At 40.8% G+C, this 144,179-nt stretch overlaps 2 protein-coding genes across 5 annotated transcripts; both read left to right on the forward strand.

Annotated features, from left to right (window-relative positions):
- The first annotated feature begins 9,251 nt into the window (after window positions 1-9,251).
- On the forward strand, window positions 9,252-26,957 carry ELAC1 (elaC ribonuclease Z 1). 3 transcript variants are annotated; one of them, XM_060119094.1, is made up of 5 exons: window positions 9,252-9,365; window positions 10,828-11,076; window positions 15,365-15,529; window positions 20,875-21,342; window positions 23,046-26,957. In XM_060119094.1, the coding sequence occupies exons 3-5, from the start codon at window positions 15,373-15,375 to the stop codon at window positions 23,510-23,512; spliced, it is 1,092 nt and encodes a 363-aa protein (XP_059975077.1). In that variant the 5' UTR covers window positions 9,252-9,365; window positions 10,828-11,076; window positions 15,365-15,372; the 3' UTR covers window positions 23,513-26,957. The 3 variants fall into 3 exon arrangements, with proteins under 3 accessions (XP_059975077.1, XP_059975078.1, XP_059975076.1); XM_060119095.1 differs by lacking the exon at window positions 10,828-11,076 and having other exon boundaries at window positions 15,348-15,529; XM_060119093.1 differs by lacking the exon at window positions 10,828-11,076.
- Window positions 26,958-59,799: 32,842 nt separating this feature from the next.
- Window positions 59,800-118,963, forward strand: SMAD4 (SMAD family member 4). 2 transcript variants are annotated; one of them, XR_009534469.1, is made up of 13 exons: window positions 59,800-60,208; window positions 76,054-76,430; window positions 77,300-77,474; window positions 77,918-77,947; window positions 82,631-82,843; window positions 85,859-85,978; window positions 86,073-86,189; window positions 87,617-87,670; window positions 100,733-100,916; window positions 101,950-102,118; window positions 110,742-110,880; window positions 111,409-111,521; window positions 112,366-112,452. XR_009534469.1 is itself a non-coding variant. In XM_060118068.1 (12 exons), exons 2-12 carry the CDS (start codon window positions 76,182-76,184, stop codon window positions 112,575-112,577), a joined length of 1,662 nt encoding a protein of 553 aa, XP_059974051.1. In that variant the 5' UTR covers window positions 59,800-60,208; window positions 76,054-76,181; the 3' UTR covers window positions 112,578-118,963. The 2 variants fall into 2 exon arrangements, 1 of the variants encoding a protein (XP_059974051.1); XM_060118068.1 differs by lacking the exon at window positions 111,409-111,521 and having other exon boundaries at window positions 112,366-118,963.
- The last annotated feature ends 25,216 nt before the right edge of the window (window positions 118,964-144,179 follow it).

Consider the following 144,179-nt stretch of genomic DNA (forward strand, 5'->3'; position numbering starts at 1 on the left):
CTCTCATCTGAAGTCAAGATGTTTTAATATAAGTGGACAAAAAGCTCAATGCTTTCTTCCAAACTTTATAAATTAATCTGGGCCTAATTAGGACAGGACTCTTACTGCATAATTCCCTTAATCCTTGCCAGCAGTTTCTCAAATAAACCAGTGATTAGATTTTAAAACAATAATTATTTTTGTTACTTGGATATGGAAAATAGTGCCTCTCAAAGAGAAAAAGTCAGGGTCTGGAAATGTGTACAGAGTTCAGTGACGTAAAACACACAAATTAAGTCAAATGACGGATGCTTTGTATATTTCTGTAACAGCTTTTTGCCAGTAAACGGACTCTTTGATATGGCTATTTAATCAATCCTGTTTTTCCCAAATAAAAACTTATTTTCCACTTTGCTCTTTGGGAAATAACCCCTACATTCAGCACACTTTGAAAAGTTTTAAGACGAAGGGGAAATTTATGGGTATATACTCCCCAATTTTCAGTATGTCCTTTTATGTTCTAGGAAAACCCCTTTATTTTCCTAATTTTAAGTGTACGTTCTAGCAAATCATTGATTCCTACATAGTCACTGAATTATCACCAACACGTTAGGTATGTTCAGTTAGCAAATGATGATCAACTAAATTTTATGGATAGCACCTACTCTGCCAGGCATTGTCCTAAGCATCTTACATGCATCAGCGTATTTAATCCTCATAACCACCTTCTGTCACTGTGCCTCTTTTACAGAGAGGGATACAGATGCTCAGATGGGTTAAAAGATTTGCCCAAGTTCTCTGCTGGTGAAAGGCAGAGCTGTGTGTCACCTCAGCCCTTCTCAGGGAAGAAGGGCCTCTGTGACCGGCGATTTTATCTGGATCTTAAATACCTTATCTTCAAGAATTGTTATTTCAGATGAAAATTGTTCACCTGTTATGATATTAGTCTTAGGTTCTTTTTAACGTGTTTTTTTGTGTGTGTGTGTGGTACGCGGGCCTCTCACTGTTGTGGCCTCTCCCGCTGCAGAGCACAGGCTCCGGACGCACAGGCTCAGCGGCCATGGCTCACGGGCCCAGCCGCTCCGCGGCACGTGGGATCCTCCCGGATCCAGGGCACGAACCCGTGTCCCCTGCATCAGCAGGCGGACTCTCAACCACTGCGCCACCAGGGAAGCCCCTTTTTAACGTGTTTTACCAGTTCATGTGATTTTTACTTTTTCCCATTTATAATTCAAATACAACATAAACCTATTTAATTTGTTCGTCTTAAGCATTTTAAGTACTAGATGTAAACAAAAGATTTGGTTTTGAATTTGATAAATTACGCCAAAAATTCCAGCTCACTAACATCTTTTGATTTGCTAATCTTCACAGAACCACCAACTGCTATCACTCTGTGCAAATCAGTTTCAATAGTGCTTATAGGGCTTCCCTGGTGGCGCAGTGGTTGAGAGTCCGCCTGCCGATGCAGGGGACACGGGTTCGTGCCCTGGATCCGGGAGGATCCCACATGCCGCGGAGCGGCTGGGCCCGTGAGCCATGGCCGCTGAGCCTGCGCGTCCGGAGCCTGTGCTCTGCAACAAGAGAGGCCACAACAGTGAGAGGCCCGCGTACCGCAAAAAAAAGAAAAAAAAATAGTGCTTATACACTTGGTATCTTGACATCTGCCAATGTTGATATGAATTGGAATTGTAAGATATATTTTTAATTATGTCTATTGTATTACATCCATATCTATAACTTCTTCCACTAAAAGGTCATAACAGAAAGTAGTAATATAAAAATGTATGTGTGGAATAAGGAATTTCTGAGATCTATTTTAGCTAAATATTTGACAAAGTAAAATTTCTGCCTAATGTTTTGTAATACTTTGCCTAATGACCTTTAACTGAAATTAAAACCATATTTTGCAATTTATATTGTGTTTCCTTTGATAACATCCCAAGCATTCATTATTGACTTGAAGGAAGCCACACGTAGCAAAAGTCATTGCTTACCCTTTCTCACCTTTGTATTTAAGATAAAGAGATGGAATAAGCCGTCTTCTGGTAATAGCTTATGGGAATACTGGTTTAAGGGGAACGCCTTGTGTAGAGTGTACTTTACCAGATTGACTTACTCCAGATGGTTCCAGAGGTCAGTCTAAAAACTTCCTAATGGTGTGAACTGTTTTCTTCTCATTTGTTATAAATTTCTTCTCATAAATTCTACTGAGATGTGTGTATTTTCTTTTTTTAAATTGAAGTATAGTTGATTTACAATGTTGTATTAGGTGTACAGCACAATGATTCAGTTTTTATATATACACATATTCTTTTTCAGATTCTTTTCCCTTATAGGATATTTCAAGATATTGAATATAGTTCCCTATGCTATACAGTAGGTCCTTGTTGGTTATCTCTTTTAAATATAGTAGTGTGTATCTGTTCATCCAAAACTTCGAGATGTGTGTATTTTCCTAATAAAATTTTCATATGCATCAGAAATGTATGACCTTGTTTTTAAAGGCTGCTGTATATAGGGCACTCCTAAAACTTGGTATTATTTTAAACCTTAAAACACATGCACACTCCAGAATACTTGATCCCTTGGGACTGTGCTCTTAGACTGAAATTCACTGTGAAGCTAATCGTGCTCCCCATTTTTTCATTTCCTTCTGTTTGGTTCCCTACTCCCTTTCTCTCCTTATTTTGTTTAATCGGAGGAGTAAAGGAATGAGTTCTCATCTCTTCCCCCTACCACATACAGGTTGTAAGACCCTAACGTTAGAATACTAAAGCAGGAAAACTGTATGTTGATTTTGTGATAAAGGGGGAAATGGTATAATAGCTCATACTTACTGAGTACTTCCTTCAAGCCAGGCACTGTTCTAAGTACCTGATACCCATTTACTCATTTAAACTTCACAACAACCCTATGAGGTGTTAGGTACTGATATTTTCCCCATTTTACAGATGTAAGGTCTGAGGCGCAGAGCTCTTAGGGTCACATAGCTACTTCAAATGGCAAAGCCACTATTCAGAGCTCTTGCATCCTGTTTTGACAAAACTCTGATCCTGTTTAAACTAGATTCTCCATGTCCTCTGAGCATAGGCTGAGCAGCAGAGCACGGCTGTAGAACATCCCAGTCGTGCTCGGTCAAAATCACTAATTTCAAGACACCCTCAATGCTCCTGGCACTTGCCCGTCCAGTGACTCTGATACCTTCCCTGCTGTCAGATTCCCTGACCTCCTCCCACATCCTTGCTCTCAAGACAGCTTTGCTTCCTATTTCACAGACAAATAAGACGATCAGAAGAGAATGTCCGCGGGCCTCTCTGGTGGCGCAGTGGTTGAGAGTCCGCCTGCCGATGCAGGGGACATGGGTTCGTGCCCCGGTCCGGGAAGATCCCCCATGCCGCGGAGCGGCTGGGCCCGTGAGCCATGGCCGCTGAGCCTGCGCGTCCGGAGCCTGTGCTCCACAACGGGAGAGGCCGCAACGGTGAGAGGCCCGCGTACCGCAAAAAAAAAAAAAAAAAAAAAAAGAAGAGAATGTCCTCAAGCTCCCCTTCTCCCCATCTCCCCAGGAACCTTGAGAAAGTGAAAAGCAGCAGCTCCTAACTTCCAGGAGCTGGCCTGATACTAGGAACTCACAGCTAGGCCTCGGCCGGGGCTCTCCTGTTGCATGGAAACCATCTCACATCAGACAAGAACATCGACATCAGACAAGGCCACTCTGACCACAATGGATCAAGACCAAAACAAGGCTACTCCACCATCACGTCTACACACGGACAAACCTGAGCATCGTCCAAACCACAGAAATAACCTCCCTCGTGCCCTCCCCCCCGCCCCCGCATCCTGGCTAATATGCTTCACTACAATACTTTACCAATTACACAGTTTTAGCCTCACTCTAGTCTGCATTCTTCCCTATAGAAAAGGTTTATTGAGATCATCAGTCATAGGTGTGTCCCTGCTTCCCGACAGCACCCAATCCAGAGTGAACCCCGGCTTCAGTGCGCCCTCTGCAAAACTACCCAATGAAACCCCGAATCCTGTAACAGGTGCTTCCTAACACACTCACACCGACACCCCAGAGTTCCCCACGTGTGTGCTCTCCCCGGCTGCAGTGAGTGAGAAACCCAACTTGGTCACAGTTACAGCTGTGCTCCTGGTGCTTTTTGGCTGGAGGGCAGTGCCAACCTGCATCTGCACCCACGTGCTTAGGAATGGGCCACACTCCTGTCAGCCAGGACCATTCCCCCACTTGGGCATGAGGTACCATCTCCTCTCACCTGCTTAAGGGCCTTGCTCATCAATTCTCCCCTCTCTGCATCATCCATTTTCCCTCTATTGGATCACTGTCTTGCTGACTGGGGCCGGAGGACTCTTGACTCTTCTTCCCCTCCAGCTATTGCCCCAAGTCACTATTCTTTAAATCAAAACCCTTCAGTACTTCCTCTATACTTCCTGACTTCCACTCTTCTCCTTCCACTTGCTCTTGAACCTCTCCAATCAGGCCTTCATAGCCAGCGTCCACAGAAACCTACACACTGCCAAATTCAAAGGTCACACTTTAATTTTACTAGATCCTTAAGCATCATTTGTCACAGTTGATCACTCCCTCCTTTTCATTATTATTTTTTAATATAGATATAATTTCAAACTTATAGAAATGTTGCAAGAACAGTGCAAAGAACTCCCAAGCGCCTTTACCGAGATTCACCAATTGTTTATATTTTGCTCTGTTAGTTTCGTCATTCCCTCTTTCTCTCTCACTATATAAATATTTATTTGCTGAATGATTTAAGAATAAACTGCAGACATGATGCCCCTTTACTCCTAAGTACTTCTGTGTGCATTTCCTAAGACCAAAGGTATTCTCTCACATAATCACAGAATAGGATTCTTTATGTATAGTATCATGTCATCTGCAAACAGTGACAGTTTTACTTCTTTTCCAATTTGTATTCCTTTTATTTCTTTTTCTTCTCTGATTGCCGTGGCTAGGACTTCCAAAACTATGTTGAATAATAGTGGTGACAGTGGACATCCTTGTCTTGTTCCTGATCTTAGAGGAAATGCTTTCAGTTTTTCACCATTGAGAATGATGTTTGCTGTGGGTTTATCTCTGTGCTTCCTGGACTTGGGTGGCTATTTCCTTTCCCATGTTAGGGAAGTTTTTGACTATAATCTCTTCAAAGATTTTCTTGGGTCCTTCCTCTCTTTCTTCTCCTTCTGGGACCCCTGTAATGCGAATGTTGTTGCATTTAATATTGTCCCAGAGGTCTCTTAGGCTGTCTTCATTTCTTTTCATTCTTTTTTCTTTATTCTGCTCTGTTCTTCTGCTTCAGTTATTCTGCATAGATTCCTTCTACTGTATTTTTCATTTCGGTTATTGTATTGTTCATCTCTGTTTGTTTGTTCTTTAATTCTTCTAGGTCTTTGTTACACCTTATCGATCTTTGCCTCCATTCTTTTTCTGAGGTCCTGGATCATCTTCACTATCATTATTCTGAATTCTTTTTCTGGAAGGTTGCCTATCTCCACTTCATTTAGTTGTTTTACTGGGGTTTTATCTTGTTCCTTCATCTGGTACCTAGCCCTCTGCCTTTTCATCTTGTCTATCTTTCCGTGAATGTGGTTTTTGTTCCACAGGCTGCAGGATTGTAGATCTTGCTTCTGCTGTCTGCCCTCTGGTGGATGAGGCTATCTAAGAGGCTTGTGCAAGTTTCCTGATGGGAGGGACGGTGGTGGGTAGAGCTGGCTGTTGCTCTGGTGGACAGAGCTCAGTAAAACTTTAATCCGCTTGTCTGCTGATGGGTGGGGCTGGGTTCCCTCCCTGTTGGTTGTTCGGCCTGAGGCAACCCAACACTGGAGTCTACCCAGGCTCTTTGGTGGGGCTAATGACAGACTCTGGGAGGGCTCACTCCAAGGATTACTTCCCAGAACTTCTGCTGCCAGTGTCCTTGTCCCCACGGTGAGCCACAGCCACCCCCCGCCTCTGCAGGAGACCCTCCAACACTAGCAGGTAGGTCTGGTTCAGTCTCCTGTGGGGTCACTGCTCCTTCCCCCTGGGTCCGATGCGCACACTACTTTGTGTGTGCCCTCCAAGAGTGGAGTCTCTGTTTCCCCCAGTCCTGTCAAAGTCCTGCAGTCAAATCCCATGAGCCTTCAAAATCTGATTCTCTAGGAATTCCTCCTCCCATTGCCGGACCCCCAGGTTGGGAAGCCTGACGTGGGGCTCAGAACCTTCACTCCAGTGGCTGGACTTCTGTGGTATAAGTGTTCTCCAGTCTGTGAGTCACCCACCCAGCAGTTATGGGATTTGATTTTACTTTGATTGCGCCCCTCCTACCGTCTCACTGTGGCTTCTCCTTTGTCTTTGGATGTAGGGTATCTTTTTTGGTGAGTTCCAGTGTCTTTCTGTCGATGATTGTTCAGCAGTTAGTTGTGATTTTGGTGCTCTCTCAAGAGGGAGTAAGAGCACGTCCTTCTACTCCGCCATCTTTTTTTTTTTTTTTTTTTCGGGGCATGGGCCTCTCACTGTTGTGCCCTCTCCTGCTGTGGAGCACAGGCTCTGGACATGCAGGTTCAGCAGCCGTGGCTCACAGGCCCAGCCACTCCGCGGCATGTGGGATCCTCCCGGACCGGGGCACGAACCCGCGTCCCCTGCATCGGCAGGCGGACCCTCAACCACTGTGCCACCAGGGAAGCCCCTACTCCGCCATCTTGAACCAATCTCCCTGTAGCTAAGTTTTTTAAGAGAGCTTTCAATTTCTTTTATTTTATATTTTGATTTTATGACTAGAACAAATGAGCTGTAAAAAGTTATGAGATGATCAGGAAAATTTGAACAGTGACTGTATATTTGATGATGTTAAGGAATTATTGTCTTTGTATGATAATGATATAATGGTTGCATTTTTTAAAGTCCTTATCTTTATATTTATATACTGAACTGTCCACCATCATTATACAGAGATGAGATTTTTAAAAAAAGAAAAGATCCTTGGGCTTCCCTGGTGGCGCAGTGGTTGGGAGTCCGCCTGCCGATGCGGGTTTGTGCTCCAGTCCGGGAGGATCCCACATGCCGCGGAGCGGCTGGGCCCGTGAGCCATGGCCGCTGGGCCTGCGCGTCCGGAGCCTGTGCTCCGCAAAGGGAGAGGCCACAACAGTGAGAAGCCCGCGTACCGCAAAAAAAAAAAAAAAAAAAAAAAAGAAAGAAAGAAAGAAAAGATCCTTAAATGCTTTTAGAGTGTTTATGGAAAAAATGATACTGTGCCTGGAAATGAAAATAATCCAGGGCTTTTTGTTGCCTTTGGAGGGGCAGGGGTTCTAGGTGAAACAAACTGGACCAGGTGTTACTAACTGTTGAAACTGAGTGACGATTACACATAATGGTTCATCAAACATTTTCTCAACTTTTGAGTATGTTAAACATTCCCCATAATGTAAAGTTTTAAAAATGAACAAAAAGCACTGTCCAGTATTCTCTAAAGCTATAAGAACCTCTGAGGAGTTGTAAGAAACCTTGATTGGGGTATGGGTGGTGGGTGGCAGGAACCAGCCAGGAGCCTTTGGAGTGGGCAGATCTATGGAGGGTACCGCTGTGGGGAAGCCCCAGCTGAGTTGTGATCGAGACCTAGCTGCAGAATGTGTCTTCCTGAGCACTTCTTAGCTAGGCAAGTGTCAGAATAAATAACGTTCAAGGTCCAGTTTTTAATACTTTGCTAAACCAGTCCCCACACAAACAAATCCACCTTATTTTTCCATTTCCAGAACACTAATCCAAGTCTCGACCATCCTACAAGAACCAGTTCAAGTCTAACTGTTTCTTTTTTTGGGGGGTGGGGGCACCCAGCGCAGCTTGTGGGACCCCTCGGCAGTGAAAGCACAGGGTCCTAAGCACTGGACTGCCAGGGTTTTCCCTAACCCTTTCTTAACTGAGTGATCTCCTTATTTCTATCATCTTATCACTCCTTTTAGCTTCTCTTTCTTTCGCTCATATTGTTAGTGGCTTCCTGATACCTCTTTTCCCAACCTCAGTGTATGCTCCTAAAACCAGGGGCCATGACATACTTAAAAAACTCTCTCAGCATCAAAAATAATACTATCCACAAAGTCAGAGCTCAATTAACACTTGAATAAATAAAAGCTTTGAAGAGGCCCAAAAGTAAATGATCTAATGGTTTATTGGGCAAAGCAGTCGGGGTCGGGGGGAGGATGGGATCTTGATCCCTCTATCCAGGTAGTTTTAAAAACCTCAAATCCACAGCACTTCTATTCCTGTTATGAAGCTGTTGGATACTTTGACCACTTTGAGCATGTAAGCAAATACCAGTGCATCTAGCACTGCATAGGAGCATGAAATTTTTAAATTATTATTATTTATTTTGCCTGCATTGGGTCTTCGTTGCGGTGTGCAGGCTTCTCCTTGCGGTGGCTTCTCTTGTTGCAGAGCACAGGCTCTAGGTGCATGGGCTTCAGTAGTTGTGGCACGTGGGCTCAGTAGTTGTGGCTCGTAGGCTCTAGAGTGCAAGTTCAGTAGTTGTGGCACATGGGCTTAGTTGCTCTTCAGCATGTGGGATCCTCCCGGACCAGGTCTCAAACCCGTGTCCCCTGCATTGGCAGGGGGAAATCTTAACCACTGCGCCACCAGGGAAGTCCCAAGCCTGAAATTTTGAAAATTGGGATTTAAATCAATGAGTGTTTTCCCCGTGGTTTGTAGTCACTACATGCAGTTTAGGCCCCGGCTCTTCACTCGCGCGTCCAGCAGGCAATGCTGTGCGTTCACTAAGTGAACACACCTGCGACGCTCGTGCGCGCACAGCACAGGCCGCTTCAGATTTTCAGCAAACATTCCGCTGTATCCCTGGAACAGCAAAGTGAAATGGAACGGAGACTCGGGATCTATAGTAACGCTGCTATGAACCCTGATTCTAAGGCAGCGCAAGCTTACACTTTCAGATTTAGTGATTATGATAGAACGATTCATCCCCATGAAAGAACAGACTTTACACAAAGACATGCCAGAGCAAAGCATCTGGGAGAACACTCTTGTTTGGAAACATTACACGGAAAACAAAAAGCTTAACAGTAGACGGTTTTCACCTTGGGGGCTCTAGTCCTCACGGGTTACCGCCACCATCGAACCAAGCGCGCTGGTGCGGGCGAGTGAAGGAGAGGGAGTCCCACGGCAGGACAGAGCGGATGGCCGGGCGCGCGCGGTTGAGCTCCGGCGAGAACCACCGAGCGCGGACCTCCGGCGCCTCCTAGAGCGGCCTCACGCGGGCACGGCCGGCGGCGCAGTTCCGCCCGCGCGCGTCGTGTCCCCGTGGACGGCTGGGCCTCGCTGCGGGCCTGCGCCTCCCTCGGCTCTTGCCGCGGGTCTCGGGGAGTGGGTGAGTGGGGCAGGGCGCGCCGGAGGGGGGCGGGCCAGGGTCTGCGCCGCTGAGGCCCCCCACGCGCCCGCCGAGCGGGCTGAGGGCGCGCTTCCTGCGGACTCGCGGGCCGGGACCGGAGCAGAGGACCCAGGCCCGGGAGCGCCGGGGAGCGAGGACGCGCCTTGTCCACCCCCACCCCCAGACGGGGGCCTCAGTTGCCCGGCGCTCCTGCCGACGCCCACCCCTCCTTTTGCTACACTGATGCTGACTAGGAGGAGAGGCTTGGCTGGCCAACGGTTGGAGACCTGGCCTCTGGCCCTGGCTCGGCCTTGGCCACTCACTCTATCTCGCGGGTCACGCTTTTTTCATCTCTAAAATGGAGGCTGGCAGTATCTGCGCTACCTGCACCACTGGCTGATTGCAGGGTTGGCACTGCCTGCCTAGAAACTCGTTCTGAACCCGGCAGCCTTTAGAATCTTCTGGGAAGCCTTCCAAGTGCTGAGGCCCCAGAATCACCAGGTGTTTGTGATATGGAGCCGGGACTGAGAACCACTGGCCCAGAGTGTCAAGTGACAGTACTGCGATCGATCGTGTGCTGTGTTCTCGCCCGGAATGTGCACTTCCTCCAAAGTGGTTCACAGTCATGAGAAAACAAGCGGCTGGGTTTTTTGTTTTTTGTTTTTTGGGGTTTTTTTGTCCAAAAAGACAGGAATCAAAATCTGGTTTGGTCACTTATTTCCTAGTGCTTAGAATGGTGCATGTCACAAAACATGCACCACTGATTAAATAAATTAACTTCTGATTACTTCCGACCTAGTGGAAGAGTTGATTATTTGGCTTGTTTTTCATCTTTTTATTATGGAAACTTTCAAATATATACAAAAATAGAATCATGTACTGAATGTACCAACTCACAGTCAGTTTCATCTGGTACCTTCACCCCCACTGGATTATTTTAAAGGCTAAATGTACCGTTTCATCCATTAAATACTTGTTTATGTCTATAGAACACAGTAACGCCTTAAATATAAAACCATTATCAATCTCATAAGAATTTCATGTTACCATCTATCCAGTGAAAGTTTACATAGCCCCTATTGTCTCTTTTTTTTCTCCCATTATCTGGTTGTCCAAATCAGGAGTCAAACAAGCTTCACATGCTACACTTGGTTGACGGCTCATATCTCTTGATCTCCTTCCTCTTTATTATTGTTTTTCCTTGTATTTCACTTGTTGAAGAAGCCAAGTCATTTGTCCTGTAATGTTTCTTACATACTGAATTTTGCTTTTTCCATCCCTGTGGTGTCCTTTAATAAACTGGTATTTAGATAACAGCCTTTTCCAGATGCAGGTTATACTTTTTGGCAAGAAAACCTCCTAAATTACTGTGTACTTCATGTTACATCGCATCAGGAGTTGGATTAGGTCTTGTCTCTCTTTGTGGTGTCAAGATTGATCACTGGTACAAATTGTATTGCAGGGTGACTAACTAATTGATCAGGGAATTACAGAAGGATGCCAGCTAATAACCACAGAAGGAATGAGAGAATATCAGCTTGGCAACCCCTAATGAAATAATTGATCCTGGAAATGATCATTAGTGGCTGTTAACGTCAGAAAAAGAGAGACAGCCAGACAGCATGTGCTCCTTGATGGAAGTACCCAATAATACCACTTGTCAAGTATTCTTAGACGATGGGTGAGGGATAAAGATGAAACAGGACTGACCGTGAGTTGATAATTGTTGAAGCTCGGTGATGGGTATGTGACAGTGCATTATATTAATCTGTGTGTGAAATTTTTCATAACAAAAGTTTTTTTAAAAAAAGGTTGACCAGTTGACTAGTGAGCTCACGTCAGCCTGATCCATCCATTATAGTTCTCCATTAGCCTTTCACTAAGTGGTTGTCAAAACTGACTGCATGTTGGAATCACAGGGGAAGAATTTTTTTTTTTTAATTCTAAAACACACGTCTCTTGCAGAATTTCCTGTTTAATTGTTCTGGGATGGAGCCCAATCATTGATATGTTTTAAAAGCTCTCTAGGTGATTCTAATACTCTCATACTCTCCAGGGTTCCGTACCACTGGCTTAGATCTATTATTTGTTACACATGCAAAGTGATTATATTCTATTATACTTTCTGCATTTATTACCTTAAATTTTCAACTTTCTACATTCTGTGTATTCTTCCGCCTCTTGCAAACTGCAATCCAATAAGAAAGCCTCTGCAAATATTATCAGAGGAAGTCCTGATCTGGGAAGTGAAAATGTGGAGTGACACATGGAAAGGACACTAGCAATAACCTGAAGGCTTGTGTGGGGGGTGGAGAGACGTACCACCCACCTGCTGTGTGAGGTGACAGTATCCGCAAATGGAAAGGGAGATCAGGTGATATGTAGTTAGAAGAGCATGTTCGGCATTATGACACATTTCTTAAAAATCATCAATATTGGGCTTCCCTGGTGGCGCAGTGGTTGAGAGTCCGCCTGCCGATGCAGGGGACACGGGTTCGTGCCCCGGTCCAGGAGGATCCCACATGCCGCGGAGCGGCTGGGCCCGTGAGCCATGGCCGCTGAGCCTGCGCCTCCGGAGCCTGTGCTCCGCAACGGGAGAGGCCACAACAGTGAGAGGCCCGCGTACCGCAAAAACAAAAACAAAAACAAACCATCAATATTAAGTAAATTAAATATAAAATAAATTAAAATCAAATAAATAAATGAAATGCTGCTTATTGCAACCAAAAACAATTCAAAGATTTAAAAGAGAAGTTAATAATCTCCACTATCACCACCATCATTTTAATCACCCCTGAGATAACCAATATTAACAATATGGTGTACATTCTTCCTCACCAGACTGTCTTGTATAATGTAGGGGTTTGGGCATTGTTATAAAAATGAGATTATGCCATAACCATCTGTAACTTTTCTCATTGTCATCCCTTCAGGACAAGAGTTACAGACCTGGCTGAACTGTAGAATAAATAGTTCATGATGTGAATATACAATAAAATGTTCAGTTGTTTCCCTATTGATATATATATATATATGTATATATATATATATATATATATATATATATATGTATATATATATTCAGATGGTTTCCAAATTTTAGCCTCCTTAAAAGTAGCACAATAAACATCATTGTACACAGATCCTTTATTTCTGTAAGATCGATTCCCAAAAATGGGATTGCTGGGTTAAAGTATGTTGTTATTAGCAGCATCATTATTATTGGTAATATATATTGCCAGATTACCCTCCCAGAACATAATAGCAATTCATACTAACACCACTAGTAAAATGCAGGTACCCATTTTCCCTTGTCTTGGTTAGCACTGGATAGCATTAATATTTGCCAGCTGATGTGTGGAAAATAATGTCTCTTTTTCTTTAACTTGCATTTCTTCTAACTACTGGGTGACTGAGCACTTTTCATGCTTATTGGCCATTTGGATTTCTACTGTGAATTTCCTGTGTATATTCATTGCTTATTTTTCTATTTTATCAGTTTTTTTGTTTTTATTAATGCATTTACTTGGACCATTTCTTAGGGGCATTAACCCTTTATCATACCGTACAGTTTTCTCCAGGTGTTTTTTTTTGGTCCTTTGACTTTAAGAATCTTGATATATGAAAGTTTTTATGTAGTAAAAATGTCGTTTTAAAAAATTTCTGGGTTTCATGTCTTGCCATTAAGGGCTTTCTCATCCCCAAAGTTATATACATATTCTCCTAATTTTTTGAACATATTTTTTTGGACTTTTCACATTTACATTTCTAAACCATATGGAATGTATTTTTATATACAATGCAAAATAAGAATCTTGCTTTACTTTTTGCTGCAGAAGTAGCCAATTATGTCAGTGTTGTTCATTAAAAAAGCCACCCTTTTTATACTTTTGTTGTATATTGATTTCTGTACGTACCTGGGTTTATTTCTGGACTGTCCCTTCTCTGTCACCTCTATTTTTGTGCCAATATTGTTCTGTTTTCTTTATGCCTGATTAGTGTAGTAGGTGTTAATATCTAGAAAAGTTAAGTCACTACTCAATGCTTTGTGTACTTTTCTTGCCCATTCTCAGACATGTATTTTTTTCTTCCATGTGATCTTTGGGTTGCTTTTATTCCAAGATAAATCCCACTGGAAATCTGATAGAATTTACATTAAATATATATACATTAATTATGAAAAGATAGACATTTCTGTGATAGTAAATCTTCCTATCAGGGAAGCTAATGTGTATCTCTTTTTGGGTCTATTCCTTTCCTATTAACTTTCTAGTTATTTTATAAGGCTTATTTTTCTCTTGTGACTGAGGGGTATTTTCCTCATTTTTATTTTTATCTGGTTATTGCTAGGACTGAGAAAAGTTTTTGATAGATTTTTTTCCCTATAGATGATATATTTATCTAGCTCGCTGTCAAATTTTCTTGTTTTAGTAGTTTTTCTTAAACGTATATGTTTGTTTTCTTCCCTGCCATCAATGTGGATGCTCTATAACTGGTTATATTGATATATAAGTTTGAGTTTGTGCTTATTTTATTTGATGCATATCTCCTATCACAGAAGTATATCAGAGATAGATGTGCCCAAAAGTAGTAAAAGGAAAAAAAGATCTCAGGAGTTGGCAGAAATCTACACACTCAACAGGTTATGGCTGATCACTTATAAGATCAGAAGCCCAGGTGCTAACCCCTCATGGACTCTTTTATTAGGGGAGTGAGACATTCACTCAGCATTACTGTGTGGTATTAGCATTACTGTAGAGTGTTGTAGAGCATTGCTGTGGTTTATGATGGTTCAGAGAAAGGGCTGCTCACCACGGGCACCAGAGTTATCACTCAGTGAGCATAATTAAATTCCAGCTCTTGCCCAGAATCTCACTAGAGTTGTTTATTTATTAGAAAGACTTTTTTAAAAAATTAATAAGCAGAAAGTACAGAGTTCTTACATACCCACTCCTCCCCCCAATTTCCACTAATATTAACATCTTACATTAGTGTGGTAGTGATGAGCCAATATTGATACATTATTTTTTTTAATATTTATTTATTTGGTTGCACTGGGTCTAAGTTGCGGCAGGCAGGCTCCTTAGTTGCAGCGCCTTAGTGGGCTCCTTAGTTGTGGCATGTGAACTCTTAGTTGTGGCATGCATGTGGGATCTGGTTCCCTGATACATTATTATTAACTAAAGTTTACATTAGGGTTCATTCACTCTTTGTGTTGTATATTCTATGGGTTTTGACCAATGTACAATGACGTGTGTCTGTCTTTACTGTATCATACAGAATAGTTTTGCTAAAAAATCCCATGTGCTAAATCCCATGTCCTAAAAATCCCGTGTGCTCCACCTATTCATCCCCCTTCCCCCAAACCACTGTCCTTTTTTTTTTTAACAACAGAAATTTACTCTTGCACAATTCTAGAGGCTAGACATCTGAAATTAAGGTGTCACCTGGACCTTTGTTATGGATAATAAAGCTACAACATAAGGAATGCTTAAGACAGAAGGTGACATGATAGAGTTGCCCTGGAGCTAGTGTCCTGGTGTCTGAATCCTAGCTCTGCCACTTACTAGCCGTGGGACCCTAGGCAAGTCACTACCTCTCTGTGCCTCAGCCTCCCCATCTCTAAAATGGGGATGATGATATAGTACCCACCTTGTAGAGTCAAACCACTGGGTTTTTACCGTTCCCATAGTTTTGCCTTTTCCAGAATGTCATATAGTTGGAATTCAATTATAGTTATTCATTGACTGGGTTTGGCTTTTTTAACATTTATTTTTGTCTGTGTGAGCAGTCATACGAGGTTTGGTAATTTGTGGTTTTAACGGATTAAGAGTTACTAAAATCTTTCTTCGGATGTCTGTGGAAAACTATCAGAGAACAGGAATCCAAACTATGCTTAATAACCAAAACATAGGTAATAGTTAAAACTCACAAGAACCTGTTTTTGGTGATTTTGAGCAGCGCTGTGTAATAATCCCTCAGGGATGTTCTCGTTCCAGGGTGGAAGATGTCTATGGATGTGACATTTCTGGGGACAGGCGCAGCCTACCCATCCCCAGCCCGGGGTGCCTCTGCTCTGGTCCTTCGGTGTGAAGGCGAGTGCTGGCTCTTTGACTGTGGGGAGGGAACCCAGACGCAGCTTATGAAAAGCCAACTTAAAGCAGGTTAGTGTGCATTCAGCTCTCTCGTTAAGGCTGTCTCTTGTCCTGCTGCATTTTCTTGGCTCTCCTTGGGCCTTTTGCTTAGAAACAGCCCTGACAGTTGCACTCCATTTCAGTGCTGGAGCCCTGGCAATACTTGGAAGGCGCTGGGGTGTCTGGCCACACCCACTAAACTATCTTTCTTCCTTCCCTCCTTCCTTCCTTCCTTCCTTCCTTCCCTCCTCCCTCCCTCCCTTCCTTCCTTCCTTCCTTATTTATGTATTTACTTTTGATTCTTCCTGTAAATGTTGAGAGCAAGGATTTCTGTAGGCTTAGGGCATGGAGGATGGAGTGGGTTACGTCAGACATATTGAATAGACGCTGCCCAAGCACAGGAACATACTTATTTCCAGCAGGAGATAGGTAGAAGTATCATGAGAGAATACAAAGGGTGGTAGATGTTCTGGGGAGTGAAATGTTCTTTTCCACTTGGGGTCATCCTCAGAGAAGGTGACCTGTGAGTTGTTAGAGGAGGAGGAAGGGTGCCCTGGGCTGGGAGAAGAGGGGCGTCCCAGCCATAGGAACAGAGTGGGCTTAGCACCAGGCAGACTGAAGAGGACAGTGTTCACCAGAGCCTTGGCCCAGAGTCAGGCAGACCGGGGTTCCGGTCCCAGCTGGGTCTCGGCTTATTACCTTAGCAGATCAGCCAGCTTAAGCTGTACTTTCCCCACCTTTAAAATGGAGTTAAAAACTCGACTTAGAAGGGCTGCTGTGAGAATTGTATATAATAATCCCTTCTCTGTGTGGTTGTCTCCTTCTCATCAGTTCAATCTTAGCTCAAATGCTGTCTTCTCAAAGGCTGAACCTCTGGGGTTAAGTAATTTCTCCTCACCCCAGGCATTCTGCTATTTTGTGCTATTTTTATTGACTTCTTAGCATCATCAATATCTAAAATTATGTTATTTAAATAGTTGTTTCTGTGGTCACTGTTTATTTCCCTGTACAATAAACTCAGTGATCACTTACATACCTAGTAGATGCCTAGTAATATCTGTTCAGTTAATGCATGAATAAGATGTTCAGCACTCAGTACAGTGCCTCTCACTTGTTAGGTCCTGATAAATGGTAGTTATTGAAATTCCTACCACTCATCACAGTACCTAGCGTTTGATGACTCAAGGAAGTATAGTTCTATCATCCAAGGATTCTTGGTCTAGTGGTGAAAACTGACATGCAGACAGTCATGGTGTAATTTGATAAGTAAGAATAATGGAGGTGTTTTCTAACTACTTTTGAAGCACTAAGGAGGGGGACACTAACTGTACCTGTGTGTTCAGGGAAAGCAACCTAGAAATGGTAACAGTTGAGCTAGGATGTAAGAGATGAATAGAAGTTTCTCTGGGGAGAGAAGTAGGGATGGACCTTCAAGGAACAGACAACAAAGTGAGCAAGAGTGTCTAGGAGAGAAATGACATGTTTGGGGAATATTAAGCTATCCAGAACTTTGAGTACTTGGCTGGATAGATGAGAGATAAGAATGCTTAAGGAAGTAAGTAAGGGCAGACTATGAGGACTCCTGTGGTATTCTAAGGTATCTGGACCTTATTCTATTGGCAACAAGGTATCATTAAAAAATTTTAAGCCGAAAAAAAGAAAAATGTAAGCCGAGCAATGACATGGTCTGATTTGTGTTTTAGGACAGTTTTCCAATGGCAAATATATTGGGAGAGAGAGAGATTGGCATCAGGAGACCAGTTCCAAGGCAGTGACATTCACCTGAGAGAGAGAGAAGATGAAGATGTTGAAGCAGGAAGTAGGGATAAGGATGAAGATGAGAGACTCAAAGAGATACTTATAGAGCCAACAGGAGGTGGTGACTGAGTAAATGTCTTGTCTGTGAAGAAGTGAAGAATTATTACAAGTTACAGGTGATGATGTCCCAGACCAAGATTGGGAGTTAGGAAAAGAGCTGTTGGAAGAAGGAACTAATGCACTTGGGACACGTGGCCTTGAGGTGTACACAGTTCAACCCTAATTATATACTGTCTTATGTTGAAACCCTGAGGTCAGAGCAGGTATTATGCTTTACTTCCCTTGGATCACACAGGGGTTCCTTTCATGAGAACATGCCTCCACATGCCAGAGTGGAGGCTGTAATATTTAACAGTTTAGAGAGTAGGGGTTAAGGTGGAAGGGTGATTAAAATAGAAACAAGTAACTGTTGTGTTAAGAGGTTTGGGTGTAGGGTAAGTCTTCACTGTTTATTTAGTACCTGTATCAGTTATCTAATGCTGCATAGCAGATTATAAATTTAGTGGGTTATTTGCATTTATTATCTCATAGTTTCTGTGGGTCAGGGAGTTCGGGCCTGGTTTAGCTGGATTCTCTGCTTCAGGGTCTCACTAGGCTGCAATCCAGGTCTTGGCCAGGTCTGCAGTCTCATCAGAGTCTCCACTAGGGGAAGAATCTGTTTTCAGTGCTCACTCAGGTTGTCGGCAGAATCCTTGTAGTTGTAGGACTGAGGCTGCCTGTAGCAACTAGAGGCCTCCTATAGTTCCTCGTCATGGGGGTTTCTGCTTCAGGGTAGCTTGCTCGATTACTGCCAGCAAGGGAGAGAGACTCCAGAGCAAGTCTGCCAGCAAGATGGAGTCTTGTAAATGACATAATCGTATTGCATCCTTGTGCCATATTTTACTGGTTAGGAGTAAGTGCCCAGTGCCACCCGCACTCAAGGAGAAGGAATTATAGAAGGATATGAACAGCAGGAGGCAGGGGCCATGGTGGTACCCATGCACCACCTTAACTCTATCCGCCACAGTACCTTTCTCTAGTGTTTTATATTTTACAGCTTTTTTATCTATTTTTTAAACAGTTCACAAAGCTCGAGCTTTTTAAAATAAAAGTTTGGCAAAAAATAATAATAAAATAAAATCTAAGGGAACCTTTAGTTTACAACATTTTTGTTGACTTAAGAAGAAATTTTCTGGCTTCAGAGAGGAGGGTGATACGGTAATCCCAGAACATTAGCTGAGACACTCTAGCGCTTCAGAAGCCCCTGTCTCAACCTGGAATGCAGCACCCTCAAAACATCTTGGTTTCTCTCAATAACCCAATATGAACCTATCGCTACTGGAGTCATTGAAGCCCTTTTAGCTTATACTACCTCCTGGGGTAATAATGTTTTATGGGTTTCATAAGGAAGTATTTTCTGTTTCTCTAGATACACTTCTTGCAAGTTTCCTTGGTCCTAATATGCAAGCATCTGATGAAAAAGTGTAGGTTTGCCATATCTATTTTTTTCATCATTTTAAAGAGTGAGCTTAGGCCTTTTTTTCCTCAAAAATGATTACAAAAAGCATTATAAAAGTATAATTTTAAAAATGATTATAATAATCATACATGCTCATTGTAAAAGTTCAAACAAAGCAGAAAAATATAAATAAGAAAAGCCTAAATCCCCCTCTCTTTGGTGAATTTTCTATACATGTAGATATGGTAATGGTGTACGTGTATGTGTGTGTGTGTGTTTGTGTATAATTTTGCATAAACGGAATCAAACTATACTTGGTGTGACCTGCTTTTTTTCAACTGAATATTACGTATGAATGATGTATTGCAGACATTTTCCTACGGCAGTAAATATCACTGCATTATCCCTTAGAGGATGCTTAGTATTCTACTCCTATATGGATGACATTTTCCCTGGTAACTTTCGTGATCTTAAGTGAAAGGGAACTCATGCATTTTTCTTTTTTCATTTGATAGCTTCCTCTTACCTTTGATAATTGTGGTTGCCATTCCTTCTCCCTCTGAAATCAACTTTCTTGAAAAATGAAATGTTTGTCTTCCCTGAAACTGTGATATCTGTGGGAAGTACCTTTTCTTACTTAATTTATCTCACTTGCTTTGAGTTCACAGATTGTTTTGGTGTTCAGTCTTGGCTGTGTTTTGCAGTAGATAGGGAGAGGCCCAGAAAGTCTGATTTGGCAGTTTTGAGGTCAGCATGAGACTCAACAACTGTTGTAGTTCTTTTGTCTCTTGAGTCCTCAGGTCACACTTGGGGGTGTGTTGGCAGCCCAGACAGCAGGAAGGGGGAAAGGAAAGGGTTCCAGAAGTCAAAAAACTGCAAAAGCGAGGACTAAAAAGAGAAAACAAAAAGGAGCATGTTGAGGAAACTTCTAGCGTGCCTCCTGGCAATTTTCAAGGTTCAAGATCAGCCTCTGCCCAGTCTATTCTCTGCCACAGGGCCCTGGCTTGGTGTAGTAACACTGGGAACACTCGCTTGGAGAACACTGTTACCTAGATTGCACAGGACAAATCCCATCACCATAAACTATTCCTGTTCTTTTATGGCATCGATAAACTGTTCCTGTTCTTTTATGGTATCAAATGTTTGAAATGGGTGGGCCATGAGCTAGGACTGGAAGCCACTGTTATACTAAAAATGTGTTAATTGTGATTGTTGCTTTTAAAAGGCCTTGTGGTGCATCTGAGAAAAATGTTGATGTGGCATCCTGCCACATACCAGGAGTAAATTCAGTTTACCAATGGCTAAATCAAGTTACAACCTAAGTCACTATGCAGTGGAAAAGCCGTTGTATTAGTTCAGATTGAGAGAAAGGGAGGGGCCCACATGCCTTTCCATAGCACCATGGGGGATCTACCCTCTGAACTGCACTCTGCATCTATTGCCCACTTCCTCCCCCTCGGTTCTTCACCCCACTCCCTTTCCACCTCCCTCCTTCTCCCTCCTTCCTTTCCTCTCCCTCCCTCACCCCCCTTCCTTTTTCTCCTTCTTCAGCCTCACCCAGACAAGCAGGCTCTGGCTTGGTTAGTTAATCTCTGTCCAGTGTGGAGTCCTTAAAAGGCAATTTTGAATTCAGGCACTGGTCCAGTCCGCTGGAGCCAGGGGAACATTTTTATGCTGGAAGTACTGTTCATATTTGCTGTTCTCAGAGGGAGCAGTAGGGGGCAGTGTAACTGCCAGATGTTTTTAACACTTGTGGCCTATCTGGTAACTTATGTGAATCATTTTGGTACGCTTTTCCTTTTTTTTTTTTTTTTTTTTTTTTTTTTTCAGTAAGAGGATGTGTAGGAAAATACTCTTAAAACTGTAACAATGTGTAATTTGAGGATGTTTTATGAAAAAAAGTTGTATCTTATTAAAACCATCTAGTAAAATAATACCTATCTTTCTTGCTTCTAGAATCATGTAGAAGAATATAAAGAAATAAGTTTATGGTGATAAGTAGAACTTCTAAATTCATTTTATTGCTTTCTATGTAAGTTGTTATGCATGTTTCAAGTAGCTTTGTATGGGTTTTATTTCTGAAAAATTCCCAAATTTATTTCTCTGCCTCAATCAAAAGGGAGAATTACTAAGATCTTCATCACGCATCTTCATGGAGACCATTTCTTTGGCCTTCCTGGCCTCCTCTGCACAATCAGCCTGCAGAGTGGCTCCATGGTCACCAAACAGCCGATTGAAATCTATGGCCCTGCGGGGCTTCGGGACTTTATCTGGCAAACCATGGAACTTTCTCACACGGAGTTGGTCTTCCCTTATGTGGTCCATGAGCTGGTGCCTACAGCGGATCAGTGTCCTACAGAAGAACTGAAAGAATTTGTACACGTGAATAAAGCAGACCACCCTCCCAAAGACGGACAGGGAAGAACTATCCTGTTAGACTCAGAAGAAAACTCATACCTCCTGGTTGATGATGAACAGTTTGTTGTGAAAGCATTTCGCCTCTTTCATCGAATACCCTCCTTTGGATTTTCAGTTGTGGAGAAGAAACGCCCAGGTAAACTCAATGCACAGAAACTGAAAGATCTTGGTAAGTGTTTTTTTTCCTTTCTCGTCAGTCGAGTTGTTGTTAACCAGAGCAGTTAGAAGTGTCATAGAAACCTTCTTTTCTTGTCTCCCAGGCCAAAAACTGACATTTTCTCTACTTACTTCCTTTGCCCAAAGTTTGTTTATTAAGGGAAATTCTTGGGGCCAAAATATGCTATACAGAGCAAAAACCAAGTATCTATTTGAATTCTCTCTTCAGCTCCCTAGATGCACATTCTTGATCTGTCTTATCTTCAGCTTTTACTATCTTGGTTGGTGGAGTGGACCTGTTGTCTCAGGTCTAGGCTTTTATTTTTTCATGTCATCTTTTTTTTTTTTTTTTTTTTTTTGCAGTACGCGGGCCTCTCACTGTTGTGGCCTCTCCCACTGTGAGCACAGGCTCCAGACGCGCAGGCTCAGTGGCCATGGCTCACGGGCCCAGCCGCTCCGCGGCATGTGGGATCTTCCCGGACCGGGGCACGAACCCGTGTCCTCTGCATTGGCAGGCGGACTCTCAACCACTGTGCCACCAGGGAAGCCCTCATGTCATCTTTTTGATATATGTTTTCAATGACATCTTTGGCCAGAGACTTTTTGCCATAGTTCTTAACCTTGCAACTCCAACCAACTGCTTTCTGGGTTTTCCTTCTTTATTGACTTTGCCTAGTCAATCAACCTTGATTAAGTTAATTTGGTGTTTAGAACACTGCCTTAACCAGTTTTATATACCTGGGTTCATCACGCTTGGAAGCAAGCATCCAGAGATTGGCTTGGGGCCCATCAGTGGCTTCATACGTCCTCCGTGCTAGGCCATCATGTGTGAGAGTTCTTCAGCACCTCTCCCAAAGCAGTGTCCAGGTACATCATTCCTCCAGCATACCACCTTCCTTGGCATGGCTACAACAGAGCCTGTGAAAACATGGTGATGGTGCTGTTTTTTTGTGTGTCTTTTCTTTACTTATGCAATGTCTTTCTGTCCCAACTAAAACAAAATGCTAAGTAATGAGGAAAAGTGCCTTAGGCCAAAGGTATTTTTATTATCTAAAAACCTGTGAAAATACTGTTGAATTGGGAAACTTAAAACATGATCTGTGTTGGAATTAGTGAACACATTCTGTTTGTTTGTATGTGTTGCCCAGAGTGATGATCAGGTGTTAATTAATATGAGATTTAAGCCCAGTTTGGTAAACATGGAACTGCCCCTATCTACAAAGAAGATTGATTATTTATAACTGCCTGAAATTCTGCTTGATCTTGTGATCCAGACAATCCCCTCTAACAGTTTTTTTTTATTATGTTAGTTTGTTGGTACCTTGTCATTTAAATGGGCTCTTTAATTTTACCCAAAGATGAGCTTATTAAATACGGCACTCTCAAATAATGTTATTCCCATGCACAGCAGAGAATCAAGGCTGTTATCTTGACTGTGATAAGGTTTTAGTGGGACTTAAGAGCTTAAAACTCATCTGACACGTGTGCTTGGAAATGTTTTAAGTACTCGGGCATTGCTAATATCAATAGCCAACAGTGAACTTTTAAAAATGTATAAATATTCCAGTTTTCCACAAGTAATAAAATATTTATAACAATCATGAAAAGAATTGGATGCCTTTTCCATTTGCTATTTGCTGTGCTGTTGAAACAGACTCCCTTAACAAGTCATAAATGCCATTCCCATGACATGATATTATCTGCCTCTGTCGTTAGGTGTTCCGCCAGGTCCTGCCTATGGGAAGCTGAAAAATGGAATTTCTGTTGTTTTGGAAAACGGAGTTACAATTTCTCCCCAAGATGTCTTAAAAAAGCCTATTGTTGGAAGAAAAATCTGCATTTTGGGTGACTGTTCTGGGGTTGTGGATGATGGAGGAGTGAAGCTGTGCTTTGAAGCAGACCTGTTGATCCATGAAGCAACCCTGGATGACACCCAGATGGACAAAGCAAAAGAACATGGCCACAGCACGCCACACATGGCAGCGGCATTTGCAAAGCTGTGCCAAGCAAAGAGGCTCGTTCTGACTCACTTCAGTCAGAGGTACAAACCAGTTGCCTTGGCCAGAGAAGGAGAAACAGATGGGATCGTAGAGCTTAAAAAGCAAGCCGAATCAGTGTTAGATCTCCAAGAAGTGACTCTAGCAGAAGATTTTATGGTGATTGGCATTCCAATCAAGAAATGAAGCCAGTGTTCCTGAATGCGTTCTGGTGTGTTTGTGAATATGTTACTGAACCAACAGTCAAATTCGTTGTTGTTGTCGTCGTCGTTTTGGTCTAAAATTATCTGGGTCCTAACAGTCCTAACAAGGATGGAGCTGCGTTGCTGAACTAACTCAGCACTGAGAAGGGAGCAAGCTTTGTGATAATAGATCACTTTAAAAAGAATAAAACCAGAACCCTTCTTCAAGTCCACGTTTGACAAAACGATCGACTATTCAGGTGCACAGGTTTCGTGGCTGCCGCCTCGGAGGGTGGCCGATACGCCACGCAATCCTGGGCGTAGCTTCTGCCCGGCTTTATTGCTGTGGTCGGCAAAGCAGTAGCAGGGCTTGGCCCTCCTGGCTAAAAATGGTATTTTGGCAGTTTGTGTTGAATCTGTTCGTGTTATTAACAGAATAGAGAGAAATGTAATGAGACATTGGATATGAAGGGTTGAAGCTGGCACGTTAAGTCTTGAATTCTTTGCTTGAATACTGAGTGCAGAGTCAGGCTAGGTGTTTATCCTCCAATTAATATTTTATTGAACTTTCCAGTTTGCTTTAAACCTGTGGTTCTCAGTTGGAGGTGATACTCTCCCTTAGATGGAGTTTTGAAATTGTGGGGATGTCTCTTGTCAAAACTAGGGGGGGTTACTACTGGTATTTAGTCAGTAGGGGCCAGGATGCTAGATCCTACAAAGTTTGGTCAGTCCTAAACAGTGAAGAATTATCTCATCCCAAGATGCATATTGCAGGCCTGTTGAGATACACAGCAAGTTAAAACTTAAACTCCCACTGTGAATATACTTTATAAAAATCAGTGGCATACTGAGTTGAACTACGAGGTAAGTCAAATCCTACAACAAATCCTAAAAAGCTAGCTAAGTGAATATGTTGGAATTGGAACATCTTATCAAATATTATTTGTCATAAATGAGCTATGAGCTGGAGCTTATGAATCTGGAGGTTAAAAAATGATACCTGTCCAACTTGCGTTTACGCTTTCCAATAAATAATTCTTTGAGCACAATTTTAGTAAATGTTCTTTCTAGAATAGCTTTTCTTCCTGAGTTGCCTTCCACCTCCCTTCTGTCTTTCATGCGGTATCTCTGACTCATTTTCCCACAGTATTTCTCAAAATGTGTTAATGGAAAGGTAGTCTCAAGTACTGATTCAGTCAAAAGGATTCCCTAATCAAATCAGTTTGGGAAACCCTGTATGCTATGTGTCCCTCTGGCAGAGTTCTAGTTCCCATCGGTACATTAAAGACAGCACTGCTTCAGGGATCACCAGCCAGTCTTTGGTGCCAGAAGGACCTGATTTCAGAGTCCCATTCTTTACCTCATGATGGTGTGCTCTGGAGCAGATTACTTACTCTCTGAGCTTTAGCTTGCTTATCTCTAAAAATGGGAAAAATAAGAATAAGACAGTGAAAAATTATCACTGAAAAATAAGAGGGAAAAAATTAAATAAGACAGTGTATAGAAGGAGCATAGCACATTGTTTCAAGGCATAAAGTCCTGAAGTACAGAGGCCTGTCAACTCTATTGAACCCCTTTCTGAGTCATATTTCTCCGTATACTATCTATTAACATCTCAAGAACCTAAGAGTTTATTGTACACTCACTCAGAAATCCTGTCATGGTGAATACTGTTAAATTTCTTTCGGTCCTGGGGCTTTTCTAGTAAAAATTGACTCCTGGATGGGTCTGGAATCCCTAGAGTAGTAATAATCAAATGGGTCTAGTTACTCAGTATCTCAGTCATTCTGAAGCAGTCTCCAGAATGGTCTGATTCAGCCCTACTCTAGGCTCCCGGCCTGCCAAAGTACCAAAGTTGACCAGACTTAAAGTGTATCTTGATTTCTGAACTCAATTCAAACAAGCATTTATTAGATACCAACAGTGTGCCAAAACCTGTACAAGAGGGAATGGCTAGTAGTAGTACCTCTAATGCCTGGAGCTCTTGTGGGTAAAGATTATATCTTAGTCACCTCTGCATTCTTGGAAATACCCACCCGTAGTATGCACTCAGAAATATTTATTGAATGAAATGAGGCCTTGATGTCATGAATGCACAGAATTTATGACCTAAAGTTTAGAACCTGTGCCTAGCCCATTTTATTACTGTATTTGTCCAAAAATTTTAGCTGCCTGATTGGTGGTACCCCATTCACTGTGTTGGGAGTACATAAATGAATATAAGACAAAATTTCAGGCTCACTGTCTAAGTGCTAAAGACTGATAGGTAAACCAAAGTAAGTACGCAGTTCCTGATTTTATAGCATACCACTCAATTTTGCTGTTCCTGAGCATTCCTTGAGAGCTGACTTGAGCTCTAGCCCTTAGAATCAGGCTCTATTGATAAGTGTGGGCTAAGCCCTCAGAGAACATGGGAATGTGGACGAATTGATATGTTGCATTAAGTGTAGGGTATCAGTTCATGGTGAGAGTTCTTTCTTGGACTCTCTTCCGGCCTAGAATTTGTTCTTAATGGTAGAACACATTCTAAGAATTTGTGGAGCTAGAATTAAGAGTGAATCTTAAATTGGATTTCCTAGAGCTTGTAATTTGTTCATGGTTAATGTGACTCCAGATGGGATTAGAATATGTGGTGTTCCCCAAATTTATTTGATCACTGAATCCTCTTTTGCCAAGGAGCATCTTGAAACACTGAGAAATGCTGTTTCTTAATACTCTGAAAAGTATTATATTTATAATTTTTACCTGGACAATTTATTGAAGTAATAAGTTCCATATCTACACCGAGTATAGTATTTTCTTTGTCTTAAACTGACTTTCCAATTGTCAGGAATTCATAGGTTCTTGCTTATTTTAAATAAATATGCACTTTCTGTTTCTCTAAAGGTACTTAGACTTGCCCAAATACACCCCAAATCATCTCTGTTTTCAAATACCCATGCCTCATTAATATACTTTTAATAAACTTTTAAACATAAAAGCAGCATATGCTCAGTAGTTAACTTTTTTTAAAGATTCAAGAAAAGATGATGATTACTCATAATTCCACCATCCAGAGAGCTACCGCTTTGGTCCAGTGATCCTCAAACTGATATGTAAGTCAGTATAACTCAAGGGAGTACATAGGTGGACAAGGGTGCATAGGTAGCCAGAGATCCTTGGGCTGATTCCAAAGACTCTAATTCAGTAGGTCTGGGGTGGAACCCAAGAATCTGCATTTTTAAAAAACCACCCCCAGGTGATTCTGAAGTATATGAGTGGTAGAACACATGAGAAAAAAGCTGTCTTTATTTATGCACTTTGAAAAATTGAAGTGTGTATAAATATTTTATGTATATTTAAACATGCTTATAGATCTATGTATATTACACACATGCATATTTGTACATGTAGGTTGACCTCAACTGTTTTTTCTCACTTAACATGAACATTTCCTCACAGTATTAACTGTTCTTTGAAAGCATGAATTTAATGATTTTATATTATTCCATTCTATAGAGGTAATATAATTTATCTGTTTTCCTACTTTTGGGGCATTGAGATTGTTTTCCATTATTATAAATAATACTATCATGAATATTCTTGGGCATAAATCTTTGTATCTCTGAGTATTTCCTTAGGATTGATTTCTCTGAAGGTCAAAACATCTGCCTTACTGTTTTGGACTCTGGGTAAGAATCTCCCACTTGTTTTCTAGCTCAAACTGCAGCAGCATGAAGAGAGGCCTGTTTCACTACTCCATTGACAGATGATATTGAATATCATCAATTAATGACTTTTCTAACACTTCTCTTCCAAGACATTTGTCTTATAAAGATTATTTTTGCCTTCTAGTGAAAATAACTTTATTATGTCTTTCAACCACCACATATAATTCAACTGTGATTTCCTTGAATATTCTTATGCCACCTTAAAATCTGACCGTTCTTTCTTGAAGGGGTAAAAATCCTTCCTGCTTCACATATGTTCATGACAGATGTAAGAGTGAAGGTAACTTTTGTCTTCACAAAGATGTAAATTTATGGTGAAATGTATTGATTCTGTCCTTACTGACTGATGGATTTTTTTAGGTACTGAATGAGTCAAGAGTATTTTTTTTTTTATATGGGGAGAATAAAAAGGAAACACTGGTGATGTTCACTCTTTGGCAGGATAAGAATAGAGTTTAAGGGGGTTGCGGTGGGACATGTGGTAAGATTGAGAAATTCTTTTCTTCCATAGTACGAAGTAAAAACTAAAGAGTACTCTGACCCTATTATGTTTTTTAAAAAGGGGCAGGTGGCAGTAAGTACCGGGTGAATAAGAGTGGAGGATCCTTAGCGGAAGGTGCAAGGGATGTGGGGAGGGACAGGCAGAGGACCGTTTTATATAAGCCTAAGAGCCCTAGTACTATTTGGTATTTGGAACTACTTATGTGTGTAAGTGTGTGTCATTTAGTTTAAAAATTACATTAAAACACATAAACATAGATAAGACCCTGCTCCAAATAATTATTTCCGTTGGTGTCTCCAGATGGGTGCCCCAGGCAGCTAACAGTTCCTTTCAAGACTTTTTAACATTCCAATCCACTCTCCATACCACAGAGAGATTTTTTTCAAAATGCAGATCTGAGCCTAGCGCGCAGATTTTAACGTTCTTGCCTTGCCCTCCCCTCCAAGCTAAGCTTACTGCGCGGCGCCACTCTTTTGTGCAGCCCTAGCCACGTGGGCCTTTAGTCCTTTGTCAGAGGCTCCTGTTGTTGCACAGTCTTGGCATGGACAGCTCCCTGGGCCTGGACCCTGCTCCCTCAGCCTGGAGCGCTCTTCCTCTTCTCCCCAAGTTAACCCTTGCTGGGCCTTCTGCTCACGGCTCTGCAGTCCATGCTCCTGGAAGCCTTCCCAGACTTCCCCGCTAGGTCGCGTGTGACTCTCAACAGTACCGGCACCCCACATTCCTGTTGCCTGTCACTTCATATTTTCATTTTTTTCCTGTGAATATTCAGTTGATGTTTCTCTTTTGCACTAGCACTGTGAGCTTCACAAGAGCAGAACTGTGTCTGATTTTGTTTCCCTTTGTGCCCCAGCGCCTAGCTCAGCCCCTGGAACAAATTAGGCATTCAATAAGTAGTGGTGACTGGTTCAATTTTCCTTGCCATCCTGTTACTCTATAAGATGCAATACCTTGTTCTCCTACGGATTTTTCCTGATTAATATTAAAAGCAAAAAAAGCAAAAATCCCTACCCTTAATCTCTGAACTAAAAATAGAGAGGAAGGGCTTCCCTGGTGGCGCAGTGGTTGAGAGTCCGTCTGCCGATGCAGGGGACACAAGTTCGTGCCCCGGTCTGGGAAGATCCCACATGCCGCAGAGCGGCTGGGCCCGTGAGCCATGGCCACTGAGCCTGTGCATCCAAGAGCCTGTGCTCTGCAACGGGAGAGGCCACAGCAGTGAGAGGCCCGTGTACCGCAAAAATAATAAATAAATAGGGCCTCCCTGGTGGCGCAGTGGTTGAGAGTCCGCCTGCCGATGCAGGGGATACGGGTTCGTGCCCCGGTCTGGGAGGATCCCATATGCCACGGAGCGGCTGGGCCCGTGAGCCATGGCCGCTGGGCCTGCGCGTCCGGAGCCTGTGCTCCGCAATGGGAGAGGCCACAACAGTGAGAGGCCCGCATACCGAAAAAAAAAAAAAAATAATAATAATAATAATAAATAAATAAATAAATAAATAAAAATAGGAAGAGAATGGTTGCCTATGACCTTAAAATGAGGCAAATCTTTATAAATACTAATTCTAAAGCTTTAGCTTGGTGTCCTAAGATATGCAGACAGATAACCTAGAGTCAGGGAAAGGGCTGGAAAAAGGAGTTTCTCTGCCTGAGAAAGTGGGATGTTGGCCTTCGCTCTGCATAGGAATCTCAGATCAAAGGTATAAAGAATGAGGGGAGAAGGCCAGCCCCATGCGGGAGTCTGGAGCCCCATGCAGGGTAGGGAAAGGGTGGAAGAACCTTAAGAACACAGGTCTGATGTTCACTTTTATGGTGGCTGCGTTGCTTGAAAGTAAGTCCCTCCATTTCCTGCAGACTTTCTTTGAAGTCTGCTGGACACGTAGGATTTGGGGATCTCTCCTCAACACTTCACACCACCAAACTAGAACACGTTCTGAATTCCATGACTGGGTTGACCTGGGTGGGAAAAGGACAGCAGGAGTGAAAGAATGAGACAATCCCAAACTAACACGGTTCAGAAGCAGCAGAGTCAGAGGTGTGACCGCCAGAACCTTCTCCCAGGAATTTTCAGAAGATGGTAAGGAGGGCACTGACCTTTACATAACCCATGGAATGGGGAGGTAGTAGAGGGTTGAGCCAATTTCACGTATACCTTAAAGGACAGGGTAACTCTAGCTGACACCTGGACACAGATATTTAGGTGCCCTTGACAGACATTTTTTTTTTTTTTTTTTTTTTTGCGGTACACGGGCCTCTCACTGTCATGGCCTTTCCCGTTGCGGAGCACAGGCTCCAGATGCGCAGGCTCAGCGGCCATGGCTCACGGGCCCAGCCGCTCTGTGGCAATGTGGGATCTTCCCAGACCGGGGCACGAACCCGTGTCCCCTGCATTGGCAGGCGGACTCTCAACCACTGCGCCACCAGGGAAGCCCGACAGACATATTTTTAAGGATTAAAAAGCTGTCACATCGAGGATAAGGAAGTCGAAGGGGGTGCCTAAGTTTATCCAAAGTAAAGAATATTTCTGCTCCTAAATAAAGCTAGCTGAGAAACACTGTTGCTCTGATGTCAGCATGCTAATCATACTCAGCAGACACAGCAGGTACAAAGATTAAATTCGCCCACAAAAAAGTAAAAGGGGAAAGGTGAAGGATCAAGTTGCCCAGCTATATAAATCCCCCTGTAACTGCCAGAAACTATTCAGGCATACTCAGGTAGAGCTAAGCAACACTGAGTTCAGTGTCACGAAATGTAACCAAGGCTATTTTGTCTAGGTTGTTCTCCTCATTGTTGTGGCTTCCAGATCACAGGCTTGTCTGAATGACACCATATCTCCATCAAACATCCTGGACTGGAGTTGACCTTGTAGACATATCCATGTCTGGGGCATCTGGGGCAGCAATCCAAGTGTTGCTCTTAACTGGCTTACAAAGGGTCTTGCGTGGAACACATCTTCACACAGCTAGTAGCTACTGGAATGTGATCGATTTTCTCCCCCATACACCTACACTGAAAGGTAGTATAGCCTACTGCAAGTGGTCTTCAAACTAGGGTATCTGTACCCCTGGAGATATGCAAAAACTTTTCTAAGGGTATACAGGCATGCTTTCATGTGAAATATTTCCTAAAATCAATCTTTCTGAGAACTAGCATAGGCAAAGTGTCTTACTGGGTCAATTGTACAATGCTCCAGGATACCAAAGGAGATAATTGAATTATTGATATTGGGGTGAAAACATGAATGACTGGGTAACAAATTCTTTTCAAGTTGAGTAGTTTCCAGTGTGTTGCTTTGAATAAAACTGAAGGAGATCTAACCAAGTTCAGATCAAGGAGTAGCTAATCTGTCCAATGATAGATTTTAATTGCTTTATTGAGATATAATTCACATACCATACAATTCAATGGGTTTTCATATATTCATGGGGTCGTGCAACTATCACCACTATCAATTTTAGAACCTTTCAGTTATCCCCAAAAGAAACTCTGTACCCTTTGGTAGTCACTCTCACTTTCTTCCCAAACCCCATGGCCCTAGGCTACTTTCTACCACTAATCTACTTTTACCTACTAATCTACTTTCTGTCTCAATAGATTTGTCTATTCTGGACATTGCATACAAGTTGAATCGTATAATATGTGGTCCTTTGTGACTGGCTTTTTTCACTTAGCTTAATGTTCTCAAGATGTAATCCATGTTGTAGCTTATATCACTACTTCATCCTTTTTATGGCCAAATAATATTTTGTTGTGTAGACATACCACATTTTATTTATCCATTCATCAGTTGATCCAATGATAGATTATTAAAAGTATTTTTTACAATATACTTATATCAGGAATGCAAAATGAGATATGGCTACAGATCTTTTAATAAGTTAAAAGAAGATGATATAAATAACTTTAATTTTAAAGTAAATTACTAAAACAGCTTCCTTAAAAAACACAATTTGCTAGAACTGACACAAGAAAAAATATAGGACTATTCACTTTTCCATTTATTAAGGAAACTGAATTTGTGATTAAACCCTTCTTATAAAAAAAACAAAACTCCAGGCCCAGATGGTTTCGCTAGTGAATCATTCTAAACACTTAAGGAAGAAATATACCTTTCTTCCACAGACACTTGCAGGAAACAGAAAGAGAGGGAACGTTTCCTAACTCATTTTCTAAGGTCAGCGTAACCTTGATGCCACAACTTAAGGACATCAAAAGACAGGAAAATTACAGGCTAATTTCTCTCACAAAAACTCTTAAGAAAATAATTAGCTAATTGAATCCAGTGACATGTAAAAAGAATAAGACATTTGACAAAGGGAGTTTATTTAAGAATGGCAGTTTTGTTTAACATTTGAAAATCAATATTATTCACCACATTAACAAAAACTACTGGGCATATACCCAGAGAAAACCATAATTCAAAAAGACACATGCACCCCAATGTTCACTGCAGCACTGTTTACAATAGCCAGAACGTGGAAGCAACCTAAATGTCCATCGACAGGAATGGATAAAGAAGATGTGGTGCATATATACAATGGAATATTACTCAGACATAAAAAGGAACGAAACTGGGTCATTTGTAGAGGTGTAGATGGACCTAGAGACTCTCATACAGAGTGAAGTAAGTCAGAAAGAGAAAAACAAATATTGTATATTAACGCATATATGTGGAATCTAGAAAAATGGTACAGATGAACCTATTTGCAGGGCAGGAATAGAGACGCAGACGAAGAGGACAGACATGTGGACACGTGGGGTGGGAGGAAGGGGAGGTGGGATGAATTGGGAGATTAGGTTTGACATAAATACGCTACCATGTGTAAAATAGATAGCTACTGGGAACCTGCTGTGTAGCACAAGGAGCTCAGCTCAGTGCTCTCTGGTGACCCAGATGGGTAAGATGGGGTGGGGGAGAGGGAGGTCCAAGAGGGAGGGGATATAGATATACATATAGCTGATTCACTTCATTGTACAGAGAAACTAACACAACATTGTAAAGCAACTATACTCCCAATTTTAAAAAAATGGGGGAAAGTGGTAAAATAATCTACATAGGTACAAAATTTTCTTTGGTAAAATTTAATACTCATGTATAATAAGAACTCTTAGCATTATTAAGAACAGGAGGGATTGTCTTAATCTGATAAATATTATCTGCAAAAAATACAGTAAATATTACATACATTTAGTAATAAAATACTGAAAGCTTTTTCCATGGGATGGAAAACAGACTAGGAGGCTCCCTTAATACCACCTCTATACAATATTGTTTTGAAGGTCTTACCCAATGTATTAGGGCAAGAAAAAGGAATGAAGGGTCTAACAACTGGAAAGGAAGAAATAAAACTCTCATTGTTAGCATATGATATGATTATGTACATAGAAACTCCAAAAGGATGAGCAGATAACTTGTTAGAATTAGCAAGTGAATTTGCAAGGTTGCTGGATACTCAGTCAGTATAAAGAAAATCAGTTTTATTTCTATATTCCAACAATAAACAGATTGAAAATTTTTTTAATGACACCATTTATAGGAACATCAGAACCATCAAGAAGCTGGGAATAAATCTAATGAAAGATATGCAAAACCCCTCCATTGAAAACTACAAAACATTGATATTTATTAAAGAAGACTAAAAAATGTAGAATGGTATATCATGTTAATAAATTTGGAAGATTCAGTACTGGAAAGATGTCATTTATCCCTAAATTTATCTGTAGCAATCCCAATCAAAAGCTCTGCAGCATTTTATGTGGATATACATATGATGAAATTGATAAGCTATTTCTGAAGTTTATATGCACATGCAAAGGATCAAAAATAGCCAGGAAAATCTTGAAAGAAGAAAAAAATTGGAAGACAACACTAGCAGATATTTTACTTAGTGTAAAATTGCAGGGATTAAGACAATGTGATATTATTTTAAGAAGGACAAATCGACCAGTGGAGTAGGATAATGTCCAGAAAAAAACTTCGGTGGTGGTGCAGTGGTTGAGAGTCCGCCTGCCGATGCAGGGGACACGGGTTCTTGCCCCGGTCCGGGAGGATTCCCACATGCCGCGGAGCGGCTGGGCCCGTGAGCCATGGCCACTGAGCCTGCGCGTCCGGAGCCTGTGCTCCGCAACGGGAGAGGCCACAACAGTGAGAGCCCCGCGTACCACAAAAACAAAAAACAAAAAACAAAAAACTCTCATATATGGTCACTTTATTTATACAAATATGGAATTCCTATGCAATAGGGAAAGGATTGCCTTCTCAATATATGGAGGGTCAGTCAGATATCTATAATGAAAAATAGTTACCTTGATGCCTGCATTAAACGATGGTACACAAAAATCAGTTCCAAATGGATTTTATATGTAAATGTGAAGATAACATAGAATAGCTCCTTGACCTAGGAAAAGCAAGATTTCTTGAAGAGAGTACAACCACTAACAAATAAAGGAAACGATTGTTAAATTGGATATTAAAATTAGGAACTTCTATTCACTAAAGATATTATCAAAAGAGTGAAAAGGCAAGCCACAGAGTTGTAGAACATACTTGATGATACCTATAGCTGATAAAGAATTTGGATCTAGGATTTAATAGTAGTTATGTGTTACTGCATAACAAATTACCCCAAAACATTGTTATTTATTATCTCACAGTTTGGTAGGTCAGGAATCAGTACAGTTTAGCAAGGTGCTTCTGATTCTAGATCTGTCATTAGGTTGTAGTCAAGCTGCCAGTTAGAGCTGTGGGTTCATCTAAAGACAACTGAGGGGGTCCACAGCTCCTACATAAGGAAGCTTATGTAGTTGTTGGCAGACCTTGGTCCCTTGCCTCATGGGCCTCCCCATGCGGCTGCCTCATAACATGGCAACTGGTTTCCTACGGGGCAAGCAACCCAAGGGAAAGTGAGCACTCAAGCCAGAAGCCACAGTCTTTTTACAACTTAACCTTGAAAGTGACATCCTATTACTTCTTCCATATTCTATTCATTAGAAGTAAATCAGTAAGTCCAGCTCACACTCAAGGGAAAGGCATTACAGAAGGGCATAAATACCAGGAGGCAGGGGTCATTGTGGGAGACCATCTGAGAGGCTGCTTACCACAATAATACATTAAAAAAACCTCTTAGGGCTTCCCTGGTGGCGCAGTGGTTGAGAGTCCGCCTGCCGATGCAGGGGACACGGGTTCGTGCCCCGGTCCGGGAGGATCCCACATGCCGTGGAGCGGCTGGGCCCGTGAACCATGGCCGTTGAGCCTGCGCGTCCGGAGCCTGTGCTCCGCAACGGGAGAGGCCACAACAGTGAGAGGCCCGCGTACCGCAAAAAAAAAAAAAAAAAAAACTCTTAAAAATCTTGACTTAGACGGGGGTTATATGGGTATATTCCTGGTGTGAAAATAATCGAGCTATTCAGCTGTGATTTGGGCATTTTTCTGTACGTAGGTTATACATCAATGAAAAGTTGACTTAAGAACATTTTTGAGTTATATGTCAACTATATCCAATAAAGCTGGTAAAAAAAAACATTTTTGATGAAAAATTCAGGCAGAATTCTGAAGATTCTTATCTTCTGGCTATTCAGTCAAGCACTGTAAATGGATTTTGCAAATATAATTAAAGTCCCAAGTCAGTTGACTGCAAGATATGGAAATTATCTTAGTTGACCTGACCCCATCAGGGGTACTGTTTGAGAGCAGTACTGTTCTAGCCTGTTTCTCAGGCTAGAAGGAGAAGGATTAAGTTAGAGAGGTTTGAAGCATAAGGATTTGATAGTTTATTGCAGGCTGGAGGGGGGCACATTCAAGGACCTGAGAGTGGCCTCTAGGAGCTGAGAGTGGTGCCCAGCCAACAGCCAGTGAGAAAACAGGACTTCAGTCCTACAGCTGCAAGGAGCTTAATTCTCCCAACAGTAAGAATGAAACATGCTTCCCCAGAGCCTCCAGATAAGAGCCAGCCCCTGTTAACACCTTAATTTTGGGATTGTGAGACCCTAAGCAGAAAACTCAGTCAACAACTACAAACCCCCTCCCTCACAACGGACTTCTCATCTACAAAATTGTGAGATAATAAATATATGGTATTTTAAGCTGCTAATTTTGTTGGTATTTTGTTATGCAACAATAGAAAACAAATATAGTCACTATGTAATTTTCAAACACGGTTTTATTGAGATATAATTTACATACCTCACAATTTATTCATTTCAAGTGTACAATTCAATGACTTTCAGTATATTCACAGAGTTGTACAACCATCACCATCATTAATTTTAGAACATTTTCATCACCCAGAAAAGAAACCTCTAACTCTTTAACTATCACCCCTCAGCTTCCCATCCCCCTAGCCCTAGGCAAGCACCAATTTACTTTCTGTCTCTGTGCATTTGCCTATTCTGGACATTTCATATAAATGGAATCATACAATACGTGATCTTCTGTGCCTGGTTTCTTTCACTTAGCATAATGTTTCAAGGTTCATCCAAGTTTATGTCCATGTATCAGAACGTCATTCCTTTTTATGGATGAATAATAAATAGTCTGTTGTGTGGATATACCATATTTTGTTTAGCTATTCATCAGTTGATGGATCAGGCTTGACTCTTTTTTTCTGTAATTGTGGTTAAAAAAAAAACACAAAAAACCTGCATAATATAAATTTACCCTAACAATTTTCAAGTGTATATTACACTATTGTTAACTATATACATATTGTTGTACAGTGGATCTCAAGTACTTTTTCATCTTGCATGACTGAAACTTTATACCCATTGAACAACAACCCCCTGCTTCCCCATCCCCCCAGCCTCTGGCAATCACCAATTGCTATGTAATTTTTGGTACACAATTTGGACATGGTTCGAAAACTTAAGTAACATTATTATTACAAAGTTATTTTCATCCCCATTTACTCACTTATAAAACAAGATTCTCAGGGCTCACATCTATAAAAATGAAAACTAGAGATAGTATGGGTACTGAACCCGGTCATGCTTTAGTGTTAAGTAATATTTATCAATGGTCTTGGGCTGCACTCCACAGGCCTACAAGGCCTGTGCTTGCCCAGCTTCAAGACCAATAAAAGAGCCCGGAATCAGCAACAGAGACATCAATGGTTTAATGGATGGAGCTTACACGTCTGAAGCAAGGTCCTGGAGCGACACCCCATCGTGTGTGGCGGCCAGCAGTCAGGACATGGTGGCAGTCTTCGTCTCTGGGGGAAGGGGAGATTACCAGTTATAGGGGAATTAATGTCAGGTGGACTCATTAGTTACCAGGGAAACCAGTACAGGGGCACACCCCTCACTGTCCCTTTGATAAGAACAATCACCAGCTGGGGCCTGGACCAAATACATAGGAAGGTCAGTCATGTGCATAGGGTTTTGGTAAAGCAGGCACTGATCTAGCAGGGGATGTACAACAGCCATCTTAAGTGGCCTGACCATAAAAATGGACACAGAACTGATTGTTAAAAAAGGAAAAAAAAAGACTCATTGATCTCACTTAAGAAATGTATTTCCGGGGCTTCCCTGGTGGTGCAGTGGTTAGGAATCCGCCTGCTAATGCAGGGGACACAGGTTTGAGCCCTGGTTCAGGAAGGTCCCACATGCTGCAGAGCAGCTAGGCCCGTGCGCCACAACTACTGAGCCTGTGCTCTAGAGCCTGTACACCCAGAGCCAAGACGAGAGAGGCCATTGCAATGAGAGGCCTGCGCACGGCAATGAAGAGTAGCCCCTGCTCACCACAGCTAAAAAGAAAGCCCACACGCAGCAACGAAGACCCAACGCAGCCAAAAATAAATTAAAAAAAAAAAAGAAATGTATTTCCAATAAAATTTAACTTTTCATATTAGTAACTTGTAATTAGGTTATTTTGATCAATTATAACTACTTATAATTTTAATGATAAGTCAATCCATAAGAAATTTTTTGGTCACAAGAAATATAAAAAAATTGTTTTCAATATATTCAGATTTCTGTTACAGAAAAATATGATAGAGTGATCAATAAAAATATGCAAAAAAGCATAAGAGGGCTTCCCTGGTGGCACAGTGGTTGAGAGTCCGCCTGCCGATGCAGGGGACACGGGTTCGTGCCCCAGTCCGGGAAGATCCCACATGCCGCAGAGCGGCTGGGCCCGTGAGCCATGGCCGCTGAGCCCGCGCGTCCGGAGCCTGTGCTCCACAACGGGAGAGGCCACAACAGTGAGAGGCCCACGTACCGCAGAAAAAAAAAAGCATAAGAATACTATTAATAAAGGTAAGTAGAATGGAAAACAATCAAACGGAGAACAGGAATGATGAAATATTTTACCGGGAGGACCACTGGTGTAGTAGATGGGAGCACAGACTCTGAAGTAAAACTGCAGTGTGGTCTTGAACAAATTATTTCATCTCTCTTTTGCCTTAGTTTCTTCATCTGTGAATCTGGAATGGTAATAGGACTGCCATGAATAAATTGTTATGAAGATTAAATGATTTAACATAGATAAACAATTAAAACCGAAAGTACTATATACAAATTAGACATTACCATTGTCAAACCTCAAATCTGAGCCCGGGGTGTTCCCTCATCATTCACTTCAGCTTTAACTCCCATGGAGTTTGGAAACTGCCCTCAGAGTACTCCACCAGCCCAGAGGGTGGGTAGGGAGTACCTACAACCCTCCAGTTTAGGAAGGTTGGGTCCAGGACACATTGCTTTGAATCTGTTTAGGCCACTAGCCACATGTGCTACTGAGCACCTGAAATGTGACTAGTCCAAACCAAGATGTACTATAAGTGGAAAATATTCCCTGGATTTCAGACAATATGAAAAAAAGAATATAAAATATTTCAATCATTTTTTACATTGATTATGTGTTGAAATGATATTTTGGACATATTAGGTTAAATAAAATGTATTATTAAAATTAATTTCACCTGTCACTTGACTTTTTTAATGTGCCTACTAAACAATTTAAAATGACATATGTGGTTCTCCTTGTATTTCAACTGTACAGTTCTTCTTTACACAGTCCACCTCAAGGTCAGCAGTCAGAGTGATCCTTTAGAAAGATAATTAAGGTCACATCACTACTCTGTTCAAAATTCCCCAATAATATTGCATCTCACTCAAGAGTAAAGGTCAAAATCCCAACCAAGTTCTACCAGGTCCTAAGTGATCAGCCCTATCCACTGCCACCTCCAATCTCCCTGGTCTAGGGTGGGACCCAGATTTTGCCAAACCTGAGGCTTACACCATAGGTGAATAGGAGGGAAAGGAAAGAGGGATGTGGGTCCTTGCTAAGGAAAAGAATGCAAACTACAAATATAAAATTAGGTACAGAATTGATGTTAATTTAGAATTAGAAAATAAATCTCAACAATTTAATTCAGATCCCTTTCTTCTGATATCTCTTTAGGCAATTTATCAGATGTGCTTACACAGAAATTCTTCCAGATTGTAACCTGGCTCCACCACCCCATCTAGAACTCTCCACAACTCCCCAAATTCCTCTCAGGAACAGAGGTCCGGGCAAGTGTCACTGGCTTCGTGGTAAATCTCACTCTGCTCCAAGCTCATCTCCTATCATCCTCTGCTCTTTCTGTCACCTTGCTGTTCCTCACACCAAGCGTGTGCCCACCTTAGGGCTTTTCTACTTACTGTTTCCTGAGCTTGAAACATTCCATCCCCAGCTACATTCATAGCTTGCCCGCTCATTTCCTTCAGGTCTCTGCTCAAATGTCATCTCATCAGAGCAGCCTGACCTAGATAGACACTCAAAAAAATCTGTTGAATGAACGAATGTATATAAACTGAATGACAGGGAGGCCCTATCATTTTTCAATATGAAATCATTTCTTCAAGTAAATAATTCACTCTGCACCCCCAGCCCATATCCTCATAGTAAATATGAAGTGAAGTCATAGGACATTCTATTCCTTTCTATCTGTGTCTTTCTAGAAGAGCAGTTTAGCATGGTGGCTAAGAGTGCGATGTTTGAAATCCTAGCTCTGTCAGTAGCATGTGACCTTGGGCAAAGTCACTTAGTTTCTATGAGATTCAGTGTCTTCCTCTGTAAACTGGATAATATAACAGTATCTATCTCACAGGGGTGTTGGGAGGATTAAATGGGTTAATATGAGTAAAATACTAAGAACAGTGCCTGGCATATTGTAAGTTCTCAAAAAATGTTGGTAAACAATAGCATATGTAAATTATATAGACTATAAACTCCTCAAAAGCAGGAGCCCTGCATTCTTTGTAGCTCAGCTAACATGTGGAGCCCACTCAAGACTTTTCTACTGGTTTGGCTCAGCGGTATTAATTTATTAGCACGTGCAGGCATTGTCTTGCTCGCTGGTTTCTCCATCTGCTCTAAATTTAGTACTAAATAAAGACAGTTGTGGGGTGGAGGAGATTTTAGAGATCTCTGGACCAAATCCATTGGGCTTTTGTTTTGTTCAAAAGCTGTAATCTAGACAGAATTTAGAAATATCTGCTGAAGACTGTTTTTAGGCATGTGTTGGAGAAATTTGTAGCATCTATTTACATTGTTATGTGTATCCATACTTTGAATCTTCAACCATTTGCATACGGTAATATCCTGATATTCCAAATTTGATGTTACTCTGTACATGAGCCCGCATAATTCCTAACTCATTATAATGTATGGATATTAAATACATTGATTTATGAGAAGCAATCCACTTTTTCAATCTTAGAAGGAGAATAGTCACAATTCTTTCTACAATCCCAGGTTTAAATAAAGATGTCTAGGAGTAGGGTTCCATTATTAAACTTTACATTTGTTTTAGTGCATAATAATACCTTATGTCTGTATACCTTGTTTAATGTTTACAATCACCCAGTGAGGTAGGCAGGTAGGGGAGTATCATGAATCTCATTTTATAGATGAAGAAATTAGAACCAAGAGGTGTTAACTGACTTGCCTAAGTTTACTAAGTGGTAATAAATGGCAGAGCCAAAACTATATTCAGTTTTCTGACTATTAGCCAGTGTCCCTTTCCACTCTCCGGGCAGAGGGAGAAGTTAGGAATTCTTCCACCAAGTTTTACAGCCAGACTGTACGAAGGACCTGACAGTACTCGCCAACGGTGGTCTGTGTGTAAAGCCTCCTTTGGTCAGTCCCAGTTTGTAATGCTATAGGCCCATCCCCTTGGCAATGAAGATTTATACCAGGAAAATGTTGCAGATAACCGTGTTTAACTGCATCTGCTAGAACTGAGAAACTTTGAGATTGAAAGATCAAAAACAATCATTGACCAAATAACTTGAATAGTGGCGGGGAATCTTCCAGTCAAGTACTCAACCTCTTTGCTCCTTACTTCAAGCTAAAGATGCCTATGAAACCCCACATAATGTGGCAGCAGAAGATATTTCTGTAGACAGAACTTTGAATAAAAGCAATCATAGTTTTGAAGAGTCTGTTTTCACTGGAAGAGAGCCACCACCCCAGAATTTCTTGTCACTAAAGAGCTAGGAGGGAACAGGATCAGAAGTAGAAAGAGAAGTAGCCTGAACATATAGCTGATGGGGACGGACTCTACTTGGTTTATGATGTAAAGGAGTTAACGTGAGTGGTAGAGACAGATGACTAAAATCTCCATGCAATTAGCATATATATTCTGATCAGATGAGTGTAAACTGGCATAGACAAGCAGGAAACATTTGATGTTGGACATAGAAAGGGGTGAAGAGAAAGCCAGACAACGTAAGGGATCTATTCCACATAACACCCCAGTATGATAGTTAGGAGCCTTTATATTTCAAGGACTGAATACTCATTTAATGAGCTTGAACAATAACAGAATTTATCAATTTCTTATAAGTCCAAAGAACAGGGATGGTACCAGCATCAGATGCAACTGGTTCCAGAGCTCAGAGGAATCAGGGTTTTCCCTCCCTCTCCTTCTAACTTTTAACCCTGCTCTCCTCTGTTTGTTATCCCCTTTGCTACTGCAGATGGGCTTCCTCCGTGTAGTCAGAGATGGTTGCCAGCAAAGGCAGGCCAATGATCCATCCTAGCATAGCAATCCCAGCACAAAGAAAAAGCATGACTTCCATGTATAAATTCACAGAGAAGGATTGTGATTGGCCAATGTGAGCCATATGTCCACCCGTGGACCAGTCTCAAGCACTCAGGTGAGTTCCAGGATTCATCAATCCTTGGTCATGTCTCCACACACGAATCAAAGCAAGCAGGTGGGGTCTGTTACCAGAAAACTGGTGATGAGGAATTTGGCTGGGCTATCACAATCCACTATAGTAGTAGTTCCAAAATTTGTCTGAAGGTAAAAATCACCTGGACCTTTGTTAGAAAACAGATTCCTGGGCTTCCCACTCAGACCAATGGAATCGGAATTTACAGGGGAGAAGAATGGTAATTTGTACATTTAACAAATAACCCAGGTGTATTAGTTTACTACTGCTGCTGTAACTAATTACCAAAATCCTTAGTGACTTAAAACAACATAAATTTATTATGTTATGGAGATGAGAAGTCCAGAATCAGTTTCAATGGACGAATGTCAGAGTGTGGAAAGGACTGGTTTCTTCGGTAGACTCTGAGGGGAAAATTAATTTCTTGCCTTTTTCAGCTCCTAGTGGCTTTCTAACAGCAAAGCTTTTTTTTTTTTTTTTAATCTTTGGCTGCATTGGGTCTTCATTGCTGCACGTGGGTGGGCTTTCTCTAGCTGCGGCGAGCCGGGGCTACTCTTTCATTGTGGTGCACGGGCTTCTCATTGCGGTGGCTTCTCTTGTTGCGAAGCACAGACTCTAGGCACGTGGGCTTCAGTAGTTGTGGCATGGGGCTCAGCAGCTGTGGCTCACGTGGGCTCAGTAGTTGTGGCTCACAGGCTCCAGATCACAGGCTCAGTAGTTGTGGTGCACGGGCTTAGATGCTCCGCGTCATGTGGGATCTTCCTGGACCAGGGCTCAAACCCGTGTCCCCTGCAGTGGCAGGCGGATTCTTAACCACTGTGCCACCAGGGAAGCCCCACATACTTTCAATTCAAGTTCAGAACTATGTAACCTCATCCATCTTACATGTATATCTCCTTTCTGCCATGTCAAAATCTCAGTTCTCAATGACACCAATATACTCATTTCCTTTATCCTTCTTTTCAACAAATTATTTTTTGATTTTGCTATTCATATTTATTGCTTTTCTTTCTTCTCCCCCACCATCACCAAATATCATTGATTTTTGCCCTTATCTTTATGGGCTTTTGCACTGAACGCTTAGCTCATTTGGTTTCAATGTTTTTTTTTTTGTTTTTTTTCCCGGTACGCGGGCCTCTCACTGTTGTGGCCTCTCCCGTTACGAAGCACAGGCTCTGGACGCGCAGGCCCAGTGGCCATGGCTCACGGGCCCAGACGCTCTGCGGCACATGGGATCTTCCCAGACCGGGGCACGAACCTGTGTCCCCTGCATCAGCAGGCGGACTCTCAACCACTCTCAACCACTTCGCCACCAGAGAAGCCCTCAATGTTTCTTGTTTGTTAAATAAGTGCATGTGGCACTATAAATCCCTTTTAAGGACTACCTTACATACACTTTGACACATGGTGTTTCATTTTTTTGGTGTAATTTTCCTTATTTTAATTTCTTTATTCTAGTATTTAATAGTATTTTTTGCATTTTCAGATTTTTAGGAATTTTAAGCTATCCTTTTGTTATTGATTTCTAAATTTATTGCATTCTTCATTAGAGAACATGGGCTGTATGATGTTAACTCTTTGGAATTTGTTGAGGTGCATGACTAGTACATGACTGATCTTTGAGACTATTCCATATATTCTTGGAAAGAATATATATCCTTTATTTGTTGAGTATAAAGCTCTCTATTAGACTGAGCTTACTAATTGAGTCATTAAAATATGTTTTATAGGGGCTTCCCTGGTGGTGCAGTAGTTAAAAATCCACCTGCCAATGCAGGGGACATGGTTTCGAGCCCTGGTCCGGGAAGATCACACACGCCGTGGAGCAACTAAGCCTGTGCGCCACAACTACTGAGCTTGTGTTCTAAAACCCGCAAGCCACAACTACTGAGCCCGTGCGCCTAGAGCCAGTGCTCCGCAACAAGAGAAGCCACCGCAATGAGAAGCCAACGCACCACAACGAAGACCCAACGCAGACAAAAATAAATAAATAAAATAAATAAATTTATTAAAAAAATATTTTTTTTATCTTCACTTAAAAAAAAAAACTATTTGATCTACCAGTTTCTAAGGTAATACACACAGTCCCTGACCTATGATGGTTCAGCTTAAGATTTTTCAAATATACGATGATGGGAAAGCTATACAGTTTCAGTAGAAACTGTACTTTTTTTTTTTTTTTTTTTTTTTGCGGTATGCGGGCCTCTCACTGCCGTGGCCTCTCCCGTTGCGGAGCACAGACTCCGGACGCACAGGCCCAGATACTCCGCGGCATGTGGGATCCTCCCGGACCGGGGCACAAACCCGTGTCCCCTGCATTGGCAGGTGGACTCTCAACCAGTGCGCCACCAGGGAAGCCCCTGTACTTTGAATTTTGAACTTTGATCTTTTCCTGGGCTATCGACATGCAGTACAATACTCTCTCCTGATGCTGGGCAGTGGCAGTGAGTCATAGTTCCCAGTCAGCCACAAGATCACCAGGGTGAACAACTGATACATTTACAACCATTCTGTACCCATACAACCACTTTGTTTTTCACTTTCAGTATGGTATTCAATAAATTACATGAAATATTCAACACTTTATTATATAAAATAGGCTTTGTGTTAGATAATTTTACCCAACTGTTGGCTAATGTTAAGTGTTCTGAGCTTGCTTAAGGTAGTCTAGGCTAAGCTACGATAAATAGGTTAGGTGTATTAAACGTGTTTTCAACTTTTTATCAGGATATAACCCCATAGTAAGTTAAGGAAGATCTCTATATTAAATGTCCAATTACGGTTGTTGATTCTTCTATCAGTTGTTGCTTCATATTTTTTGAAGTGATATTGTTAGGTGCATATAGTTTATAATCTTTATAGCTTCTCAGTCTATACTGCATATGAAGTCCTCTTTGTCCCTTATGATGTTTTCTACTTTAAGCTCTATATTGAGTGATAGTAAATGGAGTTCTTTTGGTTCATATTTACCCTGTATCTCTTTTTCCATCTCTTAATATTCAAATAATGATTCACTGGGCACTTCCCTAAGCAGTTTTGTATAATAGCATGGCAAGCATCAAGATGCCCCTGAGTCCAAGTTCAGCTCCTAAGGTTGCAATCCTGCACTGCACCCTGTGCATTTTCTTATTATTTTTCTCTCCCACGACTGTCTTGTTCATTATTATATCCCTATCTTGTAGCACTGTAGCTGACACCTAGTAGGCACTCAGTAAATATTTGTTCAATATGAATGCCCTCAAGAGCATACAGCCTTGTTAGGAAAATGAGATCCCTTCAAGAATAATTTATGGAACACTTACTACATGCTAAATCTTTCCCACACGTATTACCTCTTTGATCTTATCTCCAGCCTTGCTCCTCTCTCTTATCCTGTCCTATCTGCACTGATCCTACTGTTGTTACATTAACACACTAGGCTCATTTCTGCTTCACGATCTTTATAACTGCTTTCCCCAGATTTCTGCATAGCTCACTCCTTTACACCTCAGGTATGCTCAGATGTCACCTCTTCAGACAACCTTCCCTAATCACCCTATTTAAAATACTACTCCACCCTCTCTCCAAATCTAGTCATTCTCTATGATCTTTTTGAAAAAAAAATCAGTATTTAATATTATATTATTTGTTTGGCTACATGTTTATTGTCTGTAGAATGTAAGTGCTTTAAAGACAAAGAATTTGTCTCATACACCACTACATCCCCATCTAGAGAAGTGCCTGGCAAACAGTAGACACAATAAATTTTTGTTGGAGAGAATTTTCAGTTAATTCTCAGGGAAAAAGTGTTAAAGAAGTATGATGATACCTGTTTTTACAGATGAAGTAACTAAAGCTGAGAAGATTCAGTAACTTGCCTAGGAACACAGTGATGGAGAAGGATTTGAACACAGGCCCCCTTGACTCCAAAGCTCATCCATAATGCCCACCGCTATTTTATTGTCTCCTAATGAAGGAGAATGCACACACACAAGATGGTAGGAAATCAAGTGTCAGTTGGGGGCTTGTGGTTTTTTGGATGAGATCAGATGAGACGAAGTCACTGGTAGACAGAGGGTTGGGCCCTACGGATGACTGAGAGTTGGAAAAGTGGGGAAGGGAGGGAGGCAAACCCTAGGCCTGGCCTGTGATTGCCCACTGTGGCTTTTTCCTTTGCTGAAGAATCAGTTCTGATTTGCTCCCTGGGGGAGCAGTTAGGACGGAGGGCAGGCTGTAGAGGAGGAGGGCATGAGCCTGCCTTCCAGGGCCTTTTGGTCAAACCCTCTGACAAAGAACCCTATCCCAGGGGACTTTTGTGCACTGTGGTTAGGATAGGATTTAGGACCTGCATTCTAACTAACCGGCGTAGCCTCAGGCAAGTTCAGACCAGAAAGCTCCCCTGCAAAGCCATTTATCTATGTGCTGGGGAGGGCAGATCCGGTATCCAGGCTGGAGGAGGCTTCTGAGATAGGACATCTTTTTTAGAGAGGATAGGTGTTATTGTTGAACCAGGTAGGAGCTGACCTGATAACCAGCATCCCTGAAAAGGAGAGAGAGGAAACAGCTCTGACCACCAGTGGCCTCCAGGGCCTTCTCATTTCCTTGGCGATTAAAGATGCGTACATGGATATGCAGGTACCCAGCAATGGAGGAGTCTTGCTCGGCCTCAGAAAGGGCTGTGGCCCCCTCGCAACTTAGGAGCAGACCCTGGATCTGCAGTGCTTCTCCACCGGGTTCACCTTGCAGGCCAGGCTCCGGCAAGCTCTGGGTAGCCACAGGCAGGGAGGGAGCGGAGGGCAGGAAGTGTGGGGACAGTTAAAAGGTAGCAGCTGAGCTGCATGAGCTGCTTGTATATTTTGGAGAAAACCATAATTCAAAGAGTCATGTACCACAATGTTCATTGTAGCTCTACTTACAATAGCCAGGACATGGAAGCAACCTAAGTGTCCATCGACAGGTGAATGGATAAAGAAAATGTGGCACATATAGACAATGGAATATTACTCGGCCATAAAAGGAAACAAAATTGAGTTACTTGTAATGAGGTAGATGGACCTAGAGACTGTCATACAGAGTGAACTAGGTCAGAAAGAGAAAAACAAACACTGTACACTAACACATATATATGGAATCTAAAAAAAAAAAAAGGTTCTGAAGAACCTAGGGGCGGGACAGGAATAAAGATGCAGACGTAGAGAATGGACTTGAGGACACGGGGAGGGGGAAGGGTAAGCTGGGACGAAGTGAGAGAGTGGCATGGACATATATACACTACGAAACGTAAAATAGATAGCTAGTGGGAAGCAGCTGCATAGCACAGGGAGATCAGCTCGGTGCTTTGTGACTACCTAGAGGGGCGGGATAGGGAGGGTGGGAGGAAGATACAAGAGCACGGGGATACGGAGATATATGTATATGTAAAGCTGATTCACCTTGTGATACAGCAGAAACTAACACACCATTGTAAAGCAATTATACTCCAATAAAGAGATTAAAAAAAAAAAAAAGCAGCAGCTGGGTGCAGCTTATCAGAAGTGCCAGGGAAGTGAAAGTCAGCCAGGCAAAGGAAAGGGGAAGAAGCAAAAGCAGAGAGGCAGCGGCTGCCACTGGGAAAAAGGGAAAGAAAACGCTCAGAGCAGTGGCAAGTGTTCTGGGAGCCTCAGAGAGGTGAGGGCTCTGCCGGCCTCCTTTTCTTGGAAGAGGGGGACTGAAAGGCTGAGTCTTGGAACCAGGTATCCTTACCCTCACACGGCTCCTTCCTGAGGGTTAGATGTGGGGTATGTGCTGCTGAGATGCTCACAGCATCCTTCTCCTTCAAGTACCTCCCCTCTAAAAGGTGGCACTTGATTATCCTCAAATCTCTAAGAAAACAGTAACTGTAATTTTGGTTCAAGGTAAAGCTAATGATTTTCCTCAAGGTTGTCTCCCAGGAAAAATGCTTCGAAAATAAAAGATGTTGGTGATGTTAAGGTATAATAGTTTCCCCCTTAGAGCTGAAAGCTACAATCCCTTTGTACAAATATTCATTATAAAATTCTTACATCCCTAAAATGATACCATAGCACAAATGCCAACTCTTTTTTTTTTTGCTTGTTTTTGCTTTTGATGATATCATCATTTATAGCACTCCCTGCCTGCAATGTTCCCTCTTGTGTCTGTGACTTGAGGACATGGGGAGGGGGAAGGGTAAGCTGGGACGAAGTGAGAGAGTGGCATGGACATGTATACACTACCAAATGTAAAATAGATAGCTAGTGGGAAGCAGCTGCATAGCACAGGGAGATCAGCTCGGTGCTTTGTGAGACTGTTAGATGCCAAGTTCACTTGTTGGACTAAAAACTGTCTAGATTTAAGGCTGGTTTGGAGTCTCCTAGGGAAGGGGAAAGACTGGATAAATTATGCCCCTTTCAGTTAATGCTCATCACTATTCAATTCCTTACTGTAAAGTATGGCATCCAGTAGGCTCACTCTGCATGTACACTGAATGAAAGGATGTTTGAAAAAAGAAAACTGACCTTATGACTGAAAACCATTTGAAGTGCACAGAATCACAACTGTGGACTGTCTCCTAAATGTTCCTTACCATTATTCCCCTCCCCAATAAAATTTGCATTTTAGACCCTATAGTTCTGGGCCCTAGAGTCTAGGGCCTTGCCTCTGGAACTCTGATCCAGGGAGCAGCAGTTATCAGCCTCATCTGGGAACTTGTTCGAAAGGTAGACACTCCAGCCCCACCTGGGATCCACTGAATCAGAATCTGCACTTTAACAAAATCCCCAAGTGATTTGTGTGCATGTTAAAAGTTGGAGAAACACTGCTCTAAGGCACCTGGGCCACCTCCTTCCTGAGGCACCTGGTCAGGAGGCCCTCCGAGGCCCTGGCTTCAGCTTATAACTATAAGGGTCACCGGGCAGCTCCATACGGTACAGTGTGTGGCGGGCTGGAGGCTACAGAGGGTTCAAATTTCAGCTCTGCTGCTGAAGGAACTTTATCACATGGCAAGTGACTTAAAAAATTCAACTTACATGGGCTTCCCTGGTGGCGCAGTGGTTGAGAGTTCGCCTGCCGATGCAGGGGACACGGGTTCGTGCCCCGGTCCGGGAAGATCCCACATGCCGTGGAGCGGCTGGGCCCGTGAGCCATGGCCTCTGAGCCTGCGCGTCCAGAGCCTGTGCTCCGCAACGGGAGAGGCCACAACAGTGAGAGGCCTGCGTACCGCCAAAAAAAAAAAAAAAAAAAAAAAAAATTCAACTTACAGAAAACTTGCAAGAATAATACAAAGAACTTCTGTATACCTTTATCCTTATTCACCAATTATAATATTAACATTTTGCCACATATGCTTTAATATTTTCTCTCTCTACCTATATAAATATTATTAATATTTCTGAACTCTTGGAGGGTTAGTTGCATACATTGGTATGCCTTTCCTCTTAATACTTCAGTGTGTACTTCCAAAGAACATGGACATTCTCTTACATCATCACAAATCCAGGGCCAGATCCAGGGGGAGGCACGCAAGGCCTGGGAGTGAGTGATCCCAAGGGGGGCTTCCTTAAATTTTGCACCCTAGGAGCCTTGCTTGCCACACCTAGTCCTGGCCCTACACACTACAGTCATCAAAATCAGGAAATCTAACATTGATTCTGTTGCCCATATTACAATTTTGTCAATTGTCCCAATAATGTCCTCGATAGCAATTTTTTCCCCACACCCAATTCAGAATCATGTGTAGAGTTTAGTTGTCATGTCTATTGAGTCTCCTTCAATCTACAACCGTTCTTTAGTCTGTCATGACATTGACATTTTTGAAAAATAAAGATCAGTTCTCTGGCTTCCTTGGTGGCGCAGTGGTTGAGAGTCCGCCTGCCGATGCAGGGGACACGGGTTCATGCCCCGGTCTGGGAAGATCCCACATGCCGCGGAGTGGCTGGACCCGTGAGCCATGGCCGCTGAACCTGCGCGTCCGGAGCCTGTGCTCTGCAACAGAAGAGGCCACAGCACTGAGAGGCCCGTGTACTACAAAAAAAAAAAAAAAGATCTGTTCTCTTATAGAATGTCCCTCAACATGGGGACAAGTTTTTAAAATCTCCTGATGGTTCAGTTTAACCACCTGTAGATTGAGACTTGAGACAGGACAGGTGTGGTGGATTAAAAAGTAGCTATTACTGATTAGGAGCTTGTTGGTACCATGCTAAGTGCTTTACATGCATTATCTCATTAAGTCCTCCCTACAGCTCTGTGACAGAGGCTGTCTATTTTTTTTTTTTTTTTTTTTTGCAGTACGCGGGCCTCTCACTGTTGTGGCCTCTCCCATTGCGGAGCACAGGCTCCGGACGCGCAGGCTCAGCGGCCGTGGCTCACGGGCCCAGCCGCTCCGCGGCATGTGGGATCTTCCCAGACCAGGGCATGAACCCGTGTCCCCTGCATCGGCAGGCGGACTCTCAACCACTGCGCCACCAGGGAAGCCCCCAGAGGCTGTCTTTTTACCCCCGTTTCACAGAGGAAGAAACTGAGGCTTGGCATAATTTGTCCAATGTAAGGAGTGAAATGGGGACCTGAACCAAGTCAGTCTGCCTCCAAGGACTATTTGCTTAGTAACCATGCTAGTGATGCTTACCTAAATTTATGTAACATAAAATTCACCATTTTGGGAATTCCCTGACTGTCCAGTGGTTAGGATTCAGTGCTTCTGCTGCTGGGGCCCCAAGTTCAATCCCTGGCGGGGGAACTAAGATCCCACAAGCTGCTCAGCGTGGCCAAAAAAAAAAAAGAAAATTCACCATTTTATTTTCCCCTACATTTATTGAGATATAATTGATATATAACATCATTTAAGTTTCAAGTGTACAAAGTGATGATTTGATACATGTATATATCACAAAATGATTACCATTATAAGGTTAATAAATCTATCACCTCACATAATTACATTGTTTTTTCTTTTGTGGTGAGAACATGTAAGATCTACTGTCTTAGCAACTTTTAAGTATATAATACAGTATTGTTAACAATAGTCAGCATATACTATTAGGTCCCCAGAACTTATTCATCTTATAATTAGAAACTGGTACTTTTGGCCAACATCTCCCTACTTCCCCTGCCCCCCAGCCCCTGTCAACCACCACTTTACTCTCTGTTTCTATGAGTTTTAATATTTTAAAGTGTACAATTCAGTGTCTTTTAGTACAGTCACAATTTTGTACAACCATCAGCACCATCTAATGCCAGAACATTTCCATCACCCCCAAAAGAAACCATATATCTCCCAATTCCCCTCTCTCCTATTCCCAGACAACCACTAATCTACTTTCCGTTTCTATGGATTTGCATATATATACAATATAATACTACTGCACAGTAAAAAGGAACTAACTACTGATACACACAATAACATTTTGGATCTCAAAAACAACTGAGTGAAAGAATCCAGATACAAAAATCTGCATACTCTAAGATTTCATTTATATGAAATTCTAGAAAAACCCAAACCTTAGCAACAGGAGGCATGTCAGTGGTTACCTGGGGTCTGGAGTATGGAGGTGAGGACTGACTGCAGAGGAACAGAAGGGAACATTTTGGAGTGATGAAAGTGTTCTAAAACTGGATTGTGGTGGAGGTTATACGATGTATACATTTACCCAAATTCATCTCTACTTAAAAAAGTTTATAAATGTAAAATTATACCTCAATAAAACTGTAAAAAAAAAAAAAAAATCCCAAACATACCTGTCTTCCATTGTTCAACTCATCAGCATGTCTTCCTTCATAGGCTGGCCCCGAATCTATCTTCCCAGCCTCACCTCCCACCTCTCCCCTCCGTGCATTCACTCAACAAATACTCTAACATTCCATGCAAGGCCCAGTGTTAGGCACTCTGGAGGGAGTGAGAGAAGAGAACCTCTGTCCTCAGGGGACTCACAGCCTAGTCTGGGAGCAGAAAGAAAGGGTGCTCAGCCTTGAAAAACATCAGGGGTCCTAGAGGATCACTGAGTCTTATAGGAGAGGAAGAAGAAGATACGTTCCAGTCGCTTTGAATTTCAAGTTGCAAACAAGTTTCAATTTTTTTTTTTTTTTTTTGCGGTACGCGGGCCTCTCACTGCTGTGGCCTCTCCCGCTGCGGAGCACAGGCTCCGGATGCACAGGCTCAGCGGCCATGGCTCACGGGCCCAGCCGCTCCGCGGCATGTGGGATCCTCCCGGACCAGGGCACGAACCCGTGTCCCCTGCATCGGCAGGCGGACTCTCAACCACTGTGCCACCAGGGAAGCCCCCAAGTTTCAATTTAATTTTTTGAATAGGGAATACATTCGCATGGTTCAAACATAAAAGGAAGTGTACAGTGAAAACTTTCCTCCCACCCATCCCCCATCTGCCCAGTTCCCACTCCATTCCACAAAACCACAGCTGTCATAAATACACATTACTTTTCCTCCTTCTTAACAGAAAAGATAGCATAATATACACATGGTCCTGGGCCTTGCTTTGTCATTTGGCAGTAAACCTTGGAGATCTTTCCATACAGGTACAGCAAAAAATTTTCCTCTGACAGTTATATAGTGTTCCTTTGTATGGATGTGCCATAATTCATTTATCCATCCTCCTTTTGGTAAGCATTTGAGTTATTCCCAACAGCCTGTTACGGCAAACAATGCCACAGTAAGTAACCTCTTATAAGTAGTATATTATGTTTTGTTTTGTATATGGCCAAATATATCTGTGGCTACATACTGAAATTTTTTAAAATCATTTACAAACACATCAACCACTTCCACATCTCTAGGCTGTTTTCTCTGCCTTGAAAGTCCCCGCTCAATCCCTTTCTACTGGCAAACTCCTGCTTTACCTCAACATCTAGCTCAAATGTCACTGTCTTGTGAAGACTTCTGAACTCCCTCAGGCAAGATGGGGTTGCTCTTTCTCTTTTCCCTCACATATTCCATCCCCACATCACCAGAATTATCTACTAACACTTCGCTCTTCCCCCACTTGACTGGGAGGTACTCAAGGGCATGTGCTATAGTAGATGTATCTCAGAATCCCTTAGAACTCAGTACCTGGTAGATATTGAATAAAACGTTCATCGCATGAATGGTTAGGACTGACAAAGAGGGCTCGTGTTGCTCCCGTCCCTCACTTTCAGCTGCCTCCCAGCCTCTGTTCATACTTAGAGGACTGCCACCAGACAAAGGTGGGCCGTGATTTCCCTTCCCCTCCCACCTAATTCTCTCCTTCCTGCCTTCACCCCTTTCCCCCCTCGGGAATCTGTCCACAGCTGCCCTTGTGGCCCTTGCTGGATCTAGCTATTACGGCGGTTTAGGAAGGAAGGAAGGAAGGAAGGAAGGAAGGAAGGGGAGAAAGAAAAGAAAGCAAAAGAAAAGAAAGAGAGAGAAAAGAAAAGAAGAGAAAAGAAAGAAAGAGCAAGCAAGCAAGAAAGGAACTGGAGCCTTGGCTCCACCCATCTTCTCTCTTCCTCATCAAGTCTGGCTTTGGCCGCCTCTAAAGCTAAAACAACAAATCACCTGATAGTCAAATGCACATCAGTCACCCTCAAGCATAACCTCCTACGCTTTAAGCCAGAGGAGATGACAGAGTTTACTATAGTGCTTTTAGGAATGTGGGAAACAGTGTTCAGGTAAACCAGTGTTAAGTGATCGTCAAAGGCAACATGGATAATTGTAAAAAAAAAAAACCCAAAACACTGGGTTAACCCCAAAATATTCATGTACTAACTCTTGCCTGGAGCTGTTAATTGCTATGTCATTTCCACAAGAATACTGTATATTATTCTATTCCTTCCTAGGTGGGCAGTACAGGAGGTGAGAGCTCTCTGTCTCCATCTCTGGGATGAAAAGGTTAAAACTCTGTATTCTCCTCACCCTGGGGAAGCTCCAGTTCACAGGAGGTGGAGCCATCAAAGAAAACAAAAGGGAAAGAAAGCTTTCAAGCCTTTGCCTGCCCAGGACAGAGATGGATCTGGGAATTGAGACGTTTCACCCAGGGAGGTCTCAGGAAAGGTGGTAGCTTAGATCCTTTGGGGGCTGTGGTCTTCAAATTTTCTTGCTTACCTCCTAAAAGAAATTTGACAAACTATGTTTCTTCCTGTATTTTTAAAGGTCATATGTAAAATGTTTCATCTTAAGTTTAAATAATGGCAAAGTTTTTTATTTTTGGCATATTATAGGTACTGGCATTTAAAAATAAGATTGTTACATCATTCTTTAAGTGTATCCAAGGGAATCTAAATATCACGATGCATCTATCATCCATTTAAAAAATACATAAAAAGCATTTCTTTAAAAGAAGTTTAACATCATTCTTTATCTCTTTATCTTATATTTCCATTCCACTTGCCCTGGAACATTTTAATGTAATATTTTAGGCTGGAAAGTCTTTTATTGATCAGCCTATTTTATTTCCCTATAAAAATTAAAAAAAAAAAACTTTGAGCCTCTAAGTTTAAAACATTTATCTCAATTGTATTACCAATATAATTGTGTCATTCATTTGGTTCAATTTTGAATATCTAATTTATCTAAATTACATACTATGAATTTTGATCAACCATTAAAGTGTAGAATATTTTTGCCAGAATAAAATAGGGTTCAGAGTCAACTCTATTTCTCATTTCCACTTGTATGGATAGAAGCATGAAACACCTTGTTCATTCATTCAACAAATATTTATTGAGCTCCTCCTATATGTCAATAGGAACTCTAGGCACTTGGGATAACTTAGTAAACACTACAGATAAATCCCTCCTCTTGTGGCACTTTCATTCTAGGGGGAGATGATAGACAATAAGCACTAAGCATAACACATAAGTAAATAAGACAGTATGTTAGAAGCTAAGAGCTATGGGAAAAGACAGAGCAGGGTAAGGGTGATCTGGGTGTAGAATGAGGGTTCAGAACAGGTTGTGATTTCAAAAAGGTCAGGGTGGGCCTCACTGAGAAGATGACATTTGACTAAAGTAAGTGAGGGAATTAGCAATGCAGATATTTGGGGAAACCTGTTCCAGGCAGAGGAAACAGCTAATGCAAAGGTCCTACCTTGGGAACCTGGCTGGTGTCTTCTAGGGTTAGCTAGGAGGTCAGTAAGTCTACAGCAGAGTCATCCAGGAGAAGAGTAACAGGAGATGCGATTAGAGAGGTAATGATCAGAAGTGTGGTGATGGTGTAGATCTCATAGAACCCTGTAGACTATTTTAAGGATACAGACTTTTACTCTGAGTGAAATGAGGAGCCATTGCAGGGATTTAAGCAGAGGAATGATATGATCTGACTTGTATTTTAGAAGGATCACTCTGGCCGTTATGTTGAGAATAGCCTGTAATGGGCAAGCAGGAAAGCAGGGAGAGCTTTTAGAAGACTACCCCAAGCATGAGATGATGGTGGAACAGACCAGGGGCAGCAGTGGAGGTGGTGAGGAATATTCTGACTCTGGACTAGACACGGGATGTATAAGAAAGCGGGAAGTCCAGCATGACTCCAGGGGTTTTTTAAAAAAATTTTTTTAATTCATTTTTATTTTTTATCTTTGGCCGTGTTGGGTCTCTGGCGCTGCGCACGGGCCCTCTCCAGTTGCGGTGAGCCGGGGCCTCCCTTCACTGTGGTGTGCGGGCCGGCCCGCGGCCCGCCCCCCTGCACCGCAGAGCATGGGCTCCAGGCACACAGGCCTCAGCAGTTGTGGCACGTGGGCTCAGCAGCTGTGGCGCATGGGCCCAGCCGCCCCGCGGCATGCGGGATCCTCCCAGGCCAGGGCTCGAACCCGCGTCCCCCGCACTGGCAGGCGGACTCCCAACCACCGCGCCACCAGGGAAGCCCCCTCCAGGGTTTTTGATCTGAGCAACTTGAAGGGTGGACTTGTCATCAACTGAGACAGGGAGGTTGTTGGGCTGAACAGATTTGAGGGAGGAGATGTGCAGTAGGCTGCTGGGTATCATAATCTGGAATTTAAATGAGAGGTCTGAGCTGAAGATATAAATTTGGGAGTTGTCATCATATATGATGATCTCATGTATCTTAGATGGTACTGAAAGTCAGGAGGCTTGATTAGATCACCAATGAAATGTGAGTAGAGATAGAAAAGAGAAGAAATCCAAGGAATGAGCCCTGAGTCATTACAAGGTCTGGGAGAGAGATGGAATCAACAAAGAAGAAAGAAGTAAGGGAATGAGGGATCTGATGAAGTGATGAGGAGGAAAACCAAGAGGGTGTAGTTAAAAAAAAAAAAAAAGGTGAATCAAGTGGTTAGCTGTATCAGTTGTTACAAAGAGGTCAACTTAAGATGATAATTGAGGGCTTCCCTGGTGGCGCAGTGGTTGAGAGTCCGCCTGCCAATGCAGGGGACACGGGTTTGTGCCCCGGTCCGGGAAGATCCCACGTCCCACATGCCGCGGAGCGGCTGGGCCCGTGAGCCATGGCCGCTGCGCCTGCGTGTCCGGAGCCTGTGCTCCGCAACGGGAGAGGCCACGACAGTGAGAGGCCCACGTACCGCAAAAAAAAAAAAAAAAAAGATGATAATTGAGAATAGGTCATTGGACTTAGGCAATGTGAAGTTCATTGTTGACCTCGACAAGAACAGTTTTGACAAAGTGATAAGGATGAAAGCATGAATGGAGTGGGTTTAAGAGAGGGTGGGAGACCCTCTCAGCTGAAGACCTAAAATATGCCACATATGTAATCTCATGTGGGTTGTTACGATTCTATTACCTATGTATGTAGTCTTAACATATACATCATATTTGGCATGTTTTTCAACTTTATATTAAATGTATCATATGCTATGTATTCTGTTGCTCTAGAGTGGGAGAAGAACTAGAGACAGCACAGAAAACTCTTTTAGGAGTTTTGTTGCAAAGGAAGCAGAGAAATGGGGCAGTTACTGCCAGTGGAAGTGGGTCAAAGAGAAGATTTCGTAGGACTGGAGAAATAACAGCTGCTTATAAAAGTTTATGGGAATCACCCAATAGAGAGGGAAACATTGATAAGAGAGAGGAGGGAGGATAATTGGTGGAGTGATGGTGACACCCTTGATTGAGCAAGATGATACTGGGGTCTCTTGCCTTAGCAGAGGGACTGGCTTTAGCTAGCAGCATGGAAAATTCACCTACGTAATGGAAGGGAAGGTGGAGAAGAGGTTACAGATGCTGGTATGTGGGTATGGGTAGATGAGATGGCGAGATTCTGTGTAAGTTTTCACGTCATTGCTTCAACTTTCTCACTGGAATAGGAAACAAGGTTATGAATCAAAAACGAGGATGAGAGGGAAGGAGGTACACGTTGGAGGACAGAGAGGTAGGACATCCAGAAGAATGGAGAAGGGAAGTAGAATTCCTGGGCAGCACTAAGGACCCACGTGAAGTTCCAGGTGATGAAATTAAAGTGAAACTAGTCAGCGTGATGGTGTTTTTCTTTAGTTACATTCAGAGGTACGGGGGCTGGTGTGAAGTAGATGGAGAGCTGGCTTGAATCAGGATTGTGGTTTTGCCCAGTAAGCGCGGCAAAGGGGGAAGAGGAAAGGGGGTTGAGGGTGTGTGCCAGGGAGTGATTGTAATGACTGGCCAGGAGTGTAAGCTGGGTAAGGATGGGAGAGAGGATAAGTGGATTGCAGAGTTGTTGGAGTTCGAGTACTACAGGGAAGTATGGAAATAGGAGGGGCTGTTCAGAGTGTGAGGTGTTTGAAACTGTGAAGAAGTTATTGAGTTTGATGAGGCTCTCGTGGTTATGCCAAAGGAATAAGTGGCTGAGTTAGGGTAGGACAAGATCCTTGGAGGAGACGTCAAGGAAATGAGAGGGCAGGGAATGGGGATGATCATCGGGTATAGATTATAAGCGTTTAGGATTAAGACTGAAATGGTACTGGAGTGACTGACAAGAGCAAATGATGAAAAAATGAAGAGGAATGAGAGCAATGATGAGGGATACTGAATGACAAGATTTAAAGCTGCAGGTGAATGGGGAGGAGAGAGGGGGATGGTCTGGAAGCATTGTGGAGGAGCAAGCAGGAGGCCTACCTCACCTCCAGGCCCAGTCTATGAGGCTCATGGTTAAAAATACAGGACCTACGACTTGAGAGGGGGAGGGGAAGGAGTGCCCCAGGGGAAAGTCAGGTTTCCCTTAAACAAGGAGGCAACGGAACCTGAAGAAATTCTGAGGAGGTTGAGCTTATAGGAATTGTCCTTTGAATAAATAAATAGAGACTCTAATGTGGCCCCATATGATCCCACCTCCAGGTGTTCATGTCCTGTGTGGTCTCCTTCCCCTGAGTGGGGGTGGGACTTGTGATTTGCTTCTGGCCAACAAAGTATGGCAAAGGTGACAAGATGCAAGTGTATAGATAATTGCTAGAGATAGGAATGGAAGAAGTTCAGATATAGCAACGTTACTCAATTCTTTTAACTCCTTCTGAGGTATACTGCCAAGAATCACATGTTGATCTATTATCAAATCACATAGTTAGGTTTTCCTTCAATTTTGTTGATAGCAAATAACTGAAAACCACCTGACTTGCAAGATAACTTATAACCATTCGCTTTGAGTCATTCACTTTCTCAGCACAGTCACCAGTTTCTGACTTGTTCCTCTGAATTGTCCTGGAGGTTTTTTACATCTTGGATCAATGTGCCTTAGTAATGGGTGAGAGTTTTTACTTTGGTTGGACGCCGGGAGTAGAACAGTTTTGAAAGGGGATGCTGTGTCTTCAGGTGCTTTCTCAAGCTGAGCAATTTTTTTTTTTTTTTTAAATCTTTGCCCGCATGCAGCAGGCGGGATCTCAGTTCCCCCACCAGGGATCGAACCCGTGCCCCTTGCATTGGGAGCATGGAGTGTTAACAACTGGACCGCCAGGGAAGTCCCAAGCTGAGCAATTTTAGACTATAGTACGCATTGCAGTGAGGCACCTGGAAATGAATTCCCTTAAAACTAGTCTTGGAAAGTCTTCATAAACCCCAGGGAACACCAGTTTGAAGACGACAGTTTTAGAGACTGTCGTGCAAAAGAGGAAAGAGCCCAAGCTGTGAAAGAGAGGACAGCATGGGATTAGGGAACTGGGTGTAAAACATAGGTGGGGGAATAGACAGTTTCTGGGCGACAAGATTTAAGACATAACTTTAGAGCCTTCCGACAGTAATTAGTCTTGGTGGGACCCCAACAGAAATATTTCCTGGTTGGTGAAAAAATATGTATGTAATTAGTTTGTGTTTTCTGAAACTTTAAAAATATCAAGTAAATGCATTCATCCTGTAAAATTTTCAAATAAAAGAAGTATAAAGTCAAGAGCAGGGTTTACACCTTTCCCTACCCAGCAGGTAACCTAGTTAACAGGTGTCTTGTAGGACCTTGAAAGTCCCTTCCAACTCCGAGGTCTGACTAAATCTCTTCCAACAGGAACCACTGACTTTCCATAACACCTGTCCAGGCTTTCAAATCTATGGTTCCATGATTGGCCTGCGCACCTTTTCAACCTAAGAAGGCATCTCAAGAGTTTAAACACCTTTGGATCTAGTGACCCAGGGCTGCAGTCATCCTAGTCTCTTTCCAAAGTACTAAACCGCTACAACTACCTTCTCCCCAGAGCAAGGTATTAAAGTCTAATTTTTGTGCCCACGCTGGTCCTCATAAACGAGGCCCGCTTGATCGCTATTTATAAACTTACTGGACACCCACCACACGCCGAGTTCTCCCGCGCTGCTTGGGTACTTTTTGGCAAAGGGACGCCCATTTGTCTGATGACCACTCCCTCCAAGCAGCCTTTCCCCCGACCTTTGCGGGAAGCGCCCTCGGCCAGGGCGATCCCAGGTTGGGACTCGGGGCTCCCCGCCGAATGTGCTGCCCCGCAGGCGCCTGCGCAGAACGACCCTCGTCACTCCGGCTGGAGGCGGGGGCAGCCAAGAGAAAGGAAAGCTGCGGGGGAAAAGGGCCAAACCCTGAAATTACCCGGATGTGGTCTCTGCGCGCGCATGCTCAGTGTCCTCTCGACAAGTTGGCAGCAACAACACGGCCCTGGTCGTCGTCGCCGCTGCGGTAACGGAGCGGCTCGGGTGGCGGAGCCCGCGTTCGCGGCTGCCCTCTCTCCTCCGGAGGCCCTTCCCGCCCTCCCCTCGGCTCCACGGCCGCCCACGGGTGAGGGGAGCCGGGCGCCCCGCGAGAGGGGCCCCCTGCCGCGGGGCGGCCCGGGAGCTCGAGGCGGCCCGGCCCGCGCGGGCAGCGGCGCGGCGCCGAGTAAGGGCGGCCTGGCCCGGACGCCTCAGCGCGGGTGCCGAGGAGCGCTCCGGGCCGCCGGGGGAGGGACGGGCCTGGCGCCCCCGCGGACGAGCCGCCGCGTGAGAGCGGACGCCCCTCGCCGTCGCCTGAGCCCAGGTAACGCGCCATGTCCCCTCCCCTTCTCCCGACCGGGCCCGCGCACCCCGCCCGCGGCTTCCCCGCCCCGGGGCGGGCTCCCCGCGGTGGCGACGGCGTGGAGCGCGCGGGAGGCCGGCGGGCCGGCCCGGAGAACCAGCGCGGCCGCCTGACGGGCCGGCGGCCCCGGCGCGGGTCGTACCGAGCCATGGTGCCTCGCGTCCGTCGGTCTCCGGGGTCGGTCCTCCGGCCCCGAACTCCCTTCGCAGTTTGTTGCGGAATCAAGTTGAACTCGGGCTGGGACTCCTACAGCGGCCGCCGCTGCTCTTTGTTGTTCTGAGTAGTTTCAGTGTCCCTCCTGGCCGAGCGAGTCGGGTCGGAGTGTACTGCCTTAGGTCTAAATGAAAGTTGTAAATGGTTTGTCTTAATTTCTTTTCTCAAGCAAATTTTTGTTTTCTCTTTGTCCCTTATTTTCTCCTCCTGGTTGAGTCATTCCAGTTGTTTCTGGCTTTGGTTTGTTTACTTATTTTTTGAGTATTGTGGGTGATGGCGGTATGCAGGAAACATTCTTAGCAGCTAACTGACACCCGCCCCCCGCACTCCTAATGAAAAATAAAAGACATAGTTTATCTTATTGCTAGGACTACAAGTACTGAGCGTGAAATTGGTGTGGGGTGTGTAGGGCGGTGGCTCCATCACATGCCCCAAACTGCTGTTACGATTTCTTAAGCTAGATTTTAAAAGATTTTCGAAGAAATTGGTGTGTTTTGTTAACTTGAACGGGTTTTTTTTTGGGGGGGGGAATAGAGAGGTTTAAAAAAAAACCTATTGAAAATTGATAGTTATTCCCCCGCCCCGAAAACCCTAGTAAAATTTAAAAAATATATTTGCCTATTTTCCAATAGTTTATTTTGAATTTAGTTTCTTAACGCCTTTAGTTTTGGGACTGTAGTTTAAGGTGAAACTGCCAGTTATTTAGGAATAATAAATATAAGATAATGGAGAATCATTTTAATTAGTCTCAGTTGACTTTGTAAAAGCATGTTGTCTTGGCTGATTTTTAACAACATTTGAGTTTTGCAAGAATTAGCATCCTTTTAGTCCCAGTAGCAGTTTGACTATTCGGGTGTTAAAGTAATTAGATTCAGAACGTTGCACTTGAATAGTTTTTATTGTAGTTTTCATAAATTGTCTTTGCTAAGTTGTACTTACAGACTATATTTCAGCTGAAATATAGCCTGGGGGGTTCTAATGTGCAATTTTTCTTTTTCTGCTAAAGATTTATTTTCTCTTTTGCAAAGTTCTGATATGGTTAGTACGTGACATTTCAAATTGTAAATGATTGATATAATTAACATCTTAAAATATGATTTTTTAGTTACAGTGTTTCTCCCATAATGTTATGATTTTGAGTTTGTTACAGTACAAGTGTAATACAGGTAGGCCAAGCGTTTAAAATTTGGAGTATCTTTAGGTCTAAGGGTGGTGATGAATTATGTAGGTATAAGTTGTTGGAATTAAAACTAAGAGTTCTAGAGAAAATTTATATAACATTTTGTGAGTCTATTAATAGAAGTGACTTTTTCTTTGCTTTCCAGGTTTTTGGGTGAGGTTGCTTTAAGGAGGTATTGCATCTTAATTTTTTTATTTTTGAAGTGGGAGCGCCTAAGTAGAAACTTCTATGTTTAGCCGAGTTTCTTCCTTGTATATCTTGAGCGTAGAAAAAACTGCAAACCCGTTTCAGATTTAATGAAAACTTGTGCTGAGAAAGTCACTTTGAAATTTTTCGGAGTAAGTATTGTAGGCATCATTGACCTTTTCCGACGTCTTTGCTGCTCGAAGCACTTCTACTTATGCTAGGAAGCAGCAAATCTTATTTCTAAAAACCTATACTTCACTTTCTTAAGCTACATTTTAGTTGAGCTGTTTCACCATTTGTGTGTGAATTAATTTTTCTGCATTCCCCTTCAGATTTCCCCCCCCCCAAATTAAAGAGCAAGTATTAAACTAATTTATGCTGTCCAGTCACACTCCAGCTCTCTGGCTTTGAAGCTGTTTTTTCTGATCGAGCCGGTGTTATAGTAACATCATTAGACACTATTCTAATTGAGCTGTGAATTGCTGAGGCCTCTACTAGGGCAGTTAACCCTACAGGATCTGCCTCACTCATTACATTTAAAATGCATATTTAGTCTCATCTAAAATTTTGTCTATTTTGGTGAGAACATACATTATTTTTCTTATGTTTAAGCTTTACTTATTTCAGTTCTGTTGTGTCGCCTTCTAGCTTATGCGTAACTTTTTTTTCATTTTTTTATTCAGTGATTTTAGAGTGAATGGTTCTTTAAACATGTTAGCCGTTTCCCTGCTCGTTGTATATGTTTGGATTTCCTTTTTTTCCCCTAGAAGATAGTGTAGTTAGGCAGAAATTTTTGTTTTGTTTCAGTGATGATTAAAGGTGAGGTGACAGTCATGTATAAAACTAATTGACTGAAATGAGTTTGATTGATTTCATTATTTTCTACACTAAAGTTAAAGGAGTTAGATCAGCATAACACAGGATTTAATACCACTTTGTTAAATTATCAAATTTTGGGTTTTTTGTTCCACAATTGATGAAGATTCAATTGTTTTAAAAAGAGAAATTCAAACAGTTGACAAATATGTCTAGATATTATTCATTTGAGCAACTTTTAGTATGGTACTATTAGCATCATAATATGCCAAAACATACGCTTAATAATGAGTCAGATTTAGAATTTTTTTTCTCATCCTAATATGTGTAATTTTGGTGATAGGAAATGTGGCTAAATTCCAGTTTCTCAGGAACAAGATATTTTAGGTTGTGTCACCTTGACACTATTACGTGGTGTACTTGGCATCCAGGAAAATTTGTTTTAACCATGACAGTGGATAAAAACTAGGGTAGTACTTATTTATGTAAAACTAAGATGATAGGTCATCAGAATCTTATAATTTAAGTCTTGATTATTTACTACTGCAGATTATAGGTCAGATAGCTACTAGAGATTGTAAAGAGTGCCTATTTTTTTAAAATTTATTTTTGCTGTGTTGGGTCTTCGTTTCTGTGCAAGGGCTTTCTCTAATTGTGGCAAGCGGGAGCCACTCTTCATCGCGATGCGTGGGCCTCTCACTATCGCGGCCTCTCTTGTTGCCGAGCACAGGCTCCAGACGCGCAGGCTTAGTAGCGGCATGTGGGATCCTCCCAGACCAGAGCTCGAACCCGTGTCCCCTGAATTAGCAGGCAGATTCTCAACCACTGCGCCACCAGGGAAGCCCCAAGAGTGCCTATTTTTACATCTTAATTTAAAGTTGGTGATAATTGTAAATACCTTTAAGCTTAAAGACTGTACTTCATTATTTACATTTTAAATGACAATTGTTTGCCGTTTGGAAAACTTGTAACTGTATTGGATTCCTCTTTTTATTGCTTTTTCACTCCCAAGGTTTAGGGCAGTGGTTCTCAACCTCGGCTACATTTTGAAATCTCTTGGGGAGCTTTACAAAATACCGATGGCTGGAACCCACCTCCAGAAATTGTGACTCAAATGGCTTGCGGTGCAGCCAGATCAGAGTTCCGAAATTGTTGAGCTATTAGGGTCCTCTAACTTCTTTTTTTTTTTTTTTAACTGTTTCATTTGTGTTAGCTTTACATTCTTTAATACAGTGATATACACATGCGTGATATAATTATCTCAGTTCTAGCTTAACGGGTTCCTTGAAGGTATTGCCACATTTGTTTTGCTTCCAAATCTGTCCCTCTGTCTCTCTCCTCTTTGAATCTCTTTCTTCATTTTTCAATTAATTTGAATTGTCTGGTGGCAAGTTATAGGAAGCTATATTTCCCCTGATGAGAAGTTGGTTTATCACTGCTATCCTAAATAGGAAGTTGATATTTTGACATATTCTAAAATGCTTACTTGGGTTCTTTTTAGAGACTAATGACTTTGTTTAGGTGCCAAACTTTGCATCTAAACTCCCAGTGGGAATTTGATCTTCCTAGAGGTTAATCTGCTTGGAAACCATCACATTTTCTAGGCATCAATTAACTGGTCACTTTGCTGGTTCCTGAGAAGCAAGTTGCATTGATTTAGGTTTTACTATCAGAGGTTAACTTACACACTGTGAGACAGTTGCTCAACAAGCCCAACTAGTTAGCAGTTCTTTAGAGATCATCTAGGGGGGCATGTTCAGTTCTCCATTTATCAATACATTACTTGAAGTAGTTCATAAGTGCTGGTCTACAAGTAGTTGCATCTGCGTCTCTGGAAGAGCTATTTAAAAAAAATAGAACAAAATATTCTTTGTCCCTTCTCAAAACACACAGATTCAGGATGAGAATGGAGTGCAGGAGGCATGGGAATCTGTATTGTTAAAAAAAAGACCTCTTGATTTTAAAACCTTTGGATATTTTAGTGTGCTTATCTTTATTGCTTCATTTGTTTTGATACAGTACAAGCTTTACTTTGCAGTCATTGGTGCACTGGAGTAATTTACTTAAAATTCATTGGGGTTCATCAAACCCCAATCTGCATGTTTAGAATGCAAATCTTATTTATGATGTCAAAAAAAAAAGACTTCTACTGAATATTTTATCTTTGGTATGTAGTAAGGTATGATTTTTGTATCTTAATGTAGATGAATGTGTGTAATTCAGGTCTTTTTCAAGTCAAAATGTGTTTCTAAACGTTAAGACTGGATTAAGGTTATTTATCAGCGGTGTTCACTAGTGAATTCTGGAGCATTTGATATCAGTATGTGGCCAGTCATTGAATCATCTGGTGAAAGGATTACTGTACATAAGCACACTAGGTGCATCTGTGTCATAGAGGTCTCCTACCAAAACTAGTTGAATGAAGAATTTTATGTGTATAGATGTTGAAATTAAGCAGCTGGCTAATAGTAAGAAAAATGGCATAACTTCTGTGTAATTAATCTTCTAAATTAGTTTCATATATTCTTGACATTGCAATTTGTTTCACTGTCTTTTTGGTAATTCGTAAAATGAAGCATGTGGAATAGCATAGACTACGTCAGTTCTTTGTAAAACTGACAACAACTCAGACTCCCAGGGTGCTTTTTAAAGGTAGGGCCCCACTCAATATATATTTAGTAGGCCTGAGCCTACTGCAGGGGGAAGTCTGATACAGCCCCTTTTGAAAGAATAAGCTAGATGACTTGATAGTCTCCTTCATTTAGAAGGTTTTGTGAAATGTATTTTTCAGTTATCAGTTATTAAAATTCATCCTACTTCACAATCTTTTAAAACGGTATTTTCCAAAGTGTGGTCCACAGACTCTTGGGGGTCCTCATGACCCTTATCTTCTAGGGGTTCATGAAATCAAAATTATTCTCATAATAAAATTGAGACATTATGTGCCCTTTTACTGTGTTGACATTTGCACTGATGGTAGGGAAACAGTGGTGGGTAAACTGCTGGCACCTTAGCTTGAGTCAAGGCAGTGGCACCAAGCACACGTTAAGCATTTGAAAAAATGCCAGTTTCAGGGGCTTCCCTGGTGGCGCAGTGGTTGAGGGTCCGCCTGCCAACGCGGGGGACGCGGGTTTGTGCCCCGGTCTGGGGGGATCCCGCATGCCGCGGAGCGGCTGGGCCCGTGGGCCATGGCCACTGAGCCTGCGCGTCGGAGCCTGCGCTCCGCGGCGGGAGAGGCCGCGACGGTGAGAGGCCCGCGTACCGCAAAAAAAAAAAAAAAAAAGCCAGTTTCACTTAAGAATATCCTTGGTGAAGCAGTAAAAAGTTTTAATTTTTAAAATATCTACCCTGGAGTGCATGTCTTTTCAGTATTCGGTGTGATTAAATGGAAGTGTGCATGAAGTTCTTCTGCACATCAGCGTACAAGGTTCATCTCTAGGAAAAGCACTTGTGTGATTGAGCTGCACGCTAAACTATCTGCTTTTTTATTTTTACTTAAAAGAATGACTGATAGGTAAACTGTAGTTACTTAGACTTGGATATTTGGCAGGCATTTCCTTGAAAATAAGTGAAGTGAGCCTGTCACTCAAGGAAAATAACTATTTGTTGCCAATGATAAAAATACGATCTTTCAAGTGAAAATTAGATTTTTGGAAAACTTGTATCTGCCACCATGGGCTTGCCAGGTTCCCAGTACTTAAAGATTTTTCTGATGAGACTGGTGATGAGATTTAGCGATGTGATTTTTAAAAATACATTGTGTAAGGAAATGTATCAACATTGGGAAGGTCCGTATAAATCATTGAACCAGTGTTTTTCCAGATGACCAATACATGATGTTACAAATCATGCATGGGTAGGAGATCCATTCAAAGCACAATATGGACCAATGAATTTTTATATAGCAGAGCCAAGAAGTTCACTGATACAGTTTCAGATTCCACATCGCAACTAACCTTTAGGAATTGCCATTTGTTGCATTTTGGTGTTGAATGAAAGAAGAATATCCATCATTATCTAAAAGGGTCATTAAAATAGTCTTCTCTTTTCCAGTTATCTGTGTGAGGCATATTTTCTTCATAAGCGTTAACCAAAACAACATATCACAATAGATTGAATGCAGAAGCAGATATGAGAATTTAGCTGGCTTCTCTTAAGCTGGACATTAAAGAAATTTGCAAAAATGGAAAACAGTGTCACTCTGAATACTGACTTTAAAAATTTTTTTTATTTATTTTATTTTTGGCTGTGTTGGGTCTTTGCTGCTGCGCGCGGGCTTTCTCTAGTTGCAGTGAGCGGGAGCTACTCTTCGTTGTGGTACGCGGGCTTCTCATTGCGGTGGCCTCTCCTGTTGCAGAGCGCGGGCTTCAGTAGTTGTGGCACGTGGGCTCAGTAGTTGTGGCTCACAGGCTCTAGAGCGCAGGCTTAGTTGCTTTGCGGCATGTGGGATCTTCCCGGACCAGGGCTCGAACCCATGTCCCCCGCATTGGCAGGTGGATTCTTAACCACTGTGCCACCAGGGAAGCCCCTGAATACGGACCTTTTTGTTTGTTTTTGAAAATAGTTATTTTTCATAAAATTTATTAATATGTAAATGGGTTTATTATTTTAAATTAATTTAATAGAGTAAATAAACATTTGTTTTAATTTGTGATATGATAAATATTAATAGATGTAACACATATAAACAAAGGCTATTTGGAATTCTCAATAATTAAGAATGTAGGTAAGTGGACTGGAGACCAGAGAGTTTGGCAACTGCTATTTTAAAGTAACTCGTTATCTGTATTATTGACAAGATTACGGGTTGGTTCCATTGTTTATATATGTGGTTTGTATTATATTGCTGCTGTTTCTGAGAATATTAACTCAATTTTTAAAAAACTGAAGTATATGGTTGATTTACAATGTATTAGTTTCAGGTGTGCAGCACAGTGATTCAGATATGTATATATGGATGTAGATATATAAGATAATATATATATTCTTTTTCAGATTTTTTTCCCCTTATAGGTTATTACAAAATGTTGAGTGTAGTTCCTTGTGCTGTAGGTCCTTGATTAGCTCAATTTTTGTTCAGTTATGTACTGGGAAATATGTAGCAGTCAAGTTAAGTAAAAAGGGAATTCATTGGCTTCATCTGGAATCAGAGCTGGCCTCAGAGTGCTGGATCCAGCGTCACAAGAAGCCAGTATCATCAGGATTCTACCTCTTGGCTTTGCTTTCCTTTCTGTTAAAGTCTCAGGTATGTTCCAGACTAAATTCTCTCAGCTTCAAGTTCAACCCAGCAAAGAGCTTTTTTTTCCCCCCGCTCTGTAGTTCCAACAAAAGTCCTGGAGCTGTGTTATTAGCATGACTTGGGTCCTCTCCCATCTTTGAAACAGCTAATGTACCTAAGAGGTAGCTCTGGTTAGTCAGGATTGGGATTGTCCCACCTGTCCAGATGGGGAGATTCTCCTTGGGAAATCAGAGTACTGTTATAGAAGGGGAATTATATGCTGGCAGACAAAAAACAGATGTCAACTAGAGGACTTTGTTCATTCTTCTTTTAACAACCTTTAATTTATTCATTCAGAAAAATGTTAATTTTTAAATAAGATTATTTAAGGTGAAATTGGTGTACCAGTATGACATTTAAATCTAATCCCAATAGGTAAACAAGAAGCACATCTCTAAATTTGTCCCTGTAGTTCATCTTAAAAGTTACCACCGGGCTTCCCTGGTGGCGCAGTGGTTGGGAGTCCGCCTGCCGATGTGGGGGACGCGGGTTCGTGCCCCGGTCCGGGAAGATCCCACATGCCGTGGAGCGGCTGGGTCCGTGAGCCATGGTCGCTGAGCCTGCGCGTCTGGAGCCTGTGCTCTGCGGGAGAGGCCACAGCAGTGAGAGGCCTGCGTACCTCAAAAAAAAAAAAAAAAAAAAAAAAGTTACCACCAAAAAAAAGTTCTTTTTTTTCTTTGTGTTATTCCCATCTCAGATCTTTATAATCATTAATACCTGCACATGTAATTCTTTATGCTCCTGGAGCTTCTCCTCCAGTTGGACTTATTTTGGCAAAGCTCAGTCTAGGCTGTAACTTGTACTGCAGGAAGTTGAACTAATCCTGTGCACTGACCCCTGCCCCCTGCCCCAGCTTGTAAGCCTATGCTTAAATTTCTTTCTAATGATACTCTTCACCAGGCCAGGCTTTTTTTTTCCCTTGTTAAGCACTTTCTCAAATATTCCCATATTTGATCCTTGACCAAAGTATCTATAACTTCTAGAAAATATACCTGTTTGTTTCACATAGTGTAGTCAATAATCCAAAAGTAAACAGACATCCAAGAAATAAAAAAATGTCAACATTCATTAAAGTTTATGAATTTCCGTGAGAGCCTCTCAGGTCAGTACTCAGCCTTTTTAATTTTAGAGAGTATTTTAATTATTTTGGCTTTTGTAATCCATGGAGTTGCTTTTAGACCTATGGTCAACTTCAGGTGACAGCTTATGTTTAACAGCAAGGCTAGAGACAAAACACAAAATAGGTAGATAGAAGAACAAACCTCTGTCCCTTTTGCTGACTTCCTGCCTCCCGTTACCCCATCGCTGTGGGATGGCTTGTTCTATTATAGCGATTTTATCTAATACCTGTGTGTTGGAGACTTTCAAGTAGCCTTAACTTCTCTAATGAGCTCTTCAAACTCAGCATATTTAAAGCTGAATTTGTTACTTAATCTCTTTTAAATCTTTTCTTCTTTCTTTATCGTTCAGTTAACCTATCTAGGAAATAGGCCATCTTTTGACTGTCTCCTTTTCACTCCTTATACTTAGTTGACTAAAAAATCTAGTCGGTTCTACCTAGAAACGTCTTACTGGTTCCCCTTTTGTTTCCATTGCCCGTGCCCCTAATCTAGGCCCTGTCACTCTTCTGATCACTGTCTCTTGACTGGTTTTCTGTTCCTCTTTGCAAAGCTCTTCTCCGTGCTCTCACTATAGTTTTCTTTCTAATGCAGATCTAATGCTGTTATTCCTCCCCCTCTCTACCAGAAACCTGCTCTAGACAAAACATCTGCATTCTTGTCCCTCTGCTTTTTCCTATGATTTTCCTTCAGCCTGGCAAATTCTTATTCACATGTGGTAGTTGTAAGTACTCTCCCGTCCATATTCTGATGGCTCTCTTTTGGCACATGGTTAATATTTACTTCTCTGTCTCCCTCCCCCACCTTGAAATTAGGCATGGTCCTGGGTTCTCAGCTTGGGCACTAGTGACATTTGGGGCCAGATCATCCTTTGTTGGAGGGGCTGTCCTGTGTGTTGTAGGATGTTTAGCAGCAGCCCTGGCCTCCACCCACTAGATGCCAGTGTACTGCTCTGCCTTCCACCTCCCCCTTCCAGTTGTGGCAGTCAGCATTGTCTCTAGACATTGCCAAATGTCCCTGGAGGGACAGAGTTGCCCTGGTTGAAAACCACTGGCATGGCCATATGACTTGGTCCATCCAGTGTGAGCAGAAGTGATAGTCAACGTTTAAAAGCCAGTGCATGAGTTACCTATCTTTTCCCCTGTCATTTAAGGACATATGTAGAAATGGAGACTTTGTTAGCCTAATCCATGAGAGATGTCAATGAGCAGTGATGGACACTGCTGTTATGGGCATGTATCTGTGATTGACGTATAGTTTATGCAGAAAACAAACCTTTGTTTTAAGCTACTGATATTTGGGAGTTGGTTGTCACTGTGACATAGACTAGCTTAGCCTGACTGATACATCATGCTGAGACTTAGCTTACCTGTGGATTTTCCATGCATTCCTATTTCCAGATCACTTTAATTCCTACCTCTTTTAGGCATCTGTTACTTAGTGTAATGATATGTTGGATCATCTGGATCAGTGGTTCTCAGTGGAGTAAGTACTGCCTCTTTAAGAGATGTTGCGGAAGTTACTGGGAGGGGCTTTGGTGCACGGGGTGGGGGTGGGGCTAGGGATGCCATCCTGCAAGTGAGAGACTGTGAAGAATTTTTTGCATCCCACAACACTTTTAAATGCCCAGAATATTCATGTAGGAGGAAAATGTATAATTAGCCTAGAACCTAACTCCATGTTAATATATATTCAGTTTTTGGGAATTAAGTTTCTCTTAATTCATTTCTTTTTTTATTTGTTTTTTAATTAATTTTTATTGGAGTATAGGTGATTTACAATGTTGTATTTCTGCTGTACAGCAAAGTGAATCAGTTATACATATACATATATCCACTCTTTTTTAGATTCTTTTCCCATATAGGTCATTACAGAGTACTGAATAGAGTTCCCTGTGCTATACAGTAGGTTCTTATTAGTTATCTATTTTATATATGTATAGTAGTGTGTACATGTCAATCCCATTAATTCAGTTTAATTGAAGTTGTTTTGTTTGGAACTTTATTGACAGTTAACTATTTTGGAAAATCCACCTCACCAACTGCAATGCCATTGTGCCAAAACAACACACCTGTCTTGGAAGGTCTGAATTTGTAGTTGTCATGTTTATGGTGATTTGCTATATCAGTTCAGGCATCTAACCTCTTTATTATACTTTCTGATTTTGTTGATATGCCTGAGCATTTTTATTGAAATACACACTTCATTATATATGAATCTTTTCCCCCTTTATATTATAATTAGGGCATTGTTAAAATTTTTAAAAAGCATAAGTAGGTTAGAACTTTGTTTCAGGAGAGCTAATGGGGTGATATAAATTATTTGTTACAAAAAGGGGGTGTTCTCAAAAGCAGGTGTCCCCAACCCCCTGGGCCTCACAGCAGGAGGTAAGTGTCAGGTGAGGGAGGGTAGCTTCATCTGCCACTCTCCATCGCTCGCATTACAGCCTGAACCATTCCCTCCCCTCCCCCGTGCATGGAAAAATTGTCTTCCACGAAACCGGTCCCTGGTGCCAAAAAGGTTGGGGACGGCTGCTGGGTAGAGTTGAGAACCACTTTCTGATTATGTGCTACTTCTTTTTTTATCTGTAGTGCTTTGCTCCTAGTGGATACAGTGTTTGCTGAATTGGCCAATTTATGGTCCCTAGATTGCTTTTATATCCTGTTGCATTTGATTACCATAGCCGTCTATAAACTTGGCAAGGCAGATATTGTTTCCATTTTATAGATAAGAGAATTGAAAGAGATGTTAACTTGCCCAATCATGCTGCTAGAGCTTTGATTAAAATATGTAATTTTGTTTATACCAGTCCAGTGCCCTTGTCTACTGTCATTCCATACCACTCTTTACAAAATTATAATCTAGAGCTACTTAATGTAGAACAACACCTATATACCCCTGCTGGTATCATTTTTTATACAAGGAACTTTTAAATTATGTTTCAGGCACTTGTGGTCATAGGAATATTTCCACTAGTGTTCAAAGAAATGTGCAATTAAAACAGTTTCTGAGAAACTGTTAGGGCCAAAAATAGCTTAAATTTTAGAGATGATAACATCCAACAGGGAGATTATGATGAAATAGTTACACTTTAATTACATTATAAATTGGAACAAATCTTTTGGAATATAATATCAGAAAATGATTTCAACGACATAAGTATTTGCATTCTTCAAAATTTGTTGCAAGGAAATGGCACCAAATAAAAAAGCTGTAGTCAACTTGCAAGCATTTGCCTGGTGTATGAAAGGAACTGTGCACTGTACTAGGGGTTTTTAAGATGGGAAAGTGTTGATGTTTTCTTCTAAACTTACGGCAACAGGGTGTGAAACAAATACATAATCAAATAACTATAATATAATGTGCTGTAATTGGGGTGTATTTTTAATTTGATGGAGGCATCAGGTAATATACTAAGGCACACAGTAAACCCACCACGGAAGTAATTCTCCTTCAGGATTGTGGGGAGAGGAGACCGTGTGTTAGGGGAAACTCTTGGAGAAATTGAGACATTTAAGCTGCACTTTGAAGAATGGCTAGGACTTCACCAAGTAGATAAAATAGGACTGGATATTTTAGGCAAAAGAAATAGCCTGAGCATGAATCTGAAAGCACATGCAGAAATGCATTCATTTAACAATAAGAAACGGTTATATGTTCTAGGAATTGGGCCTATAATGATGACTAAGACGAGTACAGTCCCTGTGCCTGAAAGCTTTGGAAGTCTAGAAATTATAATTTTGAGGTTGGCATTCTGAGATTTCAAACTGGTGATTCTCTTGGGCCAGATGTGAGTTGAAGGTGTGTTTGGTTTGGCATACGCAGTGGTTGCTCTTTCTCCTTCCTTCCTTCCCTTTCCCTGCAGGTGTGTTGCCAATACTTATTTTTGACATATAAATAGGCATTGAAGATGTGGCAGCTCAAATGCCACTTCTGCCGGAAGTGAGTAGCAGCTACTCACTTTATTTATTTATTTGGCTGTGCCGGGTCTTAGTTGTGGCATTCGGGATCTTTTTTAGTTGTGGCATGTGGGATCTAGTTCCCCTGACCAGGGATCGAACCCGGGCCCCCTGCATTGAGCGCATGGAGTCTTAACCACTGGACCACCAGGGAAGTCCCACAGCTACTCACTTTAGATGGACATGCACTTGTCCTCCTCAGTACTTTTCTTTACACCTGGCACATTTTATTCGTTTGTATAATTTGCCTGGCTCCTGTATGCCTTTGTGTTGTGAGTCCTGGAGGGGTGGTTTACTACCGTTCCTGCCCTTCTAAATTTTCTTTGACAAATTTTAATAGGAGAAAATGCAGAAAAATACATAATGTGTTTTAGGAAAATCTCTTTAAAACAATTAAAATAAACATTTTAGTATTCAGAGAGTAGCTGCTTTTTACTAAACATTAATATAGATTTTTCACTTTGTATGCTCTCCTTTTAATCCATGTTCAGAGAGAATTTAAGTAACTTAATTTGTCCCACTACTTACTGTGAGAGCTGAGATTCTAATCCAGATCTCTAACTCCAAAACCTACCAGGCAGGTAATCTTTGGTTATCTGGAAAGTGTACCCTCAGCATGTGGGCAACTGGTTACGTATTCAAAGGTATAAGAAAAACTGCTTTTTCTCTGCCTAGAGCAGGCGTTTATATAAAACAGATAACAATAGACCGGAACACGTGTTAAATAGCAAGTGATATAAATTTAAAGGAAGCCCCACACTACAGCAGTGTCTGGTAGAATAGAAGTTGATAGAAATGACTAAGATAAAGAATCATGTAACTTTGTGAGAGAATGTAGGGGGTAGTCAAAGAAAGAGGTAGGTCAAAGATGATTTACCAAGCTTTCCAACGCTGGGTAATTGAGTGGAGTTTAAGCTGTCCAAGTAAAGGTCGTCAGAAAAGGAACAGGTTTTGGTAGGGACTGATGAGTTAGTTTTATTATTTTGGTCGTGGAGGGTAGGCTTTTAAAATTCAGGTAAATAGCCGAAGAAAATAAAAGCAAAATAAGCATGGAATGCAACACCATCAACAAACAAATGAAAAACAACCTGGCATAAGTACAGCCTCCACTCCTGCTTTATCTCATTTATTCTTAGGCTGATGGCCTTTTCTTATTCCATGTGAGATTTTGAGGTTAGATAAGTTAGTTTGTGTTATGAATGTTGAATGGATTTTTAATTAATATTCATTTTCTATAGTTTAATTTTTTGAAAATAATTTACCCTGTTGCTTTTATGGGTAAAATCTTTTGGGGAATTTAGTGGTCTCTCTTTTTTAAAAATAATAACTTTATTGATATATAATTCACATACTATAAAATTCACTCTTTTAAAGTGTATGATTTGATGGTTTTCACTATAGTGACAGAGTTGTACAACCATCAATTTTAGAACATTTTCATCACTCCCAAAAGAAACTCCATGCCCATTAGCAGCCACTCCTCCTCTCCCCGCCCCAGCCATTGGCAACCACTAATCTACTTTTTGTTTTGGTCATTTGCCTGTTCTGAATATTTTATATAAATGGGATTATACAACACCTTTTGTGACCTTTTGTGACTGGCTTCTTTCACCTAACATGTTTTCCAGGTTCATCCACGTTGAAGCAAATATCAGTACTTCATTCCTTTTTATGACTGGATAATATTGCATTATATAGACATACTCATTTATACATCTGTCACTTGAGGGGCAATTGGGTTATATTTACTTTTTGGCTATTCTAAGATACTGCTGTGAACATAGGTTTCTGGTAATTTTGGATGGAATTACTAAGGGTGGGATGCTGGGTTGTATGGTAACTCCGTGTTTAACATTTCGAGGAATTGTCAGACTACTTTCCAAGGTGGCTGTACCATTTTGCAGTCCCACCAGCAACATATGAGGGTTCCATTTTCTCCGCTTTCCGGCCAATACATTTTTTTAAAAAATATTTACTTATTTATTTATTTATTGGCTGCATTGGGTCTTAGTTGCGGCACGCGGGATCTTTCGTTGCAGTGAGTGGGCTTTTCGTTGTGGCGTGCAGGCTTCTCTCTAGCTGTGACGCGGGCTCCAGAGTGTGTGGTCTCTGTAGTTGTGGCACTTGAGCTCTCTAGTTGTGGCATGCATGCTTAGTTGCCCTGCAGCATGTGGGATCTTAGTTCCCCGACCAGGGATCAAACCGGTGTCCCCTGCATTGCAAGACGGATTCTTAACCACTGGACCACCAGGGAAGTCCCTCGCCAATACTTTTTGTCTATTCTTTTGATTTATCCAACCTAGTGGATGTGAAGTGGTATCTCTTTGTAGTTTCGATTTGCAGTTCAGTAATGACTAATGATACTGAGTATCTTTCATGTGCTTATTGGCCATTCTTCTTTGGAGAAATGAGTATTAGAATCCTTTGCCCATTTAAAAATTATTCATCTTTTTATTGTTGTCAGTGGTCTCTTATAACAAAGTTGTGTGTTAACTGATAAACAGCATTTGGTACCAGGTGATGGTGAATTTTTCATGTGTAGTGATAGACTTCTAGGTTTAGCTAGTTGTTGATCAAGAATATTTTAAAGTGCTGGTCTTCATAAGTAATCTTTTTAAGTTGTGTTAAATTTTTACTTTAGGGTGTGGTACAGTCGACAAGACTTGATTGAACATATCTCTATAATAATGAGAAGGCCTAACTTTAACATTTTGGGAATGTCAAAAACAGCAACATTTAGGGCTTCCCTGGTGGTGTGTGGCGGAGCAACTCGGCCCGTGGGCCACGGCCGCTGGGCCTGCGCGTCAGGGGCCTGTGCTCTGCAGCGGGAGAGGCCACAACAGTGAGAGGCCCGTGTACCGCAAAAAAAAAAAAAAAAAAAAAAAAAAAAGCAACATTTTAATTAAGTCATTTAAAATGCTAAGCACCACATTTTAATCACGTCCATTCAGTCTTTGACTTAACTGGAACAATTCCATCTTTTCCCAAGAAATTGAATCTAGTTTGTGAAATGTGTTCTAATATCTGTCTCCTTTTCTTTCTTTTTTTTTTTTTAGGTTATCCTGAATACCACATGTCTAATAATTTTGATTGCAACGCTAACCGTTGTTTTTCACTGCCTCCAAAAGATCAAAATTTCTCCGGAAATTGGAAACATATTTGATTTAAAAGAAATAACTAACAAATGGACAATATGTCTATTACGAATACACCAACAAGTAATGATGCCTGTCTGAGCATTGTACATAGTTTGATGTGCCATAGACAAGGTGGAGAGAGTGAAACATTTGCAAAAAGAGCAATTGAAAGTTTGGTAAAGAAACTGAAGGAGAAAAAAGATGAATTGGATTCTTTAATAACAGCTATAACTACAAATGGAGCTCATCCTAGCAAATGTGTTACCATACAGAGAACATTGGATGGAAGGCTTCAGGTTAGTCTTGTTCTAGAGGCTTTTCTGTATCTTCGGTAGTGGCAGATTTTTACAAATTCTTGTTTTCTCTTAAGTTACTATGGGAAATCTAATGCTTGCTCCGTCTCTTTGGATATCATAGTACATCCTATACCAGTACATATTATGGGAATATATGGAAGAATGTGTCTTCCATACAACAGAGATATAGCTTAAAAGTTTTAAAATGTTTTGACTAAAAAAAAATGTTCTGTGTAGAAAATTTGGAAAATAAAACTCAGAAGAAAAGCCACATCTTTAGTAATTTGGTATTCATCCTTGTATCCTTTTTTTTTTTTTTTTTGGTATTATATGCACATTTTGAAAACTGAGTTATACTCAGTTCTTTCATAATTTAGAAATCTGATATTGTATGTTTGGTACTTTTCATATGAAAAACAATCCAGAAGAATTCAAGCATACTTTTAACACTTGTGGAGTTAAAAACTTACATTTACAAATTTTCTTTACCTTTTATTTTCACTGATCAGATTTTTCATATAGAACTACATAATACATCTCCTGTATTTAATACTTTTAAAGAAACATATAGAAAGTTTATATTGTTAGATTTAAAATGTTTATTTCTAGATTTTAGGCATGGTTTCTTTTTCAAACTCGTACTTTTTTTTGCATTTTTAAAACCTGAGCATAAGCCTTGAAATCATACCTAAGTTTATTGCTTTGTGACCATGGCCAAGTAAGTTATTTTGAGCTTTAGTTTTTCTCATTAAGGAAATGGGGATTTAATACTGACTCTGTAGGACTGTAAGGATGAGAACATATAAAGTGCCTTGTATAACATGTGCTATATAACTGATGCTCAATAAATGGTCATTTATTTTTCTTAGGTGGCTGGTCGGAAAGGATTTCCTCATGTGATCTATGCCCGTCTCTGGAGGTGGCCTGATCTTCACAAAAACGAATTAAAACATGTTAAATATTGTCAGTATGCATTTGACTTAAAATGTGATAGTGTCTGTGTGAATCCATATCACTATGAACGAGTTGTATCACCTGGAATTGGTAAGTAGACTTTGCTTTTATGCTTAGAAGCACAAAGGGAGAAGATCTCAATAGTGTTTTAATTTTTCTAAGTTAAATTACGAATTTGGAGATAGCCCAGGACGTCAACTAAGGTTAAAGAATAAGACATTTTTAATGAAATACAAATATTTAAATTTGAATTCAGAACAAACTTGTATTTTGACTGCTAAAACTAAGTATGCATAGTTGGTATTTTGCCCATTTAGAACATTGTTTTTGAAAAATAAGATGGAAAGCATTTATGCATTGTTCGGTAGCATTTATACTACTATTCTTGAATTGAAATGGTTCATGGAAGTTTTGAATCCCTGGCTTAAATTTACATTATGTTATTTTAAATATAATGGAAATTATTTTCATGCTAATGATTAATGTTTTATTTTCTTTTCTTTTATATTTCTTTTCCCCTTTAAAAATTTAAGATCTCTCAGGATTAACACTGCAGAGTAATGGTAGGTAATTCGTTTCTTGTAACTTTCTCTTTTCTTTTACCCCATCCCCTTTATTCTTTATTGACCCAAAACTAGTTTTCATGGGTGCTGGTAACATTGACAAGAAAAAAAACTTACTGCTTTGGAAATGTAGATTTGGGGAGGGGCATGCATCAGCATTTAAAACTGGATTTAAATAGGCTGTTGGCTCTTTGGCTTTGAACTGCTGTTTATGACCGAAAGTAGTCTAAAAAATATGATAGGGGAACATAAAACCTACAAAAGAAGAATAGTTTTTGAATTGGTAAAAACTGGCTACTTTGGAAGAAAATCTCACAGAGTCAGTTTATTTTTTTATTTTTATTTTTTTGAAAATCCTCAAAGTATTTATTTTAATTTAAATGGGTATAAATAACCTCTGTTAATTTAGAATATGTATAATATAGTTTAAAAACACCAAAATTCTCATTTTTCTTCATTTCAGCCTAACTTATTTTTATGAATGGTAATTTTATGAAGGACTTAAAACTGTGTACTATATTAATTCTTTTCAGTCTTGTTACATTTTGAGTAAATAAAACAAGGCTACTTTAAAGTATCTGCCAATCACAGATGTTCTAATCCTATTTTTAAAAGGAGAGAGTGTTTTGAGGCAGGGAAATGTAACATATGGGAGGTGTTTTTTGTGTGTAATATTTGAGAACCAGGGGTCTGTTAAAACTTTAGCTCTGTTTCTTGGAACATGTTAATGAACTGAAGTTTCTGTAAGAACTAATTAATTTGCAGAGAAATTCTGATAAAAGAGCCACTGTCATCTTAGTAAGGTGTGCCATTGTTTGAAGGCAAATTAGTGGCTCAGCACCTCTTTTGTTGCAGAATCTTAAGAGATGGGTCAGAAATATCATCTGATACTAAAACTTAGGAAGAGCATAGAAGTCTACTTGTTTTTATTCTCACTTCTCTTCCATGTCAGTAATAATAAAGGAAGACTCTAGTGCCTTTTCATACTTGTTAAGGGTTAGTTGGTTTCTGAGAACAGTGGGCTGATAAGGGAAGCTGTTGTGGTGGTCTGAGAAGGGTAGCTTTAAGATTGATTGGGTAAAGCCCAGTCTCTTCACCACACAGATGTTGATATCATATCACCTCTTTTTGAAATTAAACACCCTTCAGATCTTCACCATTCTTCATCTGTGTTTTTGGAGAATGAAAGCTTTTAGCTCAGTGGGTGTTAGGGGTTGGGCAGCTGTAGTGATAACTATATCAGAATCTTCCTAGGGGCGTGGTTGTGAGGAGATCTGATTCTGAAGACTCATTACACTGCTTCCTGTCCTAAAATACTGCTGTTAGGAGTACCTGTTATTGATGGGCTTGTGTGGGTTGATAGCCCCTTTTAGTTGCTCTATCCCTATATTCAGCCTTATGGATCCCCCTAGTGGTGGCTATGTAAAGGCTGGCTTCAGTGGCTTCTTTCCTCAGAAAACAACAGGTGTTCCTCACAGGGCCTTTTAGATTTGGACAAAGAAATAATATAAGGCCAGGTAGTTAAAAGTTAAGCAAATGGGATAATTCCTTCACTTTTGAGTTGGGATCTTGGTGGTAATCATTTCCAGCCTGTCTCATCTCTCTCGTGAAACTTTCCATGACCACATTGACTTGTGTGTTGATTTTAACAAATATTTAATGAACATGTATTGCCTGGTACTGTGTTAGGTTCCAGGGATGATAAGATAAATAAGGTATGTTTTTTCCACTTGAGGGAGCTCATAGTCTAGTGGAGGAAAGAAAAGGTAAATAAGACAGTGACAGTACCATCAGACAAGCTGTGACCTGCTTGCTGGTGGTAATAAAGAGCAGAGACCTAGGATGAGCTCAGTGTCTTCAGCTTTTCTGTCTGCTATGTGTTCTTTACTCCTCACAGAACATTTTACAATCTCTATATACATGTATGACCGCTCTAAGGGTATGGTTAAATCATAATAGCTAACACTTTGTAAGTATTTATTTTGTGTCAAAATAATTTACAAATATTGTGTCATCATTCATAATACTCCTACATGGTAGGTGGCATTATTTACATTTTATCAGATGTAGAGACTGGTGCCTGGAGAGGTCAAGGAACTTGCCCAAGATTAGACAGCTAGGAGGGGCTGGAGTAATGTGTGCTCACTATTAGATATTTAAACAATAGAAAAGTATCATAAAAGACTGTAAGCTTTGTGAGGGCAGTGATCTTTCTTTTGTTTACTGTTGTATCCCAAGTGCTAGAACAGTACCTGGAACATAGGTGCTCAATAAATATTTTTTCAGTGAATTAATTTGTTGAATGCTAGTCCATAAAGAGAAATACTTAATAGTTTGGTGTCTGTTTCCTGGACTTTAAAAATATATACTATATGTTTTTTTTAATCTTATTTTTTTGAATAGGCAATACATGGTCCATAAATCAAAATACTATTAAAAGGTATACAGTGAAAAGAAGTGTTCCCACCCCTGTCCCCATTCCCCCCTACCTCAGGTAATCACTTTTATTAGTTTCTGGTGTTTCCTTCCAGGGTTTTTTTGTGCAAAAATACATGTATTATTTCCCTTCTTTCTTACACAAAAAGCATATTGTGCACTGTACTGGACCTTGCTTTTTCACTTATGTGATTTTTTAAACATGAGTATGATCATAGTGTACAGTAGTGTTTTATAACCTACCTTTTTTCTCTTGGCAAAAGTACATTGCAGACATCTATCCTTGTTGATACCCAGTTTACCTAAGAAACTTATGTTTTAAGTTATTTGATTTAAGAGACCTGTAGACTGGTAGACGTCCCAAACTTACACTTGGGAAGGTTTAACCAACGTATTAGGCAAGAAAAAGTTATGAGGCATAACTGTTTAAAAGCAGAATTCAGTTGTTATTTTCAAATCTTTCTTTTTTTTTTTGAGGGGGGGTGCTGCGTCATGCGGCTTATGGGATCTTAGTTCCTGACCAGGGGTTGATTGAACCCGGGCCACAGCAGTGAAAGCACCGAGTCCTAACCACTGGACCACCAGGGAATGCCCAGAATTCAGTTGTTATGATTGCCCATTAAGCCAAAGCGTCAACTGAAAAGCAGAAATAATGAGTATCAAGTTGACCAGCTATATCCTCAAATCAATAACTTTCTCCTTATGTACTAGCAATACCAATATCTTGGTAAAAAGATCCCAGTCACTATAAACAGCAAAGAACCCTAAAATTTCCAAGAATTTAATAGAGATGTCAGGCTCTATATGCAGAAAATCATTGGACTTTGTTGAAGAGTATAATTTTTAAGAAATTGAATAAATACAGTCATACCCACTTTATGTCTCAAATGATTTTTTCTTTGCATTTTTATAATTTGGCCAACATTAGTGGTGAGTGGTTAGATCCACTTTTTTTACTGACATATAATGATATGTTAAGCTCCTTTTGGTTATCTCTTTGTTTCCATAGAATTTTCTAAAGAGAAACTCTTTGTAGTGGAATTTATGGGTCTTAAAAATATCAGCATCTTCATTACTTTTGATGGATGAAAAAGCCCTTTAAGAGATTGTATGTGGAAGTCTGAACAACAGATTATTCTGACCTCTTTGAAATATTCTCAGTTTAATAAAAAAGTAGCTGTGTAACTAGTTAGTATTTATGTGTAATGGTTTTTTTCAAAGATTAACATAGAGAAAGATAAGGAGCATTATATGCTGATTCTCAATGGAAAAGAGAATGTCTTCTTGTAGACTGTTAACTACTCTAAGAAAAGAACCTAGTGTTAGAGTTCAACGGATTATAAAATTCTAGGGTAGTGTTAGTTCAGATGCAGTAAAGCATTGTTTGCTAAAGATAAAAAGCAAATCCCAGAACTATAGCCTAAAAAGAAATGGGGAGGTTCTGGGCAGAGAACCATTGATTATTATAAATGCAGTTTCAATTTTCCTTTTTTTCCTCACAACAAAGCCAACTAATTATTCCCTGGTTTGTTCAAGAAAAGGTGTTACATCAGCTAGAGCCTAGCTTTGCTTATTAAGGTGTAACCACGTAGGTAAAAGATGTTGCTTATCGAGTTTTTTCACACTACATATTTATCAAACATCATTATTGGGATTGGGTATCTAGAAGGAAATTTCAGTTTGACTTACCATTTGGGATTTTTCTGCCCATTCTAATCTTTCAGGGGACATTCAGTATACTTCACTTTCAAAGAATATGTTACTTAACAGTAATTCTAGATCTGGAATTGGATAGCTGTCAGATCCCACTCATATTTTTACACTGTGAAATTAGCAAAAAGATTTTTAAAAGTAATTACTTGATCTCAATTTGGTCGTCTTAACTAGGTAAATATTTTCCCCAGCCACTTGATTTTTTGTCTACTTTATTCTGTGTATTTAAGGTGATTATTACTTTTAGATTATTAATCAAGAAACTAAAAATACCTCTTTAGGACCATTGCTGGAGGTTGTTGGAATATAGTCTACCTTCAGATTTCAAGGAGTCAGTCCGATTGATCTGATGCCACTACCTCTAAATAAATAGCTTTTGCTGATAGAATAGTATGCTTTAAAAATAGTACGAGAAAATTCTGAGTTAGACTGAAATACACTATAGTTGATTTTAGGTGTTGTTATATTATAAGATTTTTTTTTCTGGGAATAGAAACTTATAAGATTTTAAAATATGTTTGCTTTTCTGTATAGCTCCACCTAGTATGTTGGTGAAGGATGAATATGTTCATGACTTTGAGGGACAGCCATCATTATCCACTGAAGGGCATTCAATTCAAACCATCCAGCATCCACCAAGTAATCGTGCATCAACGGAGACCTACAGCACCCCAGCTCTCTTAGCCCCATCTGAGTCTAACGCTACCAGCACCACCAACTTTCCCAACATTCCTGTGGCTTCCACAAGTGAGTTGTAGAGTCAGATGTAGTCAGCAAGATGAATTTTCCTAACCATTAAATATTTATAGGTAGCCACTTGGAGGAAACCTCCAAGTAAGTGAAAATTAAAAGTACTATGGTATCTTTCATAGGTAATCAAGCATTAAATAGGTTTTTGAGTTGTCCTGGAAAAAAAAGGTGTTTGTAATTTATTTAAATGTTCTTATGTTGATGTGTAGTCACTTGGAATTTAAGTAATAATTTAAATTAATGGTGTAATTTGTACTTTATTACATGCAGAAGTAAGAAGTCTCTTAAGCTTTCAGATCTATTTTAGAGAAATATTTAAATTACCAACAAGTAGTTTTGAACCAAGAGGTTTATAAAAATCTTTGTTAATGGAATTGCAAGCTTTCCTCTAATCAGTATTTTTATTTTGCTTTATCTGGCAGAATATTACTTTATAATAGTCATCTCAGTCTCCAGTTGTGCAAACTTAGAAAAAGGAATCTTGACAAATTCGTTTGTAACAAACATATAACCCTCAAGATAGATGTTAAGTATTTTAGTCAACTTTGAAATAAAGCTAAATTCTGTGTATCTAACTTTATTTTATTTTTTTTCTCACAAGTCTGTTTTCAAAAGATTCTTCCCGTTAAAGAGGTACTCACCTTCTCTGCCATGTCATGGAGGCAGAGTGCTATTAGGTTCAGATTTTCTTGGGGCCTGGTCAAGGAAATAATGACCTTATTTTCATAGCTACCAAAGGTTGGACAGTTTTCAACTTGGCAAGTTGAGTGGCCCTTTTTTTGTTTTTAAATTAATCACAGAACAGGGTCTTGGCATTTGTATTGTGTTATTTGTACCTGCTTGCTAAGGAGATTGTATCTAAGCCCACATCAGCAGTGAATTGTTGATAGATCTGGACTGATACTTTGTTAGTTGATATCAAAGGAAGCATTATTCTGTTTACTTTAATATCAGATCAGATTCAACATAGAAAGTTGATCTTTGGAATAAATGGAGGACTGATTTCTACGATTGAGTTTCAAATAAAGTATACCAAATTTCCCCCTCTTTAATTCATTTTACCTCTTCAGACAATATCTTTTGGATTTGCTACATGAGATGACAGTTTCACTATAGACAGCATATTCCAAGTGGGCCATATAGGTTAAAAACACACTTGAGAACGTGAATCTTTAACCACTTGGTGCTTCTGTTATCTGTCTACTCTTTATTCACCAATTTGGGAATATAGTTGACAAACAGTGGGTAGGGAAGGAGAATAAAAGAAGGTACATTACAGCCACTTGAGCGTAGATTAGTGCCGCTTACCTCTCTTGATACTACCTGGAGGTTGAACTTGCATGCCTTTGTTGATGCTTGCTAAAGTGACTTCATTTTAACTGTGACGTTCCCTGGGGCCGAGTCCTATTCAAGACCAAATAAAGTGATATGAATGAAATGTGGATAATTTTGTCTTGGTGTTTTTTGGATATATTTTCGCAATGAGTAATGATTACCATAAGTTTTAGAATTTGTTGCAGAATGTTTCCTTAGATCTCAAAAAGTGTATTGATAAAATTAGAAGAAAGAAAAGAAATTGGACTAAAATAGGGGAATTGGAAGACTACATGAGCTGATTTAGTTGTTTAATTTCATTTTATGTACTTGGAATTGTGTAATGGAAATACTCAGTACAGATAACTGTAGTGGGCTTTATGTTCATTTGGTACCTGAATATCTTCAGGGTTTCTTTCTAAATATCTGTAGTAAATTAAAATAATTTAATTTCTTCTGCATAGTGACAGTTTTTATAAGATAGTTAAGAGTATGCAACATGTACAGTCGTTAAAAAGCAAGAGTAAAAATGTAATTAACCTTTAAAGATGCAAAAATTTGAGGGTGATGAATAGGATGGGAGGTAGCTGAAAACATCCTCTTAAAAAAAAATAGAGAGTATTGAAGTAGTCTCTTTAGCTTTTAATTTTATAATCTTAGCCTTAAGGAAATGTGAGTTGTAGAGAGGAGAAAGATGTTCCTTTTTCTTGATACTTTGAGCTGTTCATTGCATATTCGAGCAATGGTGTCATTTACTCTCTTCTATCTGATTATACTCCCATATAGATGAGAAAAGATTGAGGTAATGCCAGTAACAAATAACAATTATGGAATTTCATTACTTTCCAAGTGAGATGCACAGTCAATTAAGTATTGACTTAATTAATACTTGCTTGAAGAAATTAAGCTTTTTCTCTACAAAAAATAAAGCCTTAAAAATGTAAGCAATTTCTTAGAATGGTTTTGAATACAGTAGTTCTCCTGGTATATTACATACAGAGAGAGCAACTAATTTCTTGTGAATCCAGGAGTATGATAGTATTCTTAGAGGCAATTCTTGATTTTTAAAAGCACATGAAAAAATTTCAAAATAGACTGATTTTTTGTTTTGTTTTAACTAGCAGATGCTGTGTTGATTGGACAGTGGAGCTTACCTTTTTTTTTTTTTTTTAACCTTCTCACGTTACCCATCACATTCCATTAAAAATATTTGCCTGCTCTCCTTTTCTTTGATCACCCTATAGCATTCTGCCATTACCAGTACCAGTGCTGATAATAATGAACTTTCCAGTTTTCAACATTTTCTTGAGCCTGGACTTTTGGAGTCCTAGTCAGAAAGGTCCAGAGCTAGATGGAGTGGCTGGGAGTGAGCTGATGTGCTTCTGAAGAAGTTATTATGATAGGCTAGACCTATAGTGGGGTTTTGCTGGCATTTGAAGAATATTTGTGAAGAAATGGGCCAATAAAATTAGCTAGATATTACTTAAAGATAGAATAATTTCGAACTTCTTCAAGTTAAGGTTTGCCTTTATAGATGACTGTAGGGTTTTTTTTTATTATATAGGCCATGGGTGAGTTCCACTTTTTGCTCATCTTTATAATTGTGACCATCAGATATCATTGATCCTTCATTTACTGTATAAAACCATAGGATTGCCTCTATAAATGTACCATATTAATGTCTTCTTGTTCCTCTAGGTCAGCCTGCCAGTATACTGGCAGGCAGCCATAGTGAAGGATTGTTGCAGATAGCTTCAGGGCCTCAGCCAGGACAGCAGCAGAATGGATTTACTGGTCAGCCAGCTACTTACCATCATAGTATGTATATGCTTTTTAAAATCTTCTAAGTAGTTGAGAAAAAATAGGCAGAGTTTATAAAAGCAAATTAATCCATGTGGGCCTTAATTTTTAGACAGCACTACCACCTGGACTGGAAGTAGAACTGCACCATACACACCTAATTTGCCTCACCATCAAAACGGCCATCTTCAGCACCACCCGCCTATGCCGCCCCATCCCGGACATTACTGTAAGCTCTCGTTTTTGTTGTAAGGGCCTTTTCTTTTTGAGAACTTTGTTTTCTTTCTATTTTTTAAAAAATGTTTTTACATCTTTTATTCATCTTACAGTTTAGTTTCATTAAATGATTAGTGCTTTTCAGTATTTTTTGTGAACAGTTTTATTTTTCATAGTTATGTTATCATACCTTTGTTTTAGAGGATTGATATTTACAAAATACTTTTATTTCTTTGTTGCCGATATTTCATTAACACCACATTGATTGCCATTCATTTGTTTGTTTGTTTTGTGTATGTTCTTAGATCTCATGTGTACCTGTATATCCACCCTAAGTGGATTGAAGCTCCTTGAGTGTCAAGATCTCAAGGTTTCTCTCACCACAGAGTTCAGCATACCATAGACACTCAGATGTTGAATCTGTCATTCCTCTACTCTGTGCAGGCTTGATCGGGAGGGCTACCCTACTGATAACCATAGCTTGTAGTTTCAGGCAGAATAGGAACATTGTTCATTTGGCCTAGTAAAATCAAGAGTATAAATCTTTCATATATATTAAATCCCTTTTCCTCCATTATAAGATTAATAATACCAAAGAAAACTTGGAAAATACACAGAGGAGTAAGTAAGAAAATAAAAATTATCCAGAATCCTGCTACCCAGAGATATCTACTTCTAATATTTTGTCACATTTTTCCTTCCAGTCATATAGTCGGGTATATATATAAATTTGGGGGGAGGAGGATATCAGACTGTGACTATGTTGTTGTACCCTGCTTTTTTACAGTTATGTTACTATTTTTCCATGTCTTAAGAGAACGTAGTTTTTAATGGCTGCCTGGGCCAGCATAGTTGTTAAGGGTGCTGAGTTTGGACCCTTAACTGGCTGTGTGACCACTGGCAAGTTATTTAACCTCCCTAAGCCTTAAGGGTAGTAATAGTAGTATCTGTCTCAAGGGATGTTGTAAGAAGTAAATGTAATAATTCATGTGAGGTGTTTAGCACAATGTCTTAACACATAATAATCTCAGTTATGTTAGCTACTGTGCCATTTTGTAAATATGCTTAATTTAATAAACAATAAACACTTGTTTTAAAATGGACCTAACAATTTGAATTATTATTATATATTACATTATGAATTATACTGTATTGCATGGATAATTTATAATTACATTAAATTTTGCATGTACAACTATCATAAATTGTTTAACAGTTGGCATACAAGCTCTAAAACGTTGACTATTAAATAGCTACAAAAGTAATTCAAGATTATTTGCTTATTATAAAGTAAACTAAGCTTTTACATTCTTAGACATTGCATAAGCTTGATCTAAACAATTCCTAAGGTATGATAGTTATATTTAAGGTTTATTAAAAGTTTCAGCATTGGAAAACTTTTAATAAATGAAAATGGGATTTTTATTGTCTTTTCTTTAGGGCCACCAGTTCACAATGAGCTTGCATTCCAGCCTCCCATTTCTAACCATCCTGGTAAGTGTATTTCAAAATTAATTCCCTACATTTAGCTTTTCTTTATGACAATTGAAACACAGAGAGATTTTAATATAACTGCAGAGTAACTTAACTTTTCAGATAAGTACAATACTCATGGCATTAGTTAATCAACAGTTTATGAGTAACCAATATAAGCACACATAAACTGTCCATATTTGATTCTTTTTAACTGTCTCTGAAAGAAAAGACAAGAACTGCATTTTCGGCTAAAATATAAAGTACCAAAATATTGGTTTTAAGATGCATGTAATACATAAATATGCAGTAGAAGAAACTAGGTTTCAAAATAGAACAGCTGTAAAAGCTAGCTTAAAAAACCAGGAAGAATCTGAAGTAGATGCTGAACAGAAAAATAATTCACTGTATCTGTCTTAGAAGGTAGATTCAGGAATCTCTGGTTAACTGGAATTTAGAAACTATTTGCACTAAATTATGTTCAAAAGAGTAGATGAAATAGCTAAGTAAACTATAGAAGTAATAAAACAGAAAGTTTGGAAGTAAAAGAAAATATTGAAGGCTTCTTAACATAAACAGTGGATTTTGATTTGCTTTTCTTCCCTCCATTCTATCCTATCTGTTTTTCTTAGCTTAGAAAGATGCAGCTATATAATTTCAGTTCATCACCTTAATTTTCCCCCTAGTTTTACAAAAATTTTATTATGGAGAATTTCAACATATATCAAATACAAGTATAGAAAATCCTCCTCATTGTACTCATTCCTCAGTTTCAGCTATTATCAACTAATGGCCAATCTTGTTTCATTTATACCCTCACCTACTTTTCATATCCTTACCTATTATTTTGATGGAAATACTATATAATTATTAGATACATAAATATTTCAGTATATATTTCCATTGAAGATTTTTTTAAAATATAACTACAGTAACCATAATGGTCAATTTAAAAAGTAACTTATAGTTCCTCAAATAGATACATAATTTTCTTAAACAGTGTTCTGCTATTATGTTGGTTCTAACTTTTCTTCTAGTTGTTAAAGAAAAAAAAAACATTGAGGGTAAGATCTTCATGCTTATAATTCTTCTCATATTTCAGTTTCGGGAATTTGAAGAATTTCTGGATCAAAAGGCCACATTGCTTTAGTGATCACATCAGAGTATGAGAACCAGTTTTATCATGCTCACCAGCACTAGATGTGATACTTCAATTAACTTTTACTGATTTGGGAGGCAAATATTTGTTTTGATAAGGAGAAAAATGCTGCTGGTGGGACAGAAATATTTTTTAACGATACATATTTACTAGTTACATGTTTATATTTTTAACATTTTTTAATCATACATATTACTAGTTAAATTATCCTTGTATGTTATTTGCATATTTTGTGGTTTTAAACATTTTTTGTGGGTCAAGGGGTCTTGCCTTTCTATAAACGTTTTTATTAAGAAATGTAATAAACAGAATGTACATAAAACCAGTATACATACGGTCTGATGAATAACATTAAAGCCAACACGTGTGTAACCAACACCTAGACTGAAAATTAAAACATTGCAGCTCCCCCAGAAATTTTCCCTCCCCATGCATTTTGTCTCAGTCAAAAACTTTTCACCTCCTCCTGCAGAGATAACCACTATCCTGCTTTTTATGGATTTTATTTTTTTGCTCTTTGAAAACGAATGCATCCCTAAACAATCCAGTAGTTTGGTTTTACTGCTTTTTGAAATTATATAAATGAAATAATTGTATCAGAATCTTAATTCATGTTAATAAATATATTGTGATAAAAGGGGGAAATCTAGAGTCTTAAGAGTGAGAATTTTGCTGGCTTCAAGGCAGCATCATTGAGAATCTGTAGTGACCCCTGGCATATTGGAGGGTGTGGTCCTCAATGTTCATATGGCTTGGCAGAAGGTGGTCCACAGGAGTAGGGATAATCAGGGCTCTGAAGAAAGATCTACCGTGGATGAATAGTGGAGTGGGGTTGGGAATGGTGGCATTTAGCTAGTTATTTGGACTCCATTTTGGATTAAGCAATTGCTTTGGCCTCTTTTTTTTTTTTTTTTTTCCTGTACGCGGACCTCTCACTGTTGTGGCCTCTCCCATTGCGGAGCACAGGCTCCGGATGTGCAGGCTCAGTGGCCATGGCTCACGGGCCCAGCCGCTCCACGGCATGTGGGATCTTCCCGGACCAGGGCACGAACCTGTGTCCCCTGCATCGGCAGGCGGACTCTCAGCCACTGCGCCACCAGGGAAGCCCGCTTTGGCCTCTTGATGGATTTACTTCATTCTCATGGTGGAACTCATGTTGAGGCCTAATAGCTCCTGGCGGTTAGGGAATAGCATTCACTAGTTTTGAGGATATGCATCTGTAGGACTCTGCACTGGCATTAAAGCCTCTGTTTTTGAGTAGAACGGGAAGTGACTTAATGGCGAGGATTATACTGAAAGGTCTTTGTCCACGTGGTTGCGGGAGGGGTCAGCTCTGCGCCTGTACCATTAATGGAGTCAGCATGTTGGAACCCAGCTGGCTGTGAACTCTCTGACTGTGAATACGGATGGGCCCCAGAAGAGTTCTACCTCACAGCTGTTCTTCATTTCTCCTCTTGCACTGGTAAGAGAATATGCTGACTGGTCTCCCTAATGGGACAGCTTCCAGTCATAGTGCCCTCCTCCCTACCATTTAATCTCTACTACTACTCAGTATTTCTTTTAAAATTTGAATCTAGTTATGTTATTTCTCTGTTGAAGAACTTGCACTGACTTCCCTACTTATTGCTTAGCCTACAGGATAAAGTCCAAATTCCTTAGCTGGGCAGAAAAGAATCTCTGATCCTGGACCCTGCATACTTCTCTAGCTTCATCTCTTCATACTTTAACCATCCTGAACTGCTTACCCAAGCTTGCTTGACTATATCATCCCTCTGTACTTTTTTTGTGCATGGTGTTCTTTGCCAGATATGTTATATACTCTGTATTAGTTGTCTGTTGTTTGCTCTGGCTGATATTCTCTTGAGCTTGCAGTCAAGTTGTTGGCTCAGGCTGCCACCATGTGAAAGCTTTTCTGGGGTTGGAGAATTCACTTTCAGGGTGGCTTACCACATATCTGGCAAGTTAGTGGTATTGTGGGCAGGAAGCTCCAGTTTCTTTCTGCATGGACCTCTCTGTAGAGTTTCTTGAGTGTCTTCACATGGCAGCTTGCTTCCTCCAAAGTTGAGTGATCAAGAGAAAGCAAGACAGAACCTCAGGGTCTTTTAAGACTTAACCTCATAAATCACATCTTCATTTTTGTAAGATCCTATTTTGTGGAGAGGGGACTATATAAGAATGTGAATATCAGGAGGTGAGAATCATTGGGGCCATCTTGATGCCCATACCTCACACCCCTACCCTCTTAAGTGTGGTGACCTCTTTTAAAGTCACACCACTGTTGTGAAGAAGCATTCCCTAATCCCTCGTGTCCCCTGCTATCTAGTACTTTGTAAATCCTAGCTAGTAGTTTACAAGATCTGCTATCCTTGTTTCATGAACAAATAGAAGAGGAAACGAAAGTAAAAATATTTTGTATTAGGTGTATGGTTAATGCAGCCCTGTAAGGTTTGATTAAGAAATGCTAAAATATTCTACCACTGACTTAGGACTGTATAGATGGGAAATATGCATATCTCTGAATACATAAAATATTTTTAATAATTAAAAATCATCAATAATATATAGTATATCTGTTTTGAGAAAGTGTTTTTGAATATAATTACATGTATGTCTTAGGAAATACAAGTAATATAAATCGTTGAAAGTGAAAAAAAATTAGTATTGGTCTTTACCTTGGTATAAAAGATTTCAGACAGGACATATACTTGGTGATTTCTAGGCTTTGATAACTAAGTTGAAAAATATTTTTGGAAAAATTAATCATTTCATTTTTAATCATTTCTTTTTATGGACTAACACTCTTTTGCTTTTTTGTAAAGCTGAGATATATTCATTAAATTAAATATTGATTGCAAATTAAAGCGAAGAGTTTCCTCAGCGTCTTTGAGGTTGTTTTGCTCACTGATAAATGAATACAGAATTCACAGATTTTCAAATTCAGGTTGTGTTCTAGTACTTTGGAACTATCTACCATTTAAGAGAGTACCTTTATGTGTTCGTGAAAGATTCTCATAGGACATCTCATTCAGATATAAATAATAAAAGGAATAATTCATAATGAGTCATTTAGGTGCTTCAACCAGATTTCTAACTTTTTCTTGAATGACTCTTGTTTCAGAAATTAAAGAATGCCTTGGAGACTTACATTTTCTATTATAATTGAATAACAATTTTTTGATAAAGCTGCGCTCTGTAATACATTTTCTCATTACAAAAAATATTTAGCTGAGTTTTTATATTAAAAAAATTCATGTTCCTTTTTTTTTTTTTTTTAAGGAAGATGTTGGGGGTAGGAGTTTATTAATTTATTTATTTTTGCTGTGGTGGGTCTTTGTTTCTGTGCAAGGGCTTTCTCTAATTGTGGCAAGAGGGGGCGACTCTTCATCGCAGTGCATGGGCCTCTCACTATCGCGGCCTCTCTTGTTGTGGAGCACAGGCTCCAGACGCGCAGGCTCAGTAGTTGTGGCTCATGGGCCCAGCCGCTCCGCGGCATGTGGGATCCTCCCAGACCAGGGCTCGAACCGTGTCCCCTGCATTAGCAGGCAGATTCTCAACCACTGCGCCACCAGGGAAGCCCCCAAATTCATGTTCTTAACTCGTCTTTCAAAACCTTTCCTCTGGTCAGTGATGAGCAAGCAGCCCATAGACTTCATGGGACCAGTTCAACCTCACTAACTTAAGGAACAAGAAACTAAAAATAGCACCGTCAGCAAGCACATAACAATCCCACTCCCTTTCAAGTGAGTTGGGACGTTAAGAAAGCTCTCTTGGAAATGAGTAAATTCTGTCTTGCTGTTGATACTAGTTTTGAGAGGCTGCAGACTTGTCAGTTATGTGACATTTGGTCCTTGGAGCAAAAGAGCACAGAGAGATCTAGAAAGGCTTAATGAGGGTTTCCTGTTACCTTCTCCTGTTTTAAAAATAAGAATGTTCCCTCCTGGTTGTATAACAAATTTAGAGTGGACTCTAAACCTTTAGAACCATTTCTAAACCTTTAGAAAAGGTTTTCACATGGTATTTTGTATCCCAACACCACTAACTTCTCTGGATTACCTATTAGGTTACCTCTAGCCCTGTCTCTCCTCACAGATAGTAACCCCCTTCCTCCTGCTTTCCTGAGCCTTAATAATCCTTTTAATTAGATGGTCATTTTTCGTCCCTGGTCTGTGGTGCAACTCTGATGTCACTTTCTTTTTATACTCAGAGCTTGCCAAATGCAGCTTTATGTAACCATCATTGTTGCATGGTGTCTGAAATATTAGGCAAACAGAAACCCCTTTGGTGACTGGGAAATAATAACATAATGTTTAAGTGTAGTTGCAGATGTTGCAATTTATGATGATAAAAGTTATTTTTCTTATTTAAACATGGAGATTATACAGCTCCCTGTTTCCCCCTCAATTGACTCTTGGAAAAAAGATTGCTTGCCATGGAACTTTACTTGTAAATAGTATTCTTCAGTATGAACTAGGAAATGCATGTACTTGGATCTCATTTTTTTAACCAGCGTTGAAAACATTCGTGACTTCAGGATATTATTTGTAACAAAATTTACTGTTTGGGCTGATTGTTAAAGGCCTTATTAAAGTGCTTTTACTGTTTATTGCTGGCAAAACATTGGGTAATTCTTATCTTGTCTTAAACAACCTCTTTAGTTTTAGCTTCAACCAGTATACCTGCCTGTTATGTCGGCTGAAGCTTCTTGTCCATAGCATAATGTGATGCCTTTAATAAAGAATTTTACTATAAGGAACAGCTTCATAAATATTTCAAAACTAGCTTTTTAAGAAGGCACTTCAGTATATCGCTAGTTTTCATGTTCTCATGATAATAATATTTAAAGGAGTGTTTGTGATTAGTTGGTCGTTCTGTATGGCAAAACATTTGAATTATTAAGTTTTTGAATCACCCAGTTTTCATGTGGTCTCTTTTATTAATACTTCATTGGAAAGTACTTTTTTCCTTGACAACATTTTGAAAAGCAATTAGATACATAGACTTTACAAGATTTTTGTTTTTAATATATTTTAAGCATTAATCATACTTCATTTTAACATCTTTTGGGAGGTTTGAAGAAATGTATTTCTTTTGTCATTCTGAGTATCTTTTTATACTGTTGAAAATTCTAGGTGAGCCAGAGTTCATAAATGGCACAGTGAGATGCAGATAAATAATTGGTTTATCATAGAAAACTTTCAATCTCTAATAAATGGCACTGGCCTTTTTTCCCCCCTTATGTCAGACCCCTTTCTGCTCTAGGGCTTTTGCATTTGCTTTCCTCTTGAGCTGTTCATTCACAGTCTCCACATAGATACATGGTCTTTCAGGTCTGACTTTTTCAGATAGGATGTGCCCCTACTGTCTAGTCTGAAGTACCTTTCCACTCATCTTCTGTCCCATACCCTGTTTTATTTTCTTCACAGTGTTTATCATTACCTGAGTTATCTTATTCATTTATTTGATTACTTGTCTGCCTCTGCACCTCCATGAAAATAGGACAATAGCTGCCTTGTTTACTGCTGTGTGTGCCTCCAGTGATTCTTATGTACCCCATAAATACCTGTTATTTACAAAAGGAAAATCAAATAATTTGCATGTATGTGGGCTCTATGTAATAACTATATTCAAACAAAAATTAGAAATATCTTGATCAACGATATTTGCAAACCAAACCTAGTAGTGGCTCTCTTTTCCCCAGTAATTTAAAATCATTTATTGTAGTTCAAGTGAATACATTAAACACATTTTCAGAGTTAAAATTGTAGTAGTTTGAGTTATTTGTAGTGAGGTGGATGGACCTAGAGACTATCATACAGAGTGAAGTAAGTCAGAAAGGGAAAAACAAATACCGTATGCTAACACATATATATATGGAATCTTAAAAAAAAGGTTCTGAAGAAGATAGGGGCAGGACAGGAATAAAGACACAGACATAGAGAATGGACTTGAGGACACGGGGAGGGGGAAGGGTAAGTTGGGACAAAGTGAGAGAGTGGCATGGACATATATACACTACCAAACGTAAAATAGATAGCTAGTGGGAAGCAGCTGCATAGCACAGGGAGATCAGCTCGGTGCTTTGTGACCACCTAGAGGGGTGGGTTAGGGAGGGTAGGAGGGAGACACAAGAGAGAGGAGATATGGGGATGTATGTATATGTATAGCTGATTCACTTTGTTATACAGCAGAAACTAACACACCATTGTAAAGCAATTATACTCCAATAAAGAGGTTTAAAAACCAATTGTAGAGAGGGCAGACAGCAGAAGCAAGAAGAACTACAGTCCTGCAGCCTGTGGAACTAAAACCACATTCACAGAAAGACAGCCCTCTGCCTTTTCATCTTGTCTATGTACCAGATGAAGGAACAAAATAAAACCCCAGAAAAACAACTAAATGAAGTGGAGTTAGGCAACCTTCCAGAAAAGGAGTTCAGAATAATGATAGTGAAGATGATCCAGGAACTCGGAAAAAGAATGGAGGCAAAAATTGAGAAGATGTAAGAAATGTTTAACAAAGACCTAGAAGAATTAAAGAACAAACAAGCAGAGATGAACAATACAGTAACTGAAGTGAAAAATACAGTAGAAGGAATCAATAGCAGAATAACTGAGGCAGAAAAACGGATAAGTGACCTGGAAGACAGAATGGTGGAATTTACAGCTGCAGAACAGAATTAAAAAGAATGAAAAGAAATGAAGGCAGCCCAAGAGACCTCTGTGACAACATTAAACGCAACAACATTTGCATTATAGGGGTCCCAGAAGGAAAAGAGAGAGAGAAAGGACCTGAGAAAATATTTGAAGAGATTGTATTTGAAAACTTCCCTAACATGGGAAAGGAAATAGCCACCCAAGTCCGGGAACCGCAGAGAGTCCCATACAGGATAAACCCAAGGAGAAACACACCAAAACACATAGTAATCAAATTGGCAAAAATTAAAGACAGAAAAATTATTGAAAGCAGCAAGGGAAAAATGACAAATAACATACAAGGGAACTCCCATAAGGTTAACAGCTGATTTCTCAGCAGAAACTCTACAAGCCAGAAGGGAGTGGCATGACATATTTAAAGTGATGAAAGGGAAGAACCTACAACCAAGATTACACTACCCAGCAAAGATCTCATTCAGATTTGATGGAGAAATCAGAAGCTTTACAGACAAGCAAAAGCTATGGAGAAATCAAAAGCTTTACAGACAAGCAAAAGCTAAGAGAATTCAGCACCACCAAACGAGCTCTACAACAAATGCTAAAGGAACTTCTCTAAGTGGGAAACACAAGAGAGGAAAACGACCTACAAAAACAAACCCAAAACAATTAAGAAAATGGTATTAGGAACATACATATCTATAATTACCTTAAACGTGAATGGATTAAATGCTCAACTCAAAAGACACAGGCTCGCTGAATGGATACAAAAACGACCCATCTATATGCTGTCTACAAGAGACCCACTTCAGACCTAGGGACACATACAGACTGAAAGTGAGGGGATGGAAAAAGATATTCCATGAAAATGGAAATGAAAAGAAAGCTGGAGTAGCAATACTCATATCAGATAAAATGGACTTTAAAGTACAGAAGGTTACAAGAGACAAGGAAGGACACTGCAGAATGATCAAGGGGTCAATCCAAGAAGAAGATATAACAGTTATATATGCACCCAACATAGGAGCACCTCAATACATAAGGCAACTGCTAACAGCTCTAAAAGAGGAAATCGACAGTAACACAATAATAGTGGGGGACTTTAACACGTCACTTACACCAATGGACAGATCATCCAAACAGAAAATTAATAAGGAAACACAAGCTTTAAATGACACAACAGAGTAGATAGATTTAATTGATATTTATAGAACATTCCATCCCAAAACAGCAGATTACGGTTTCTTCTCAAGTGCACACAGAACGTTCTCCAGGATAGATCACATCTTGGGTCACAAATCAAGCCTCAGTAAATTTAAGAAAATTGAAATCATATCAAGCATCTTTTCTGACCACAACGCTATGAGATTAGAAATCAGTTACAGGGAAAAAAACGTAAAAAACGAACACATAGAGGCTAAACAATACGTTACTAAATAACCAAGAGATCACTGAAGAAATCAAAGAGAAAATCAGAAAATACCTAGAGACAAATGACAATGAAAACATGACGATCCAAAACCTATGGGATGCAGCAAAAGCAGTTCTAAGAGGGAAGTTTATAGCAATACAATCCTACCTCAAGAAACAACAAACGTCTCAAATAAACAATCTAACCTTACACCTAAAGGAACTAGAGAAAGAAGAACAAACAAAACGCAAAGTTAGTAGAAGGAAAGAAATCATAAAGATCAGAGCAGAAGTAAATGAAATAGAAACAAAACAGTAGCAAAAATCAATAAAGCTAAAAGCTGGTTCTTTGAGAAGATAACAAAATTGATAAACCTTTAGCCAGACTCATCAAGAAGAAGAGGGAGAGGACTCAAATCAATAAAATTAGAAATGAAAAAGAAGTTACAGCAGACACCGCAGAAATACAAAGCATCCTAAGAGACTACTACTAGCAACTCTATGCTAATAAAATGACTACCTGGAAGAAATGGACAAATTCTTAGAAAGGTATAACCTTCCAAGACTGAACCAGGAAGAAACAGAAAATATGAAAAGACCATTCGCAAGCAATGAAATTAAAACTGTGATTAAAAATCTTCCAACAAACAAAAGTCCAGGACCAGATGGCTTCACAAGTGAATTCTATCAAACATTTAGAGAAGAGCTAACACACATCCTTCTCAAAACTCTTCCAAAAAATTGCTGAGGAAGGAACACTCCCAAACTCATTCTATGAGGCCACCATCACCCTGATACCAAAACCAGACAAAGATAATACAAAAAAAGAAAATTACAGACCAATATCACTGATGAATATAGATTCAAAAATCCTAAAGAAAATACTAGCAAACAGAATCCAACAACACATTAAAAGTATCATACACCATGATCAAGTGGGATTTATCCCAGGGATTCAAGGATTCTTCAATATATGCAAATCAATCAATGTGATAACACCATATTAACAAATTGAAGAATAAAAACCATATGATCATCTCAGTAGATGCAGAAGAAGCTTTTGACAAAATTCAACACCCATTTATGATAAAAACTCTCCAGAAAGTGGGCATAGAGGGAACCTACCTCAACAAAATAAAGGCCATATATGACAAACCCACAACAAACATTCTCAGTGGTGAAAAAGTGAATGCAAAAGTGAATGCATTTCCTCTAAGATCAGGAACAAGACAAGGATGTCCACTCTCACCACTATTATTCAACATAGTTTTGGAAGTTGTAGCCACAGCAGAGAAGAAAAAGAAAGAAAAGGAATACAAATTGGAAAAGAAGTAGAGCTGTCACTGTTTGCAGATGACATGATACTATACATAGAGAATCCTAAAGATGCTACCAGAAAACTGCTAGAGCTAATCAATGAATTTGGTAAAGTTGCAGGATACAAAATTAATACAGAAATCTCTTGGATTCCTATACACTAATGAAAAATCTGAAAGAGAAATTAAGGAAACACTCCCATTTACCATTGCAACAAAAAGAATAAAATATCTAGGAATAAACCTACCTAGGGAGACAAAAGACCTGTATACAGAAAACTGTAAGACACTGATGAAAGAAATGAAAGATGATACCAACAGATGGAGAGATATACCATGTTCTTGGATTGGAAGAATCAATATTGTGAAAATGACTCTACTACCCAAAGCAATCTACAGATTCAGTGCAATCCCTATCAAATTACCAATGGCATTTTTTGCAGAACTAGAACAAAAAATCTTAAAATTTGTATGGAATCACAAAAGACCCCAAATAGCCAAAGGGGTCTTGAGGGAAAAAAACGGAGCTGGAGGAATCAGACTCCCTGACTTCGGGCTGTACTACAAAGTTACAGTAATCAAGACAATATGGTACTGGCACAAAAACAGAAACATAGATCAATGGAACAAGATAGAAAGCCCAGAGATAAACCCATGCACCTATGCTCAACTGATCTATGACAAAGGAGACAAGGATATACAATGGAGAAAAGAGAGTCTCTTCAATAAGTGGTGCTGGGAAAACTGGACAGCTACATGTAAAAGAATGAAATTAGAACACTCCCTAACACCATACACAAAAATAAACTCAGAATGCATTAGAGACCTAAATGTAAGACCAGACACTATAAAACTCTTAGAGGAAAACATAGGAAGCACACTCTTTGACATACGTTACAGCAAGATCTTTTTTGATCCACCACCTAGAGTAACGGCAATAAAAACAAAAATAAACAATTGGGACCTAATGTAACTTAAAATTTTTTGCACAGCAAATGAAACTACAAAGAAGACAAAAAGACAGCCCTCAGAATGGGAGAAAATATTTGCAAATGAATCAACGGACAAAGGATCAATCTCCAAAATATATAAACAGCTCATGCAGCTCAATATTAAAAAAAAAAACAATCAATAAATGGGCAGAAGACGTAAATAGACATTTCTCCAAAGAAGACATACAGATGGCCAAGAAGCACATGAAAAGCTGCTCAACATCACTAATTATTAGAGAAATGCAAATCAAAGCTACAATGAAGTATCACCTCGCACCAGTTAGAATGGGCATCATCAGAAAATCTACAAACAATAAATGCTGGAGGGGATTTGGAGAAAAGGAAACCCTCTTGCACTGTTGGTGGGAATGTAAATTGATACAGCCACTATGGAGAACAGTATGAAGGTTCCTTAAAAAACTAAAAATAGAACTACCGTATGACCTAGCAATCCCACTACTGGGCATATACCCAGAGAAAACCATAATTCAAAAAGACACATGCACCCCAATGTTCATTGCAGCACTATTTACAATAGCCAGGACATGGAAGCAACCTAAATGCCCATCGACAGACGAATGGATAAATAAGATGTGGTACATATATACCATGGAATATTGCTCAGCCATAAAAAGGAACGAATTGGGTCATTTGTCGAAATGTGGATGGATGTAGAGACTCTCATACAGAGTGAAGTATGTCAGAAAGAGAAGAACAAATATCGTATATTTAATGCATATATGTGGAACCTAGAAAAATGGTACAGATGAACCAGTTAGCAGGGCAGAAATTGAGACACAGATGTAGAGAACAGACGTATGGACACCAAGGGGGGAAAGCGGCGGAAAGTGGTGTGATGAATTGGGAGATTGGAATTGACATGTAGACACTGATGTATATAAAATGGATGATTAATAAGAACCTGCTCTGCAAAAAAATAATTTAAAAAATTGTAGTAGTTAACATGAATGGACTTCACTAAAAATACATATGGGACAAATGACCTTTCATCCAAGAGACAATTGAAAAATCCTGCTCATAGAAACTGTGTAGTTGGAGCATAATTAATCTTGACTCTTTGTCTGTGATGTCTGACTTGGTTATGCCCTCTCATTTAGGGATCTATAAATATATACCATAGATGGATGTTATTCAAGAACACTTCTCTGAAATACCTATTAGAATCAGTGGTTTTTTTTAAAAAAATAAAAGTTCAGACTACGTAGAAAATATTATGTGCAGTTAGATGAAACATCATGGTAAAAAAATTTATGATTCTAATTATTTCCAGTCTTTAAATTCCCTGTTGACTGGGTACTTTCAGGTAAGAACCAAATTCCAGATTTTAAAAATGACTTTTTAATTTTCAAGAATGTTAGATACTAAGCTGAGAAGTAGAAGACATGGCAGTGCCTACTTTATAATGCATTATAAATTATTTTGGGTGCTCTCCCCTTCCTTCACCCTTTAAGAAAAGCTTTGTCATATGGAGTGAAAGTGAAAGCCTTAAATCTTTCTCGCATGATTGGCTCTTCTCTCCCATTTATCTCCTATAGCTCCTGAGTATTGGTGTTCCATTGCTTACTTTGAAATGGATGTTCAAGTAGGAGAGACGTTTAAGGTTCCTTCAAGCTGTCCTGTTGTTACTGTTGATGGTTATGTAGACCCTTCTGGAGGAGATCGCTTTTGCTTGGGTCAACTCTCCAATGTCCACAGGACAGAAGCCATTGAGAGAGCAAGGTATTGATTGTATAGTTAGATAGTTAATTTTAAAAATTGAACATAGTACATTGTCTTTTATTCAGAGATATCTTTCAATGTAAATTATGTTTTCGAATATAGATAAAAGAATAAAGATCGCCTTGAAAATTCAGAATTTGTAAGCATTTCATTTTAATTGTAGATGTTTGTTATTTAAAAGATGATAAAATGCAGTCTTTTTTTAAAAGTTAGTGAGGTTTCTGTGTTTTGAATAGTAACTAGACCTTTTGGAACCCGGTTTGAAAACTAGTTTTTATTTCCTCTGATTGTATGATATTTATACAAATTTTTTGAGAGGAAATAACATAAAATGAAGACATGTTTCCACAAGTGTTATTTATAATGGAAGACTGATAATAAAAGGTAAATGGTTAAGTAAATTTTAATACACTTTCATTTTTATGCAGTCATTAAAATATAACAAGTTTACATAATCAAATGTAAATACTTAAGATGAAATATTACAGGAAAACATACACAATTTTAGGTACTGTGTGATCTCAACTCTTTAAGGAAATGTGTGTGTGCATAAGCACATAATCTTGGCTCTATCCCTAGCTGTGTGATTTTGGCAAATTATCTACTCTCTAAGCCAGTGCTGTCTAATAGAATTTTCTGTAATGAAGGAAATGGTTTATATCTGTGCTGTCCAGTATAGTAACTTCTAGCCACATGTAGCTGTTGAGCAGTTAAAATTTGGCTCATGTGATTAACTGAATTTTTAAATTAATTTTAATTGAATTGTGAAGGTTAAGTGAGAATTTATATTGAATGTTCCTGACACATAATAAGCATTATGTGAATGTTCATCATTATTACATATGAATAGGATACTAAAAAAAACAAAGAAACATACAGAAATGTTAACAGTGGCTATCTTTTGGTTATGGTGTTATATAATGTCCTTTATTCTTTAAAAATTTTTCAGTATTGGGTATGCTATATAATCTGAACTAAAATTTATTTTTAAATATTTATCAAAATGAAATGTGATTCACTTTTTCTTCCTAAGGTTGCACATAGGCAAAGGTGTGCAGTTGGAATGTAAAGGTGAAGGTGATGTTTGGGTCAGGTGCCTTAGTGACCACGCAGTCTTTGTACAGAGCTACTACTTAGACAGAGAAGCTGGGCGTGCACCTGGAGACGCTGTTCATAAGATCTACCCAAGTGCATATATAAAGGTTAGTTGCAATTTTATTCAAATATTTTAGACTTGGAAAGCTCTGTTGTTTAAAGAATTGAGATGGAGGTGGGAGGAGTGTAAAAATGTCTCTTTATGTATTAAATAATCAGAAATTATGTTTGTATATAAAACACATTTCCTGGGGACTTTCATTGATATGATTGGTTATCTAGTTTTGTGGATGCATTCATGCCCTGTTGTTTTATTAGCAAATTTGTTAAATGTTTTAGGGTAATACACAGGCTCTTGAAAATACTGAGTGAAACCTCCAAATTTCCTTTGATATAAAATATGTAAAACTCAGACTCTGAAATTGCATCTTAGCCAAGCTTTAGGATTTTATGGAAGGGAATTCTAAAAGTATAGCTTTTCAGATTAAGAACTGAGAAATGAAAAATTCTTCAGTACAACTTTTTTTAAGGTTCGTTTTTTTGTGCATTAAATAGTTTTATTTACTATATTATTTTGCAAATTAAGCCTGAGGTATTTTTCATTATTACATATTCAACCTATTTTAATTTTAATTTATAACATACACTGTTTTTGAAATCGGAAGATGGTAATTAGATACCCTAAATATAGTTCTAATTTCAGATTTTTCACCGTCATCCTCAGTATGTTTAAGATTAGCTGTTGTAAGGTAGTGGAATTAACTCTGCCTCATCACTTAGTCCTAGGAAATTGCTTATCAGCACACAGAATTATCTTTATTTGTGTTTTCTAATTTTTCCATGGGGAATTTTGCTTAGTTGTGCTTTGTTATTATTTTTAAGTGGTGCTGTGTTTCCTCGTATGCTTTGTAATCTATTTAATATTTGTTGGCAAGTTTGTCTCAAAGATTTTATTTTTTATTTTTTCCTTCCTGTCATTGCTTCTCCCTGTAGGGCAGTTTTGCCTTAGTCTGGCACCCTGGGATCCACATCTCAGGACCAATTCTTCTTTCTGTTTTTTTTTTTGTTGTTGTTGTTTTCTGTACACGGGCCTCTCACTGTTGTGGCCTCTCCCGTTGTGGAGCACAGGCTCCGGACGTGCAGCCTCAGCGGCCATGGCTTACGGGCCCAGCTGCTCCGCGTCATGTGGGATCCTCCCGAACCAGGGCATGAACCTGTGTCCCCTGCATCGGCAGGCGGACTCTCAACCACTGCGCCACCAGGGAAGCCCAGGACCAATTTTTATATTTAGAAGGTAGAGGAATTTTTGTCCCTTGAGGAAATTGAGTTCCAATCCCTAGGTATGCTCAGGGCCTAATTCCTGTTGCATAGATTTCTCTGATGCTTACCTATGCCATGGACAAGAATTTTATTCCTAGTTGCATTTCTGAATTAACTGTCAAACTGTTTTACCAGCACTTGATTTATGGGCAGGTGCCCAGTTGTAGCCCTCAGAGAGCCTGTTTTCTCGTTCCATATCACTCTGAGAAGTCAAATTCCTGTCCTCTACACCTGTTTGGTGCTGGTACCCCAAGTACCTTCTGTCTTTCGTCCTTGCTCTCCACTGTGGATTTTGTTTATCCATGATAAGTTAATGGACATGAGTTGTGTCTACTTTTTGGCTATTATGAATAATGTTGCTATGAATAGTCATGTATAAGTTTTTAGGTAGATGTATTTTCATTTTCTTGGATATATGCCTAGGAGTGGAGTTGCTGGATCATAAGATAACTCTATGTCTGACTTTCTGAGGGACTGCCAGACTGTTCTCCAGAATGGTAGTGCTGTTTTACATTTCCACCAGCAATGTGTATGGAGGGTTTCTGTTTCTCTATATTCTCACCAACACTTGTTATTATCTGCCTTTTTTATTTTAGCCATCCTAGTGGATATGAAGTGGTATCTGCCTCATTGTGGTTTTGATTTGCATTTCCTTAATGGCTAATAATGTTGAACTTCTTTTTGTGTGTTTATTGGCCATTTGTGTATCTTTGGAGAAATGTCTGTTCAGATCTTTTCCCATTTTTTAATTGGGTTTTTTAGTCTTTTTATTATTGTTGTAAGCTTTCTTTATATATTCTGGGTATCAGTCCTTTATCAGATACATGATTTGCAAATATTTTCTTCCATTCTTTGGCTCATCTTTCACTTTTTGCATGATAATGATTTGCAGCACAAAAGTTTTAAAATTTAGTATCTTTCAGTTTTTGCATGATAATGATTTGCAGCACAAAAGTTTTAAAATTTAGTATCTTTCTCTTTTTGCATGATAATGATTTGCAGGACAAAAGTTTTAAAATTTAGTATAGTCTGTCTATTCTTTGGTTGCTTGTGCTTTTGGTGTCATATCTAAGAAACCATTGCCTAAGGCAAGGTCATGAAGATTTATGCCTATGTTTTCTTCTAAGTGTTTTATACTTTTAGGCCTTACAGTTAGGTCTGTGATCCATTTTGAGTGAATTTTTGTGTATGGTGTAGGGAAAGGATCCCACTTTGTTCTTTTGTATGAGAACCAGTTGTTGCAGCAACCATTTGTTCAAAAGACTGTTCTTTCCCTTATTGAATTATCTTGACACCCTGTTGAAAACTCAATTGACCTTAAGAGATAAAGGTTTTTTTTCTGGGCCATCAGTTCTATTTCGTTGCTGTATATATCTATCCTTGTGACAGTACTACCCTTTCTTGATTGCTATAGCTTTGTCAGAAGTTGTGAAATTGGGGAGTGTGAGCTCTCCAACTTTGTTATTTTTCAGGATTATTTTGGCTATTGCCAGCCCCTTGGATTTCCACATGAATTTTATGATTGGCTTGGAAGATACCTATTTTTATAGTTTTTCTAGCCTTTGTATATGTTTGGAGCAGAGAGAGAAGGTGATTATGCATAACTGTGCATCCATCTTGACTACAAGTCTCTGGATTACTTGTGCAGTTAGAAGTGAATGGACAGAGACTACACTGTTGACTATCTACTTTGTGCCAGACAGTAGTTATGAACTTAACGGATATGAGGTAGTGTTTAAAACATTTAAATTTAAAAAATGTGGAATCTTGTATAATTAATTTCTAGGATTGTCAAATAATGTAGTCTCTCTATTTTGGTACAAACGGTCTTTGAAAAGCCACCCAGGTATGAGACGTGTCATCACTTGATAAACCACTGTCATAGATAGATTGTTATAGCAATCTCAGATTTTTGCCTTGAACAATAAATAACTCTCTTGTGATACATTTTAGTGGAGTAAAAAATATCCATTTTTGTTGTATTAACTAAGATTTAAAAATAGTTATTTCTGTTTACTAAGTATATTGTTCTTCAGAAGAGTCTTCTTATTAGCCAGAAAGAGATGCAAGTTTATCCTAAATCTAACCATTGGCCTTTTCTTCATTTACTAATTTTTGGGGCCGCAGTAACTAAAGTTTAGGTTGTCAGGTAGATTTTCACCAGAGATCATGTTACTGGGGTGAATTGCATACAGATACATGAACCCTTGGAAGGAGTGCCCTTACATTGGGGAGTCCACATGGGGGAATCCATCCCTACCCCAATACACATACATACACACAAACACATTTTTTTCTTTTTAGTTAAAATGAGGAAAACATAGGTTTGAAGAACCATTCTTTCATTTTATAAACCAAGAAGCTAGGACTAAATTGTATTTTTTTTTTCTCCTAAGATGTTGATTTTTTTTTCCTGCTTCTCTCATGATATAGCAGTCACCTTATATTTTTGAAAACCTGATGTAACAACATGGTATTTTACAAGCTTTAAATGGAGCAAATGTTTGAATTCTCTTTAAGTGGCATTGCTCTTTTGCTTTCAAAAGTAAGATCTGTTTTGTTTGTGTTGCTTAAGCAGTAGACAGTCAGGTTTTTTAAGAGCTTTATTGAGATACTGAGATAATTCACATACCATATAAGTCACCCATTAAAAGAGTACAATTGAGTGATTTTTAGTGTATTCACAGAGTTGTATAACCATCACCACAATCAATTTTAGAACATTTTCTTCACCCCAGAAAGAAACCTTGTACCCTTTAGCTGTTACCTCCCAACACCCCATTTCCCCCAGCTCTAGACAACCACTTTTTCTCTATATAGATTTGCCTACTCTGAACAGTTTTTATAAATGGAATCGTATAATGTGGTCTTCTGTGACTTCTTTCACTAAGCATAATGTTTTCAAGCTTCATCCATGTAACATATATCTGTACTTCATTCCTTTTAGGGCTGAATAATTCATATACCACATTTTGTTTATCCATTCATCAGTTGAGGGACATACGAGTTTCTACTTTTTGGCTATATTATGAATAATACCGCTATGAACATTCATGTACAGATTTTTGTGTGAACATTGTCTTCATTTCTCTTGCATATACCAAGGAGTGGAATTGCTGGATCATAAAGTAACTCTGTGTAACTTTTTAAGGGACTGCCAAACCGTTTTCCAAAGTGGCTGTAGCATTTTATATTTACAGCAGCAGTGTATGAAGTTTCTGATTTCTCTACACTCTCACGAATACTTGTTATCTGTCTTTTTGATTTTAGCCATTCTAGAGGGTGTGAAGTGGTATCTCGTTGTGGTGGTTTTTGATATGCATTTCTCTTATGATGATGAGTCAGGTTTGTTTTTGAACACATATATGTTAGGGACAGGGGGCAGGCTGTGTTTCTAAACCATGGCTGGACTAGGTTGAAGGTTATTATGATCCCACTTAAATTTATTCCGAGTTACTATATATCATGATTCTTACTCCAGGTCAGATTACTTAGCGAGTCCTTAAAGCAGTCTTATATTCAGATGCCCAGTATACCACCAACACAATTATCTGTTTCTCTTTCTGGATTACTATTTCTTGGTGTTGATTTCAACAGAGTACTGTAATTGAGCCTTATAAAGAAGAATGCCAAAATTTGACTCCTGGTTGAAAGAGAATATCCTGAAGGTGTTGACAGTGATCTTTATAAGACACTCACCTTTGTTAAATAATAAGTTTGTAATAAACTTATATGAGAGTAACCACAGGAAATGTGTTTAAATAAATGAAATCAGAGGTAAATTGTTGATTAGCCCAGGGGTGGTGATCAGAAATATGTTTTGGGTCTGAGCCAAAAAGAATATTTAAAACCTTTGGTTACTTTGAATTGTTTTTATCAACAACTCAGTCAAATTTTGAAAGGAAGATGGTTGCATTTCAATGAAAGCCTTAATTTTACTATCCAGTATAACAGGTGAAACCTATTATGGTATAGACAGAGTATACAGTGAGGAGGCTGCCTGAGTCTTAGTTAGCAGTGTAGCCAATAATTATGTCTTTTGGTGTGGGTGCTGTAATTACATAAATAACCCATGTGGAAAGAAGGTTTGCTGAGGTGCTTAATGAATCATTTTTACTACATCTGCAAATAAAAGTTTTAAAATTTCATCTTTGTGGTTGATATGTGCTCCTGGTGTTAGCATAGATTTAGATTAAGACAATCGTAATTATGATTGTTTATAACATTGTAAAGAACCTATGTGTGAATATCTCTTGGTTATTTTTAATAACTCATGGTGGAGGTAGGGATATGTTGAGAACATATTTGAACCCTGGGAATTTATAAGTAAGCTGTATTCCCTCCTCCCGGGCCATACTAGGTTAATGATGGTTAAAAAAATTTTTTTTAAGTGGTTGTAAAGACCTAAATGTAAAAAATAAACCTCTTAGAGAATAACATAGGAGATGACCTTGGGTATGGCAATGACTTTTTAGATACAACATCAAAGGCAGGATCCATGAAAGAAACAGTTGATAGGCTGGACTTCATTAAAATTAAAAATGTCTGCTCTACGAAGGACAGTGTCAAGAGAATGAGATGATTAGCCACAGACTGGGAGAATATATTTGCAAAAGACACATCTGATAAAGGACTGTTATCAAAAATATAGAAAACACTTAAAACTCAACAGTAAGAAAACAACCTGATTAAAAAATGGGCAAAAGACCTGAATAGATGGTTCAGTGAAGAGCATACGTTGATAGCAAGTAAACATATGAATAGATGTTCAAGTTCATATGTCATTAGGGAATTGTGAATTAAAACAACAGTGAGATACCACTACATACTAGTAGAATGGCTAAAATCCAAAACACTGACAGAACCAAATGCCGACCAGGATGTGGAGCAACAGGAACTCTCATTCATTACTGGTGGAAATGCAAAATGGTACAGCTACTTTGGAAGACAGTTTGGTAGTTTCTTACACAGCTAGATGTATTCTAACCATATGATCCATCCGTCACACTCCTTAATATCTACCCAAATGATCTGAAAACGTATGTCCACACGAAAACCTACACACGGATGTTTACAGCAGCTTTATTCACAGCTGCCAAAAACTTAGAAGCAACCAACATGTCCTTCAGTAGGTGAATGGGTAAATAAACTGTGGTACATCCACAGAGTGGAATGTTATTCAGCATTAAAAAGAAATGAGCTATCAAGTCATGAAAAGACATGGAGGAACCTAAAATGCATATTACTGAGTGAAAGAAGCCAATCTGAAAAGGCTACATACATGTTGTATGACTCCAACTCTGTGACATTCTGGAAAAGGTGAAACTATGGAGACGGTAAGAAGATGAGTGGTTTCCAGGGTTAGAGAGGAGGGAAGAACTCATTGGCAGTGCACATAGGATTTTTAGGGCAGTGAAAGTTCTCTGTATGGCACTACAGCGTTGGATACGTGTCGTTACACATTTGTCTAAACCCATAGAATTATAAAACCAAGAGTGAACCCTAATGTAGCCTGTGATTTGGGGTGATAACGGTGTGTCAGAGTAGGTTCATTGATGTGGCAGGGGCACCACTGTAGTGCAGGGCGTTGACGGTGGGGGAGGCTGTGCTTGAGTAGGGGGGCAGAGCTCGCTTTACTTTTTACCCAGTTTTATCGTGAGCCTAAAACTGCTCTAAAAAAACAAGGATTGTTAGTTTCTTTCTTTAAAAAAAAGTGGTTGTAGAGCTATTTGGCGTTTCAAATATTTGAGTCCCACTTTGTACTGTGCTCGGTGATGCCTTCTAAGAGGTCAGAGAGCCCAGTGGAAAATTTCAGAATCTAATGGACTCTTGGGAATCTTGAAAAAACAGTGGTTTTTGTTCTGGGCATTGCGGGATTTCTGATTTCCAGACCTGACTTTGTCATGCTTTCTGTTCTGAAGCCTTTTAGGACTGATAGTTTGGTCAGGTAATAAATACATCTATATGTGACAGATTTCTATCTCCTCAGAGAATGGGATAGTCTAAGTTTTGTCCATCATTGATGCCGGAAGATTGGCATTGAGTAGACAAATAAGTAAATAGGAATGTGGTTTGCTGTTTGGAGAGGGTTCTCTTGTTTATTGTTGTTGTAAGTTTCATGTAAATATCATGGTTAAAGACAGAATTTTTTCAGGCATCTGAAAACTAATGGTTTCGGTTCCAAACCTGTTGTTTATCTGATAAAGTACTATGTTATGCATTCTTTGATTTCTTTTATTGTCAAGGATAATTATGCTTGCTTATATTTGGGTTTTGTGCATACTAGAAGGATTTTTTTTAATGTAATTTACTCTTGACAAAGGAATATAGTCACATGGTTCAGAAATTAAAATGATATAAAAAAAGTGCATTGAGCAGTCTTGCTTCTACTCCGTCCTTGTCTTGCAACTTCTAAGATGATCACTTTGCTTGTGTAATCTTCCAGTGCTTTAAAAAATGCCAGCCCTTGGCATGGCTGATAAAGAACATTGAAATTACTTATGAACTCCTTAACTTATCCTGAAAGGTCAGTGGCTACATGGGAGGCCAAAAATAAAATAAAATATAATAAGTAACATTTATTGACAGCTTACTGTATACCATGCCAAGTTTATAACAACCTTATTAAAAAGCATGTACACTTAGCATTCCCATTTTATAAATAAGAAAATTGAGGCCTCAGAGACGTTAAGAAATTTAACCCATGTAGGTAGCAGGTATCAGTGATAGGATTCAAAGCTAAGCATTTTTTTTTAATCACGAGCATACAGAAAGTAATGAGAAACTAGTTAATGAAATCCCATGTATCTATCACTGAGATTCAGTAGCTGTTAAGATTTTACATTTACTTGATCTATTCTTTTTCCTCTGTTTCTAAAGTATTTTAAAACAAGTCCTAAGTATCATGTTATTTTGCTCCTATGGATTAAAGTGTGCATCTCTGAGAAATGTAATTGTTTTCTTATATAGTGACAGTGCCTTTTGTTCACTCCTCCAAATAGTTAGAATGATAAAGAAAAGAAGTTGGCCATATGACCTAGGCCATCCATTCAGCCTAAAGAAAACTCTCAGCAATTTGGTTATGAAAGGGAGGGATGATTTCTTAACTGTTCATTTTACACAGTGGTGTGGTTTTTCACAAGGACAATAATGGCTGCCCCACACTGAACTCTAGATAAAGGATACAGAGAGCTGTGGCAGCCAAAGCTGTCCTCATAGTGAAATGTGCCTTTTGGTGAGCTTCAAGTCACCTTTCCTAAGAACTACATATACATAAAAATTAAAATTTTGAATTCTTTAATTCTGAGAGTTAAATCAAGCTATGAGGTTTAAATAAATAGTGCATTGGTTTTTGATGTGTGGAATATTTTCTGCTGGACTCATGGCATGAGACTTATACTTTTTTTTAAGGTCTTTGATTTGCGTCAGTGTCATCGTCAGATGCAACAACAGGCAGCTACTGCACAAGCTGCAGCAGCTGCCCAGGCAGCAGCCGTGGCAGGAAACATCCCTGGCCCGGGATCAGTAGGTGGAATAGCCCCAGCTATCAGTAAGTATACTTTTGATTTTTTTTTTTTTAAGTGTAATAGTTGGCGTTTTATCTCGATTGACTCAGTTGATTAGTTACTTTAAGCAATAATAGAAATTAAAGTTCTTTTTACTGGGATAACATTTTTGAATTTGTAAACAAAAAAAAGAGAAGTGTTCTTCTGTAATAGTTGCCCTTTGTCTAGGACCCTGTGTTCATTCTTTTTGTATCAAAAAAGGGAGTATGGGATAAAGGAGAAAGGGGGTTATTATATTGATCAGTCTCCCCTTTTTTTTGCTGATGCTTTTAATTCTTGCCTCACCAGCCAGGGTGGGTTGAGATCACTGACATGCTTTGCTTTATTCTAGGAGGAAAGCATATTTCAGTTTCAGAGTTAGGCACCTCTCCAGTTTTTTCTTAAGTATGCTAAGCATGGAGAGAAAACTAAGTGAGGGTGGTATTTTGGTAACTTGTAGACTTTTTTTTAATTTTAGGGTAAAATTGAACTGTGTGCCAGGTTTCACACTGATGGGGAATTTTTTACTGCAGAGTTAAACTCCTGACTATAGACTTTTATGATGGAAACACGTGGCACCCATCTTCCACGTCTGAAGGCATAACTAGTGATTCATTCAACCCCTGTTCTTAACCTCTTCAGTGTGGTAAGCAAATCACACTGGCTAAGAAAACTGCAGTGGCCCTGCAGGTTTCTCTACAGTACATAACAAATTCCTCCCATTAGTTTCATTGTAATATTGATGAATGCAGATGACTATATGACTGTATGTTCTGACTGGAAAATTAGATGCAGAGTCTCCGTTGTGACTTGTGTTCAGGAGTTTACAATTTAGAGGTAGATAAGGCATACTCATTTAGAAAATTTTATTTTTTTAAAGATTTGGGCATCTAAACCATTAATTTGCTAGTTTTGATGTTATAAACATGCTTTTACTAAAGAATCCAGAACTATTATTAAATTTTTCATTCTCATCTACTGCCCCTTGTTGAGTAATTACATATTATCTCTGTTACATTGTGAAACTGAGAGACAGACATCATCTGGGTCATCCAAGAAGTCTTAGTGGAACCAGGACTGTTAACTGTCTCATTATTAGTCATGTCGTACTCTGAACTAGACTGTTTAGACAGACAGTAAGGTTCTTAGAACCAACCTGTAGACATGCACTACCTCTTAAAAACAAGTTGTTTTTTATTCCTTCACCTCCACTTCTAAAGAGAAAAACAGGTGGGGTGTTGGTGGATTGTGGTAATTCATAATTGATGGTAGCTAGAAGACCCATGTGGAATGTAGATGGTCTTTACCAAAAGTTTTCAGTCCCTGTTGATAAAGTATAGATCTACACTTACTTTTTGGCACCTTGACAGAGAAGTTATATGCTGGGGAGAATGAAGTAAAGAAAGCTGATCACCTTATTAATGTAAGATTTAGGGAGGATGGGAAGAGATCAGCTGTCCCTCTGACGTCATCCAAATCTTTTCTGTTAGGTTTGTCAGCTGCTGCTGGAATCGGTGTTGATGACCTTCGTCGTTTATGCATACTCAGGATGAGTTTTGTGAAAGGCTGGGGGCCTGATTACCCAAGACAGAGCATCAAGGAAACACCTTGCTGGATTGAGATTCACTTGCACCGGGCCCTCCAGCTCCTAGATGAAGTACTTCACACCATGCCTATTGCCGACCCACAGCCTTTAGACTGAGGTCTTTTAACTTAATGTTGGGGCCCTTAACATTATCAGGATGGTGGACTATAAAATGCAATCCTGTTTATAATCTGAAGATATATTTCATTTTTGTTCTGCTTTATCTTTTCATAAGGGGTTGAAAAATGTGTTTGCTGCCTTGCTCCTAGCAGACAGAAACTGGATTAAAACAATTTTTTTTCCTATTTAGAACTTTTCAGGCATGGCTCAGAGCTTGAAGATCAGGAAAAACACATTCTTATTAAATCTTCACCAGTTATGTATGAAGGAATCATTCCAATGCTGGAAAATTTAGCCCTTTAAAATGTTTTAGAGCCTTTTATATGCAGAACATTGATATGTGTGTTATTCTACAGAATAAATTCAATATTGCTGATTTTAAAGGCAGAGAAGTTCCCAAAGTTAACTCACCTGTGTTATCTTGTGTGTGAGTTGTTATTGTTGAACATACTTTACTCCAAAATATTGTGCCATGTGGGTGAGTTAATTTTACCAAGAGCAACTTTACTCTGTGTTTAAAAAAGAAGATAGTAATGTATTATAACCTTTTATGCAAATGTTTTTTTCACGTTAAACTAGTGAAGATGATTTCAATTCAGATTGTCTTGCGACTTCAATTTTTCTTTTGCCAAGGCAAAACACTAATCTCTGTATATTGAGAATTCCTTAAAATTACCAAAGGAATATCATTTAAAATTACATTTGTTATCTTTGTTGGATAACTATTTATCATGAAATCTACTTTAGCCCTGTTAAACAGTAGATGTACTCTATATTTCTAGGCACAGGGTTGGTTACTAAGAAGCCTAGAGGAGGAATTTCTTTCCTTCATTAACATAGGGAAAGGTTTTGTATTTTTAAAAACACTAAAAGCAGTGTCACTCCATCTAATATCTTACCGTTCTGCAAAGGTGGCAGTGCTTAAACTAAATAATGAATATTTTGGAAACTGCTAAATTCTGTGTTAAATACAGTGCAGAATAAGGGAAACATTACCGTTCATAATAGGTAGTTTGGATATTTTTGTACTTGATTTGATGTGTGACTTTTTTTTCGTATACTGTTTAAATCATGTATGTTATGACATTGTTTAAAATTCAGTTTTTGTATCTTGGGGCAAGACTGCAAACTTTTTTATACCTTTTGGTTATTCTAAGCCCTTTGCCATCAATGATCATATCAACTGGCAGTGACTTTGTATAGAGGATTTAAGTAGAAAAGTTGCAAATGTATTGACTGTACCACAGATACAATATGTATGCTTTTTACTTAGCTAGTAGCATAAATAAAACTGAATCTCAACATGCAAAGTTGAATTCTAGGTTTGATTTTTAAGTTTTTTTTCTTTTGCACTTTTGAGTCCAACCTTAGTGGCGAGACACCTTCTACTAAATGACAGGCAAACAAGCCAGTACTATTGGGCAGCTTTGGTTTTTTTCTCCCACTCTACCAGGACTTCCCTATGGACATTGTGTATCAAGTGTAGGGTTGGTTATTTTTTTAACTTTTATTTTACTGTAGCAAAACTAGGCCTGATTGTCTATAAGATAAGTAGGTTGTCCACAGGATAAATAGTGTGAAATAAATCAAGGATTATCTTTCAGATGTTTTTGCTTTCTTCATGGAGGGCCTTTCTAAGTGTAGTAAGATTATTTCAGGTGTGTTACAAGTTTGAGACATGAGAAACACTTAATGCATGATAGTCATCCTTATATCAACTTAAATCAACAAATCTTCTACTTCTTTGCTTAGGTCTTCTTAGTAAGACCATCCTAGAAACCACTGAGTTTGCTTATTGCTGTGATTTAAACATATCTTGATCCAAGCTGCTTGTATTTTGTTTTTTAAAATAACATTTCTACCAACTCATTTATACTCTTGAGTACTTACAGATACTTCTGTTAAAGACCTAATCTTAATCTGTAAAGTTTGGTGATTTTACGTTTTATTGGCAGATTTTTTAAAAGGTATCTTCATTCTCTAGAAATTTTTTACTTAGATCTGTTTTATTGTGAATGAAGAATAGGAGCAAGAGGAGAGAGTTTTAGGATAACAGATTTTAAAAATTGAGGTTATTAGGTTAGAACCATAAGCATGCTATGATATAATCCGTTGCCCCTATTCTACTTAAAAGAAGGTTTACATGTTTAATCATCTAGAGAAAGTATTGTGGAAAATACTTGCTAAGTAGTCTGTCTTTCAGGCCAAGCCACCCACTTTGGTTTCCTTTTGCAAAGAGCCATAAAAATACGACAAGTACATAGAAGTACTTCTAGTTATTAATTGCTTTATACTTGTGCCTAGGTTCAGTCACATGCTTTTGAGAAAACATCTAGTATATTATAATCAGTTATTTCTGAGGGCTTAGTTGTTGAACAGTATTTACGTTTCTTAGAGGTAGTCATCTTTGATGAGTAAGACTAAAAGAATCACAGTGTTTAAGATTTTATGGCTATTTTAAGAGTAGAATAGTGTCCACAGTTCTTGGAATCTGATTGCTCTGAGTATATGGTTCTAGGTGGGTTTTCTCTAGCTAGTTCATATCTCAGAGACTCTCAGAATATTGAGTTTCAGTGGAAGCTGAGAGAGAGGTGAACCAGGTTTGTACCTTTATAATCAATCCAGTATGAGGCCCATTCCACTTTTGTCTAGTGCCTTTCAGTGCATTATCAAAGGGAAATCCTTAAATCCAAAATGGTGTTGCCTTTATTTTCCAGGGAGTAGATTCTTTTGTGGGATATAGTCTGTCATTTTTTATAGTATACTACCCCTGGTATACAAAGATAATGATAATAAATCACTGCCATATAACCTTGTTTTTCTAGAAGCATGGCTCGTTTGTATTGACCTAACAGGCAAATAGGTTGCCTGTCCCATTCCTCCTGTAAACATTGTAGGTTTACAGGTTGAGTGGCCTGGCTTAGGGATAACCATACTCAGAATACCCAAATAAAATGAACACACATGAGCTGTGTTGTATTTCAAAGTTAAAAATCCACTTTTGTGTGGAAGGGTGTAGTGTAGAGGGGGGTATTTGTAATAGAACATGGAAGGCAAGATAAAATGTCCTGTCTTCCAGATGATAAATATCTTAGGGGGTATTTGTAATAAAACATTGAAGGCAAGATAAAATGTCCTGTCTTCCAGATGATAAATATCTTATTTCAAAAGTTTATTGCAGTTGTCTTTTTGACCATGCCTGTCTGAAGAAGGGAAATTTTACATGTTCCATGGTGCTCCTTAAGTATATGTGGAGGTTAAAGAATATATGGTGAAGTATTTCAATTCCTGGTTTGGTGGTAACTAGTTAGTAGTTACTAGCTGTTATGCAAAATCAGGTTAGTTCAGAACCTCTTTGAGAGCCTTTTGGAAGAAGAAGTTTTATTCTCAGTAAGGCAGAATAATCCTTTTTGTTGATAGTTTCTATAGGTTGCTCCCTCCATCATTGAGTCATTTTACTGGCATTTAATAATAGCAGATTGGGAAAATGGTGAATTTTAGGTTACTGGGGTAAATGAGTATATGAAAGCAATTACCTGTATGTAAAGTCAGTTAACAACTCTTGTGGATGGGGTTTGGCCAAGACTAGTAGATAGAAGAAATGCTTTTTTTTTTTTCCTTCCTAAAGGCAGAACCCATTGTTGCGGATAGCTGTCTGTAAATAATCACCTAAGTCCTCCTTTGCAAGATCATTGAAGATGGGGTATGAGAATCTCGTGTGCAACCTTTCTATTTTTTCCTCACAACTAGATAATTTCTTTTCTCCTAAGATATATCAGGAAGGATGTAAAAAGTTAGTGGCCTTATTCATAGCATCCTCAGGCCCAGCCTTGTCTGTAAGCACTTGTCCCAGTGTTGCTAGGTTGTTTATCTTATTTATCTGGTATCACTGTGGAATGGAATTTTCTGCATAATCCAAACTTGCCTTATTTAAGCAGTAAAACTTTTTTTACTTTGGCCATTTTTTTGGGTGGAGTTATTTGATATGTATATTAGAGAACATACTAGATACAGTGTTTCTTTGTGCCTCCTGTCTTGTAGACTTTAGAGGCTGCTAAGACATGTGGGACATTTAGTTTTACCTGCACGAAATGGTCGCAGACTCCTATGGTTTGGAATGTTTGGTTTTGTTATACTCCCCCCCCCTCCCCCTTTAATGACAGCAACCACTTCCTGTGTGTTACTAGTATACCTCCCCTTAGTTCCTTCTTCCCTTTCTGATACATTTTCCCGACTGGGCAAGGAAGCCAGATAACCATACTTATTAGAACTTTCTTTAAAACACCAGGGCAAACTGGGACAGGACCCAAGGAAGTTTCCTGTAAAGTATTGAAAAGAACTTCACTGCTTTGGCATTTGATATCAGTTTGACTGCTTAGTGTGCTTCCTGATTCTTGCTGAGTTTCAGGTAGTTCAGATAGAGAGAAATGAGTCATATTCATAATTTTCCCCTTTGAAAGGTTTTGTTGCTTCCACTTGAATGCTGCTCAAACAAAAACTGGGGTTACAAGGGTTGGTTACTAAGTTTGCATCAATAGCCAGAGGCAATACCATTGCCTAGAGGACACCAGCAAAAAAAAAAAAAAAAAAAAGCAAAAAAACAAAAACCTTGGAAAATGAGGGGGTCATTTTTGTTTTGTTTCGGTGTCCCCTTTTTGAGTCCTATCTTCTGGCCTTCCTCCTCTATAGATATTTTTGACCTTTAGGTGCCTTTATGAGAATTGAGGGTCTGATATCCTGCCCCAAAGAGTAGCTAAAGTGATTGCTGATGTTTTCAGGGATTTTAACATCAGACTTGAATGAGTGAATGAACCTTTTTTTCTTTTCCTTTCATCATCTTTTTTTTTTTTTTTTAATGTAGGAAGAACTAAGGAGAAAGCTCCAGTGAAGACAATCATTTCTCTCTATTGACGCGGATAATTGTCAGTTTGTTTCAGATGCTTTCTCAATAGGTCTCAGAACTAGTGTTCTTGTTCAACCTGAAACTAGTAGTGGTTCTGGGCTGGGGCCAGACAGTTGCACTCTCTAGTTTGCGCTCTGCCACTAATTTGATGTATGACCTTGGGCAAGTCATTTACCTTCTTTGGGCCTCAGTTGCCTCATCTGTAAAATGAGGGAGTTGGACTAGATGAGTTCTTCCAGCTCTGAAGTTTAAGTGACCTTGCCTACCTTGCAGCAGTTTTTGATTTCTTCCTTACCTTTGGTCTGCTGTCTGAGGGGGCTTTTTACTTATTTCCACATTATTCAAATGAGACTAGGCTTGATATTTTATTACTGTTCTGTGGACAAGAAGTTACATAATATGTCCTTAAAACTTAAATTCAACCAAAGGCCTAGCACCGCCTTGGGGGCTGCAATAAATACTTTAAAAAAAATGGAGAAAAGCCTTTATTTCATTTTCCCATCATCTCTATTCAAGGTGTATTAAGGCTTTTTTTGGAGTCATGATATTCTACCTTTTGGGTTGGTATGTGTGTGACACCATCCTCTTAAGTACTGTGTGCTGGTAATTTTTTTTTTAAACTAAAATGGATTGAAAACTTACTGTAAATGCCTAATGGTTATCAGAGGTCATTGCTTTGGGTCTTTGGTTTCTTAACTCTTCTATTCTCAAAACAGGGAAATTCCCTTGAACTGTGTCAATTAAAATGGTTTATATGACTCAAGAAGTCAATACCAGTGGATGATTATTCACTTTATTTTTGGCTCTTTTTAGGTCCATTTTGATTAGAAGACTTTTGGCTGGAGCATTCCTTTCAGAGTTCTCTTCCAGCCTATCCTTGGATGAGTATAATTAATGGACTTGGCTTTTTCAAGGACCTTGAGAACCTTCCTTGGGGGGTGGGTCAAGGGTAGGGGATTGGGGAGTCCTGGTAGAGGCCACCTCTGTGGTAGCTGGAAAGGAAGGAATGAAACCAGCTGCTGTTGCTGTGGCTGCTTGTCATTGATAGAAGGACTCATGGGCTTGGATTGGTTAAAAGGCCAAACATGGAGTCAGCAAACTTATTCCAAGTATGGGTTCTGGCCGATGCCTTGGACATGTGATTTAAGGGAAAAGTATGAAAGCTCCTGGATAATGAAAACCTGGTGAGCTGCAGAACCATTTGGAGGAGGTGACTAGGATTTGGGAACAGATTTGGTGATAGTATTTCCCAACTCTGTCTCCTTCTCTGAAGTCAGAGAAATGCAGCTATGCCAAAACTCACAGAAGAGCCACATTTAACTTCTGCTTTTGGGAAAGCTGGTTAGCTAAGGCTGGTAGTTCCTTTGTGGCTTTTTGTATACTTTTGCCTGGTTGAAGTCTGTGGCTAAAAAATAGTTGAACCTTTCCTGAGAACTCTGTAACAAAGTATGTTTTTGATTAAAAGAGAAAGCCAATTAAATCATTATGTGCTCATTCTTTTTCTTAAAGCCTGTGGATGTTATAGATCTAGAAAGAATTTCTAATCACGTAGCGAATTCTCAGACTTGAGGACATTTTCCTTCATTGCTTTGTGACCATTGAAATGGGAACTACAGCATTTCAAATATGACCATGGGAGAACAGTCCCCATTCTTTTCTCATTTCTAAAAGGAGAGAGTGGAATGATGGTGGTTGAAGAGGTGGGTACTAGGGAATTATGAGAACCAAGATGCTTAAAGGAGAGACAGAAATTGGAAATTGGAGACCAACCCTATCATTGCCCATCTAAGGATAAAGAAAGCTATTCCCCCCCAGCTGCCTCCTTTATGAAATGAGGGGTCAGTGTGGGGCAGGGGGTGGTCAGGTAAGGTGATTCTTTGGCAATGGCTTGTAAAAAAAAAAAAAAAAAAAAAATCACTACCAAATCAGAATTTTCTTTCTGGTCTTGCTGATGTGAGTTCCAGAGACATTTATCAGGCCGAGAGACTCGTTTTCGCCTGACCTAAAATTTACAGTATTTTAAGCTGAACTTGAAGAAGGTTGTCGATTGGCATTCTGTTGAGGGGAAAAAAACAAAAAAACAAAAACAAAACACAAAAAACATTCCTTTCTGGAACTCTTCAGGAGTAAGGGCAGTTTCATGTATTCTTCATCTCTCTCTGCCCTCTGCTTTTGACCCTTGATTCTTTGTGCTTTATTCCATCTCCTGCCTTATAACAGCTCCCACAAATGACAACCTGAAACGTCCCAACTCCTCTTCAAACCCTTCTCACCCTGTCTTCTCACTGTGATAAATTGTAGTGCCCTTTACCCTCAGCCCTTTCTGTTCTAAAAGAGCAATTCTTTTAGTTCTGGCCCTACTTTGGGCATGGCATTCTTTATTTTGATGTAGTCCTTTTGGGCCAGATAGATGGACAGGATGGGTTCAGGGAATTTGTCACCAGCACACCTACCCTAAAAGAATGGTTAAAGGAGTTTCTCTAAACAGAAAGGAAATGATAAGAAAGGTAATATCGAGAAGAAATTAAAAATATGGTAAGCAAAATAATACATATATATGGTAAGCAAAAAATGTGTTAATACATAAATCTCATTTTGAGTTTTCTAAATTATGTTTGCTAGTTGAAGCAAAAATTGCAACACTACGTAAGGTGATTCTAAATGTATACAGAGTAAATATTTAAAACTATGAAAAAGCTAACCAAAGAGATAAACTCAAATACTATAGACAAATCAAAATGGAATTCTAAAACATGTTCAGGTAACTCACAATGAGGCAGGGGGAAAAGAAAACAAGCAAAGAAACAACAAAGAGAAAATGTTTTTTAAAATATCAGACTTATTATCTAACATATTAATGATTATATTCAATGTAAATGGTTTAAATATACTAATTAAAAGACAGATATTGGTAGACTGTATTAAGAAACATGACCCAACTATATACTTTCTACAAGAAACTTCAAATATAACAATATAGGCAATCTGAAAGAAGAAGGTTTATAGGAAAATATATATGAGGTAAACAATCAAAGAAAAGCAGGATTGGCTATGTTAATATCAGATAAAGTAGATTTAAGAGCAAAGAAAAATGCCAGAGATAGAGAGGGACAGTATGTAATGATAAAGAGTTAATTCATCAAGACAGAGTTAATCCTAAGTGTGTATACACCAAGCAACAGAGCAAAATATGGGAAGCAAAAAATGATAGAAATGAATGGAGAAATATATCCACAACCATAGTTGGGGACTTCAACGTAGCTTTTTTTTTTTTTTTTGCGATACGCGGGCCTCTCACTGCTGTGGCCTATCCCGTTGCGGAGCACAGGCTCCGGACGTGCAGGCTCAGCGGCCATGGCTCACGGGTCCAGCCGCTCTGTGGCATGTGGGCTCCTCCCGGACAGGGGCACGAACCCGCGTCCCCTGCATCGGCAGGCGGACTCTCAACCACTGCGCCATCAGGGAAGCCCCAACATAGCTTTTTAAACAGTTGATAGAATAGTTAAAATCATCAAGGATATAGAAGAACTCAACACCACCATCAACCAATATGATCTAACATAGAACAAGTCATCCAACAACAGCAAAATGCTATGCTTTTCAGGTGCAAACAACATATACTAAGATAGACTCAAAACTTAACAAATTTAAAAGAATTGAAATCGTATAACGTGTTCGCCAACCACAGTGGAATCAAACTAGAAATCAGTAAAAGATAACAGGAAAATCTCCAAGCACTTAGAAACTAAACAGTATATTTCTAAACCATGGGTTAAAGAGGAAGTCTCAAGGGAAATTTTTTAAAAATACACTGAACTGAATGAGAAATGAAAACATCAACATCTGTGTGATTCAGTTAAAGCAGTGTTGAAAGGGAAATTTATAGCACTAAATGCAAACATTAGAGAAAAAAAAATCTCAAATCAGTACTTTAAAGCTTCCACTTCAAACACTTAGAAAAATCCAAAGCAAGCAGAAGGAAGGAAATAAAGTTGGAGCAGAAATCAGTACAATTGAAACAAAACCAACAGAGAAAATCAATGAAACAACAGGTTCTTTGGAAAGATCAGTAATATCAACAAACCTCTACAAAGACTGACAGAAAAAGACAAGACAAATTACCAATATGGGGAATAAAATGGGGTATCACTACAGCCACTATAGACATCAAAAGGATAAGAAGGGAATACTACAGATAACTTTACACACATAAGTTTGACAATTTAGATGAAATTGACCAATTTGTTGAAAAACACAAATTACCAGAACTCACCCAACATGAAATCGATTATTTGAATAGCCTTATAGCTATTAAGGAAATGGAAATAATTTTAAAATCCCTGAAAAGAAATCTCCAGTCCCCAGATGGTTTCACTGAAGATTCTACGAAAGAAGAATGAATACCAATTATACAATATTATCCAGAAAATTGAAGAGAATGTTTCCCCGTTCATTTTATGAAGCTAGTATTACCCTGATACAAAACCAGACAAAGACGATACAAAAAAAACCAAACAAACCAATATCCCTCATGAATATATATGCAAAAATCCTTAACAAAATATTAACAAATAGAATTCAGCAACATACAAAAAATTATACACCATGACTAAATGGAGTTTATTTTAGGAATCCCACCCTGGTTCAATATTTGAAAATCAATCAATCTACCACATTATCAGGCTAAAGAAGAAAAATATCACCCTATACCCATTCATGATAAAAACTCAGAAAATAGGAGCACGGGAAATTCCTCATTTTAATAAAGCACATTACAAAAAAACCTACAGCTAACATAATACTAAATGGTGAGACACTAAATGCGTTCCACCGAGGATCGGGAACAAATCAAGCATGTCTCCTCTCACAACTCTTATTCAGCACAGTGCTGGAAGTTTTAGCCAGTGTAATAAAAGGAAAAGGCATACAGATTGGAAAGGAAGAAGTAAAACAATCCCCATTTGTAGATGACATGATTGTCTACATAGAAATTTCCCAAAGAATGTATTTAAAAACTAGAACTAATAAGTGAGTCTACTGAGGTCACTGAATACTAGATTTATGTACAAAAGTCAACTGTAGTTTTATCATAAGCAATGACCATGTGGGTGCTGAAATTAAAATACAATACTGTTTACAATCACTTGAAAAAGAAAGGTGTAATCTAACAAAACATGTATAGGACTTGTATGCTGAAAACTACAAATGCTGATGAAATAAATTGAAGAACGTCTAAATAAATGGAGAAACATGCTGTGTGTTCATGGATTGGAACACTCAATATAGTAAATATGTCAATTCTCCCTAGATTGATACACAGGTTTAATGCAATTCCTGTCAAAATCCCAGCAAGATTTTTTTTCATAGATACAGACAAGATTATTCTAAAATGTACATGGAAAGGCAAACCAGAAGGTAAGACAATTTTGATAAAAGAATAAAGTAGGAAGAGTTAGTTTACTCGAATTCAAGACATTATAAGTATAGCATATGTGTGTGTGTATACTGAATATGTGTGTGTGTGTGTATATATATATATATATATGATTACTGTTTATTGATTACTATAGTAGAGACTGTGGTATTGGAGGGACAGACACACAAATCAATAGGATGGCATAGAGAACCCAGAAATAGACCCACAGAAATATGCACAACTGACTTGACAAAGGTACAAAAGCAGTTCAATGGAGAAATGATAGTTTTTTCACCAAATGGTGATGGAGAAGCTGGACACACATAGACAAGGAAACGGACCTTGACCCAAGTTTTATACTTTATATGTAAATTAACTAAAAATGAATCACAGACTTAACATGTAAAACCTAAAATTATAAAACTTTTAGGAAAAAAAATCTTTAGGATCTAGGATTAAGCAAGAAGTTCTTAGACTTGACACCAAAATCAAGATGCATAAATGGAAAATTTGATAAATTGGATTCTGTCAAAATTTAAAATATTTGCTCTGTGAAAGACCCTGTTAAGAGAATGAAATGACAATATCTAGAATATATAAAGAAGTCTCAAAACTCAACAATAAAAAAACCAAATAATCCCATTAGAAAATGGGCATAAGACATGAGACATTTCACTGAAGAGGATATACAGGTGGCATATAAGTACATGAAAAGATACTCAACATCACCAGCCATTAGAGAAATGCAAATTAAAACCACAATGAGATATCGTTATACACCTATAATGGGTAAAATAAAAAATACGTCATATGCTAATGGGGATGCAGAGAAAGTGGACCACACATACATTGCTGGTGGGGATGTAAAATGTTACAACCGCTCTGGAAAACACTTGGGCAGTTTCTTTTTAAAAAACCGAACATGCAACTAATCACAAAGTCCACCAACTGCACTCCTGGGCACTTATCCCAGAGAACTGAAAATTCATGTTCACACAAAAAACCTGTACCTGAATGTTTATAGCAGCGTTATTTGTAATAGCTGAAAACTGGAAACAACCCAGATGTTCTTCAACAGACAAATGGTTAAACAAACTGTGATACATCTACACCATGGAATACTACTCAGCAATAAAAAGGAAAAAACGATGCATGCACATCTAGATGGATCTCCAGAGTATGCTGCTGAGTAAAAAAAGACAATTCCTCCAAATTACAAATTATTCCAATTATAGAACATTCTTGAAATGACAAAAGTACAGAAATGAAGAGCAGATTAGTGGTTGCTAGAGGCCAAGTTTGGAGGTCAGTGGGTATACAGCAGAAAGGTAACAGAGGGATCCTTGTAGTGATGAAAATGTGTATCTGGACTGTACAGTTGACCTTGGACAACCCGGGGGGCAAGGGGTGCCGACCCTTTAGCAGTGGAAAATTTGTGTATCACTTTACTGTCCCCACAACCCTCACCCCTCTCTCCTCCCATTCCTGTTTCTTAGCTCTTTTTCTGGGTTTACCTCCATCTTTCTAAATCGCATACGTGCATTGCCATTTCTTGGTTAAAAAAATTTTTTTTTAGACATCCACTGACTTCCTACTCTGAGAAATGCGGATTTGGCCTTCTCACACTCACTACCACCATTATTTCCCATTCACTGATAGAATGAATTCATAACTTTGATTAATTCAGTATTCATAGCTGAGCCACTTGGTGTGTATTTTCTTTCTTGGATAATTTTTTTTGGCTTTTGCTTTTTCCTGGAAATTAATTGCCTCAATATTTTAATGCGCACATTTGCTTAGTCTATGTGTCTCTTACTTTAGCCTCCAACTTTGCAAAAGAACGATGAAATTCCTTTTATTATGGTCAGGCACATCAGATAACCTTTTAGTTCCATTAATTAGTCACTTTTCTGGAGGTGGCCTGTTTCACTGCTCCTGTGTGTGGATGAGGCCTGACTACTACTTGTCATCCATGGATATCTTTTCACTGTTCGTGATAGGATTCTTGAGGATTACTTGGAACCAGAAGGTGAAGGTGGGAGGAGGGGGATATGACCCTGTAGTGAGTTGCTGGTGAAAACCCTAGAGAAGTGGGCAAAGCTGAGGTCACCCGTCACACAGACGCTTAACAGAATATGCAGGATGGGATTTAGAATAGGTCAGGCAGCCACGCAGCTAGCTGCTGGGACCGGGATGCAAGGGTTCCAGTAGGAATGGCATCCATCCCACTGGTCCTGGCAGCGGTGACCGCTGGCATCATCAGCTGGAATCAGAGCAGCCTGGTATGGCCGCTAATCCAGCCTCAAGCCGGAAGTCAGGACTGCTACCCATGCACGGTCCACGGCACGCTGTCCAGTGCTTTCTAGTCGTGTGCTTCCCACGATACCTTAGCACTTTGCAAACATCCCCATTTGCTATAGTTCTTGGCAGTAAAACGTTTAAGTAAATTAAAGCAGTACCGTGTACTATTCAATCCATGCAAAGGAATGAACATAATGTACAAGATACATGGAGTATAATGAGAAAATGAACACCCACAAACTCACTCCCCACATTCAGAACTAGCACAGTTGTGTCGGGAACAACCTGTTACAAATCTCATATGAGTTTGGGTGCCCAGGGCTGCTGGGACCTTGGGGAAAACTTTAGTTGAGGCAGAACTTGCAGGATTGCCATGGCACACAGCCGGCTGCCATCTCAGGCAGCTCGGGTCACAGAAACAGGACGAGGGCAGGGCCGGGACACCTGTGACTGCTGCCGTCCCCTCTGGTGCTCCCATAGGACACAGCCCGAGGAAGCCCACCTTGGCTGTGAAGCAGACCTCCCGTTTGCTAGAGCGGACTGTCCTCAGGTGAGCCGGAGGTCTCTCCAGCCACACTGGGTTCTCACACTTTACGCTTCGTGTTCCACACACAGAATCTAGCCCTTGGCTGTATGTTTTAAGTGCTCAGTGAGATGTGTTGATTGGTGGACTGCCAATCATAAGGGATAAGGGATAAGCTGGGATAAGCTGCATCCCTCTCAGTTCTGTGCTGCTTTCATTCGAGGCTGAGCTCCAGGAACGAGAACTTGCTCCTGTGGGGCTGTTCTCCCTGAATGATGTTCTCAGCAGGTTCTTCAGGACACTCTAGAACTGCTTGGGGAGTGAGCCCTGAGAAACTGTCCTCCAAGTCCACCGCAGCTCATCACGGTGCTGCCCGGAGGCTCTGGCTCTGAAGAGAAAGGGATGCTCTGATATGTTCCTCCAGACGGTGAGCAATCCTGGGAAACAGGGTGTCCCGGGGCCTGCAGGTCTCACAGCCCTGTGGCTATGGGGCGGGGCACCCCTCACCTCCTACCTTTATGATGGCTCTTCCATGCTAAGCCTCTCTTCTGAAAATCCCTCAATCACTGAGCGATCCCCCTCGCTCTGAGCCTCTAGCTTATTCTACCCAGTTTAACACTTGTGTAATACTATCTTCTTTGTTCCCTCTTGTTTCAGGGAATCTGTGTAAGCATCCTGTCTAGAGTGTGAATTCCTTAAGGACCTGGTTTATCTATAAGTAAGCAAAGAAACCAACTCTGGTTAATTTAAGCGGAAAGGGAATTTGTTAAAAGGATCCGGCTTGGTAATTAGAATCCTAACTAGAGCAGGAGATGTGGGCTTGGAATCCACAGAGCCTGGCACTGCCTGAGTCACATTGCAGACCTTGTCTGCTGGGCCCTGAAACAGCAGCGAGCTTTGACTTCACTGCCCATGCTGGCCTGATGTTGCTGCCTCTGGATCCTGGAGGGAACTGCCTCTGCAGTTCCAGCCACCCTTGCCAGCACGGATTCTGCACCGTCCCCAGGTCTTCTGTCGGTAGCCTACCAAGTGAAGTCTGAGTCAAGAACACATAATTGGAGAGCCTAGATCATCGGGTCCACATCTTAGCTGCAGGAGAGGCTGGGAGAGCAAGTATTTGGCAGGTTCTCCTTTTATAACGGGAGGTGGGCTCTGCCTGACAGGCGGGCATTCCTGAAGACTAGAGAGCTCAGAGGCTAAGGCAGGGACCATGACTTGCACTGCTTTGTGTGCTCTGTAGTGCCTAGAATGGTACCCATCATACGTAATCAGTAGGTTGTTCCCAACTTGTGATTGGGGCATGACTCGGCTAAAATCTTGCCCAGGAATGAGCCACAGTAATAGAGGGTTCATGCATTTATCACTATTTCTGGTTTTCAATTTAATTGGTTCTTTATTGAACCAGCACACCTGGAGGCATTTCAGAATGTCAGAAACCTAATATCTTGGCAAAACGTCAAGGATGTTTTACGTTTTCCCTATTATGCCTCAGGCTGCTATGAACATTAATGTACAAGTTTTTGGATGGATATCTGTTTTTATTTCTCTTGAGTAAACACCTAAGAGTGAAACTGCTTGCTTGTATGCACATATTTTAAGAAAGTACCAAACTCCTTTTCAAAGTGTTTACATCATTTTACTTTACTACTAGAAAAGTGTGAAAATTTCAGTTCTCCACATCCTCACCAACACTTGGTATTGTGAGTCTTTTTAATTTTACCCATGCTAGTGAGTATGTAGTGGTATCTCATTGTGGTTTTAGTTTGCATTTCCTTGATGACTAATGATGTTGAGCATTTTTTATGTGCTTATTGTCCATTTATATATTTTTCTGTGAGTCTGTTTAAATCTTTTGCCATTTAAAAAATCAGATTGTTTGCCTTCTGATTGAACTGTAAGATTTTTTTTTTTTTTTTTTGGTACGCGGGCCTCTCACTGTTGTGGCCTCTCCCGTTGCAGAGCACAGGCTCCGGACGCACAGGCTCAGCGGCCACGGCTCACGGGCCCAGCCGCTCCGCGGCATGTGGGATCTTCCCGGACCGGGGGCACGAACCCGTGTCCCCTGCATCGGCAGGCAGACTCTCAACCCCTGCGCCACCAGGGAAGCCCAGTTTCTGCTGCTTTAAGCCATCTGGTTTGCGGCCCTTTGTTACAGCAGCTCTAGGAAATTAACACAACATTCATTCCTTGATTCTTGAAACAGGTAAGGCATGCCCACTGAACTGGGCTGTGCTGGAGGCCTCGGGCGGCTCTCGGAGGGGTGAGATGGTGGCAGCACAGGACGAGTGGGAAGTGGTGCCTTCCTGCCCTGGCAGGTTGGATTCTCCATGGAGAAGTTAGTTTGAGGCCAGCCCAGGCCATGTTGCAGTGTCCCTAGGGGGACCTTCTGAGAACCAGAGCCTCAGTCTGGAGGACAAAGGCTGAGAGGCAGAAGCGGTGGGATGAGAGCATGTCTGCGATTCTCCCAGGACAGGGTTAGGGCTGGGGGGCCTGCTGATCATCTCCTGGGGCTCCGGAGGCGCCTTTCCTTGGTACATTGATGATCGGCAAATAAGAGCAGTCAGAAGGAGGGTGGTGACGTGCAAAATCTACCACCGAGGGTGAAAACACTACTGCAGCGGTACCCTGTGCACGCGTGACTGGCAGACACCTGGAGACTGGGGAGGTAGTGGTTCGAGTGTCTCGGCATCATCAGACCCGCCCGCGGTTACTCACTGTTGCACTTTCGACAACTTCTCTAACTTCTTTAAGCTTCAGTCTCTTTATCTGTAAAGCACTGACAGGCACACTTAAGGTCTTAGGTTTGATGTAAGGATAAATTGAGAAAAATGTATGTGAAGTACTTAACAATGTGCCTGCTGCCAGGAAGGGGTTGATAGAGCTTAGCAGCCATCATCTTCACCATCATCATCACCATCATCATCACCATCATCTTCACCATCATCATCACCATCATCATCATCACCATCATCATCACCATCATCACCATCACCATCATCACCATCACCATCATCATCATCATCATTATCATCAGAGCCTTAATGGAAAACTGGTGTGTTTGGGGGCTGCCCCCCTCACCATTGAAATGTACGGGCCTATCAACGTGCCCGGGGCTGTTGGGGGTCCTCATTAGGCACCTGAGGACTCCCGCCCCCCCCAGGCACGCCCCGTCACCTCTGGGGTGTCCGGAGGCCGACCGGTAGCCGGGTATAGGCATGGGGGGGAAGCGGACTGCAGTCCGGGGTGTGGCGAGTCGGGGCCTGCAGGCCGCTGGGATCCGGGCCGGGAGGGGCGGAGGGAGCGGGGCGTGGGTCCCTGGGGAAGGCGGGGCCGACGCGGGGCGAAGCCGCGGGAAGCCGCGGGGGCCCAGGGCGAAGGGTCGGGAGGTGCAACAGGGCTTTCCGCTTCCCGAGACGACCGCTAGGGGTCGCCAACGCCCCGCGCAGCGCCCTCCTCGGTGCCGCCTCCCCTCAGCCCCGCTCCTCCCGGCTCCTCCCAGGTGAGTCGCCGGCCTGCGAGGAGGACGCGCCCGTTCCAGCCCCGAGCCGCTCGCCTGGTACCCGAGCCCGAGGGCGGAGCCGGGAACCGGACTAACACCGGTGGTCCTGCCCCTAGATTTCGGGTATTAGGGTTCTAAAGATGTCGCAAGGACTCTGTCGTTTTCGACAGAGTTTTAGGACGGCTGTCGTTTTCGTCCACAAAGAGCCTCGATCTTGCGGAGGAAATAAGCCAGGCCCTCGTTTGCTCAGAATCTGGGGTCTGAGGCTGAAGGTCGGCCGGCGTCCTGAGCCCCTTCCCTTCCTGGACCTGAATGGAAGCCTCCCCCTTGACGCAAATGGCTTGGCGCTCAAAGCATCGGAAGGATGGTTGGTACCCATCAGGCCCCCAAAGTGCTCCCGTTACTGAAATGTTGGGGGAACACCCCCGCGTCCCCGGCCTGAGCCCGGGGAGCCACAGGCCAAAGAGGAAGTACTAGGGCCAGGCCCCGGAGGCACGAACTTAACAACAACAGTAATAATAGCAACAGCTAACGCTGAGTCAGCACTTACCATGTGCCAGGCACCGTTCTGAACTCGTTAACTGTAGTTACTCACTTAATCCTCACAAACATATTCCGAGGGAATATTATCACTGTCTCACAGATGAGGAAAGTGAGGCATAGAGATCTGAAATCTCTCTGGGTCTCAGTTTCCTGAAAATTCAACGCCTTTGAAGGAAAGTAACCCACCAGGTTAGTCATCAATTATTTTACTGAAATAGCAGCCAATTCATGGTAAGTGGAAAAGTGTACGGGTGAGACCAGAAAAATGTGTTTTCTGGATGCGCTGCTGCGGGACAATCGCGTTAAAAAAAAAATTGCTGAAGAGCCTAGAGGAGAAACGGCTGCTAAAGGAGCTGCCCGTGAATTTTTCTCTTAAGGCGCCCCCTGGTGGGAAGGACAGTCAAGGCGGCCGCCTTAGCAAAGTCCCTTGGAGGTCAGCCTTGGAAGGGATGTGTTCCCAGCCTGATGAGGGAAATACCAGTTTGGCCCTAAGTGTGAGAGCCTCTCGGTGTGGGCAAGAGGCAGGGTGACATGAAGCTGGAGGGGACAGTCATTGAGTCACCTTCCCGACTGAGGGCCCATTGAGAGGCCACTAAACAGAGGACTGTGTGGGCATTTGTGGCACGTGAACCACGTGGCACAGCCGATGTCGGGCGGAGGTGGAACTGGAGGGGCAGGTAAGCAGTGGCTTGAAGCAGTCCCAGGACTGCTAACGGTGTCAGAAATTCCATCACCAGAGAGAAGAGGACGTGGCCCAAGGCTGGGTCCCAGTTTTGCCCCCCTCTGAACGTAGAAAATTCTTCCCGGTGCTGAGACAAGCCCTGCCTCTCAGTAAGTTCCTTCCAGGCCCAGAGCCCTGGTTCCCCCAGGGAGGGCATCAAATGCCCCAGGATGAATGAGCTCATCAGATACTTACCAGTGTGTGGGTGGGGGGATCCCTGGGGCTGCTGGAGGAGGGTGCTGGCCCTGTTTCAGAGCTGCCTTTGCAGTTGGAGCTCAAACCACCACCATGGCTGTGGGAGCACTGTCACAAGAGTCCTCACACCACCTTTTTGGGTCAGCAAATAGCTGTTGGGTCCATTTGTCCTTGAGAATGATGTACCCCCATAGTAGGAGGAAGGGGCATTCAGGGCTATTGTTACAGAAGAGCCGGGCCCCCCAGTACGATTGCCAGCTCCAGGGCACAAGTATCCTGTCTCATGCTGCTGCTCTAAGGGTTGGGGTCTGTACTCAGCCTACCTGGTGTGGTTCTCACCCACCACGTGTTGACGTCAGCTTCTTCCCAAAGAAAGAAGCTGCCCTTGTTTGGGCCCAGTCCCCGCCCTCCATGCTAGCCATAAACAATGCAGTGTCAAGCACTGGGTGGTGTTTTATAATGTTTATTTAATAACGTAGTAGAAAGAACAAGAGCTTTGAAGTCAGACCCGCTTGTAAATATCTCACTGTTTATCAGCTAAAATATCAGGGCAGGGCTTCCCTGGTGGCGCAGTGGTTGAGCGTCCGCCTGCCGATGCAGGAGCTGCGGGTTCGTGCCCCGGTCCGGGAGGATCCCACGTGCCGCGGAGCGGCTGGGCCCGTGAGCCATGGCCGCTGAGCCTGTGCGTCCAGAGCCTGTGCTCCACAACGGGAGAGGCCACAACAGTGAGAGGCCCGCGTACCACAAAAAAATATATATATATATATCAGGGCAAGTTTCCTCATCTATAAATAGTGGTGGTGGTGATGGTGGGGAATGAAAACTGTATTATGGGACATTGAGAAGATGAAAAGAACACCCATGGTGGGACTTCACAAACGGGAGACAGAGGCAACCCAGGCCCCTGATTCTTCAGTGGCGGTGTCTCCAGCAGGATTTCAGATTCTGCCCTGTAACAGCCCCCCTGCCCCAGGGCCTTTGCTTGGCCTCGGAAACACTCTTGTGATGTGCCATTCCCCATTGCTGCAGGCCTTTGCCTGAGCTGGTCCCAGAAGGAAAGCCCTCAGCTCTATGGGATTACATGAGGGACAATGTGGGAAGTAATTTAGAGAGAAAAGAAAATTTTAAAGTAACAGCAGCTAATACTTTGGAGGGGAGTCTAAAAAGTCAGATGATTAAGTCTGGGAAGGAAAAGACTAAAAAGAACTGAAGAAAGAGACTGAGACTAAGAATTCAGGTCAGAAAGCGGAGAATTTCCAGCAGAGGGAAGCGTGGGTGTGGGGAGCTCGAGGGGCTCAGGAGTGGTCTTCAGCGAGAACTCTGCAGCCAGACGGCTCGGGTCTCATCCCAGCTCTTGCACTTACAAGCTTGGCCTTCGTCCGTCTGTGCCTCACTTTCCTCATCTGTAGAATCACACCCCTCGGAGGGCTGTTACAAGGATGAAATGAATTCGCACGTATGCATCACTCAGCATAGGGCCTGACTGGTGGCGAGTGCTCTCTGAGCGCTAGCTAGTGTTACTTTTCCTTTGAAATGAAAACTTAGAGAATTGGGGAACATGAGTGAGGGCTGGAGGGCTCCATAGGGACACCTAGTCTAGCCATTTCTTTTACAGGTGAGAACTTTGAGTCCAGAGAGCTGCTCTCCGCATAGCCTCTCACGGATGCTCCAGACTTGTGCCCATCACCGGCTCCTTCTTTGCTGAGTTGTCAGACTGCTTCTGCAGCGCTCTTGGGGGTCTGGGTCTTGCTGAAGCACAGCACCTCGGCAGGGTCACCATGGCCTGTCTGTGCATCAGTCAGGGTGCTTGGGATGGGCAATCCAACTCAAAATAGTTCAGGGAAAAGAAAAAAGAGGTAACTGCTCATGTACTAGGAAGTCTGGGGCGCCTTTGAGGCACAGGTGGATCCGGGACCTGAAATGATCCTATCAGGACACTGTCTTGCCTTTGTGTTTCTGTAGGTGGGCTTCGTCCTCAGGTGGGCTCTCCTCGTGGCAGGTAAGGGAGACCACCTGCAACTCTAAATGCACATTGTCCTCATGTTTTTTTTTGTTTTTTTTTTTTTTTGCGGTACGCGGGCCTCTCACTGTTGTGGCCTCTCCCGTTGAGGAGCACAGGCTCCGGACGCGCAGGCTCAGCGGCCATGGCCCACGGGCCCAGCCGCTCCGCGGCATGTGGGATCTTCCCGGACCGGGGCACGAACCTGTGTCCCCTGCATCGGCAGGCGGACCCCCAACCACTGCGCCACCAGGGAAGCCCTGTCCTCATGTTTTAAAATGTAGGATTTATTATTAGATATGGGAAGGCAGACAATTGCCTTCCCATGATGAGGAGACAATTGCCATTGAAAAGATACTTTATTTCTCACAGTTCCCAAAAGGATGGGGCTCACCGTTTAGGGCCACACGGGGAAGCATCACGGTGGGTCAGGAGGCAGAGGGCCCAGCAGGAAAACAAATGTGGGCAAGAGCCTCTACAGTGCTTGTGGGAAGGAATGGGCGAGCAGGGTAAGCAGGATTGGCTAGTTGGAATAATTTCAACGGACTCTGAGGTAGAGGGGCTGCCCCTGGATGTCTGACACCTGGCCCTGGGGTGATTAGGGGAGGGAGAGTGCGGCCCCCGAAATGTAAGAGCCAATGAAGGAGGCGGTTGGGGGGTGTGGGCTCTGACTGGTTAGTTTGCATATGAAAGGCACACTGGTTTACCATCTCTAGGAACTGGCTAGCCCTGGGAGGGCAGTCTCATCAGGGTCAGCAAGTCCCTGGATGTCAAAGCATCAGAAATACAGAAAATTTAAAAACACGTAATGAATACGACTGACAACTAGCAACCCCATAAAGAACTTGCCTCTCTCACCATCACCTACTGACATCCGAGAGGGGTTCTCATTGGCCCACGCTTGTGAGACGCTCAAAGCCTCATGCTGGCGAGGACATGGAAAAACTGGATCTCTCATCCCTTGTTGATGGGAATGTAAAATGGTACAGATGCTCTGAAAATGGTTTGGCAGTTTCTTAAAAAACTAAGCTTTTAGCCTAAGACCCAGCAATGTCACATTTATCCCAGAGAAATAAAAGCTTATGTCCACACACAAGCACGTACACGAGTGTTCATAACAGTTTATTTGGAATAGTCCCCCAAAGGCCAATCTCAAATATTACACACTGTATGATTCCATTTATACAACATTCTTTTTTTTTTTTTTTTTTTTTTGCGGTACGCGGGCCTCTCACTGCCGTGGCCTCTCCCGTTGCGGAGCACAGGCTCCGGACGCGCAGGCTCAGCAGCCATGGCTCACGGGCCCAGCAGCTCCGCGGTACGTGGGATCCTCCCGGACCAGGGCACGAACCCGTGTCCCCTGCATTGGCAGGCGGACTCTCAACCACTGCGCCACCAGGGAAGCCCTATTCTTGAATGATAAAATTAGGGAGATGGAGAAGAGATTCCTGGAGAGATGGAGAAGAGAAGATATTATTAGCCCGGGGTTAGGAATGAGGGTGGGGGGGTGTGGAACAGCACAAGGGAAACCTTTGCGGTGCTGGCCTGGTTATCTTGAAGGGGGTGTTGGTTACAGGAACCTGTCCACATGGTGAATGGCATCGCACTGCATACATATTGTCTCAGTGCCAATTTCCTGGCTTTGACATATTTGATCTCCTATGGTAGATGTCACCATTGTGGGGAACTGGGTGAAGAGTACCTGGGACTTCTCTGTCCTATTTTTGCAACTTCCTGTGAGTCTATAATTGTTTCAAAATAAAGAGTAAACAAATCTTAAAGAACTCTTAGCTCTGAGAGGAAATAAAAGCCTTCGTGGGGTCGCTGGTCGTGTTAGGTCAATGAAGAATCATAGTTGCCTTGTTGGTAGGCATGGGTCTGGGCTGTGTTTTTCTGCCTGCGTCCTGGGAGAAGAAAGTCTCCATTTTGCGCTCCCATCAACCCCAGTTGCAGCCATGATTGTGCTGAGTGAGGAGATTCAGAGCTAATCAACATGTCGAGCTTTAGAAATAAAGAAATAAAGACCCTGGTAGGTCTTTAGAAGCAACAAAAGTGATGGAATTTTCTGTATCCAGCCCAAATGAATCCTACCTGGTAACCTGGAAAACACTGATGATGTACAGTAAAACAATTAGGAGACAATTTTATGTGCCCTGTGATTGTATCCATATGTAAAACATAAAAGCATGTGGCTAAATCAGGAAGAAAATAGGCACAAATGAATGCATCTGTGCTTTGATGGCAGTAGAATTAAGGGTATGTGTCCTTCATCTGCTTTTTAAACTCTTTAGGAAGTTGTTTGTGGTGTTTTTATTTTAGATTTTGTTTTATTTTATATATTTTTAAATTTATTTATTTTATTTATTTTTGGCTGTGTTGGGTCTTCGTTGCTGCGTGAGGGCTTTCTCTAGTTGTGGTGAGCGGGGGCTACTCTTCGCTGCGGTGCGTGGGCTTCTCTTTGCGGTGGTTTCTCTTGTTGCGGAGTGCAGACTTCCGTAGTTGTGGTTCGCGGTCTCTGGAGTGCAGGCTCAGTAGTTGTGGCGCACGGGCTTAGTTGCTCCTCGGCATGTGGGATCTTCCCAGACCAGGGCTCGAACCCATGTCCCCTGCATTGGCAGGCAGATTCTTAACCACTGCTCCACCAGGGAAGTCCCTAGATTTCATTTTATTTTTTAAATGTATGCTTTGAGATGTATTTCTTCTCCTTGTCCCCTAGTAACCACTTTTGTTTGCTTCTTGTGTATCCTTCCATATTTTCCTGATGTAAATCCAAGCAAGCCTGAGTAATATTCTTACTTTTCTTTACTCTACTGTAAAAGTAGAGTACTAAATGCATTGTTTCTGCTCCTTTTTTCACTTAGCGATCTTTCCGAATCCCTGCATGAGACTTTTTTCCTTAACAAACAAAGGAGAAAAACCAAAGAAGCAAATAGAAGTGTAAATGCCATGACTGCCAACATAGCAAGCAAACTCGGATCCTGCACTTAGAGGACCACCTGGTTGGCAGAGCTCAGGCCACCTTCCTCCACTCCCCATCTTTCTCCCCCCCCCTCATTTCCTAGTGAAATGAAGGACTCACAGCCTTTGCCTGGCAAGCCATGCTCCCCCGTCCAGGCGGCTGGGCAAGTATCTGCTTCCATATTGGTTCATCAGGTTTGGGAACAGAAGTAAATGGGCTCTGCCAGCTGCTGGGGCATCTACCTGCTGTGCACTTGTCACTTACTGTCTTGCCCCCGCCCCCAAAGTAAATAATTTTGAACCATACAAGCAGCCTTAATTATAACTAGAACCCACTTCCCTCCCTTCTCCTCCCCTACGGGGGCAGCCTGCCCTCTCCTGCCTGTCCATTTGGCTACAGGAGACAATCCCAATCCATGGGTCTCCTGGGACGAGTAAGGACTTCCAAGCCCTTCAGTCGGGGAGCTGAGAGGCACCCCTGGCCCCGGGGCTGCCCCGTTCCGGTCAGGGTGCCAACCCCACAGGGCTGGCTTCGTCTGGACGACGTTCTGAAAGCTGGGGGAGTCTGGGTGTGGCCGGACCCATACTCTGGAAGATAGGACTGGACTCCAGAACCCAAGGGTAGGATGCCATCAGGGATGGAGGGAGGATGACCTGATATCGGGAAAAGCATCAGAAATGCCAGCGGTGATGGCCCTTTCTGTGGTTTCCTGCCCTTAGCATGACTGTGTCTTTCTCCTTCCTGTACCTGCATGTGGCTCTTGGGAAGAGCCCTCGGGAGGCTGACTGTATAGAAGTTTGCCCCCCAGGGGTACTTTATCTGTCCTTGGGACAGAAGCACTTGCAGCCCTGGCCAACAAATCCGGGTGACTTGGCCCTGGAATGTAGGTGAACTGGAAAGAAGCCCCAGACCAGAGGACACCCTGGAGCCAGCTCCTTGTACTCAGTGGATGGCGCCTCTGTTTTCTCCTGGAAAATGTGTAAAATGGCTGCCTTCCACTGGACAACAAGCCCAGTGTCCCCAGATCTAATTTTTTAGGAGAAGTTGGAACCCGAATTTCTCTTGATGTTCCCTAAAGTTGGAACATTGGCCAATGATTAAAAAAAATTGTCAAACATCGCAGGCCAGTCAAAACAGGTCTGAGGGACAGATTTAGGCCTCAGGCTGCCAGTTCGTTGACCTCAGACCCAGACCTCTTCAGGCCCTGTGCTGTGTGCTGGCAGGCTCCCAGCCGCCTTCCCCAGCAGCAGGTAAAGGTCTGCAGCCTTGCCCGCCCCACTTTGAGCTGTCATTCAGCTCTGAGACACTGAAATACAGCATTTTACTTATTTATTATGACCTTTTATTTTTTTGTTGTAGTTGCTGTACAATATTATATAAGTTGCAGGTGTGCAATATAGTGACTCACAATTTTTAAAGGTTATACTCCATTTATAGTTATTATAAAATATTGGCTATATTCCCTGTGTTGTGCAATACATCCTTGTAGCTTATTTTATACCTAATAGTTTGTACCTCTTAATCCCCAACCCCTATATTACCCATCCCCCACTTCCATCTGCCTACTGGTAAACCACTAGTCTGTTCTCTATATCTGTGTGTCTGCTTCTTTTCTGTTATATTCACTAGTTTGTTGTATTTTTAGATTCCACATATAAGTGATATCAAACAGTATTTTTCTTTCTTTGACTTAGGAAATGCTGCATTTTGAGGCCTGCGTGTATGAAAGATTTTCTGGAAGTCTGGTACCCATCTTTCCCACTGTTTTGCAGGAGCAACTTGAAACGGCTCATGTGCTCTGCAGTGACACTTGGTGACCTTGAGCCAGGCCTGTCATTTCTCTCTAGGCCTCAGTTTCATCATCTGTAAAATGAAGGAGTCCAGCTAGACACACATCCAGATCAAACTTTTGTTGGTTTTAGGACCAGTTTTTTGGAGGGGGTGGGGGGGGGAGAAGGAGTTTTCATACCATCGGATTAAAATGCAACAATTTCACTCATGGTTCTAGCCAAGTCCTTAAGGCAGCACCGCCCGATGGAAATATGATGTGAACCCCGGATATAATTTTAAGCTTTCTAATAGCCACATTAAAAAATTAAAAAGAAAGAGTTGAAATTAATTTTAATAATACATTTTATTTAATGCAGTATAAAAATATTATCAGTTCAATGTGTAATCAATATAGAACACTTTTTAAAAATGTATTTATTTGTTTTATTTATTTATTTTGGTTGCTCCAGGTCTTAGTTGCATGCGGCTCGTGTGCTCCTTAGTTGTGGCTCGCGACTCTTAGTTGCGGCACGCATGTGGAATCTAGTTCCCGGACCAGGGATCGAACCCACGTCCTCTGCATTGGGAGGCAGATTCTTAACCATTGCGTCACCAGGGAAGTCCCTAGAAAACTTAAGATATTTTACATTATTTTTCATACCAAGTCTTGGAGAGCCAGTTTCACACTTATGGTACATCTCACGTGCTTGGTAGCCACATGGGGCCAGTGGCTGCCGTGTGGGACAGTGAGGCTCCAAGGCAAGAACTGCCAACTATTCTCACATTCCCGAGTGAGATGCCAGGTCACCTAAGGGAGTGGGTGAAACAGTGCATATCCTCCCCTCCTCCCACCAGATTTTTCTTCCCAATGAAAAAACGTCTTCACAGTGACGGACAGACTCACCACATTCAGTTTACCCAGCAAGCACTACTCTCTGACCCAGGAAGCTCTCTGTTTCCACCTTCTGTCCATCAGCTCTGGGGCCAGTTCCAGGTAGGCAAGCCCTGCAGAGGAGAGATGGATGGCTCACTCCAGGACGTTTAGCTGACCACCACCTCTAGCCTTGAGAGCCAGCGGGAACATGTCCCACTGGTAAAGTGGGCCTTACCCACCACTGCCAACCCTGAAGGAGCCAGAGGCAGCTGTGAGTAGGAGAAGAAACTTGAGGTGGGGAACAGCGAGGACTCCCACCACGCTTCCTTTCCAAAGGCAGGCTCCCAGCCTGCAGCAGCCCTGGGTGGGAGAGTGAGCTTGAACTCGAAGTTTGGAAGTCCTAGATTGTTCCACTGAGCTGGGGACTCATTCCTGAACTAAGGCTATTTTTGTTTCTGAAAGTAATTAGAGGATTTTCTGTAAATACTCCAGCAAAGACAAAGTGTGTGTGTTGCCTGGGGGAGGGGTGGGGAGGGAATGGGAAATGCCAAAACAAGCAGGACTGTTGATAGTTGTTGAAGCTGGGTGACTGGGTACCTGGGGGTTCACGATACCATTTTCTTTATTTTTGGTGGTGTGTGAAAATTTCCATCATACAAAGTTTTAAACAGTGACCAGAGGACTCTTTGAAATTGGGAGTGAACAGGCCAGGCACAGAAGCTATAGGAGAGTCATTTATGGGTAGGATCAGAGCAGGTTTCAGTGGGTAAAAATTGTAAAATAATAAAACTGCTTTCTGTGTACACCCCATGAGACCCACTTGTCCAATGCACTGGTTGTTTTTTCTGGGTGGTTGAATTTATAGGTTCTCATCCTCCAACCATTGCCTTTTCACATTCCTGGGGATGTTCTTTCTCGCTGAGACCCCCCAGTGCTCGCCCCAGCAGGGCCTGGGCTCCCCGACTTTTTTGGGTGGTTTTATGACATAGTAGCTTCTTATGACAGACACCCAGATGGATGCTCCTGAAGCGCAGAGGCCCTTGGGGCACAGGAGGACAACCTCTGTGAAGATATTGAGCGCAGCAGAGACCATTAGTCACCAAGGAGCATTTGACATTTTGAAATGAACTCATGGTCTCCCATAAATAAGCTGAAACACTGAATCATGCCTGGGGCAGGGAGGCCATGGCTGGGGGTCGGCTGAAGTGCTGTGGGACACTTGGTAAAACGTCTAAATGTGTGTAAATGTCTAAATATGCGTAAAGTGAGCAGTCTGGTGCGTCAAGGTCTCTCCATTTGGAGCCTCTGTCCCTGAAACCCACACCTGGGGCCTCCGTGGGCCTCTCCGCCTCTGCGCGTTTGACTTTTGTTCCTGAGTGTAATAGCTAATACTTTGTGAAGACTTCCTGAGCGTTAGGCATTGTCCAATGCTTGTGCGAATTACTTCATCTGCACAGCAATGCTGTGGGGAGGGGATTATCATTTCCCTGCTGTGTAGATGACCAACAGGAGCTCCCAGAGGTTTCTGCTGAGTGACTTGCCCAAGGACACACAGGGAAGGCCACCACTGTGGGATTCCCTCCCCCTCACCCCGCCCCCAGGGAGCATCAGGAAACCGGGCTCATTACCTCATTACGTAGACAAACCAAAAAGTCCCGGATGCCTGGGAAGGCTCTGGGGTGGGGCTCCCAGCTGAGGGCCTGGAAGAGTCCAGCAGCATTATGTTTCTTATGGGACGTTCCAATACCTGCCTGGTGACATGTGGGCCCTGCCAAGCAGGGGTTCTTGGGTTACCTGGGAGAAGAACTGATTAAGAATAACTTGCAATGAGGTCAAATGTTTCTTTCAAAGTGCGAGAGAATGGTTTTCTGGGCCAACCCTTCCCTTTGCCCAGCCCAGGTGGCCACACCCTTTGTTTGCTTAGCAAATCCTTCCTCCCGTGGCCCTGCAGAGGCCACCAGAGACGTGAGCTAAGAACATCTAACGCTTTTGAGTTTACGAAGTGCTTTCCTGACACCATCCTGCTTCTCTCTCCATAATACAGCAGCAGGCCTTTCAGACCTGCTGGAGAGATTAGGAAGCAAAGCCTATGGTGGCCAGATCTACTGCCTGGCAGCTCAGCCAGGACTCAAACCACAAATTCAAAATCAGATTCCACCCCCCACCACCACCAAAAAAAAAGGAAAGGGAAAAGAGGTGTCAAACTGATGGGATTTTGTACAACCACCCTGTGTGTCTTAAGGATTTCTCTCAAGCCCAGTTCCTCTGTGCTTTCTTGTCAAGCGCATACCCCTTCCCTTTCTCTTCCCAGGTCTTCTTGCTGATGAGTAAACAAAATCCTTTATTGTCAGTCACCTTGGAAAATGAGGGCAGCATTAGAACTGGACTCATCAGACTGTGCAAGCATCCATCTGGATGAGCAGGCTTCTGGGTCCAGATTTCAATAAAGGCAGACAATGCCAGGCTGGATGATGATTTAGGACTAATTAAACTGGAATTTTCTTGGACTACTTAGATCCATCCCAGGGATATAGAATTTATTGCGGCCTCCTTCCTTAAAGGTGGGGGAAGGTCTAAGTGGGGAGGCGGGTGGAGTGTGGCAAGGGTGTGACTTGCCAGCCACAAGACCATCTTGTCCCCGCATGGCCAACGGGAGCCCAGGGCAATAAGAAGTCCACTTTTGAGAGGTGGGAAGACCTGCCTGCTCCTGTCTGGTTTCTTGGAGTTCTCCTGTGGGTTCTTTTGCCTTTTTTCTCTGCCTTTGCTATGTCTCCTTGGTCTCTGCCACCTCCCTTGCCCACCACCAGCCTGCTCCGAAACTTAGCTCTCCTAACCCAGAGGCCTATAAAGCTTTCCAAGAGCTTCAGTGCAAGCCTCAAAAGCTTCCTTTGCCAACTTGCTGAAGAGGACATTGTCCCCTATTTGGCTAGTTGGAGTTCTACTTGACTCCTGAGTCTTTGTAGCTTCTTTTCCATCCCGTATGACAAAATGCTCCAGGCTCATCATGTACAATTCTTGTCCCAGACATTTCTCCACGAAGCACTGGGAAATGGAACACTACTGTCAAAATTTGGTTAATGAAGACAGTTAAAAAGATGACTTTGTGTGTATATTCTCACCCCATTCTACCTCCTCCTCTTCTTTTATGGAGCACATAGTTAATATATATTATACTCATGCTTTATTTTCTCCTTTTTATTTTTAAAGTCCGTAAAAGTCTAGTAAATTCTATTTTACTAGAATATGTCTTCATATTGGTTATTTAAGGTCAATTAAGTGGTGTAGCCTTTTCATTCCTTTCAGACTTTTTGTTTGTTTTCTCCAAATTTATGGGAGAAATATGTCACTACCTCCTAACTATAGTTATAGTTTAGGATTTGCCTATTTTTTCTTTTACCTGTCAACATTTTGCTTTCTACATTTCGAGGCTATTTTATCATGCACATACAAATTTAGATTTGCTAGATATTTGTGGTGAATTGATCTTTTTATTATTATGAAACACCACTTCCAGTAAAGTTTCTCAATTTTAAATCTATTTTTTCTAGTATTAATATGGTTACTCTGACTTTCTTTAGATTTTTGATTGCCATATCTTTTTCAATACTTAACTTTTAACATTTCTGTATCTTTTTTTTTTTTTTTTTTTTTTTCTTTTTGCGGTATGCGGGCCTCTCACTGTTGTGGCCTCTCCCGTTGCGGAGCACAGGCTCCGGATGCGCAGGCCCAGCGGCCATGGCTCACGGGCCCAGCCGCTCCGCGGCATATGGGATCCTCCCAGATCGGGGCACGAACCCGTATCCCCTGCATCGGCAGGCGGACTCTCAACCACTGCGCCACCAGGGCAGCCCCAGACTATCTTTTAATTGGAGGATTTAGTCCATTTACATTTAATATAATTACTGATTCACTTGGGCTTAAATGTTATTATTTGCTCTCTCTTTGTCCCAATTAGTCTATGTTTCCTTTTTCTTTCTTGCCTTCTTTAGTTCTTTTAAAATTATTTCATTTTTTTCCTTTCTTAGTTTGGTAGTTATCCTTTTTTTTTAATATGATTTTTAGTGGTCAAACTTAGAGATTACAATTGTTTTTTTGAGTTACCAAATTCTAAAAGAAATTAGTACCTTTACCTCTTCTTAGACAATATGAGTACCTTAGAAAAACCTTAATTCCATTTATTCCATTTCTGATATATATGCTATTTTTGTGGATCCTTGCTCTGCAGCACATAAGCTTTGAAAAGCTATGCTCAGTCTCTCAGCTGCTCTTTGTGGCTCAGCAAATGCACCCAGACTCTGGACACCTGCCTTACCTACCTGAGTTTCTGCTCTCCGTGAGGTCTTGGCCCAGTAATTTTTCACTCTTATGTTAGCTCTTCCTTCAGTGATTTTTATATTTAGTCCAGCTTTTCTAGTTGTCCTTGGTGAAACAATTGGTCTGATTTACCTATTCTGTCATTGATGACAGTGGAGTATTAGCTATACTCTACTTGAAGAAGACTCACTGAGCAGGTATAGGGGCAAGTATTGCTGCTAATAGGGCAGTCTAAATCCCAGAGCTCTTTAGCATCTGTGGTGTCTGGGAAAGGTGATTCACAGACCCAGCCGGTGATGCTGTTCTGGGGCGGGGGTGTGTATCAGCCAGTCCTAGGAGCTGCACATATTTCTTATCTACCTGAATAAACACAATCCAACAGGGCACCTGAGGTGGCCTGTGCTGTCCGGAGCAGATTTGGGATCAGTGCCCAGGGCCCGGTGCCATGGGGGTCTCCCCAACGTCTATTTTCAGTATGAAAATAGAGTCCGTTCCACTTTCACAAAGATGGATACAGCAAGCGCTCAGTGCATGTTCAAAGACCTGGGTCAGAATCAAGGGTCAGAATCAGTCCATCCTTGCCAGGGGCCAAGGAAGGGTGAGAGACAGGCCATTCCTGGAGCTAATGCATCATCTTCTTGTGACTGTGAATGAAGCTGCCATTGCAGGTGGGGGCTCTTCATGACCCTCACTGGCAAGGGCACAGCTCAAGTCTGACTCCACACCCCACACAAGGCCATTTTCTTGGTGTTATGAATTGAATGGTGTCCCTCTAAAATTCATATGTCGAAGCCCTAACCCCTGATACCTCAGAATGTGACTGTATTTGGAGATAGAGCCTTTAAAGAAGTAATAAGTAAATGAGGTCATATGGGTGGTCCCTAATCCAATGGGACTGGTGTCCTTATAAGAAGAGGGAGAGACACCAGAGATGCAAACGCACAGAGGAAAGGCTGTGTGAGGACACACAAGCAGACGGCCACCTGCAAGCCAAGGAGAGGGGCCTCAGGAGAACCAAGCCTGCCGACACCTTGATCTTGGACTTCCAGCCTCTAGGACTGTGAGAAAATGAAGTCCTGTTGTTTAAGCCCCCAGTCTGTGGTACTTTGATACGGCAGCCCTAGCAAACGAGTACACTTGGGATCAAACCCTCTCTTGGCTGATGGGAAGGTGATGGTGAGAACCTCTGTCCTCCTGGGAAACACCCCCCCACCCCACCTGGTCCAGAGGTATCAGGCTTCGTTCCCTCTATTTGTGTCTGGGTCTGTTTGCCAGGCTTATTTCAACCTCCTTTACCAACCAGCCCCTTCCCAGTGAGGAGATTCTAGCAGGTTCCCGTCTCAGAGGCCAAGAGCCCAGATTTCTGGGGTTTCTGTCCCCAGGGGACAGGGCACCTGAGTTCCTGGCTATACAGGGAGCACCAGCAGGACCGTGGGCTGGACTTGCTCCCGGGGTCCTCACACCGCAGGGGCAGTGACACTTCGCTGCCTCGTGGGCTCGTCCACAAACTACTGTTTCGGACTCCACACCCCCATGCACCGCTGCGTTTCTTGTTTTGCTCTTGTGGACGCTGGGGCTCTTG

Source organism: Mesoplodon densirostris, chromosome 15 (genome assembly GCF_025265405.1).
Source record: "Mesoplodon densirostris isolate mMesDen1 chromosome 15, mMesDen1 primary haplotype, whole genome shotgun sequence".
Taxonomy (NCBI): Eukaryota; Metazoa; Chordata; class Mammalia; order Artiodactyla; family Ziphiidae; genus Mesoplodon; species Mesoplodon densirostris.

Bases quoted from the DNA above. Each gene is read 5' to 3' on its own strand.
- ELAC1 (XM_060119094.1), top strand. From the start codon at position 15,373: ATGTCTATGGATGTGACATTTCTGGGGACAGGCGCAGCCTACCCATCC. The intron at 15,530-20,874 runs GTTAGTGTGCAT...CTCAATCAAAAG, and splicing joins GAAAAGCCAACTTAAAGCAG to GGAGAATTACTAAGATCTTC. The intron at 21,343-23,045 runs GTAAGTGTTTTT...CTCTGTCGTTAG, and splicing joins ACAGAAACTGAAAGATCTTG to GTGTTCCGCCAGGTCCTGCC.
- SMAD4 (XM_060118068.1), top strand. From the start codon at position 76,182: ATGGACAATATGTCTATTACGAATACACCAACAAGTAATGATGCCTGT. The intron at 77,948-82,630 runs GTAGGTAATTCG...TTTTCTGTATAG, and splicing joins ATTAACACTGCAGAGTAATG to CTCCACCTAGTATGTTGGTG. The intron at 86,190-87,616 runs GTAAGCTCTCGT...TCTTTTCTTTAG, and splicing joins GCCCCATCCCGGACATTACT to GGCCACCAGTTCACAATGAG.